Source organism: Hydra vulgaris, chromosome 10 (genome assembly GCF_038396675.1).
Source record: "Hydra vulgaris chromosome 10, alternate assembly HydraT2T_AEP".
Taxonomy (NCBI): domain Eukaryota; kingdom Metazoa; phylum Cnidaria; class Hydrozoa; order Anthoathecata; family Hydridae; genus Hydra; species Hydra vulgaris.
The window spans coordinates 48,655,255-48,799,433 of NC_088929.1; the positions used below are offsets into that span (position 1 = coordinate 48,655,255).

At 28.0% G+C, this 144,179-nt stretch overlaps 4 protein-coding genes and 2 long non-coding RNA genes across 8 annotated transcripts; 4 read left to right on the plus strand and 2 right to left on the minus strand.

The window, feature by feature from the left end:
• The first annotated feature begins 12,387 nt into the window (after positions 1–12,387).
• Positions 12,388–25,978, plus strand: LOC136086011 (uncharacterized). The gene is made up of 3 exons (XR_010641312.1): positions 12,388–12,472; positions 24,870–25,389; positions 25,774–25,978. It is a non-coding gene; the product is annotated as an uncharacterized LOC136086011 (long non-coding RNA).
• Positions 25,979–29,990: 4,012 nt separating this feature from the next.
• On the plus strand, positions 29,991–93,856 carry LOC100202366 (ARF GTPase-activating protein GIT1). Of its 3 annotated transcripts, none has more exons than XM_065808195.1 (19): positions 29,991–30,120; positions 37,214–37,347; positions 42,149–42,264; positions 42,755–42,857; positions 45,605–45,691; positions 45,914–46,185; positions 46,375–46,499; positions 49,186–49,280; positions 58,104–58,221; positions 58,872–58,939; positions 59,162–59,284; positions 69,922–69,981; positions 74,832–74,900; positions 74,981–75,076; positions 78,831–78,978; positions 85,181–85,352; positions 85,542–85,605; positions 87,085–87,213; positions 93,206–93,856. In XM_065808195.1, exons 1-19 carry the CDS (start codon positions 30,057–30,059, stop codon positions 93,272–93,274), a joined length of 2,112 nt encoding a protein of 703 aa, XP_065664267.1. In that variant the 5' UTR covers positions 29,991–30,056; the 3' UTR covers positions 93,275–93,856. The 3 variants fall into 3 exon arrangements, with proteins under 3 accessions (XP_065664267.1, XP_065664268.1, XP_065664269.1); XM_065808196.1 differs by having other exon boundaries at positions 59,165–59,284; XM_065808197.1 differs by lacking the exon at positions 59,162–59,284.
• Positions 93,857–101,559: 7,703 nt separating this feature from the next.
• LOC136086013 (uncharacterized) lies at positions 101,560–105,572 on the minus strand. Its single transcript, XR_010641313.1, has 2 exons — positions 105,263–105,572; positions 101,560–101,946 (listed from the first exon to the last, which is right to left on the minus strand). It is a non-coding gene; the product is annotated as an uncharacterized LOC136086013 (long non-coding RNA).
• LOC136086012 (uncharacterized) lies at positions 104,531–109,581 on the plus strand. Its single transcript, XM_065808198.1, has 4 exons — positions 104,531–104,643; positions 104,733–104,797; positions 105,769–105,868; positions 109,356–109,581. The coding sequence occupies exons 1-4, from the start codon at positions 104,599–104,601 to the stop codon at positions 109,425–109,427; spliced, it is 282 nt and encodes a 93-aa protein (XP_065664270.1). The 5' UTR covers positions 104,531–104,598; the 3' UTR covers positions 109,428–109,581.
• Positions 109,582–117,781: 8,200 nt separating this feature from the next.
• On the minus strand, positions 117,782–118,773 carry LOC136086014 (F-box only protein 44-like). Its single transcript, XM_065808199.1, has one exon. It carries the CDS (start codon positions 118,752–118,754, stop codon positions 117,831–117,833), a length of 924 nt encoding a protein of 307 aa, XP_065664271.1. The 5' UTR covers positions 118,755–118,773; the 3' UTR covers positions 117,782–117,830.
• Positions 118,774–124,446: 5,673 nt separating this feature from the next.
• LOC136086015 (uncharacterized) lies at positions 124,447–126,448 on the plus strand. Its single transcript, XM_065808200.1, has 2 exons — positions 124,447–124,506; positions 124,690–126,448. Exon 2 carries the CDS (start codon positions 124,803–124,805, stop codon positions 125,469–125,471), a length of 669 nt encoding a protein of 222 aa, XP_065664272.1. The 5' UTR covers positions 124,447–124,506; positions 124,690–124,802; the 3' UTR covers positions 125,472–126,448.
• The last annotated feature ends 17,731 nt before the right edge of the window (positions 126,449–144,179 follow it).

Here is a 144,179-nt window from a genome sequence, read left to right on the forward strand (position 1 = left end):
ATTAAAATAAAAAAAAATAAAAAGACATTTGTTAAAATAGAGAGTATTACGTACCACCGAAATGGTTTATGAATAATTAATTTTAGATGCTGACAGTCTGTCAAATTAGCAAACAAACAATAGATGGCAGAGGCGAATCGAGGATATTTTGATAATAAACCCATTACAATCGTATTTTACAAGTCCGTAAAATATTAAAAAATCTTTACAAAAACGTCAAGCATAAGAAGTTAAGAAACATAAAAGTACTAAAAAATTAAAAGTAAACTTAGTTAAGAAAGATATAAAATGTATAAAAATATATGTGTATATACATATACACAAACGCACATGACACATACACTCATACATATTGTCTTGTATTATCGTTTTCCATCCGCAACAACATAAAATATATAAAAGTGTCAAGAATAAAATAAATATAAGATAATTTACAAAAAGATAATGCATGTTTAGATGAAATGAAACAAAAAAATAAAACTTTTTTAACTTCAAGACTAAATATTCGAAAGTAAACATTTTTAGTGTGATTGATATTCCTAATAATGATAGTTGATTTGCTTCTTATTTTTAGTTATTTGGTATTTAACATGTTAAAGTTGTTCAAGTTAATGTATCATTATAAATTTATTTTGATAACTTCTAAAAAAGACTGGCGATATTTAGAATATTAAAATCCATATACCATATTTGTTAAATGATATTTTAAATTAGCTTTGAATTGCGGAAATGTTTGTTTTTTATTATTTATCTGTTTAAAACTTTTCCATAAAAAAAGGTCCCCGATACTGAATGTAATAAGAACATAACTTTTATGTTCTTATTACAATTCAGTACATTATATTTTTTTAACATTAATTTTGGAGTTGCAAAATATTTATTTTACTAAAATATTGATTAAATATTGTTGGAGATAGTTCGTGTTTTTTTTTATACATGAATTGTAAGACTAAATATATAATAATTTTGTACGCGTTAAATGATCCAAGCTTACTTAGAAGTGGCTCACAAGGCACATTTCTTGTTGCTCCAAATACAGTTCTGCAAGCATGTTTTTGTTTTAAATAAATTTTTTTCAACTTTGTGTAATTTGTGCTTGCCCATACAATATTTCCGTAAGTTAAATAACTATGTATAAAAGAAAACTATAAATTTTTTAAAGACCTAATGTTTAAGAATGGTTTTGCTTTATACATTATTGCAATATTTCTTGAAAGTGTTCTTTCCAGAGAGCTTATATGAGTGCAAGATAAATTTTCATCTAAAATATCACCTAAGAAGTTTGTATAGTAATATTTATTTTATTTAATTTCAGATCAGGTAATTAAGAATGTTTGTCTAGTAAAATTTATTTTATTTAATTTCAGATCAGGTAATTTTAGGGGAAGATTATCTGTTTTATTTTGTTTATGAAATAGCATATACTTAGTTTTGTTACGTTAAGCGAAAGTTTATTACATGTAAATCATTCGTTTACTTTGTTTAACTCTTCATTTACCACTGTAAAAAGCGTTTTAATATCCTTATGTGAATAAAACAGGTTACAAGATAAATAAAATAAATAAAAAATTTAATTTTTTTCATTAATTATTAAATATGAATTTTTATCAATACACAGTAACATTAATATCCTTTTTTTTATTCATTATTAATTTAGTTTGAATCTAATGAACTTGGATCATCTTTTCTTTTCAGCCTCTTATTTCCTTTCCAATCTATCTTTTTTTGTGGCAACTCAATAACATATTTTTTTTATATACTATTCATAACTAAAACAACAATAACAAAAAATTAAACAACAAATGAAGTGAAACAATGAATGAAAATATCTATATATATATATATATATATAATATATATATATATATATATATATATATATATATATATATATATATATATATATATATATATATATATATAAAGTTGACAAAATACTTCAAGTTAATGGTACTTGTTTTTTCTGCATTTTTTTGATTATCATAAGTATTTTAAAATATAAATACTGTTGAAAAATTCTGTAGGTATGTAATCTATTAATAATTGATAGTAAAAAAAATTGAAATATATAAAACTAAATGCAACATCATAATTTATTATTAATTAGTAAAAAATAATATTTAAATAAATAAAACTGAATGTAATATCAAAACTTATTAAGACTATTTATATTTTCAAGATATTTAGGCTTTCCATGTTACTTGTTAACTTGTTGAAGCAAGAAAACTTCGAACTATTTATCTATTTAGTAATATATAATTAACAACCGGTCTTGCGAGTTTTTTTTCTTTAAAAAAAAAATGGTTTTAGGTTTTGAGAAAACTAAACAAACAACCGGTTTACCGGTTGCGGTTTCCACCGGTTGCCAAGCCATATTCCAGACCTCGAACAAACTCTAAATATTGACATGTAAATACTTATGTCAAATAAGGATGCTTTACAAAAACTTGCGATGATTGGAGTCTGGGAACAAAAAAAACCCAATTAAAATTCTGAAATTAATCGATATTATATTTTTGCACAAGTGTATCCATCCAAGTTTTATGATATTTACATGTAAATACCAAGTTTTTTAAATATTTACATGTAAATACTTATGTCAAATAAGGATGCTTTACAAAAACTTGCGATGATTGGAGTCTGGGAACAAAAAAAACCCAAAGTTTTTGCGCCTTTCCCCTACCTCAAACGTGAGAACAAGAAGTTGATAAAATATTTTTTGTACTATTCTCAATCAGACTTATAAAAATTCTGAAATTAAAATTCTGAAATTAAAATGGCAAAATTAATCGATATTATATTTTTGCACAAGTGTATCCATCCAAGTTTTTTGATATTTACATGTAAATACCAAGTTTTTTAAATATTTACATGTAAATACTTATGTCAAATAAGGATGCTTTACAAAAACTTGCGATGATTGGAGTCTGGGAACAAAAAAAACCCAAAGTTTTTGCGCCTTTCCCCTACCTCAAACGTGAGAACAAGAAGTTGATAAAATATTTTTTGTACTATTCTCAATCAGACTTATAAAAATTCTGAAATTAAAATTCTGAAATTAAAATGGCAAAATTAATCGATATTATATTTTTGCACAAGTGTATCCATCCAAGTTTTTTGATGATGCACAAATGCATCCATCAAAGTTTTTTGAGGTATTAATGAAAGTTAATAATAACTGATAAAAGTTTTATAAAGTTGTAAAAATGTTCAATGTTTATTTTGTTTCTACAAACACAATTATAAAATTCACTTTCTACAAACACAATTATAAAATTGAATTTGATGAACTATTTTAAAAAAATAAAACAAGTTCACCAAAAGACGTGGTATATAAGAATTTGACATCGTTATTGACGTTGGCGTGTTTTAAGATTTGTTTAAAATGTGTAAAACTATTACTAAGAAGATGCATCGACAAATTTACTAAATATTTATAAATATAATTATTTCCATTATATTAAAAGAATAAAAATACCCACAAAAATATCTGAATATATTTTGACGTTTTGAAATTTACTTGTTAATTGAGTGTGCTTGATTATGTCACAAATGTAAGAACACGTGTGTTCAATGACAAAAAAAATAAGCAAACGTTTGCTTGATGGTGATTTAATTAAAAAAATTTTTTTTTAGCTATAGAACTTATAGGATTAATCTGGCCAACTTAACGCTCAATTTTGATCGCTAAATTACGGTGTTGATCCAGAAATACAAGAACTATTGAAAAATTCTAGTCACACTGAGACTTTTTACATAAATTATAAACCAATACATTTTAGGGGTGTCATACCTCGGGGGGTTATAAACCAATACATTTTAGGGGTGTCATACCCTTGTTATTCCATAGTTTTAATCTCTCAGTTAAATCAGGTCATATTCCAGATAAATTAAAAATTGCAAAAATAACACCGATTTCAAATCTGGTGATGAGACTAATGTTTCAAACTACAGACCGATTTCAGTCTTGCCCTGCTTTTCGAAACTAATTCAACGCATTATGTATAACAGACTTTATAAATATCTAACTGAAAATAAGATTTTATACTTTAATCAAATCGGTTTTAAAAATAACCATTTCACTGACCATGCAATAATTGAATTGGTTAAGCATATTTCAAATGGGTTTAATAGTGATTGCTATACAATAAGGGTTTTTATTGATTTATCTAAAGCCTCATCTAAAGCCTTCGACACTGTGAACTATAAGATACTTTTGAAAAAACTAGGAAATTATGGTATCAATGATTAAAGTTTACTTTGGTTTAAATTATACCTAACTAACAGAAAGCAATTTATATTTAAAGCATCAAAAGACTCGAAAAACAACTCAATAACTTGTGGGGTACCCCAAGGTTTTATTTTAGGACCTTTATTATTTTTACTTTATGTAAATGACTTATATTTAGCATCAAAAATATTCAATACTATTTTATTTGCTGATGACACTAATTTATTTTATTCTCACAAAGATATTGATGTTCTTTTTAGAATAGTAAATGAAGAATTAAATAAGATCAATGAGTGGTTTACAAGTAACCGTCTTTCATTAAATGCAAAGAAAACAAAATTTATCCTATTCCATAACCCTAGTAAAGCCGTAAATATTCCTCTTATATTACCCAATCTTTTAATCAATAACATAATAATTAAAAGGGAATTGACTACCAACTTTCTGGGAGTGCTTTTAGATGAAAAATTGTCATGGAAATTTCATATTAAATATATTGAAGGTAAAATCTCAAATATTATTTCCATTTTATATCGAACAAAACTTTTTCTTAATAATGAGTCTTTAAAAAATCTTTATTTTTCGTTTATGCACAGTTATCTTTTGTACTCTAACGTTGCCTGGGGTAGCACTAATCACACTAAACTAAAGAATATTTATAACAAACAAAAACATGCTTGCAGGATAATATTTGGGGCAACCAGAAATGCACACTTCTGGTTGCCCAAAAGCTTATCCTCTAACATTTCAATCCTATTTTAATGAAATCTCTCATAAATATCCTACCAAATTTTCAGAGAATAACTTTGTCGTTCCAATATACCATCTTAAATTAAGCTCGTACCAAACTCAATATCGGGGACCTTTTGTTTGGAAAAACTTTTATCCAATTTTAAATGAAAAACAAAACTTCGTTTTAAATTGCACTTTGGAAAATTTTTAAGGCGAATTTAAAACGGCGTTTGCTAAACATGGACTTTGATATATTAGATTTCAAATATATTTTTTAATATCTTTTTCAACAATTTAAAAAGGTTTGAATTTAATCACTTAAAATATCCAGTTAAACCTTTGCATTTTCTTTAGTTACTAAACATAACTTTTGTTTATATGTTATGCATTTTTATACAAAATGATTTTTTGTGGATCGATAACTTTCATGATTTTCTCTTGTTTGCATTTTTTATTTTTTTAAATTATTTCGCTGAATATTGTTAGCAAAAAAAAATTTTATTGCTGAAATTGTAGGTATTTATACTGTTTTATTTATCATTTATTACGTATGTAAATTTTAAACACGTTTTAGAGCACTAATGTAACGGGGCTCGGTGATAAGACAACTTGTCTTCTTCTTGCTCCGGCCAGGATTTTTTATTAATGTATTATGTTTTTTTGTAATTTTTAAAACACGGCAAAATAAATTAATAATTAAAAAAAATACCCCCATCTCCACATTTTCCTTTGAAAGATTTTTTCGGCCTGTTCACGGCAAAAAATTTAACGTGAACACCATTAGCATCAAATAAAAAAAAGTTTAAATCATTGGTAAAATTCTAAACACCATTCTTTAAATAATGGTTGATTAAAATTCTTTTTCATTATTACATAAACTATAAAAACTGAGCTTATTCCTTTAAAATTCAAAATAAAAAAATTTCAACAAAAACATGAATCTTCAGGAACAGATCTAGGGTTTTTTTTGAGATTGATGTTTGAGATTTCAGAAAATGAACAAACTCCAAATGTTTATATGTTTATGCTTAAGACAAATAATGATGCTTTGTAAATAACTGTAGTGATTGGAGTCTGGGAACAAAAATATCCCAAAATAGGGCAGCATAATGTGTGGTAGCAACTGCCCCAAACGTGAGAGCAACAAGTTGAACAAAAAAAAAAAAAACCAAAATGAGGGGGTGTAAAATTTGCATGGTCATAACTTTTGTAATTTACAATATTTTTCTACGAAATAAAAATCTGTCAATAAATTTAATTTTAATTTACGATAGTAAAGATATTAAATTTTATTATGTTAGTCTCCTTAAGTTTGGGAAGGGTGGGGACAAACGTTTTCGGGCTTTTTTGTCCCCAGGCCTCCGTCATCCTAAATTTTTGCAAGGCCTCCTCTTTTGGCATAGGTATAAACATGCTTAAGTTTAGAGTTTGTACAATGTGTCCCAGTGAGCACACGACGTCAATTCAATGTTGGATTTATGTTGGATTATGTTGGGCGACATCGACCAACTAAGTTATTTTTCATCAGAATTACAATGTTATAATAACGTTGATTACACTTACTTTAGTGCAACTGTTAGAATGTGCTCCGCAATGGAGATCTTAAGAAAACTATATTTATGTTAATGTAATTTTGTAAAAGATTATTATTTAGAAGTAAGCGATAATAAAGGTTGTTTTACTTCATCAAATTGGCGACGAAGATAAAAAAGAAATAAAAGAATTTAAATAAACTTTATATTTAGCATGGCTATAAAAAACCATAATCTACCAAACTTTCCACCATTTTTATGTACGGAAGATGCGAGTAAGTTATTTTCTGTCTGGACACACTACATTAAACGATTCGAGTTACTTTGCGATTCACTCATAATTACAGATGATAAGCAAAAACTTTCGTTACTTCTTACTTTAATTGGAGATAACACTTACGAAATTTATGAAAACATTATACTGCAAGATACGCTGATCACATAACAGCCAGCTGTCGAAGCTTTTAATGAACACTTCAAACCCCAAGTAAACCCGAGCTATGAAATTTTTATCTTCCGTAAAATGGCTCAACGTACAGATGAAACCCCTCAGCAGTTTTTCGTTTGATTACACGAACAAGCTCTTAAATGCGAGTTTGCCGATAAAGGTAAAGAAATTAAACAACAAATTGAGCTTAGTACAAACATTTCAAAACTTCGTAAATACAGTTTTCAAAATCCTAACAAAATTTTACAAGGTTTGTTAACTACTGCAAAAACATTCGAACTGATAGACAATCATATAGAAGAACTGGAGAAAGTTTCTTTCTCATGTAGTTCTTTACTAATTAGTGATAAGTTTGTTTTCTTGACTGTATTTACTTCGAATAAACAAAGCGAAGTAAATACATTCGTTTCTTAAAGAAACACTAATGCATGTTTAGCTTTAGGGAAAACTTGGTACTCCTGCGGAAAATTGGACATTTTGCAACAGTAAAATTAAGAAACAAAAAGAATAGAATACAACAACACATTGAGAGAAATATCAAAGAAATGAACAAATCTATACAAAACCAATAAATATAATTTACAAAGATATCAATGAATCCGAAAATCCTCGTGCAAAATTAAATCAAGGAGACTTGTACTCTGTAAATGCTAACAAGATAAATACTCACGCGGTCGAAAACTTCGAGGTAACAATTAATATAGAAAATATACCAATAACCATTTTAATAGATACCGGAGCTTCTATCAATATTCTAAACTTTAAAACATTTGAAAAGATAAATAGTTTAATCAAAAGACCGCTTCGCCTATATAAATCTAAAACACAGATTATTACTTACGGGGATAACAATCCAAAACTTAAAATTGAAGGCCAAATCAATGCCGTGATAGAAAGTCAAACGAAATTTCTTCAGTCCACATTCCACGTGATTAAAACGCACCACAAAAATCTATTATCTGGAAACGACGCCAAATTACTCGGTTTAATAAAGCTCTAGTACATACTGACATCGATGGGAAACTTTTAAATAAACAAAAAACAATACAAAATAATAATGGCGACAGTAAACAACAAATTTCCCATTCCATGCAGAACATTAGCAAATTAAACAATACTCTCCTTCTAAACGTTCCAAAACGATTACAACCACTTATAACCTCATACAAAGTTCTGTTTTTAGCGGGAAAATAGGAAAACTTTCTAACTATCAAGTTAAGTTGAAAATAAATAAAAGTATACCAACAGTCGTACAAAGAGAAAAGAGAATTCCTTTTGCACTTAGAGAAAAAGTTAAAGAAGTTCATCTTTAAGTTCATCACTAAGCTTAAAGCAGAAGGATTAATTGAAACAGTAACGGACGAAGCGACACCCTGGATAAGTCCAATGGTAATTGTTCCGAAAAATGACGGCAACCTAAGGGTTTGCGTTGACATGCGAGCCGCTAACAAAGCTCTTGAAAGAACGCGTTTCCCGACTCCAACCCAAGACGATGTTATTATAAAACTTAAAGACTACTATAAAACTAAAAGCCGTTTTTTCAAAACTAGATTTAATGAAGACATTTCACCAGCTCGAACTTGTGCCGGAATCGAGATCAATTTCTACTTTTTAATCCGAAACTCAAATTAAACGTTTCACAAGATTTAACTTTGGAGTAAATTCTGCGCAGGAGGAACTACAAAACGCTTTACGAGAAGTTTTGAAAAGATATTGAAGGAACTCTTAATATTGCTGACGGTGTTTTAATATTCGTCTTAAATGCAAAACAACACGATTCATATAACACAAAGTATTAGAAAGGTTCAAACAGAGAGGTTTAACTCTAAACTTTAAAAAATGCTTATTTGGAAAAGAAAAAGTCTAATTTTTTGGATTTATATTTTCAAAAGAAGGAATGCAACCAGATCCTGAAAAACTTGATAATATCAAAAACATGCCTATACCAGAAAACACTAAAGCTCTCCAAAGCTTTCTCGGGCTTATGAACTATTTTAAGCGTTTCATTCTACACTACAGTACAATTACTTATCCTTTACGAAACCTTCTTTATAAAAATTCATCATGGAACTGGAACTTCGAGTGCCAGCGTGCGTTCGATGAACTGAAAAACCCTATGACATCAGACTCATGCGTTGGCTACTTTGATCCCAACAAAGAAACTACAGTCTTCACCAATGCAAGTCTTGTTGGCATATCGGCAATCATTGTACAAAACACGCTAAATATACAAGACTTTAAACTCATATCTTATAATTCAAAAGCGCTGTCACCTGTACAACAACGCTACTCTACGCTGGAAAGAGAATGTTTAGCTATAGTGTACGTCTGCAAACACAACAGGACATACCTGTTAGGACACCCCTTTAAAAATGCACTGCGATCACGAAGCTATTGTGAAGGTTTTAAAAAACCCAAATGCTACAGTACCACTTTGCATTAACCGTATGACTTTACGATTTCAGGGATATTCTTTTGATTAACACTACGTCCAAGGAAAACATAATATATCTGATTATTCAAGCCGACATCCGGTAGACCCTTGTAACAATAAAAAGCTAGAAAAATATGTCAACTTTATTGCTGAATACGCATGTCCTAAAGCCCTTTCGCTACTAGATATTCAAAGAGAAACCAAAGCCGATCCTATACTTACAGAGTTAGTCGCCACTAATACCTGGTATAAACTAACACATCCGAACTGTCCTCCAGAAATAAAAAAGTTTCAAAAAGAGTTACTTGCTTACCGTAAAGTTAGCCAAGAACTTACAGTAAATCAAACATCAGAAATTATCCTAAAAGCAAATCGAATTATAATTCCACGATCACTAGAGATTACGGTTACACAACTGGCGCATAATAGTCACTCGAGGGACTCGAGAAAACCAAAACTCTACTTAGACAGAAAGTTTACTTTCCTGGCCTAGACACTAAAGTAGAACAATATATAAAACAATGTGCAATTTGTCAAGCACTTGGTAAACAAAATCCACCAGCCGAACAATTAATCACACCAACAACAGCGGAAGTTTGGGATACACTTAACATAAATTACCTTGGTTCTTTACCTAATGGAATGTATATGGTAGTTTTCATAGACCAAACATCAAAATTTCTGATTGTCAATATTATAAATAATACATCCGCTGACCTTCTTATTAATTTTCTACACAACTCGGATACCTCCATCTACACTCATGTTCAGTCGCCTTATAGGTTTCACAATACCCTCATCTCAGACAAGGGTTGATACAAATATTAATGATCAAGCCAAGAAGAGACAAGAAAATGCTAAGTTTTACAGAAAGAAATACCACGATTCAAAATACCACGCAAAAAATCCAAATTTAAATATTGGAGATACAGTTCTGATAAAACAAAAAAGATATGACAAAACTACGGCACCGTTTGAGTTTAAACCCTACACAATTACGGCAAAGAACGGTACAATGATTACTGCCAAATCTCCCGTTGATATCTCCCAAAAAACTCGGAATGCTTCACACATGAAAAAATTACCAATTATATTACCGGATTACAATTCAATCCGACACCAATTAAAGAAGAGGGAGACGAGGAATACTCTCAGAACGAATCAGTTTCACCTGAAAAGGAAATAACAACTACTATGCCGATGCAACAAAGCCATTATCAAGAACCGAATCCGAAAACATATCCAAACTGAGAAAGATGTCCTATAGAATTATGGAGGAAATATTAAAACATTCCCGAACTTGAATAGTAAAACATTTCATTTAAAGAAGAAGGGGAAGATGTAAGAATGTGCTCCGCGATGGAGATCTTAAGAAAACTATATTTATGTTAATGTATTTTTGTAAAAGATTATTATATAGAAGTAAGCGATAATAAAGGTTGTTTTACTTCATCAATTAACGTTACAATTCTAATAAAAAATAATGTAATTTTAATAAAAAATAACTTAAATTAATTTTTATCAAAATTGCAATGTTGTTATAACGTTGGTTACACAAAAGTTATTTTTTATCAGAATTAAAACGCTGTAATAATGTTAGTTAAAATAAAACTTTTTTTTTGACGAGGATATCGTCTAAAGTTCGACAAGATAAATACTTATGTGATTAAAAAATACATATTTCTTCTTGAACTACCAGATTTTTGAATAATAATTTTTGAAAAATAAACATAATATTAAATTGTAATGAATGGTTTTAACATCCTGACAAACATAGTAAATTTTATTAAATTTAAATTTTTTGATATAAAATGTTAGTATAGGTTAATATATATTTCCTTAATCAATATGATTGTGTAGCAAAGTGAATAACTTGATGAAATTACAATGTTGATTAACATTGATAAAAGTTGATTAACATCGATAATCGTTGATTAACATTGATAAACGTTGGAATGTGTAACGTTATAACGTTGGAAAATCTAACATTATTCATTCTTTCCATTTCCAACGTCAATCCAACGTTATTACAACCTAAATAACAACGTTATTTAACGCTGTTTCAACGTTGCTGTTCCCACTGTGATATTTCTTAATTTTAATATATTATATTTGTTTGTTTTGATTTGTTACATATATACTCGTAATATATTAAAAGATCAACATTTGTATTAAAATCTTCATTAAATCTTCTTCTAAAATCTTAAAGATTCATCCAAACATTTGTATTAAAATCTTCATTAAATCTTCTTCTTAAATCTTAAAGATTCATCCAAGCATTTGTATTAAAATCTTCATTAAATCTTCTTCTTAAATCTTAAAGATTCATCCAAACATTTGTATTAAAATCTTTGCAAATAACTTTTCAATAGAATTACTAGATACAGCAAATCTTTTCAATAGAACTGATTTGTAAAACTCAAATTTGACTAATTCAATAGATTTTTTTTTTAATTGAATAATTCAAACTTTGTAGCCACAAAGCTTGAATTATTAAATTAAAACAAAAATTTTTCCTCATTTCATTGTTAAACAAAGCCCTTATACAAAAAAAAAAATGTTTTACGAACCAAACCATGTGAAAGCTCTATTTGATAACCTTATCTTTCTTTGGATATTAGATTATCGGAGAATAGAGAGTTTTTATAGGCATTAATTAAGTTTGTTTAATGAATATTAATTCATTTAGTGACATGAACATTAAACGAGAAGAATATTTCTAAGCTTTTTTGAAATTGATGAGCATAAATGAGGAGTTCCTATAATTCGTACAATTTTTACCAAGTCCGTCAATTTTTTATAAAAAGTTTTTCGTAACGCTGGTGCCATTTATAATACTTACTTATTAATATTTGCATATTAATAAGTAAGTATTACGTTAGGATTAATTATACATTGAGATGTAATAATTATTATCATGTCACGAAGTATGATTAATCTTTTCGTAATTCTTACGTCAAAGTATAAAAGTCGAACGTATGGTTTTGATGTTTCTTTTGTTAATGAAACAAAGAACAACAAGCGTGGTGTCAAAACTTGTTAAAGCAGTTGAGATTTTTTTTTAAATATACTTCCATGATCAAATTGGTAACAAGGTATTATTTGTTAAACTCATGCCAATTGGTTTGCGCAATCCTGTTTTTAGTGTTGTATCTCCCCCAGTGGGCACGCGTCGTCCAAGGGACGTCCGTCGGACGTCTCACTGACGTCTAGATGTTTGAGAGATGTCTGACGGGCGTCCTCCGTACGATGCGAGGGGATTGGAAAAGTTTGAAAATTAATAACACAGTTAAGATTGGATTGAAATTAAAAAAACGACTAGTGAAACAATTAAAAGCGAAAATTAATATTTGGGTACAACTTTAAATAGTTTTTATATAAACTTAATTAGTTTTATACAAACTTTTAGTTTAGCTAAAAGTTTTATAATACATGATTTAAAAAAATATGTGCTGTGAAAATAGTTTTTACAAAATTTAATAACTATTGTAATTTACTAAAAAAAGTTTTTGTTTTTTGCATCCAATAATATTCAACAATATTCGATTTATAAACTTGATAGGAGAAACTAAGAAATTGTAAAAACATTCTCCCCTTTTAAAAGCCACAGACACCTTCATTCTGACTGAAAAATCACAGACATCTTCATTCTGATTGAAAAAATTAAAGACATCTTCATTCGGATAAAAAATGTACAGACACCTCTATTCTGATTCTAAGTCATATACGCCTTTTTCAGCTACCTTTCACAACAGCCGTCTCACAAAACTTTTTTTTTAAAACCAATCCAAAATTGGGCATAATCGCGATCTACTGTGAGATCTGTAAGTGCTTTTTTTCATAATTTTTACATTCACTGGCATGCACATGCATGTTTCAGATATAACTCTTACAAGCATTGTGTCAACTCCAGATTTTTTTTGTGTTTAAATAAAACAAAAACTTAACATAAACCTCCCCAAAATGAGGGGTTGTAAATTTTAAATGGTATAATGGGTTGTAAATTTAAATGTTAAACCTTTGTGCCCTTAATATGGCTTCGAAATGTCTCAATGTCGGTTGTGCTGAATGTTAATTGTAAAATTTTATTTGATTTTTTCAAGACAGTATATCAGCTGTAAAAGTTAGTGAATAAGGAAGATATCTTTCATTAGGATTATCCCCTTTCAGTTTTCAAGTTAAATTTACCGTTTTGTTGTAAATTTATATAATACTGAAGAAATTATTAATAAATAAATAGCGATATTATTATGAAAGTATTATTTGAGTATATGGTATACTTAATTTATACTTTTTGTATACCGTTATATACTAAGGGTCTCATTGCTCCGCTTTGTCCATAAGAAAACACAACCAAAATTTTAATTTCAATTATTTCAGGGCTCTCCTTCGGAAAAAGCGGGACAACGGAATTCTTTGTCCTACATCACTACTCCGCGTATTTATAAAAATATTTAAAAAAAAGTAAAACGATGACATGAAATTAACACGTTTGGCAACAAAAATCAAACTAGATTTTAGAAATACTGTTCAAATGAACATTCGTTTTGAAATAAAAAATGAATTTTCTTATAAAATAAGAAATGAATTAAATTATAAAGCTGGACATGTATTAGAAGCACTAATTGACCTTTCCTAAATATTTGATAATATAAACAGAAAACAATATTTTATAATGGTGGACTCAAAAGCTCTTGATATTGTGTGGAGAGTCTCATAGGAATCAACCTTGGGAACATTATTCTAACAAGTGCGCCATTGCGCACTTGTTAGAGTTTTGGCTTAGATCGAAAAGATCGAAGGTTCGATGTTTTGGCCAGATACATTGGTAAGGAAGGAGATGCAAAATTTCTAGTTAAATTGATAAAAAGTAATCTTCCTTTAAATTTCTCAAAACTTTTAATTAATTGATATGAAGTAAAGCGAGAAAGTGAAAATCTATCGTGGAGAAATTATATTGGCCTCATTAAAACAAAAATATCCGCTGTGTGTTGTATAAATCAAAATTAAAATACACAGCAAACTTTCTTGAATATAAATCGCAAAATATACTTAATTTGCTAGTTGCTTTATATCTTACTGTTTTTATATGTGGAAATATTTTTCTCATTAATTTTAAACAGAGCACTAGTTAAAAAGCAAAAAATTAAATGTAAAAATTATAAAAAAATATTTTTATAACGCAAAATATTTTACAAAATTTTAGGAGAAACTTTACAATTTCTAGAAAAACGTAAGACAGGTGCGGATGTTCCTCTGCGAGAATGGCTGAAAATGCGACTGACGCTATATTTTTTATTGACAGGCAAACTATTTAAACTGTACGTCCTTGTTAAAACAGGTTTTGAAGTAATATTGAGGCTTTGCTGCAGTTGGGTTGCATTTGCATCAAAACCAATTTTTTTATTACAACAAAATAAACTAGCGTTCAAGTTTTTAGGCAAATTTAAAGAAGTGTTTAAAAAATTTATATCAAGATCTTTGTTGACAACTTTTTTTTGTATTGTTGGCTTCTTGTTATCGAAATCAAAATTAAAATTTATCATTGAGTAATTTGTATAAGAGCTTTCTAGTTCATCGTCTTCTTTTGGTACTTTGGAAAGGTTTTCAACTTGTACTTCTTCATTAAGACCAAAACACAAAACTTCGTCTGCTGATTTAGTTTTAAGATGTCTATGTTTTAGAGAACTTTGAAGATTTTTAATTTCTAATTTTGCATCGTCATTGTCAGAATCATAGTAATTTTCTGCTGCTATTTTTCCAAGTTCAGTTTTTTGCTTTTTAGTGCGCTTAAATATCCAATTACTAATGTTATCTCTAGACTTATTTATTTTGCACTTGATAAATGATAATTCACCATTTATAGGTAAATGATCATAGTTTTCAATTTTAACTAGACCATGCTGAGATTTTGCTTCTTGAATTGTCACGTGACTAGAAAATGTTTCTCCAAAGTCCCATTTTACTACTTTTTTATTTACTTTCTGTTTTTCATCTTCAAAATCATTTGAAAAGGATCTCATTAGAACTAATGGATTTTCTAAAGAATGTTTTTTAACAGAGCGTTTTGCATCTCCATCGTGTTCTTCTAAAGAATTATTTTTTAGAAAGCGTTTTGTATCTCCACCACGAACTGAATTTTCTTCTGAACATTTTGTGTTTAGCATAGGACTTGTCTTTTTTGTCTCATTTAGCCAACCTGGTTTGTTTTTATTGCTTGAATTTGTCTCATTTAAATCACGTTTGCTTTTATTGTTTAAGTTTGTATTATCTATGCTGTTGATATTACAACTTTTGTCATTAGTAAGTTTTAAAACTGAAGATTTATAAGTTGGTTCCGTGATTGAATGTTCCGTGTTAGTTAATTTTTTACACGCCTTGTGACTTTTATTTTTGGAATCAATAAAGTTTGGTATAGGTTCGGGTGGCTTACCAGAAATGCATAAACGTAGCGCATACATCCATTTATATCGTTGGAGTTGTGTTTCACACTTAAAAAAACATTTCTCTTTTCCAGTCTGAATGACAAATGGAAATCGATAACATTTTTTCTCTGTAAAAAAACATTTCGAATTATTTGAAATTTCTAACGGTAACATCTTTTTGTTCAATTCTTTAGAAGATTCAGCGAAATGAAAAATAAGAACATTGCTGTATAATGCTCCATAGCATTCGATCCAATTTTTAGAACTTTCTTTTTTCAAAAGAACTTCTCTATAATAAAAGTGTTTACAAAAATCCGCGAGTTGAGTTGCCATAAATGTATTTTGAATCGTTTCTTGAAACTACATAATTTTTACTTTTTAATTTGCTTTTTTTACATAATTAACTTTTTTTTAAAAGTAAATTGTACAAATAATTTAAAATATCCAACATTATAAGAAAATGGCAGCGTAACCATTTTGTTTCGGCAAGTTTACTCAGCAGCTAATATAGTTACTAAATATAAATAAATAATTATTTTGAATCGCATATTGAATTATCAACTCAATGTTGATTTGAATAATTTATATTTTGAATAATTACCATAATTTATATCATTATTTTCAAAAAAAAATTAATGATAATTCAGCCTTTGTTTAGCATAGTTATTTTAAATTAAATGCAATTCAAAAAAAAAATTGTTTTTTGCTTTCCTAAAAATTTTTCCTTTAGTAAGCACAGGAGATTGGACAACAGTACGACTGTTCTTTACTTTTTCGTTACGTTTACTACGTTTTCCTTAAGTTTACTGTGTTTTCGTTACGGTTTACAAGGTTTTGATTACTTTCGACTAAAATAAAACAATATTTTGAAAAATTTCAAAATTTTCCATTTATTTAGTCTTATGGTGCCCCACGCTAAACTTATTTTTTCGCATCAACCGTTATTTTGTCTTTTCATTTACACTGGCATTGAATAAACTTTTCGAACTTAAAACAATTAATTGAATAACTTTTAAAATTGATATAAAATGAACTTTAATTCGTGCAAAACATCAGGTTTTTTATAGATCATTTCAATTAACTGATAACTGTATCTAGAATTCATAGTCGAAACTTAAACAAAAGACATATTACCAAATATACAATAATAAAAACAAATGAAGTACATAATAAAAAATTTTATACACGTTTTATTAAATGTGTTAAAACGTAACGCAAACAATATATTATTTATTGATTACAGTTATCAATAAAATTGCTGGTATATATCAGCAACAACAACAAAAATTAAATTCAAATAAAAACTGCAGCAAAAGAGAAATGTAACACGTGTCAATAACTATTTTTTAGGTAATTTATATCATTTATACATTCATTTTATAAGTTATTTTAAATCAAAGTCTTTTTGTATTAAGACCCGACTAAAAATTTTAATGTAGGCTATATGGCAGTTTGCACATATAAATAGATACTATGTAATATATAGATACCACTCCTTTGAGATTATATCCTTTTATTAATAATGTCATCATGTAAAATTTGCTTAAATTTTTTTATTCACCAGAAGGTGAAATAAATAACAACATATTAATAACAACAGCTTATCACAAAGTTTTTTTTGCTGGTCAAAGTTTCAATCGTAAAGATCTATTGTCGACAGACTCATATCATGTCTTATAAAATATTGAAATTTTTCCATCTTTTTTAGCCTGTTATAGTCTAGTCTACACCTTGTACAATAGTCTCTAAAACATAAATAATTATTCCACCGCCACTTTTTTTTGTTTTAAATGAAAGCCCAGTAGTTTAAAAGTATTTTCTAAATTTAAGTCATCAAAACTATACCAAGTTTTAGTTAAGCATACTACGCTAAAAACACTTAAAATTTTCTTCATGATTTTCAAAATTATTTCTACAGTAGTATACATCTTATACGCTAGTCTCTAAAACATAAATAATTATTAAATTTCAAATTAAGTTTTATAGCCACTCTTGACATATTTATCTTTGGTTCTCAATTCTTTTGCTTCTTTAAGTAATCACGCTAATCTCTAAAACGCTAGTCTCTAAATACGCTAGTCTCCACGGCTGTTACGCTGTCACTTATAACTCAGAAATTGAAAGGATTTTTACTGCTTATACTAAATAGTTAATTATCTTAAGAAATGTACAACTTTTTTTTATTCTGTAAAAAGTTTTGTTTGAATAATATATAAGAACATCATAAAAATATTATATTAAGTAAACATGTTTTTTATTCGAATCATACCTATTACTTTAGAAAAAGTATTTTAAAAAAGTTATTTTGTGAAATTTTGAACAGAATATTTTCTCAATTATCTCAAGAACTATATAACTTTTTTTATTCTGTAAAAAGTATTATATTAACAATACTTAAGAAAAACAGAAAAAATATTATGTTGAGTAATTAAAAAGCGTTTTACTCAAATTATACCTATTTCTTTAGAAAAAGTGTTATGCAAAAATTTATTTAAAAAAATTTTAAACAATATTTTTTCAATTAGCTCAACATTTACTCATTATGTTGTTAAAAACAAATAGCATATATGTATGTTGTTAAAAACAAATAGCGTATACTCAAACAAAAAATTGTAAACATTTTCTCACAAATTGTTCACTTAATACAATTGAATGATATAAAAAAAATACTACAAAAGAAAATTTTATTATATGCAAAATATAAGGCTAAAAACTAACGATAACATAAAAAAAAAACAAATCAATACCAAAATATTAAGATTACAAAATAATCATTTAGTGAAAAATATATCAAAGCATAGGAAACATTTTTTGTTGACAAATGAACGTAACTCTTCTCTTTTAACTATAAGTCGGATACGTTCAGCATGGTTACGAACGCAAGCCATTAACCTCAATGCTAAATTTACTGCTACCTGTTATACTGCATATACTGTTTTAAATTCCTTAACAAAGGTAATAATTTCAAAAATAAATTCATGCCATTTTCGTGTCAAATTTCGTTCTGGAAAATATATTGGGAACTTCTGACCGAATTCATTTGTTATATTTTCCAAATCACATATTTCTTCAAATGTTAAAAATCTTCGTGCCATTACATACTTCATTCCACAACTAAAAAGATTAAAAATTTCATTAAATCTGTTAAATTGAGAAACCTTATCCTCAATAACTGATGTCAGTTCTCTATATCTTTTTAAAACAATTAATGCATGGTTACCAACCATTACATTTACATGGTATACTTGTCGGGTAACTTTCATATTTTCTAATGCCATATTTAATAATTTTTCACGACTTCCATGAAAGCACTTGTATTGTGACTCAATGTTGTCACACTTAATTTGAGCTTTGATATTTTCTGTTGTAAGAATATCTTCTAATGACAGAAGTTGTGAAATTTTCAACTCTAAAAAATCTGCTACATTTATATCTGAACAGGACACACAGATGTACAGCTCATTTGTCAGTAAAAGTTCCTCATCTGGAGTTAAACCTTCGCACATTGTATGCATCCAGTTATCACAATGATAACAGTGCACCCACTCTACATTATAATTGTGAATCGTTATGCAACAATATTTTAAAAAACAAATTTTTGAGTCTTTTGAATTACTTATTTTTTTACTTTTAGACTTGCTTGACTTAATTTTGCCAAATTAAAGTTTTCTTGCTGGTTATTATTCAGACATGCTTCAATCCTATTTTTGACATTAATCATGAACATAATACTGTTTCCATGTTGACAAAGATGTCGTTCAATTTGTTCTAATTCAAGAGAGGCAATTTCCCATTCATTGTTTACAGCATTCTTTTCATCTTCTAGCTGAATTTTATTTTCTTTAGTTTTGCATATATCTAATAAAAGATTGTAAATAAGCAAAACAACTCCAAGCAAAATATGCAATGATGGAGGTACAACTTGTGTCAACATTTTAAGAGGGAAAATCATAGGCCCAACTACACTATAGTGATGTTTTCCATTTTCATTCAGACTATTATTACAGCAATCATCAGCGAGATTTTTATTATAATTTTCAATATAATCATTAACAGTTCTTACTTCTACCTGACAGTTTGCACGAGTGTCTGGCTGACCACCATGGTTTTGCAAATGTGATAACATTATTTTGTCAATTGATGATGGATATGTGGCGCTGGATCCTTGGTGACCCAAATTATCATCAAGAAAATGATAATCACCATTTAAAAATACCTTGACATTACGAGCATCTTTCATTTTGAAACAAGGTTCTTACATACTTTTTAGCTGTTGGTAATAAACTGGATACCAAACCTTCATCATATTTTCGACACTATCATCTGCTCTAAACATACAATAAATATGCATATTGTCAACAAAACCAGAATTTCTTGAATTGATAATTTCAACAAAATACTTCATGTGATCTCCACCTTTATCACCCGAAAACAAGAACCACCATTTATTGTCAAATGCATTATCAAAAGAAAACCCATAACAATCTTTTGAAACTATTTCTTCAAGAAATTCAATCACATTTTAAACATGCATATAGGGACAAGATTTAACATTGTGTGATTTTCTCAACACTATGAAACCTGTTTCAACTTCTTTCATGTGAAAAATCATTTGGAACTTTTCCTTATTTATTTTGCGCTCCGATGGTAGAAAGTTCATTTTTAAATTATTCAGACATACTCTTAAATTTCTCATTTTGTTGCTCGATATATGTAGAAGGGATTGTATTACAACAGCATTTTTTGCAGATAGTTTTACTAGTGGAATACCCAAATCATGAAAAATTTCATAAAAATGTCTTTATTCAAACTAACTAACTCTTCGAAAATTTTAAAAGAGCATCGATTTGATATTTTATCAGAAATATTTTCAATAAAATGTACACATTTCTGCAATTCTTTTTTCGTCATACATGGATTCAAAGAATCTTTAAACTGAGCATACATTTGAATATGACCACCACAACTGCGCTTAAACTTGGAATTTGTCTCAAAATACCTTGCTCCACGAAACAAACTACCACCTAAATCTTCTGTAATAGTCACTATGTTTTTGTTATTATGTTATTATTGTTTGTGGTAACATCTTTGTTTAATATTGGTATTTCACTTTTTAATTGAACTGAAGTAAATAGTAATTTTTTTTTTTCCTTTTAATTCCGCTCTTAATTCTGCCATATACTTTATTACGTTGAATCTTTAATGTATTAATTTCTTCAATTTGATTTTGAAGAGATTTTAGAGCAAAATCTTTTTTAGCAACTTCAGCAAGGAGGATACTTCTTTCATTTTCAAGATTTGTAATTTTGATTTCCATGATTTTTGAATTGGTAGTAATAGTTTCAATTGTCCCTGTTAAAACTTTGTTTTTCAAAAGAAGAGAGTTTTTTGATTTTGATAAGCTACATATAGTCTGTTGAAGTTTTCTATTAGGAGATGTATAGATTTTACTTTTTTTTTGTTCAAACTGAAAAGGTTTATAAAAAAAAAGTTTATTTTTATTTTTTTGAGCTGTTTTTGATTTCTTCTCGAATGTATTTACCATACTCATGAAATTCTAAGAATTTGTTTGCCTTAACAAGACTTCTGTTGATCCTGAGACAATAGATTTAATAAACAAAAAGAAATCTTTATTTTTTTTTAAAGTATAAACATTTACGAATGTCAAACATTATTCCGTTTGTAATATTTAGATCTTCATTAACTTAGATACATTAAACTGGTTTGTTTCAGCATCCTTTAAGTTGTTTAAATTTAACTTTATCCCAGCTGCATCAAGGTAGGGAAATGAACTTTTAAGTGGTTTTTTATTGACGTTGGAAGCATAATCATTTTCTTGTATTTCGCTCATTTTCTGTAATAATTTGAACTGAAAAATAATTTCAAATCAGGTTTGCTTTATTGTTTTTCGATTGACTTTTAGCTATAAGAATTAAGCAAGTTTGTTCTGTTTAATGTTTATTTTGTTTTTCTTTTAATATAAACAAAGTTGAGCGTTGAGCGTACGAACAGTTAAGCGTAAACAATTACGATTTGCCTCCTTTACTCTCTATGAATTAATAGAGTGTTTGAATAAACAAGTTATCTTTAAATTAAAAATAGACGTAAAATAACAAAAAAAATGTAAAGAATTTCTTGAAAATGCAACTTACAAAATCTAATTTCGCTTATAAACGCGAGCCACTAAACATTTAATTTTTTCATGTTATTCTAGACGAGTACAGTAGTCTCTCGCTTAATTGCGCACCCAATTAGTTGCCCATCCCAGTTAATTGCGCTTTTAGGCCCAAAATATTTGTGTTTCAATTTTTTACTGAGTTTTTTGCTTAAAGTGAAATTAGATCAGAAAACGTAACTATTATTTTCCTGCGTTAAGTTAAAAACTAGTTTTTATCATAAGTATTTTGAGATAATGATTTTATCAGAATGTAAATAGATAAACAATTCGAATTCGAATTCGAATCGAAGTAAATGATAAATTTTGTTTTAAACAGATAATAATAAGTTTTAACGATTTATTAGTCAAGTCTCATTGAAAAAACTTTAATAAAAACACTTCATTTTAAATTTAGCCGTCTATTCACAGTTCTCTTATCCCAACTTTTTTATCCTTACTTCTTATGGCTAAAGGCAAAGGAAAAAGATTATCAGAAGATCAACGAGTCGAAATTATAGCTAAATTTAAAAAAAGTGATGCGCCAAGCAAACGAGCGATTGCAAGCGAATATAAAGTAACTGAAAATTTAATTCGATCTCTCTGGAATAATCGAGATCAAATAGAAAAAAGAAGTTTACTAATGCAATCAAGGAAGATGTTGAAGATTGTTTGTCTCTCGAAGAAAATAATGATAATGCGGTTGCTATGGATAACAATTCTGATGAAGAAGAAGTTAATAATGATGAGATAGACGATGGTACAGACTTCTTAGGTATTGAATTTATACATTTATCTCTGATCGATATTGGCAAGCAATTAAAATATCAAAAAGCTAAAGCAATTTTAAAAGACGACAACGATTAATGAATAGCTACGAACAACTATCATCAAACATTCGGTCAGTAATTATGAAAATTAAACGAGAAAAGCTGCAGAATGCATATCAGCCTACAACTCGTGACTTTTTCCGTCATGCATAATATATTTCTTAATAAAGATTTGTTTATATAGTTAATAATTTAGTTTGCTAAATTTTTTTCTTATCTTTTTCTTATTTGTGCACTCTTAGTTAATTGCGCACCACAGTGTCTGTTTCAATTTGCGTAATTAAGCGAGAGACTACTGTAGTTGATAGTTTGTCTTTGAATCCGCGGTTCGGCGCGTTACACTATTAAAAAGTTATTAGGAAGTTTGATAGGATTTTGAAAAATGTCGTGTGATATTCTTCACGACTTAAGTCGCGGATCTCAACAAACATGCTGTAAAGCCATTAAAACACAATGCATAAAAAATGATGTCAAAAGCTTTTTCCTCCTTTTTTACAAAAAATTTGATTTTACTAGTTAAATATTGATTTTAAGTGTTAAAATAACATAGTTCATTTCGGTTTTAAAAATTTTGTATTTCTTTTATAATATTACTTGGTTATTTAACTGCCACATTATAAAAAAATGAGGACTATTGAAACAACATATTTTGAAATATAAAAGATTAAAACCTTAGGTTAAACAAAAATATATGCAACATTTCTGTTCAATTAGATTTAAAAGCTAAGCGCTAGTGGCAAAACCGCTTTTTGAAACAGTCGTGTCTCTAACATATAAATAATTATTCCACCGCCAACAAACGCTTTACCTTTTTCTCGATTTTTTTGGAAAAAAATTTCCATAATTTTTTCGAGGTCCTTTACTTTGACCATTTTATTTTCAATATTTAAATAATATTTTTAACTTAATTAAATTAAATTTAAATAGATTATAAAATCCTCTTTCAAATAAGTATGAAGGTTTCTTTGCGTTTTTTTTAGTTGTAATGTATAGATACCACTCCTTTGAGATTATATGCTTTTATTGATAATGTCATCATGTAAAAATTTGCTTAAACTTTTTTATTCACCAGAAGGTAAAATAAATAACAACATATTAATAACAACAGCTTATCACAAAGTTTCTTTTGCTGGTCACAGTTTCAATCGTAAAAATCTATTGTCGACAGACTCACATCATGTCTTATAAAATATTGTAAGTTTTCTTTTATTTTTAGCCTGGTATAGTCTAGTCTACACCTTTTACACAAGTCTCTAAAACATAAATAATTTTTCCACCGCCACTTTTTTTGTTTGAAATGAAAGCCCAGTAGTTTAAAAGTATTTTCTAAATTTAAGTCATCAAAACTATACCAAGTTTTAGTTAAGCATATTACGCTAAAAACACTTAAAATTTTCTTCATGATTTTCCTAATTATTTCTACAGTAGTATACATAAATAATTAATCCACCGCCGCGTTTATTCCCACCCCAATAAAATTAAATGAAAGCCCAGCAGTTTTTATATAATAATGTAGATGTATATAAAAATATATATAGTTTTATAGTTATATAGTTTTTATATAATAGTAATATAAATGTATATACAGTAGATGTATATAAAAATAGCAGTTGCTTTGCAAGACATCTGGTTCATTAATAGAATTTCAATCCGGATCTAACTCTTCACCAAGTATTGAATTGGAAAATATAAAAGTTCCTAGTTTGATTCGAACCCATTTTAGTATTTAAAAAATATAAAACTTAAAGAAATATTAAAGTTATCGGAATAAAATTTTTATGAATTACCAGAAAAGCTATAAAAATAAAAGAATTGCATAAAGATATCGCATAAATTATCGCAAGAATTGTATAAAGATATCGCATAAATTATCGCAAGAATTGCATAAAGATATCGCATTATAAGTTTTTTTATAGACAACTTTAGCATATTTATCTTTGGCTCTTATTTCTTTTGCTTCTTTAAATAATTGTTTTCGTAAAAATACATAGTTCTTTTGCTATAGCCTTTGTTTACGTAAAATTTAACAATTTTAACTGATTATTGTTTTCCAATGCAGATTTTTTGTTTTTTTTTATTTTAGATTGCAACAATTATGGTTTGGTTCTGTTTTATTCCACCGGGTTTTTTTCTATCCATCCTGTGTGCCCTCTTCGTGTATTCTGTTAATACGAATGTTAAGTTTTCTGCTAAGAATAACTAAACTAATGGACAATAAGAAAAATGAGATGTAATAAAAGCGACAATAAGAAAAATGAGATGTAATAAAAGTATAAGTAAGTGATAGATAAATAGTCTCATTATCAGATGAGACTATTTATCTATCACAGATGTTAACTTTAAAAGAGCTTGTTTTACTAATAATAATATGATATTTATCTGGATTAGCTTTTATACCATTATTTTTAAAGCATGAAGAAAATTGACATGCAGTGTTTTGCAGGCCACTCACAACAGAATTTAAGTCATCTCTTGCACTAAAAGGAGTGTTATCATCAACATATCCTGCAATATCAACATTGGTTAAAAATAGAAATAGATCATTTATGAAGATATTAAATAGTAATGGACCTAAAATTGAGCCTTGTGGAACGCCAAACGAAGTATTAGAGTAAGAGCTGTATCGATCATTTATTTTTACTCTCTGTTTTCTATTACTAAGGTACGAATGAATGAGCTTTAATGTATTTCTGCTGAGACCATATGCATTCAATTTAGCAATAAGCAATGCATACAGAATGCAATCAAAAGCTTTTGAAAGGTCTGTAAACAAAGCCCCAAAATGTCCTTTTTTATCTAGGTTTCAGAATTATGAGCATTTGCGTGCATGATTTTTAAAAATTTATATCGTTGCTATACTAATTATTTTATTATGGTGTTTAAACTTTGTCTATTTGTAGTATTTTTTTTTTGCACTTGCAATCGCAAATATTTGTTTGCATTACTTTTACATTATTTGTTATACTATAAATTTTTTTTTTTTAAAGTGGATTATCCAAGTTAAAGTCGGACGTTCAGGACCTACGACTTATATCTTTTTTTTGTTTGTTTTTTTATATATGGTTTTACGACTTCTGTTTTTTATCATTTTGTATTACGCTATATATTAAGGGGCTTGGCGGTAAGACAAATTGTCTTCTTTTTGCCCCTGGTATTTGTAGTTACATATGTTTACGGTATGATTAAATGTATACGGCAAAAAAAAATAAAATAATAATAATAATAATTAAAAAAGTACATGTTAGTTTTGAAAAAACTTGAAGAAAAACTGCCTGAACAATATTGAGACTGGAAATTATATTATTGTATGATAAACTCAATGAAAAGTATACCTTGATGCTTTATTGATTATATACATGTCTTTACTAACTTCATCCATTAGAAAGTGTTCCAAATCTGAATTGCTTATTTTTGCCATGTTAATTGTAAGATAGGCAACTTTTACACAATTCAAAATTTATTTTTTTATTAAAGTAAATATCATTTTAGGTAGCAGCAGTGCCGGCTTTAGTGGGTGGACTGGATAGCAGCGCTGTATGGATGGGCTTTAGGGTTTAGTACTTTTTCCACAACAAGCTACATACTCAATGTATTGTTGGCAGTGATCATCCGGAAAATTTTTAAAATGTGGGTTAACCCACTTTTCCACTGAACCCCTCGAATAATAATACCGATTCAATACTACAGGAAAAACAGGTCGTTATCAAACGTTTTATACATATGATACAAACGATACAAATGTTTTTTCATTTAAGGGACATTTATTTGAAGTTTATGATAAAAACTTCCCAAAATGTAACTTTTATAAAACAAACAAAAGTCTAGAGCAACCATGGGTAACAAAAGTCTTAAAAAATACTTAAAAACTATTTAATACCTTAAAACAAAAAAAATGTCAAACTATTTGAAAATCAAAGATATTACCTTAAATTCATTTGCGACACTATTCCGTTTTTTAGTTTTCAACACTATTCATTAAACTCCTTTGCGACATTATTCCTTTTTCTATTTTCGACACTATTCATTAAATTTATTTGCGACATTATTCCTTATTCTGTTATTCGACAATCAATCATGCGACAATTTGCAACACTATTTCTTTTTCATATTTTCGACAATCAAATTTGCGACAATAAAAATTTGCGACAATCAAAATTTTGCAACACTATTCCGCCACACCTTTAAAATAAATGCAGATCTTCAAGCTTTTTTAAGCATGCTTCCACTAAACCCGACTAAGTGATGTGATTGGCAGGTAGGAATCCCACAAAAATTCATTGATTGGGGCCAATCGTATACCAAATATTTATTAATTTATGTCTAAAGCCGGCCCTGCTTTGCGCATTTCCCACGTTTTACTTTGGTTTTCTTTAATTCTAGTAAATCTTAGATTGTTTCTTTTTCTCCGGTCTTCCAGCTTAGCTAGTTTGTCTTTGACATCAACGTTGGTTATTTCATTTTGATTTGATATTGAGTTTGGCTTTTTTTTTTATTTTTGAAAGTTTGACAAGTATTATTTCATATTTTATATCGCAAACAAATTCTGCTGATTTCTTCAGCTCAGCATTTTTTTTCTTTAGTTTGTATTATCTTCTTGAAGTCTAAGTATCTTGAAGCCCATAACAACTCTTTTATTTGAGAAACGGAAAATTTTGCCATTTTTAATTATGTTTTTAAGAAGGAAAAAAAGACACACCCGTTAACGTCAAATGTTCCACATAAAAAATCATACATACATGACAATATAATAAGTAATTGTATTGAGTATTAAACAACAAAAATGTAAAAAAAAATTATAGAAATACGATGAACTATTAAAAGAAAAGTGAATTGTATGCTGCTCAAAAATCAGGTTTTGGTCAACTTTTAAATATGATACGGATGTTCAATTTTAAAACCATTTTAAACCTGTCACGGCAAATGATTTAAAAGTAATCAGTCCGTCAAATCTATTTAACAGATATTGCTCTGCAAGGAAAATCCGCGCAAGCGTATCGGCACGATAAACTATGATGGCAATTTCCTGATAAATTCCAATGTTTTTCTTAGTTTTTTCTGCGGAGTCAATCTACTTTAAAGTAGAACAAAGCTTTTTTGGTGTTAAAGTTTATGTTTATTTATTTGCTTTTAAGTATTATTTTACATTTATTTGTTGAACTTCGTTTTGTATATATTTATTAGATTTCTTGAGTTTTAGTCTTTTTAATAACATTATAACTCATATTTTGAACTTTTTGTTGTTATTTTTCAGTATACAATTTTAATCATTGCGCCAAAAGCACAATATTGACTCATTATATTGGTTCATAATATTATATGTTATCTTCATGCAGTCTCGTTTTAAAAAAATTTCTTATACTTTTAATATGTTATGTGCCGTAAAAATAGTTTAAAATGTATAATTTATTTTTGTAATTTAATCTTTGAACTTTTTTTTCCTACTCTATTTTTATTAGTTACATACTAATTAATTTCCTCATATGCTTCATTTACCAATTCATAATCTAAGAATATGTTTATGTGAAAATTTTTTTAAAAGGCTGATGGTTGTTTGACAATATAGAATATATACGACTACAACCATCAATCATATTAAAATATGATTGATGGTTGACATAAACTCTTTAATTTATTCATGTTGTTTATAAATTATCATAAAGTACATAAATTTATAAAGTCAGACAAAAATAAATGCAACAAGTGACATCTTGATATTAGTAGCTTGTGCATTTTCATTCTTAAGTGTCACCAACATAACTTTCAAGGTTATTTCAATAAATTTTAAAATCCAGATGATTGGGTATCAAAATTAGATACCAGAAAGTTTACAGTTGTAAAAGTCAAATAAGTTAAGGGTAAAAAGAGGTATGAAAACATGGAGAGAGTGCTTTACAAATGGTGTGAAAAGCTTCAGTTAATGTAAGAAAGTGTTCAAAATTATCTAAATTGAAAAAACAACCTTTCTATGCAATCATGGAAACAAGGACATAGACAAATAATGATCATGATGTCAATGATTGCCATTATTTATAATCCTTGTCCAACAGTTTAAGGCCATTCCTTCCTGTTAATACTTTTTAAAATCATGTCACACATCCATCTTATTATCATTTTTTCTGTTCTTTCAAGACACTGGAAAACATCATTTTTACTGTCAGTGCTTCACTGCCATATATATATATATATATATATATATATATATATATATATATATATATATATATATAGAGAGAGAGAGAGAGAGAGAGAGAGAGAGAGAGAGGTCTAGCAAGGCTGCAAACAACCACTATTAGAGTTGGATGAATCAGGAAATAAGATGAAGAGAGTGAGTTCCAAAGAAAGAGTTCCAGGGAAAAAAACTAGATGAATAAGAGTTTTTGGAGCACTTAGGAACAGTCACAGTAAAAGAATGAGACAAAATGACGAGTAACATGAAAATGAGTTTTAGTAGATGGTTGGAGGTTAGCTGCAAGAGCAGGTCCAATTATGATTACAATGTGTTTTTGTACCTTGTCTAAAAGAGAAAGGGCATTATTTGAAGATCTGCGCCAGATATAACAGTATTTCATACAAGGACATGTTTAAGATTTAGAAAGATAAAGAATAGAATCCAAAGTAAGAAAGTGGCAAGCACAATAAGGAGATGTTTTAGTTTGTTTAGGAGAACCTTAGAACCTTTAGTATGTTTAGGAGAACCTTTAGTATGTTTAGGAGAACCTTAGTGAATGCTAATTTTGCAATCGATTGATAAAGTTTCTAAGAAAGATCGGATGTAAGAGTTAATCCGAGGTTAGTAAGAGTTAATCCTAGGAAGTAAGAGTTAATCCTGTTAACATAATTAAAAAAAGTTAACAAAATTTATCTTAACATTGTTAACATAAATTAAAAAAAGTATAGGGCCGAGGATCAAACCTTAAGGAACTCTTGAAGTTACAAGAAATGAAAAAGAATGCTGTCCATTGTGGACAGTATTTATACTATGATTGTTAAGGTGGATTCAATATTCTTAAAAATGTTACATGAAACACAGTAAGAAGAGGGCTTATGGAGAAGACCAGCATGCCAAACTTTTTCAAAGGCTTTAGAAGTATATATATGTATATATATATGTATATATATATATATATATATATATATATATATATATATATATATATATATATATATATATATATATATATATATATATATATATTCATTTATAATATAACCTGATTTAATTTTAGATTTTAAAAATAAATGAGTAAATTATAATGTAGTAAAGTGAAAGATGTCATTAACTCGTGTGAAAGTACGGACTTCTTCAGAGACATGTGCTGATTGCAGTGCAGCAGGTATGGTGAAGAGTTTTGTTATTACTTTCTTGTTTGCCTGTTAAATGTAAGTATACAGGTCGCGATAAATCATTTTTTAATGAAAGTTGATTTTGTATCTTCATTTATTGACAATCATCTAATTTAAGATATACAAGTCAAATAAGGAAATTTTATTTTCAGATAATTTTTATTCTAGTTATGTTATTAAATATATCAAAAATGCTTATTGAGTTTAATGAATTTATATAATTTTTAAAACAATTTTTCATGCTTTTGCGAACTGCGCCTAAATTAATAGTTATTAATATGCAAACATTGTAAGCTGTTATCCGATGACACAAAACAGTGAATTTTTCTAAATTAAGTTCATTAAATTTTTTTACTAATTAGAATTTGAATAGCATATAAACGTGAAAAAATTAAAATAAAAGGAATTAAAAAATATAAATTGCACAATAACGTCTCATTAATATTTATATATTAATTTCTATGTTTATATAAATGTATTTAAGATCTGTCAGAACTTTTTGATTTATGGCCTTCCAAATGTCTTATTCCAACTGCTGCATCTATCCAATTTTTGACATGTTAATCGGGCAAAAAGTTTTCAATTAACTAGCCATCAAGCTTTATACGCATAATATCTTCTAAGGTGTGGTCATTTAATGTAGTTTGCAAAACATTTTTGTGTAAGTTCATACAAGAAAAACTGCATTACAACTTACTGGTGAGGTGCTGAAAGTTAGCATCTCTAACAAAGCATAATTTATACTTGCCAATTCAAGTCTCTTTTCCAGCAATATATCTCTGTAAATGCTCAACAGTGTGTTTGTCCTTAGTTTATAAACTTTCTCCCTGGATAAAGGCCACTGCAATACACATAGTTTAGAAGTTTCTAAGCTTATCATATTATTATGCTCATAAAAGTTGCAATCACTTTTTATTTTATTAAATCCCTATTTTTTTATCTTTAGCGAACATATAAACAATTTTGGCCAGTTTTGACAATCAAAGATTGTGGTTAAGGAATATTCAAATATTCTTCAATTTCCCAAGCTGTAAACTTTTCATCTAAAAAACTAGCTTTTTCTTTCAGTTCCTTTCTTCCCTGCAATGAATAATAGTTAAAACGAAAAAAACCATTGATGTTGTTCTCAAACTTCTTTAAATAAATATCAAACTTTATTAAGTCTAACACAGAAAGTTCTAATCTATGCGCTATGCTATGGGTATATATTATACTGGGATTTTTGATTTTGATTTTAGTTTGAACACCAGCGTTATTGCCTGACATTACAGATCCATCGTCAAAGTTAACATTTACAGTTTTTGCATACATTTTGTTTAAGTATAAATCTTAATACATTTTTTCTGTTGTTAAATTTTTAAAACAAATTCTATTGCATTTAATATACCATCAGCATCAACTGTCAGTGGTAAGGTAATACCAGCAAATAAAGTTATTAGATTACTATTTTTAACAAATCTTAAAAAAAAAAAAGTTTCTTGTTCAGTAATTCTTTTTATCAATAGAATTGTCAGATAAAATTGCAGCAAAACAAGCATTCAATATGTCTAAACTCAAGTCATATTTTAAGTCAGACAAAATTGATAAAGCAATTGTTTTGCAAGCTTTGTCACTTAAATAATTCTTGCCCAACTTACTTCCCAACTTACTTCCCAACTTACTTCCCAACTTACTTCCCAACTTTCATTTAGCTTTTGTAGCTCACACAGCTCAGGAAATTTTTTAAATACTAAATCCTCTTTAACAACAATATATGATATCCAAAAAATTCTGTTCAATTCTTTATAGTGATTATCAGTAGTTCTTAAAATTGATATCGATACAGTTTTCTTAAGACTTGGAGTTATATTGTGAAGGTTTTCTCAATATTTAGAAATACAGGCTTTATGCCCATCATCTTATTCTGGCATAACAGTTATATTCTTTTTCAAAATTTACATCCTTGTTGTTACTGAATTGGTTGCATATTTAATATATAAATGCTTTCGGCAAATGTAACAAGAGAAACACTATTTGATTTGTCAAAATGAATCTAGCTAAGTTGTTGCCCGTATTTATTATTGGTTGACAACAATCCATTTAGGGTGTTCAAAAACATAACCTCAATACCTTTAGGCCAAATATCTAATTTTCCCTAAGTCATAGCACTTTTTTTTGCGTGCTAAGTTTCTCTATCTCCTTTGGGTTTAATGATATGCTCCACTGTACCAACTTTCTTTAACATTGAAAAAATGCTTAGTTGCTTTGAGATTTTTTTAAAAGCCTTTAAAAATAATATCATATTAAGTATTTAATAATAAGTTAATAAAAATATCATATGCACAATAAAAGTTTACAACTATAATAAACATAATAGTTCTATATATTCTATTAGATTATGTGCTTTTTAGCAAAGCTTAAAATTATTTTTAAAACTTTGAAAAAAGTTTTGAAAATAATTTAATTGTTTTTTATTGCAAATATGTGTTTTTTATAATAAATAACTATCAATGGTTTTGTTATTTGAAAAAAAAATTGCTGATGTAGTGCATTTGTTTGAAATATTTTAAGTGAACGCCCCAAAGAAATGTGATTTCGTTTTTCTATCATTTTTATTTACAAACGTTCGCACATTTGTCAATTTGTCTCACTCTGGTTTATGTAGGAGGATGTTGTGTAAAATTTTAACAAGAGCTATTTTTGATCAAATAATCCTAAACCAGGAATTTCTTTTATAATTGGGTTAAGTAAGTGCTTAATCATCATTGTCATCATCATTATCATTGTCATCAGTACCATTTCTCCAATATGCATCAAAATGATGTATATTAGAAAAATAGTGCAGCTGATAGCAGAGATGCTAAAATGAATGACAATCATCATTATTTTAATCATTGTTTCTCAGCTCTTGTTTAATGTTTTTCATATTAAAAAAATACAAAAAGAAACAAGGCTTATTGTTTTTTCTCTTCTTGATCTAATCATATCTTATATATACAACCCTCGGAATTAGTAATGGCATTCAGCAATTCTGACCTAACTGCCGACCTCAAAGTGTTTGAAGTTAGCAAAAAATTGCAGACCTCGTTTCTATGTTTTATGGTAAGGTCTTTTTATCAACTTTTTTTTGCATACCTGTTGCTGACTTCTAAAAGATTGAGGTTAGCAAATTATTGCCAACTTCATTTTTCCTGATTTTGTTTTTCAAAAATTGGTTGTTTAAAAGTATTATATTCCTAAATATTGTATATTGCACAGTTTTTACAATATCCAAATTTAAGATTATGAAAAAAATACAAGAATAATAATAAGTTTTGTAAAAAAGTAGAATAAGTTCTTACATATTTAATACATAAGTTAACGAAATCTTTTTAAATTTATTTTTAAGAAGATATTTATGAAAATATTTTTTAAACCTTTTAAATTAACTCAAAATTAAATAATACCAAGAAAAAAAAAGGAAAAAATTTTTTTAAATAGTTTTAAATTGTTAATTTATTCAAAACTTTGTGCTGACCTGATGCAAACCTAATTTGGTTTTAGGTCTGCAATTTTTTGCTGACCTTATTTTTCCTAATTTCAAGAACTGTTCACATAACACAGAAAAACAAAGTAAAGAGCTGTTGCAACTTTTAGGTTGGATTTCAGCAAATCTTTGAACAGGGTTTTGTTAGTTCAATGCTTGTTACAGACAGGATAAATCTCAAGATTATTATTTTATGTGAATGAGTTCTTAGTTGGCTAAACAGTGTAAAATACATAGTATTATTCATAGAATAATATTTTTCTTGATCTAGCATACTATTAAAAATTTGAGTATAATTAAGTTTTTCATTCAAATGGTTTTCAAGTTGATGTTTTTATTCAATTTTTTCATTCAAACTATTTTGCAATAAAAAACGAAACAAAAAAAGTTTTGTTTGATAAATTGAATTATATTTCTTTAAGTTTAAGAATATGCTTTAATTATTTTTTTAGATAAAAATTTCTTTGAACAGAAGTAAATTAATTTATTAACTTTAATTTAAATCTTTGATAATTTAATTTTTTTTTTAACTTTCGAAATCACTGTTTTTATGTTCGAAAAAAGAATGTTTTTACTTTTAAAACTATTTTCAAAAAAAAAAATATAATTAAATATTCAAAACAATTATGATTTAAATAAAACTTTCTTCCTCACCTGCACAATGTTGTAAATCTGATATTGTTACTTTAGCTAGATATACGTTTAACTTTCAGAAACGATTCTCTCTATGCTGGGTATTAGGGACTTAGTATTGCGGCCGCTGAATTAAATTTATAATATTGGGCATTAAAATGCTTTTAAATTTTCCCAATTTTTTTTTTAATTTCAATTTTCAATTAAATGAATAAGAGAATTTTAGAGAGCTAATATTTTTTGTTCAAATAAATTTCTTTTTAAATAAAATTCCTAAAAACAACTTGCGTATTTATAGAAAATATTTGATTGTAATATTGCTTTAAATAAAATATAAACAAAAGGTATTGCGTTTTTTATATTCTATTCGAGATTTCATGTTAAAATAATTTTTAGTTAAAAGCTTATATTATGTGTGAACAACATATAAGATGTAAATAGAAACATTTATATGGCTAATTTTTGCGATTCTTAGAGTATATTATGTAAATTTATCTGTCTCAGGAGAAATTGCTGAAATTACTGTAGATGGGTTTCTTCACTTGTATTATTATTACTAATCGATCTTTTTTCTGAAATATATATGATATATAGTATATTCATGACACTATTTTCTATCAAAACTAAGTTGAACTAAAATGTTCTAGAAATTGCTGAACTTACTTTCATTGATCTTTTTTGCTTCATCTTGAAATATAAGTAAATCTTAAATTTGAATTTAAAAATTAAAAAATATTTCAGATAAGTAGTAGTGTGTTTTTTTATTTTATTTTATTTCTTTAATTCTCTTAATGCTCTTTAATTCACAATATTTACAAATAAAATAAGAAAAATTTTAAAAATAATAAATGATAATAAAGCAATAACTATTTAGTGTTTAATAAAGTTTAATAATTGTTTTTAAGACTCCCAATCCTTTTTCTATTAAATGTCATTTTTTCTAGTAAATCAATCTTTTAGATGTTTTAGTAAATGTTAATCAATCTTTTAGTTGTACTTTTTATTTTATTTTGATTCACTTCAAATAAGACTGAAAGCAACCACTATTAAGTTGGGATTGTTTTGTTTACACTCTGCTTGCAATGCAGATGATACAGCTTCTTTAAATTCATAACTAAATAACGCTTCTAAATTTTTTCTCCATCCATTTTAACATTATCTTTTCCTTCAGGGACATTATTGATGCATCTTCTCATTCATAAAATCATTAATGTGGAGTCCTAATAGAACTACAGCTTTAAATCTCTAATATTTCCTGGTTTCTGGTGTCAATGAGCTTTGAAAATATTTAGTGATATAATCTGCAATGACAAAAACAAGTATATAAAGTTTAATGACTTGGAATCTATTTTTTTTTAGCATGGAGTCCTGGAGTCCTAGTTGCCATTATACCTAAGGACTTCAGTTTTAAAAGTTTATTGTTCCTCTTACCTAAAAGTCTTAAATTTTTACCAAAAGTCCATAAGGTTTTTACATTTTTGGAGCTCGTGAATATCAAAAACCAGGAAAAAATAATCTTTTTGTGACTTTCAAATCCAGAGTATTTTTTAAAACTCCATCCCAACATAAAATGTTTTTTCTTTATACAAGTTTGCACTATTTCTTTAGTCATGAATAACCCATGTTTAGCACATTCCTGTTCTACAAAAATGCTTTATTTTCAGAGGCTTTAGAAGAGCCTGTTTTTTTACAACAAATTTAACAACATCAACAATAGCAGCATCAACAACATCAATGGCAAAATCATCTACATCACCATCAAAATCAACAAGATATTTAACAGCAACATCATCAACAGCTAAAATATCAATAGTACTGTTCAGTTCAAAATATCAATAGTAGAACCAGAACCAGTGATAGTGATTTTTAAGAGTGTGAATGTTAAGATGTAGAAGAAAAAAAGTACATCAAAACTTCAACTGAAACAAAGTTAATAAAATCTACAGAATTTAAAATAAATGTCAGCAGTTGTTTGAAGAGGTTGAAGTTGTTTGTTTTGAAGTTAATATTAAAAATGTTTCAACAGTTATTTAAAGAAGAGGTTGATATTAAAACACCCTTGCAATCTGAACATTTTTAAACTTGAAAAAGAACTGAAGACAACACATTACATTTTGGTAGTACACAAATCAGGGTTGGCATTAAAAAAACCCGCCCAATAAAACCCGCTTAAAAAAACCCAATAAAACCCAGGCAATATGGGTTTTATTGGGTTTTTTCAAAGTTATTTTATAATTTTATAAACTATTATGACTAACATTAAAAATATAACTATTATGTTATTAACTAAATTAATTAATACCTATTTTTATTAAATAAATTATTGTTAACTATTGTATTAACTACTATAACCAACTATAACGGCAATCAGAGTAGATTTACTAATGTTTGAATTATTAATTGGAAATACAGTATCACATTTTTTATTCAAATATTTTTATAGATTGCGATTTTTTAAAAATCTTTTATCTTATTCACCTCCCAAGGCTGAGAAGGCCACTACAGTTGAAGAGGCTACCTTATTGTGGTCACAACCCTCTCTCAACTCTTTAACTCCGAAACACAAACCTTTATGAACAAGGCTAATGCACAGAGAAACAAGTTTAAAATAATCAATACATATAGATTTAACGTGAGATTTTTTTTCTCTATTACAATTTTAAATTATTTTTAAAAATCTTTTTTAAAATAATTTGGAAACTTCTTTTTATAATTATTAAATAAAATTATGTAAAATATATTTTAAATAAAGTTTAAGTAGAAAATTACTCTAATTTTCAATATCGTTACGAATGGATTTTTTTGCATATATTAATCGTGAAATCTAATTTTATATTAAAAAAAAATTAATTGTATCATTGTCTTGATTCTTTTCATATGCCCACAAGCTACTTTTAAAAAAAATCTGTGAATATTATTATTTTATTCTTATTTTGTTTAATTAGGACCAGAATGGGCATCTATAAACCGTGGTGTACTTATCTGTGATGAATGTTGTAGTGTTCATAGATCTCTTGGAAGACATATATCACAAGTTCGTCATCTACGCCTGGCTCCATGGAATACTTCTCTTTTTGCTGTAAGTTTTTCTTTTATTTTGAGGCATGCTTTTAAATATTAGTAATATATGTGCTTTCATTTTTTGATTGTTTTTTAATATATTTTAATATTTTTTAAAATTTTTGTTTATTATATTTGTTTTTTTTTTAGCATAGCATTATAGCAGTATGAATTGCAATTAAAAAAATTAGCAAAGTTTATGTATATATGTATGTATATATTTATAAATATATATATATATATATATATATATATATATATATACATACATACATACATACATACATAGATACATACATACATACATACATACATACATACATACATACATACATACATACATACATACATACATACATACATACATACATACATACATACATATACACACAGGCCTTTTTTTTAAGAAAAATGGCTTAGTTATATAAGGACATTAACTTATTTAACTACCACAATAAAATATATTTATTTTATTGTGGTAGCAAAACATGTTTATTTTACCAAAAAACAAATATATATATATATATATATTCATGACATATATATACAGTACTGTGAATAAGTTTTAGACCACTTGTATAATTAGACATATTTACAAATTTTTTCCTAAGTAATTTTTTTTAAGGCGTACTTAAGTTTAATAATATACAAAAAAAGTTGAAAGAATGTATTTTTTTTGAATAAATAAACAAAATTGACGAGGAAATATGAGGGATTTGTTTGTTTATTTATTAAAACGATGTGTCATAACAACTACATCCAAAACAGGATATTCGAAGAATGTGGTTACAGAAATCATTAAAAAGTTTAGAGAAACTGGCTCCCTTGAAGATAGAAAGAAAAGTGGTAGACCTCCTAAGCTAACAAAAAATTGTCTTAGTAATGTTAATTAAAGTTGTAACATAGGGCTCTTTATGTGTCCTCGACATTGCGCACCAAAAGCATTAACAGGAACACCATATATGCGCAACATGGTACTTTTAATACTCTGATATTTTGCAGCTAATGATGAAATCAGCCTCTCTGAGAGTTATCACAGAATTCAAGAAACTACCAGCCGGCCTTACAACCTTTAAACTGAGTTTTAGAGCTGTACCCTCATTTAGAGCTGTACCCTTTTAGAGCTATACCCTCATTAGGAGATAATAGGAAGAGTTGCATAGTCACTATCTGTTAAAAACTTAATAACTAGAGTCAAAAAGATCCAGCGTTAATCATCCTAGGCAGAAAACATTGTAACACAGGTTTACATCTATGCCAGCCTAATAAATGAAGGAGTTCAAGGCTGGTTAGCAGAGTTATTTTGCTTACCCCTAAAGTTTTTGCCTAGTGGGTTTCTACAAGACAATAGCTGGATGCAGTTAACATCGGCCCAAGATGAGTTTTTGCTAGCCTTTACTCAATCATGTATCACTAGCCTTTACTCAATCAAGAGGCCCAAGACCTGGAATTTTAAAGTCAGAGTATGTTTCTTCTAGTCTTTTCCTAAAAAAGCACATCCTACAAGGCACCAGGGATGTGCCAGGTAGTACTGGGTTACGTGATATAGGTAACAGGTTGATAGAGGTGATCCTGAATTTGACCTGACCTGGAGTAGTTAAAAGGAGTTACTTCCCACAAATAGTACTCTAAAACACCAGGCATAAAAGTTTGGAAATATGTTAGGAAAAACACTACATCTAACAAAATACTAGAGACTAAGGCAAACATAGGCTTTATAGATGAGGTAACTAGTTGGTTACTGAGCTCACACTGCATCTAAGATTTTAACACAACACAAACATACATAAATAACTTAAGGGTGATTAAACACCGCGCCAAAACTTCAGAAATAACACAAACATACATATATAATTTGCTGTCTGGCGTTGTTAATGCCAAAAACATCAAGAGCTTCAAAATTAAAATTTTTAGTTACGCTATCTTAAACTCCGTTTAGCGGAGTTTAAGATAGCGTAAGTTACTGTTATAATTTACAGCTTAAGTTATAATATCATGGTGACATAAGTTAGATATGTTTTTATAATTTTTGTATTGTAAACCTGCCCCATCACTAAAATAAATGCAATCGTTAAAGTAAGGCAACAACTCTTTTGTTTTATTACTTTATAAATGAAACAATGAACTGAGTTTGTATTGTGTTGCAAATGATCTGAAATGATACAAACACTTTTACATTTTATCATATTTTTTTCCATATAGTAAATAACAAAAGGATACAATGTTGCTTTACTGTTGTTCAAATGGAAACCTTTTACTGCATCTTAAATAAAAATACTGTAATTTTCAGCAAAGTCTAGTAATGCTAAAATATGATTACTTGATAATGTTATTTTTAGATGCTGCAAATATGCTGCTTGATTTTTGGCTATATAATGGTGGTCTCTTAATTGGTCTATTTAGTGACAAGCTTTTTCAATAAAATCATACACTGAAATAGTTACTGGAACTATATCATGTTTTTTGTTGGCTTTTTGCCACTGATTAAAGGTGATATCTTCCATGCTGTGTCTATCAAATAAAGCAGTTAGATACTCTTTAAATGTGTTGGTATTAGGGCATTATTGCAGCTGTGCAGCATGCAGTCTCGATTTGTTAAGTCACACAACTAATGTCAAGAGGTCTTTATATCCGGTATTTGTAATGCTAAAAGTTTTGCATTCTAGTGGTACCCACAAACACATACTTAATGGAGACATGAAGCACTACCAATCAGAATACACCACTTTAGTCTAAGTTTTTTTAACAAAAATCATTTAAAAGATTCAATGTTTATATTGATTGTTTATTACATAATAATTTTCTTTATTACATAATCAACTTGTGCATTGTGTTGACAAGTCAAGTAACTCTTATAACTTGGTATAAGTTGTAATCTAAAGTTAATAGGGAGGGGTGGAATAGTGAATGCATTTGAAAAATATTATAAAATTTATAATCATGATATTAAATATTAGGTAAATTAGACTAATAGTCTTTTATTTCATTTTTACCTAATAGGCTACTTATATGTTTTATATAAAAACATTAAAAACTAATATTCAGTTTTTACATGGTATGTTTAGAGGTGTGTTTGGGCATAAAGGCACTTCATACATCAGTCATAAAATTAGGCACATCGTGTAAGGAGAAGTTTCAATTACAATTTTTTTCTAAGTTCTGGGAAAAAATGTGCATGTTAAAAAGTAAATGGACGAGGGAAAGGGGAGGAGGCAGGAAAGAGCTAGGGTATTTAAAACTGACTTTAACTCAGGCTTAATGAAAGTCTTATTTCTAGTACTGATTATGAAATACTTTTAAATTCATACATACTTTGTATTACAATATATAATACAAACTAAAGTACAACAATAACTTTATTTTTATTGTTTTTAATGCATTTTGGGCAATTTTCATTGTTCTGATTATGTAACTTCCCCATGAGGACCCACTATTTTTTTTCTGAAATCACTGTAATAAAGTCTGTTAAATTAAAAGAAAAAATCTTATTAAAACCAGTGTTGATCTTAGGTTACCAGTGGTTTGAAGTGGAGGCACATTTTCCTAAGTTTTAGCCGCAGCCATTTTTAGAAGTCTATATTTTTTTACTGAATTGTATCTTATCAGTACATTTGTAATACTTTGGAAGCCTACCATATATAGAAACTAAAAAAATGTCTTTTCACTTCTTAAACTGCAGGTTTTGTATATTGACCATCAAAAATCAACTTTTTTTATTTGCAAACAATTTTTTAGGTTTTTCAGGTAGCCATTATGGAAATAATGTGACATTCCAGAATTCAATGTCAAAGTTTTGTTAAAGTAAGTCTGTAGTTGTATACAATAAAAAAAACTAGAAGGTTTTCTGAAATTTTGTTTTTAAAATATAACGCTTCAAAGTATGAACAAAACATGTTTTTGCTACTGCAGTTTTTTTTTTGCAAAAATCAGAAATTTCAAATGACCATATCTCATGAACCACTAAAGATTTTATGCTGACATTTTCAGGAATTGCTTTTCTCATTAATAATAAGAAACCCATCATCAAAATCTGAGGGGGCCCATGTTGAAATCTTAACATTTTGGTCCATTTGGCATGGAATGACCCTATTATTATTGGAATGTTTTAAAATTACTGCTTATGATTTTTTATATGAAGTATTGATAAGTACATTTTTTTTTATTTATATATAAATATGGATTTTTTATAAATCATAATTGAAATAAAATAAAAAAAAATAATAAAAAATAGAAAACAAACAAATGTATGTTTAGAAAATGTGTCTAAACAAAGCATGAAACGGTTTTAAAAAGATTTAGATGCGTAATTATTTGCTAGCAAGTGTTTATATGAAAACTTACTACTTTTAAATTATTAAAGAAAAACAATTTAAATAACATGTGTATAATTAGTCAATCATTAAAAGTTGTTACTTTTTTAAAAGGATTTCCCATAATATTTAAAAAAGTTTATTCCAGGCAATTAAAAACCTGGTTTAAATAATATTTGCATTTTATATTTTGTATTTTTTTCTTTTTTTAAATAAATTTTTTTTTTTAAAGTTTTTTTTTTTTATAGTCTTTATTGTCTAAATAAGTTTTTTCAACGCAATTTTGAATTGCTCAAATTCTAAAAACATGTTAACAGCTGTGGCCTAATCTTTAAAACAAAATTATTATTTTCATTATCATGAAAAATTTATTTTTTAAAACAGAGGAACATTAGTTACCTTAAATAAAATACTTTATCATTTATTTAGTTAATAAAACATTCTATAAAATTTGCATAAAAATTGTACGATCAACAATTAGCTCTTATATTTTCAAAGTTTTAATTTTAGATGACTCAAAATTTGGTAAGCAACGGTGCAAATTTAATTTGGGAACATTCGTTGACTGATGCAAGTAAGGGAGTAGCTATTGGAATTCGAAAACCTAATCCTAACGATAATGTTCAGTATGATTCAAATTTTTTTTTCATTTTTATTATTTTTTTAAATTTTAACAACAGGTTTTTACTATTTTTTTTAATTTTGTAACAGGTGAAATGAACTTGACCATTTGTTTGAAATAAATTTCAAACTAATGGTTAAGTTCATTTCACCTGTTACAAAAAAATGGTCAAACAGTTCATTTCAGATGTTTACAAAAAAGTGAAAAAGTTAAATTTTTTTATAAACTATAATTAGACTAAAAATATACTTTAAAAATGATGATGATGGTGATAATGATGATGATGATGATGATGATGATGATGATGATGATGATGATGATGATGATGATGATGATGATGATGATGATGATGATGATGATTATGATAATGATTATGATGATGATGATGATGATGATGATTATGATAATGATTATGATGATAATGGTCATGATAATAATGATTATGATGATGATGATCATAATGATGATAGTGACAATTTTTTTATTCATTTCAGCCCAATTAAGTCAAACTTCATAAAAGCAAAGTATCAATTACTTGCATTTGTGCATCGTCTACCGAATACAGATGATAAATTGTCTGTGGTTGACTTAAGTAAGGTAAGCTTCTTTTTATTATTACTATTTTTTTAAATTATATAAAATTATTTTACCCTTATTATTGATTATTTCAGATAATCTGTTTTTAACAGTATACTAAAAAACACCATTTAGTTAACAATATTAAATTTAAATTTTTTCCTTTGAGAAAAAAGGAATATGTATTGAAGGAGTTTGATGACTTGATGTATTGAAGGAGTTCAGTGACTTTTTTTTTAATTCTGATTCACTCCCAACAAGGCTGCAAGCAACCACTTTTAAATTAGGAGTTACCTGAAAAAAAGACTAGAGTTATAGAGCAAGGAAATGGTTGACAGAAGACTTAAAAAATTTAAGGTAGTATGAGTCAGGAAAACATGAAGATGGGAGAGAGTTCCAAAGGGTTGAAGTGCAGGGAAAAAAACTAGAGGAATAAAAGTTTTTGGAACATGCAGGGACAGATACAGTAAAATGAGACTTTGACTAAAGATGACTGACTGGTCAAGCGAGAATGAGTTTTAGTTGATGAAACTAGAGATGAAAGCTCCTTTGAGCAGTGGCCATGATAGTATTTGCAGAAAAGAGAAAGTGATGCAACTTTACACCGATGGGAAAGAGGCTCAAGCTTGGCAGATAGACCGGGTCCAACTATGTTTACAATGCGTTTTTGAACCTTGTCTTGAAGAGAAAGAGCATCATTAGAAGAACCAACCCAAATATGACAACAGTATTCCATACAGGGACAAATAAGAGATTTGTAGAGGTAGAGAATGGAATCAGGAAAGAAAATGGCAAGCACAATAAAAAGAAGAAACCTTAGCAGATGCTTATTTAGCAAATGATTGCATATATGGTTTCCATGACAGGTCAGTAGTAAATGATAATCCAAGAAGATGTAAAGAAGAGGACTCAGTGAGTGGGTTACCATTCATCAATATAGTAATGTTGACAGCGCTGCAATAGTTGTTTGCAGTAAATAACTGAGAGCCAGAAGTTACTGGAAATAAAGAAAAGTGTTGGCCTTTGAGAATGACTTTAATAAAGTGGTTAGAAAGAAACAATTTGATAATCTCAAAAACTTTCCCAGATACACCATATGAAATAAGCTTATGGAGAAGACCAACATTCCAAACTTTATTGAAATACTTAGATATGTCAATAGCAATAACCCTTGCCTCTTGGCCTCCATCTGATGCATAATAAAATCTTTCAGTCACAGCAGTTAGCAAACCAGCCATAGAATGAGAGGATCAAAAACCGTATTGATTGTCTGACAGCAAGTTATTTGACTCAAGATGGGATGTGAGAACTTTGTTTATCAAAGATTCAAAGACCTTGCTAATAATAAAATGAAGATAATTGGAGGGGTCAGAATGTTCACCTGAGTTTTTGAAAATTGGAACAACACATGCCATTTTCCAGCAGGCACGAAAACAAAACTCAATCAAGCACTTATTAAATAGTTTAGAGAAAATTGAAGAGAGTTCTGCTTAACACTTTTCCAAGACTGTGACAGACATGTTGTATGGACCACAAGCCATAAAAGAGTTTAATCAAGATATGATTTTAGTAAGGGAAACTAGAGTAATTTGAATGTCTAACATGTCTAACAATGGTTTAACCTGTTTAATTGGATTGGAAGGAAGAGAATAGCCATAAGATTCAAGAGTTGAATTAGAAGAGAAGTTCTTTGCAAATGAGTTCAATGACTTGATGTATTGAAAGATTTAAGTGACTTGATGTATCAGAAGAGTTCAGTGACTTAATGTATCGAAGGAGTTCAATTACATAATGTATCAAAGTAGTTCAGTGACAAGATGTATCGAAGGAGTTCAGTGACTTGATGTATTGAAGAAGTTCAGTGACTTGATGTATCGAAGGGGTTCAGTGACTTGATGCATCAAAGGAGTTCAGTGACTTCGATGATTAAAAATAATCATAAAAGGTTTTTTATCTTTATGATTATTTCTATTATATGATTAATTATTTTTTTATCACAAAAACCAACCAGTTAAAATCATATGATTAATATAAAGTTATAATTAATTTAGAATTAAAATTATATATTTAATTTTGAATTTTCCTAATAAAATTTTTTTATCAGTGTTTGTCATCAAAAGCTACACAATTGTTTATGCTGCAAATTTTAGCACTATGGCCTGAAAAAACAAAGGGTTAAATCATTAGATGCACATTAGTAAGGTTAAAACAACATGGGTCCAAACAACTATGTGGCTACTGATTGATCTGCCAATCTTTATGGAGTGTTTGTCTGTTTATCTTTCTTTTACATACTTTAATTTCTTTATTCTGTGTTCTGCCAATCAAATTAAAGCTAGAAAACATAATTTCCATATTTAAAAAATATAGCAAATACGATTTAAGTTGAAATTATTTTTGTTAAGTTGCATGCAAATTTATTGAAAGTTTAATTTAGCAGCAGATTCCCATTGAACAACAAAATATAATTGCATATCAAAAACATTTTCATCAAAATCACAATTTAGAATAAATTATGTAAGAGTTAAGAATAAATTATGTACAGCTTCTATTGTTATTAATATTTTAACAAATCTTTTACTTGTATAAAAGATTAATTTAAAGTAAGTTTTTTTAAATTAATTTTTATTTCTAGTTTTTAGTAAAACATTTATAGAAATTCTTTTAAGTAAATTTTTTTTCTTTATTTTTTATTGCTATATATATAATAAATAATTACAAAATGAAGACTGTACCAAATAAGTTTAATATCATAAAATTATTTTCAGCAACTTTACTCATCTGTGCGAACAGGTAACCTTGAAACGTCACTTCGATTAATTTCATTGGGAGCTCAAACAAATTATTTTCATCCTGTAAGCATTTTTCATTTGTAATAATTTTTTCAAGTTTTCAAATTTTTTACTTTTTATTGTAAACTAGCTTTGTTTTTATCGTACACTGCGTGACAACAGTTGTTTCTTTATTTATTTATTGTAAACAGCGTGACAACAGCAGTTATTTTATTTATTTTGTTGTTGTAGTTTAAAAACAAAAATGTAAACATATATGAAACTTTTATGATGATGTTTTTGTAGGAAAAAGGTAATACACCTTTACATGTAGCTGCTGCTGCAGGGCAAGCAACACAATGTGAACTTCTTGTAGTGCATGGAGCAGATGCTTCTGCACTGGATATTAATGAGAAGACTCCAACTGTTGTTGCCATCGAAAATGGACATATTGAACTTGGCTTTAGACTAATTGAAACCATGTATGAATTAACCGATCGATTAACATTTTACTTATGTGGAAGACGTCCTGATCACAGAAATGGGATAAACTATCTGATTCCTGCTCTTCAAGATCGGTATTTTTTTTTATTGCTCTGTAAGATCTTTTTTCATCCCTGTTTTCAAGATCAGTTAACTTTTTTCTTCCCTGACCTTCATGTAATCATAAAATCACTTGATAATCATTTTTCAATCAAGCATAAGTTTTCTTTTTTTTTACTTGAACATAAGTTTAATTTAAAAAAAAGTTATGTGTAATCTTTTAGTGGTATAGATGCTTCTTCATCAGCAAAAGAAGCTCGTTGTAAACTGCAATCTTTAAACAATCGTTTATTTGAAGAACTTTGTTCAGATGTTTATGATGAAGTAGATCGACGAGAAAATGATGCTGGTATTTATTTTTTATTACTGGCTAAATAGTTGCAATAGTTATAAAATGCAGATATTTAAAATAATTAATTATTACTAAATTATTGAACATCTGCAATTATTAAACATATATCTCTAATTATTGTTTGCAATAGCTCTAAATAGTATTTGCAATATCTCTAAATAGTATTTGCAACAGTAAAGTATTAGGTGTGTAGTAATAAGGCACTGGCATAGTAAACATTTGCAATAGTAGTACAGTCTTCTTCATTTAAAATTTAATACCAGTGCATTTTCATTTCCCATGATTTCTAATTCATATTTGTTTGCTATTTAGATAAGAATAAAAACAGCATAAAAAATGTTTTTAATAAATTTGAAATTATTAAAAAATGAATGGCAATGTTTATTCAAATTAAAAAATTAAAAACACTTCAATAAGTATTAAACAAAATGAAAAGACGCAAAACGAATCTTTTGTTTAAATTTCTAAATAAAATAATTAAAAAAAAAAAAAAAAAAAAAAAATTTAAAAAAAAATGTTTTATATAAGTATTAAATAAAATAATTCAAATAAAAACTGAGGCAGAAGTTTTATTCAAATTCTAAATAAAATAATTTAAAAAACATTAAAGTTAATTTTATTTAAGTTCTAAGTTAAAATAATTCAAATAAAAATGGCCAAAAAAATCAAAAACTTTTTAAATTTTAATTGTTTTTAAAGATTTATTTAAATAAAATATCTAAATAAAATAATTACATTTATTAAAGTAAAATGAGCATTTTATTTAAGTTCCAAATAAAATAATTCATACATAAAAGTGTTTTCACAAGTTTTCATAAAAATATTTGATGAACAAAAAGTATTTATTGCAATTTAAAAAAAACACTTTTATTTTATTAGCAAGCATTTTTGTCAAAGTTTTTGCAGACAAGTAAGCAAGCACAAATAAATACTTAAAAGCGAAACGCATTACAATGGAGACTGTTAGTAAGGTATTAGGTGTGTAGTAAGGCATTTGGTATAACCAAGTGTAGTTAAGTACAAATAAGTTGAACAGTTAATAATAAACAATAGTTGCAGGCCTTGTTATGAATAAAAATTGCTTAATGCATTCAGACAAAGAGTTTTTGGAATCATAAAGTTTTTTTGATCTGCTCTCCATATTTATTGTCATTAACATTTTTGAATTACTGGAATTTAATAAAGTTATTGCAAAACTAGTTTAATTGAATAATTAACTTAAAAGAATGTAGAAATGTTATTATGTATATTATGTAAAATATTTGTTTGTTTTTTTGACATTTGACACAATCATGTTTTTTCTATAACTAAATAAATTTTTCAGTAATTAAAAATACTAAAACTTGGTCTCCCATTAAAATAGCTAAAATTAAAATATGTAAAATAGTTTGCAATTTTGCAATTTTGTTGCAACTTTTTCATATACTTTTGCGGAAGCCAATTTGTTTCCACAACCATTATTTCACAATATAAAATTCATTATACAACCAACTTTAAGTTGCATAACAAATTTGTTTTGATTGTAAAACAAATTTGTTCTTACAACTATTAGAAACATTTTATTATTTATTATATTAAAATATCGCTTTGGACTTGGTAGTTTTAAGAGGTTAAATATAATATTATTTGTTTTGAAATGAAAAAAAAATTAATAATTTGACCTCAAAAAAAAAATTCTTGCCAATCAAGGTGGACCAAAAAAGGTTTTATGAAATATGTGATAATTAAATATGTGTTATTAAATATTATGTGATAATATGGAAATTAAGGTTTTATGAAATATAAAAATAAATTTTATGAAAAATAAGGTTTTAAATAACCAAGATATATTTTGATAGTACATATTCTAAAATTAAATAAAGGACCAAATGCGGTTAGGCTGGATACCTATACCATGGCCAGGTACCTATGCCTGGGTACCTATACCTATGGTATAGGGTATGGAGTATATATATCTATGGTATAGAGTATATACCTATACCTATACCCTAGGTACCCTAGGTACATATATACTAGGTATATATGGTATAGGATACCTATATTTATACCCTAGGTACCCAGGTACCTATACCTGGATACCTATGCCTATGACCAGGTTGGGTAGCTATATTTTTAGTTATAATACATCTCTAATGTAAAATATAGATAATTGTGGTGCTAAAGTAAAATTTGCTTATTGAACAATTAGTAATAATAGTCCCGATAAAATTTAAAATCAGGTTAAACCTTAGCATTTCATGGTTAAACATGAGAAATATATTTTGGATATAGGCTAGCTTATTTTAAGCGTGCATGCTTTTAATAAAAGCTGCAACTGTTAAGTGATAAAATCAATTGTTATATAACTAAATTTTTAAAATTCATTTTAAATGTTTTATTGGCAGTTGTCGCTGTATTTCTAATACCTGAACAAAACTTATAAAACATTGTCTAAATTAACATGCTTTCTTGATTAATTTGCTTAGATTAGTTAATTTTAATTTTTTTTTAAATTTGCTTCATTTACGTCATATTAAATCAATAAAGTTTTTCTCATGTAAAATCGTTCTTTACATACGTAAAATATTTTTTGCCGGACACTTTATAACAAGACCCATAGTTGTAATAGATGTAATAGAATGTACTAATGTAGTAATACTGGAATTGTGTATAATTAACAGTTGTATTTCATTTTTTAACACAGTATGGCTAGCCACTCAGCATCACAGAAAGTTGGTTAGTGATACTGCAGTTCCCTTTCTTCCAGTTAATCCTTCGTTTTCATCTACAAGGAACCAGGTAAATTATTTTTCACACAATGGGAATAAATTTACAGACCAGAAGTGTTAAGTACCACAGATGTGATTTTACAGGGGAGCATTTTGAAAGTAGTAGGCTAGTTACATTTTAGTAGACTCAACATTTTGAATGAATAACATAACATTTTAAGCGATTAGTAGACTCATAACAATTTATTTTACACTTACCATATTCGGGCACAATAATGTTTGAAAAAATATGACAATTTTTGTGTACTTAGCTCAATTCGACCAAATGTTGTTTGTAGCACTTATGTGCATAATGCCATTGATATATATATATATATATATATATATATATATATATATATATATATATATATATATATATATATATATATATATATAAATAAATTTAAATAAAAACATATTAAGTTTATGCTGTTATTGTTTCTGGTTTATTTTTTATTTATTTTATCATTTGTTAGGATTTTAATTTTTTCAATTTAGTTTTGTATTTTTTTTTTAGCTATTATTTTTCTTTGCTGTTTATAGTTTGTTTATTTTACAAAAATAATATAACAAAATATTATATGTGTGGTCATATAAGGTGTGCAACCACAAGTGTGTCCTGAGAAGGCTTGATTTATGTATGTATGTATGTATAAACTAACTATGATTTATGTATGTATAAACTACACTCTCATTTATTTCAATTAACTACTTGGTACCTAAGGGTTCCGCCCTTAGTTCTATGCCAAGCTTGGGTCTAAAATCTTTTCTTTGACAGCCTTGGGCTTACATATATATATTACATTATTAAAATAATTTTTATATTTTAAATGAACCAAACTCTATACATGACAGATGACTATTTTAGGTAATAGTTCTGCATTTAAATTTTTGGACCTTGTCTAAATAAAAAAGGGCATCAATATAAGCAGCCCATATACAACAACATTTTATACAAGGTCAAATAAGAGATTAATGAAGTTAGAGCAAAATAAGAAAATGGTAAGCTAAATAAAGATAGATTTGCAGTTGCTAACTTTAAGATGACTTGTAAATATGGTCTCCATGAGAAGTCTGTAGTGAAATATGTTGTAATATAGAAGACTCAGGAAGAGTGATGCCTTTCATCAAATTAGGAATGTCAAAAGTACTGCGATAGTTATTAAAAGTAAACAACTGAGTTTTGTTTGAGTTAGAATTCACCTAAGCCCCATGTTGTCACAGAAAAGAAATTACACCATGATCAGCTCAATTTTGTTTGATAACATAAACGATGAAATATACAAAACAAAAATTTTTAAATAAAAAAGCATATAATCAAATTTTAAAAAGAGTAAGAATAATGTTTTAGCTCTTTAAACTTAACTGATTGATGAAATATTTAGTTTAACAACATTAATTCTTTTCAAAAATTTCATTGTTCTTGTATTTATTTTACCAAACAAAATTGAGTTTCTAATATTGTCTATTATATAAAAAATCTCTTAAAAAAGAGTAAAAGTAAAGTTTTAGTTCTTTTAACTGATTGGCTTTAAACCATTTATTTTAACAACATTAAAAAAAATTCCTTTCAAAAATTTCAAGAACTTAGTTCCCTACTTAGTATCATAGTAAACAAAAAATATAAAAATTCAAAAAATTTTTTTTTTGATTTATTTAAATATCCAGCTCATCTGATATCCATAGATCAAATACAAGTAGTTAGCCAATATTTAAGCAAAGTGATATCTGGTCTGTATCAAAGTATTTCTGTTTAGAGCCATTAAAGATAGATATTACTTTTACAACTTTAAATAGGTCAGGAAAATTATTTGAATTTTTTGTTTACTATGATACTAAGTAGGTAACTAAGTTCTTGAAATTTTTGAAGGGATTTTTTTTTTAATTTTCTTACACTAGATAGTTTTTAGTACCCCAGAAATTACTGGAAATGGAGAATATTTATGTCCATCAAAAACATCTTTAAAACTACTATTTATGTCCATCAAAGACATTTTTAAAACTACAGTTAAAAAAAACAACTCAATAGCTTTAAAAGCATTCCTAGATGAAGAGAGGTCATAGATAAGACCAGCATGTCAGGGTTTATTAAAAGAATTTGATATGTCAGGAGCCGTAGCCCTTGCATCGCTGCTTCAATCTAATGCATGACAGAATATTTTGGCTATAGTTGTTAACAAGTCTGCATTAGAATGTGAAAACCTGTTTATTGTTAAAATTAAGACTTGTAATAGCTTATAATAATATAATAGTATAAAGAATTATAATATAACAGTAAGATGATTAACAGTAAGATGATTGGGTTACAGTTAGAGAAGTCAGAGTGAAAACCTCTGTCACCTGAAAATGACATCTAAAAATGGTTCAGATTTTTAAAAATCTGAACGATTTTCAGGTGTCATTTTTATAACATCAACTATATGAAAACAAGATGTGAGACCTTTTAAGTGTAAACTGAATGTAAGATGTAGTGCTAAGCTTTTATTTATTAATGACATTTAGCAACTCAAAGATATAAATTTTGCATAAATTTTTTTGCAATGGTGAAAGGTGTTCTCCAGAGTGATCTCCAAAAGGTGATCTCCAGAGAGTTGTTTTGTGAAAAAGATAATGAAATGATAATTATTAAAAATGGCTACACAAGAAACCATGGGGTGTAGTTGAGTCAAACTTCCTATTAATTTAAATATTAATAAAATACCTAGAAATATTAAACAAAAAAAAACCATTACAATTAAGTTGTTTAAATTTACCCTATACAAATATTTATGGTCATCAAAGTAACTTTTATCTCTGTAACTTTTATCTATGTACTTCAGTATTTTATTCAGGATTTTATTCCTTCTTATAGGTTTCTAGTCGAGTCTCACTCAACTAGAAACCTATAAGAAGGATTAAAATCTTCTATGTTTGCCTGATTACAGAAGAAAGAAGGTGCAGTTGCAGGTAGAATGATAAAAGCATCAGCCCAAGAACCATCACAAAAAAAAATTACAAAAAGTATCCCAGTCAGCCTTTAGATTGTAGTAAATAGTGTAATACTAGGATGAAGCAGATGCAAAAGTATGAGATAAAAGTTTTACTGAGATCATGATCTTAACCGCCTAAAAAAAAACATAAAACAACTGAGCATAAACAATTTAGAGAAATTGTCAGAGACAAGGCACAAATCATAGGAATGAAGATAAGTGGTTATAATTGTCTGAGAAACAAGTCACATGAATAATAATTTATAAAATTAATAAATAGTTAGTAAAAAATTAATAAATAATAAAAAATAAATAACATTGGCTGAGTAATAAATTAAAAAAGGTCGAAGTTTTTTAGCTTTCGAGCCATCAGGGCACTTTTTTTTTTTTTTTTTTTTTAAACATCTTTGCTTCCAACAAGGCTGCAAGCAGCCACTAATTAAAGTTGGAAGTTACTGTAAGAGAAAAGATGAAGATTGTAGAGCAAGATAACGATTGACGGACGATTTAAAAGATTGCAAATTATATGAATCAGGAAAGCAAGATGAAGGAAGCGAATTCCAAAGAACTGATGTTCGAGGAAAAAAACTAGACGAATAAGCGTTTTTGGAGCACTTAGGAACAGTCACAGAAAAAGGATGACACTTAATTGAATGATGAGTAACACGAGAATGAATTTTAGTAGATGGCACAAGAGACGCTAGCTCTTTAGAGCAGTGCCCATTATAGTATTTGTAGAAAAGAGAAAGAGAAGCAACATTACGACGATGTGATAATGGTTGAAGGTTGGCTGCAAGAGCAGGTCCAACTATGTTTACAATGTGTTTTTGCACCTTGTCTTAAAGAGAAAGGGCATCATTAGAAGATCCGCCCCAGATATGGCAACAGTATTCCAAACAAGGCCGGATTTGAGATTTATAGAGATAGAGAATAGAATCCAGAGTAAGAAAGTGGCGAGCTCGATAAAGAGATGCAACCTTAGCAGATGCTAATTTTGCAACCGATTTGATATATGGTTTCCAAGAAAGATTGGAAGTAAGAGTTAATCCTAGAAGATGAAGAGTAGGTGACTCATCGAGTACATCACCGTTCATAAATATAGGAAGATCTAAATTATTGCGATAACGATTGGCTGAAAAAAATTGAGTTTTATCTGAATTAAAGTTCACAAGCCACTGTGAGCCCCATGCTGTAGCAGAAGTGAGATCCTTTTCAAGCTCAAAAGCCCCCTCCAGGCAATCAGAGGGTGTTGGTTTCTTATCACGACAAGAATAAATGGTAGTATCATCAGCAAACAATGCCACCTTAGATGTGAGAATATCTGGAAGATCGTTAATGTAAATTAAAAAGAGTATAGGGCCGAGGATAGAACCTTGAGGAACCCCTGAAGTTACAGAATAAGAAGAAGAGTGTTGTCCATCAAGGACAACTTTTATGCTACGATTGGAAAGGAAGGATTCAATGATCTTAAAGATGTTGCCGGATACACCATAAGAAAAAAGCTTATGGAGAAGACCAGCATGCCAAATTTTATCAAACGCTTTTGAAATGTCAAGAGCGATGGCCTTAACCTCTCCACCTTCATCTAATGCACGATAAAACCTGTCAGTTATTACTGTTAGCAAATCAGCTGTAGAACGAGAAGATCGAAATCCATATTGATGGTCAGAAAGTAAGTTATTAGATTCAAGATGAGAAATTAAGTGTTTGTTAATTAAAGATTCAAAAACCTTGCTTATGATAGGAAGAAGACTTATGGGACGGTAGTTAGACGAATCAGATCGCTCCCCAGAATTTTTGAAGATAGGGATAACAGATGCAGCTTTCCAGCAGGCTGGAAAACAAGACTCTGATAAGCACTTGTTGAATAGTTTTGAGAGTATAGACGACAGCTCCGGAGAACACTTCTGCAAGACAATAACAGGTATGTTGTCTGGGCCACAAGCTGTAGAAGAGTCTAGGAAGGAGATCATTTTAGATACAGATGCTGGAGTGATATGAATGTCAAGCAATGGATCAACCTTTTTGTTGGCAATATCAGGTAGAACGCAATTAGTGGAATCAAGAGATGATATTGATGAAAAGTTTTTAGCAAACAGTTCGGCTTTGTCTTTAGGTGAGGTGACAAAGTCTGAACCATACAAGAGAGGTGGAATTATAGATTTGCCCTTATTATTGATATTATTAAAGATTCTCCAGAAGTCACGAGAGCCTAATTTTTGAGATGATATACGAGATTTCATGACCTGAGAATAGCGGGTTTTGGCGTTAGACAAAACCTTTTTACAGTTGTTTCTAGCAGTAATAAACAGACGTCTGTTTTCTGGAGAATTGTTTTGCTGATAAATGTGGAAGTAACAGTTTCGATTGGCAATCGCAGCAGCACAGTGTGAGGAAAACCATGGAGGAGAGTGAGGCTTGACCTGGAATCGTCGAGAGGGAATAAAAGATTCCATGCCAGCCTGAATCCACGAAGTTATGTAAGAAGCACATTTGTCGACAGGAAGTTGAAAGATTTCTACCCAAGGATCAGAAACAAGACATAAGAATTCATAAGAATTCACCTGTTTGTCGTTTCACGACAAACAGGTGAATTCTTATGAATGTAAATGCCCAGGCCAAGCATGTGACTATTGGAGTCTTTACAAATCAGAGGAAGATAACCATCAACACTAAGATCACAAGATGAGACAGCCGAACCCAAATTAGTCTCACAAAGAGCAAGTAGGTCTGGTGAACTTTGCAAGAGATAAGACTCAACAGAAGAAAAGTTACTTCGAAGACCACGAATATTAGTGAATGATAGGTTTAGAGAACTTGGTGATGATGATGGTTTTTTGTGTTTTATAGTTTTTGGTACTTTATTCATTTTTAAATTAGATTGAAGAAATTGACTCAAAGCATAGATAGTACTCAGAACACTGTTTAATAGCCCAAGCAATTGCCTCATTACTACTAATAAACCCTAAGCCGTAACAAAGGGCTCCAAATGTGGCCTCCGCAATGCACACCAAAGTACAAACAGGGACACCATCCATACACAACATGGCACTGTCAATACTTTGATATTTTTCAGCTGTTGATGGAATCAGCCTCTCTGAGAGCTACCACAGAGTTCGGGAAACCTGACTACCAGCCGGCCTCAGAACCATAAAACTGAGTTTTAGAGCTGTACCCTCATTAGAAGATAATAGAATGAGTTGCCTAGTCATAAAAACAGAGACACAAGCAAACCCATGCATTGAGTCAAGAAGATCCAGCATTCAACATCCTAAACTGGAAACAATGTATTAAAAATACATCTGCGCCAGCCTAATAGATGAAGAAGGGGTGCAAGGCTGGTCAACAGATAGAATCTGTTTACCCCTTAAGTCTTTGCCAAGGAGGCCTTCTACAAGACAGTAGCTGGGTGCATTTAACATCTGCCCAAGATGAGTATTTTTATCGAGACACCATCTCTAGCCTTTACTCAACCAAGAGCCCCAAGGCAAGGGGTGTTTTAAGTCGGAGTTGGCATCTCCTAGCCTTTGCCTAAAAAGGCGTATCCTACAAGGCAGCAGGACATGAAGCAGATTGTACTGGTTACATGTTACCAGTAGCAGGATAACCTGATCTGACAAAAAGTTACTCTAGCACTGGGTAAAAACAAAGAAAAACATCTTTTGTTGAGGATGACCATTGAGCCATTTGGTGTGATAAGTATTATAATTTTTATTAACAACATTGGCTGAGGGATGGGGGAAAAGGGTTTGGTCTCTTTGATCAGAAACTACATCAAAAAAAATTTCAGTGTAAAAAAAAGATTATGATTGTGTGAACAGGTGCTAAGCAAAAGTAAATAAAGGGATAATCAAAGAATTCTAATCTAATATTATGACAAATATGTAAATTGATACATAAGTATATGCCCAGGCCATGTATATGATGTATATGACTATTAAAGCTTTTACTAAGCAACAGATAATAGCCATCAATACTGAAGTACAAAGATAAAACAGTCAAATTTAAATTGGTCTCACTAAGACCAAGTAGGTCTATTAATTTATGCAAGAGATAAGATTCAACAGATAAAAGTTACTTTGACGACCATAAATATTTGTATAGGGTTAATTTGAACAATTTAATTGTAATGGTTTTTTTTTGTTTAATATTTCTAGGTATTTTATTCATATTTAAGTTTATAGGAAGTTTGACTCAACTACAAATAGTGCATGACACTTTAAGCAATAAGCTATATAGTTGCTTCATTTTTTCTAATCAACCCAGAGTTGTAACAATGAGATCCTTTTGTGTTCTCCACAATCCACACTAAACACACTAACATGACACTTTCAATGTGCAACACGACACTTTTAATATTCTAATATTTTACAATAGTTGATGGAATCAGACTGTCTATGTTCTTTAAGAAACCTTTTTACCAACTGACTTCAGAACCATTATACTGAGTTTTTGTGCTCTACCCTCTTTAGAATGAAAAAAAAAGAAGCTGCCTTGCCACTTACAAAAAGACACAAGCAAAAATCCATGAGTCTTTATATATGATATATTCTTATTTATCCTAACAATGCTAGAAAATAATTTTACAAGTTTATGTTAACGAATCCTATAAGGCAGCAGGGTATGATACAGCTTGTACTGGATTATGTTGTCAGTAGCAGGATGATCATGTCGATCCTAATTCTGACCTGACTTTTGATTATTGAAAGAACACAAATGAACTAGAAATGATTATTTATAACAAAGACACTACCTTAAAGGGATCCAAAACCTCCGAGACATGCTGTGTTCATATTAAAGAGAATGATTAAAAAAACAATGTTTGGGCTAAACTTTTCTGATTAAAACAAAAGAATAAATGCATACCAAGAAAAACTAACTTTTTTGTTTTAGCCGAAGATCGCCTCCGTTTTGTTGTAGGCCAAATAGTCTTCATAATATACACTGCAATCTACAGACTTGATAATTTATCCAAGCGCATTTTATTGTACATGATGTCATTGTTTGTGTACATAATCAATCTTTTAAACAAACAAAAAAATCAATGACCTCATGTACTAAAACTCATAGGAATAAATTGCGCTTGATTAAATTATCAAGTCTGTAGATTGCGGAGTACATTATGAAGACTATTTGCCCTACAATAAAATAAAGAGGGCAAGCTTCCACTAAAACAAAAAAGTTAGTTTTTCTTGGTATGCATTTATTCATTTGTTTTAATCAAAAAAATTTTAGTCCAAACGTTTTTTTTATCATTCTCCTTAATAGGAACGTAACATGTTTTGGAGGTTTGGGATCTCTTTATAACAAAGTGATAAATAAAAGTGGTACAAATCAGCCAAATCAATGACTATAATTCTTTAAACTATATAATAATGGGGAGTTGTAAATTAATATTGTCAATATTATATTACTTTTTATATAATATTATTTTGTGAAATAATTAATAAATAATCAATATTATATTATTATTAATTAGTATTTAATTTAGTATTTATTAATTAATTTTTTATATCAATTTATAATTCTAATGAGTAATATTAAAGGATGCTTTTGAAATGGCTATTTATATTACATAGAATGAAAATCAGAGTTATGAGAATAATTTAAAATAAACATCATTATGTGAATAATTAAAAGATAAAATTTAATATTGAATATATATATTTTTGATAAAATCTCAAATTAAAACTCTCAAGAGTTAAAAACATAGTTGATAAGTTGATTGATACATAAACATAAGGATTGAAAAGGCGTTCATAATATAAACTGAAAATCAAAGGTTGACTAGTGTTAAATGTATTATCTTGTTGTATTTTTTTTATTCAACTATTTTGTTATGCATTTGTTATTATTTTGCTATTATTGTATTGCTGTTTTAGGGTAGACAGAAATTAGCTCGTTTCAACGCATTAGAGTTTGCAACACTGATTGTTGATATTTTACATGATGCAAAGAGGCGAGAAGGTCTAAATGTTGATTCTAACAGCCAATCAGCAGGTTTTGTAGTACTTTCCCAATATAATTTTTCCAGAATATATGACATGAAATAAGTTTTACTTTGAATATCAGATTTATTATTTATTTTATACAGAGCAGTACGATGTAAATAAAAAACTTTATACATAGCTTTATCACTTCAGAATGTTTTTTCATATGGGAATAGTTGAGTATAAGTAAAGAAAAAACTTTTTTTGAACTACAAAATAGTAGTACAAAATAGAACTACAAAATAGTAGTACAAAAGTAAGTGATGAACTTTTTCGAACAAAAGAGTACAATGTAAATAAAAAACTTTATACATAGCTTTATAACTAAATGCTTTTTTTATATAGAAATAGTTGAGTACTATCTAAATAATAAACCTTTTTTGAACAACAGAGTAAAAAGTAAATTTAATATTTTTTTGAACAACAGAGTAAAAAGTGACTTTAACTTTTTTTTAAACAACAGAGTAAAAAGTGACTTTAACTTTTTTTGAACAGAGTAAAAATAATTTTTTTTCAACACCAGGGTACAATCTAAATAATAAAGATTTTTTACACAAAAGTGTGTACAAAGTAAATTACAAAGTTTTTTTGAACTACAAGTACAAAGTAAATAATAAACTTAATACATAGCTTTATCACTACAGAATATTTTTTATACAGGAATAGTTGAAAAATTAAAACCCATGGTTGACCCTGATTATGATGAAATTATGGAAGATAACAAAGAAGTAAGAATTTATTTTTAATGTTAGTTTTATGTTTCTTTATTTAAGTTCTTTATTTTAAGTATTATTTAAGTTCTATATTTATTTGTATTTGTTTGTATTTATTTGACTTCTATTTGTTTAATTTTAGTTGTTTTTTTAAGATAAAATAAAATTAAAATTGGTTTATTAAAACACGAAAGTTGTGGTAAAGTTGTTTCTTTTAAGAGTTATTTTCACTAACAGCAGGCTACCAGTGATGATGCTTCTTCTTTAACAACTATTAATGATGAGGCTTTCATTGATACTAACCGAACTTTGCTAACTAATTCTACTGAGCTTGGTTGTAATCCACTAATAAATAATGAGGTAATTGAAAACAATATACTTAAATGGTTTTAATCCACTAATAGTAATTAATTTCTTATAAGTAATTCACTTCGCTGTTTAATTTTAATTTTTTTAAATTTCTTTAAAAGGTTTATTAACTTCAGCTAATGTTGTGTAAATAAATAATTTGTTTTGCTTTATCATAGTTTCTATTAACTTAAGCGAACATTGTGTAGATAATTTATTTTGCTGTGCAATGGTCTTGTTTTTAACAGTTTGTGTTTTAGGGTAACAAAAAGTATTTTTTTTTTAAAAAAGAGAGCAGCTTTCTTTCTTGAGCTCTTGGTCTTAGAGAGGTGATCTCAAAATAATCTTTTTACATTTTTTTACATTTTTGATAATTAAAAAAAAAAAAAATCATTGTTTATAGCTATATTGAACTCAGGAACTTTTAAATGGATCTTGTAAGTTATCTTTGAAAAAACTTAATATTAATGCATTTTTCATTAGTTCAGAACAATTGACTCTTCTATGATGCTCTCTCTCCCTTCTAGATAAGGTCCATAAATCTATTTTAAACAGTTGGATATTTGCAAAGCTTGAGCCTCTCTCCCATTGTCGTAAAGTTTTACCTCTTTCTCTTTTCTACAAATAACAGGTGATAACTAAAAAATGAGAATTTTCATATCAGGCTATAATAAAAACAAATATTTAGAAAATGAAAGTTATATTTATTTTAATTAAAGGTACATCACTTATCTTTAAGAAAAAATAATGAACATTCGAATATGGTCCATCATCAGCAGTTTGATGTAGTTTTGTCATAATGTTGGAACAGGAACATTGTACAGTATTTATATCAATTTGACGAATACATCTTTTGATTTGGGTAATCAATTGTTTGCAATTCTTAGCTCTCCAGTTGCTTTTGTATACTAATGAACTCAAATATCTAAAGAAATCTTCAATTGGGCAACACTGAGGCAAGTTTGTCGGATTGCGGTTTTTTGGTACATATGGAATGTTTTGGCTTTCCAAGAAGACTTGTGTTTTTTTGGCATAATGCAATAATGCTTTATCTGGCCAAATCAAGTAATTGCCATCTAAATGATATTTTTGAAGAAATGGAATCAATATTTTCTTCAAACATTGATTTTGGTATACTTCTTGATTAATAGCCAAACCACTTGGCTTAAACAATGGCTTGGAAATTCACCTCCCAGATATGGCAATGTACAGCATCACTTTCTGTTTAAACTTGCGTTTATATTTGTATTTTACTTTTGTTGTAGAACTTTTATCTGCATAATATCAATCATTTCCTGGAACTTGTGTTTTGAAGAGGGGGAAATAAACTTTCATCATCCAAAACAAAACATTTTTCAAAGAAATTTTGGGTCATCCAGCGGCATTGAGATTTCATGATTGATATTTGTTGCTCAGTGTATTCCGGTGCTCATGTTTTTATTTGGCAAACTATTCCTTGTTTTTTTCAACAATTTGCAGATATAAGGCTACATACACTTGAACTTTTCTGCAGCATCTCGTTGACTTATTGAATCATTGTTGTTAAAAGCACCGTGAAGCAAACAAAGTCCCTTCTTGTTCATTATTTTAGCTGCTCTTCCACTACCACTTTTATGATTGGTTGTTAAGGATGCCAAAATACAGTAAATAGTCGAAACTGGAGCATTTTCGTTTTTCGGGAAATGATTCACAGTAAACTTTTTTCCAAGATTTTCCTGTATTTGATAGAACTGTACAATGTGCTAGCATAGTACATCTTGTTTTGACGGCATTTTAAACACAACTGAATTAGCTGATGCAAAACAAAACATATGATAAGTTTGTAAACAGAGAGAGTATAGTTTCACTAGGAGTGCTTTTCTTTTTTTTGACTTTAGTTTGATTTCAGAGGGTTAGAATTATTCTCATTTTTTAGCTATCACTAGATACTTTCATGGTTGCTGATCAAAGGAGCTATCATCTCAAGTTCCATAGACTAAAACCTATGATCACCATGATCATCCTGTTACTGATAACCTATAATCCAGTACAACCTGCCTCATGTCCTGTTGCCTTGTAGGATTTGTTAACATAAACCTGTAAAATTGTTTCCTTGTATTGCTAGGATAATAAAGACTATATCATATATAACTCATGAATTTGTTTGACTCATGAATTTGTTTGACTCAGCTAAGTCTCATTACAATGCAGTAGTGGTGTAGTGGTAGAGCGCTCACTTCATAAGCGAGAGGTTCCGAGTTCAATTCCTACCACGTCCCTGGTAGTACCGCGCTCGACTTGTTTCTCCCCCAGCAGCCTTGTTTGTCAGGGTTGGTATTTTGGAGTTATAGAGTTGAGAAAGGGTTATAACCACAAGTAGCCTCCTCATCTTTAGTGGCCTTCTCGGCCTTATTTTGGTGAATTACAAAAAAAATTTTTTTACTGTATCTGTCCCTGCATGCTTTGAAAACATTCATCTAGTTTTTTTCCTTGCACTTCAACCCTTTGAAACTCTTGCCTATCATCTTGTTTTCCTGACTCATACAAACTTCAACATTTTTAGTCTTTTGTCAACCGTTGCCTTTCTCTATAATTCTGTCCTTTTATTCTAGTAACCCCCAACTTAACTGCAGTTGCTTGCAGCCTTGTTGGTAGTGAATTAGTATAAAGAAAAAAACAAAAAAAAAGAAGAAATAAAAATCATGTGTTTATTTGTGCCACAATGACACTTATAAGTAATTTCAAAATATAATTTTAGTTCCTTGAAATTTTAATTTTTTACTAATTTTGAAATTTTGACAGGTTATCAAAATATATGATACAATATATTTAATAGTTAATCATATCTATATACAATTAATAAAAAATGCATAACAATTTGTGATATGTGACATTAAATTCTTATTGTTAGCTTTTTGTATTAAGGGGTAAACAGATTCTATCTGTTGACCAGCCTCACACCCCTTCTTCATCTATTAGGCTGGCACAGATGTATTTTTAATACATTGTTTCCGGTTTAGAATGTTGTATGCTGGATCTTCTTGACTCAATGCATAGGTTTTGCTTGTGTCTCTGTTTTTATGACTAGGCAACTCATTCTATTATCTTCTAATGAGGGTACAGCTCTAAGACTCAGTTTTTATGGTTCTAAGGCATCAAGGTATTAACAGTGCCATGTTGCACATGGATGGTGTTCCTGTTTGTACTTTTGGAGTGCATTGTCAAGGCTACATTTGGAGCCCTTTTTTACAGCTTAGAGTTTATTAATAGTAATGAGGCAATTGCTTGAACTATTAAACAGTGCACTGAGTACTGTCTACGCTTTGAGTCAAGCTATAAAGTACTAAAAACTATTAAACACAAAAAACCATCATCATTGCCAAGTTCCTAAACTTATCATTCGTGGTCTTTGAAGTAACTTTTCTTCTGTTGAGTCTTATCTCTAGCAAAGTTCACCAGACTTACTTGCTCTTTGCGAGACTAGTTTGAGTTTGGCTGTCTCATCTTGTGATCTTAGTGTTAATGGTTATCTTCCTTTAATTTGTAAAGACTCCAATAGTCACATGCTTGGCCTGGCCATTTACATTTGTAAGAATTCACCCTTTTGTCGGGAAACTAGGTTTGAATCCGTTGACTATTCTTTTATGTGCTTTCGTTTAGTACCACTTCAGTCTATCGTCTTTCTCTTTGTTCTATATTGCTCTCCTTCATCTCAAGACTGCACTCTTTTCGATGTTATTTCTGATCAAATTGGCCGAGTCCTCTCTCTTTATCCATCAGCCAATATCCTTGTTGTTAGTGACTTCAATGCTCATCACACTGAATGACTTGGCTCTAGTGTCAGTGACTCTGCAGGCTTTAAAACCTACAACTTTTGCCTTTCTCAATCTCTAACTCAAATAGCCAACTTTCCAACTCATTTTCCAGACAACCCGAATTATTTACCATCTCTACTTGACCTGTCTTGTTTCTGATCCTAGTCAGTGCTCAGTTTCTCCACATTCACCCATAGGCACTTCTGATCACAGTTTGATCTCTCTAAAACTATTATTTCATTTTTCTTCATCATCTGAATTCCCCTATCATCATACTTCTTACAACATAAAAGCTGACTGGAACGCTTTCCGTGATTTTCTTTGTGATTGCCCTTGGGTAGAAATCTTTCGTCTTCATGCTGATTAATGTGCTTCTTATGTAACATCTTGGATTCTGGCTGGCATGGAATCTTTTATTCCCTCTCAACGATTCCACATCCAGCCTCACTCATCTCCATGGTTTCTCCAGAAAACAGATTTACTATTGCTACAAACCATTGTAAAAAGGTTTTGTCTAACGCCAAAGGCCACTATTCTCACGTCAGGAAATCTTGTATTTTATCTCAAAAATTAGGCTCTCGTGACTTCTGAAGAATTTTTAACAATATCCACTAGTTGCGTTCTACCTTATATAGCCACAAACAGGTTGATCCATTGCTTGACATTCGTATCACTCCAGCTTCTGTATCAGCTGGAGTGATACGAATGTCAAGCAATCTGTATCAGTGATTTTCTGCTTAGACTCTTCTACAGCTTGTGGTCTGGACAACATACCTGTTGTAGTCTTGCAGAAGTGTTCTTCGGAGCTGTCATCTTTACTTTTTAAACTATTTAACATGTGCTTATCGGAGTCTTGTTTTCTAGCATGCTGGAAAGCGACAACTGTTATCCCTATTTTCAAAAATTTTGGAGAGCGATCTGACTTGTCTAACTACCATCCCATTAGTCTTCTATCAATCATAAGCAGGGTTTTTGAATTTTTAATTTACAAACACTTCATCTCTTATCTTGAATCTAATAACTTACTTTCTGATCATCAATATGGATTTCAATCTTCTTGTTCTACAGTTGATTTGCTAACAGTGATAACCGATTGGTTTTATCATACATAATTTTTTTTTTGTATTTATTTGAATTTTCATGCTATATTTTTCTATACAATGTTATATCCGAAGATATTGTACCATAGGAATAGCCACAAATAGTCATTAAGACTAACCCAAAGTAGCGTCTGTTATATTTTGTTCTATTATTTATTGTTTGCATACCTAAGTACTACTTAAGCGCTAAGTTGGCGGTGGCAGGATTTGAACCGATATCGTACAACAGCCCGGGTTTTAACTTTTCGTTTGATGCTCTAACCAACTGAGCTATCCAGCCACAATTAGATAGAGGTTGAGAGGTTAAGGCTTTAACTCTTGATATTTCTAAAGCATTTGATAAAGTTTGGCATGCTGGTCTTCTGCATAAGCTTTCTTCTTATGGTGTATCAGGTAAAATCTTTAAGATTATTGAATCCTTTCTCTCCAATCATAGTATAAAAGTTGTCCTCAATGGACAGCACTCTTCTTCGTATCTTGTAACTTCAGGGGTTCCTTAAGGTTCTATCCTATGCCCTATACTCTTATTAGTTTACATCTATCTCCCAGACATTCTCGCTATTAACAACTATCATCCAGACATTCTCACATCTAAGGTTGCATTGTTTGCTGATAAATACTACCATTTATTCTTGTCTTGATAAGAAGCCAACACTCTCTGATCACTTCAAGGGGGCATTTGAGCTTGAAAAGTATCTCACTTCATGCCACAGCATGGGACTCACAGTGGCTGGTGAACTTCAATTCAGATAAAATCCAATTTTTTCAGCCAATCATTACCGCAATAATTTAGATCTTCCTATATTTATGAATGGTGATTTACTCGACAATAATCTAGGATTAACTCTAACATCCGATTTTTCTTGGAAACCATATATCAAATCCATTGCAAAATTAGCATCTGCTATGGTTGGATCTCTTTATCATGCTTGACACTTTACTCTGAATTCTATTTTGTATCTCTATAAATCTCAATTCTGTCCTTGTATGGAATACTGTTGCTATATCTGGGGCAGATCTTCCAATGATGCCCTTTCTCTTTTAGACAAGGTACAAAAGGCATTGTTAACATAGTTGGACCTGCTCTTGCAGCTATTCTCCAACCATTATCATATCATCGTAATGTTGCTTCTCTTCTCAACAAAAACTATAAAGGCCACTGCTCTAAGTGCTAGAGCATCTAGAATTAGAGAATGGAATCAGGAGTAAGATAATGGCAAGCACAATAAAAAGAAGCAGCCTTAGCAGATGCTAACTTATCAATCAATTATATATGAGGTTTTTATAAGAGGTCAGTAGTGAATGATAATCCAAAAAGATTTAAAGAAGAGGACCAGTGAGATGATTTCCTTTCATTTTTATAAGAATGTCAACAGTATTGCAATAGTTGTTTGCAAGTAAAAGTTGAGTTTGGCTGGAATTAAAATTCAAAAATCACTGCAATCCCCAAGCTTTTACAGAAGTGAGATCAGATTCAAGATTAGATGTTCTAAGCGATCAAAAAGAGAAGACACTTTGTAAAGACATGAATACAGTTAAGTTGTCAGTAAATAGAGCCACTTCAGATGTAAGATTGTCAGGAAGATCATTAATGTATATAAGAAGCAAAACAGGACCAAGGATAGAATTTTGAGGTAACCCAGAAGTTATTGGAAATGAAGAAGAGTGTTTGCTTTTAAGGATAAATTTAATAAAGCGGTTAGAAAGAAATTATTAATAATCCCAAAAATTTTACCAAATACACTGTATAAAGCAAAGTTATGGAGAAGACCAGCATGCCAAACTTTATTAAAAACTTTAGATATGCCAAGAGAAATAGTCCTAGCCTCGCTGCCTCCATCTAATGCAGGATAAATTTTTTTAGTTATAGCAGTTAACAAGTTAGCTGTAGAACGGAAAAATCGAAATCCATATTGATTGTCAGAGAGTAAGTTATTAGACTCCTAATGGGATGTTAGAAATTAGTTGATCAAAGACTCAAAGATCTTGCTAATACTAAAGAGAAGATTGTTAGGTTGATAGTTAGAGGGGTCATAATGTACTCCAGAGTTTTAAAAATAGAACCACTGATGCCATTTTGCAGCAGGCAAGAAAACAAAATTCAGTCAAGGATTTATTAAATTTAAAGTTTAAAGAGAATTGAAGAGAGTTCTGGAGAAAAATTTTGTAAGACTATGACAGGAATGATGTCTGGACCAAAAGCTGTAAAGGAGTTTAATTGAGAAATGACTCTGACAACATAAGCCTGAGTGATTTGGAAATCTAACAATGGGTTAACCTGTTTAAATGGAATGGCAAGAAGAGAATTATGGTCAATGAAAGAGGGCTGTAAGATCAAGGTTAGTAGAATGTTTCTACTTTCCTCTAAAATAAACTAATAGTAATGTAACAAGCAAAGTAACAGTATATATAGTTGATCTAAAAATTTCTATTAAAAATTGTACTAATTAGTTTTCTAAAAAAGATATCTTTTTTATAAATATTTAGCGTTAAAGGCCATTCACAGTTTCAACAGCTATTATTCAAAATTTTTCTATTATAAAATTTGTATTTTTGTAAAATTTCCACCAATACAAAGTTTCACAAAACTCTACTTTTAGCGGGCACCCTCTCAGATGCAATTTATGTTTACTGAATATACTTCGGTTTCAGAAGTTTCATAAAGAAGAAGATAAAGCTCCAAAAAAGTGAAAAAAGTTTTCAAAATACATTTTCAAGTTTTGATCACAGACAAAACAGAAGTTTTGCACAGTTTGACCACAAAATCACTTGGCTCAATTTCACAATTTGTTTTTATTGCAGATGCAATTGCCATCATAGAAACGAAATTCATAAGTAGTACCACTCACACCACCTCAGGAAAACACTTTAAATCTCTATTTTTTTTAGGTTTTTTGGAAGATATTACCTCAGAAGATTCTTGCCCCTGTGCAGGATAGTTCCTTCATCTATGCTCAATTTCTTTTCTGGCTCAATTTTTAGACAACTCTCTCTTGCAAAGTTCAACAACTGTCAAATCTTGTAGTAACAATCATATTGTGGAGTATCATCCCTATCTGATCATCCCCTAACTACCTTTTACTGTTTGCTTTTGTCATTAAAATGTACAGCTTTGCTAAGGTTGGTGAAACTCATAACATTTGTAATCAGTGGTAAGTGGAGCTCATCTCTTAAGTAAGATATGGCATCGGGATTATTCCCATTCTAATAAGTATATTATGTATTGCTGAAATTCATCTTTTGTTAAATAAAAACTGGATAATTAGGTATAATTGTGGAAATGTGTATTTATTCGCTTGTTTTTAATATATGCACACACATATATACATACATCTTTAATTTAATATATGCACACACATATATACATACATCTTTAATTTAATATATGCACACACATATATACACACATATACATCTTTAAACTATAAAATAAACAAAATGCGCAATAACAACTATCAAAATAATTTTAATTATGATAAAAATTATTAAATATAATTAGATATAATCAGTGCTCAAAGTGAGGCAGAATGGGGCGGGATACCATTCCTTTACCTTTTTAAAGTTTACAATTATCCCCTTCCCTTTTTTAGTGTTTATCATTGGGCGGGTACCTAATAAACTTATAAAATCTCATTAACTTTTTTTTCTATTAATAAAAATGTAAAAGCTCAGCAAAGTTGTGGCTTTGAGCAAATGAACGTTTTAGTTGTTATTAGCGTTATACTTCAAAATTTTGGCTTAAAGCTCAATAATAAAATCTAAAATTATAAAATGTGTCTATTCTTTCGTATTTCAAAACAAGAGTTACTAATAACAACCAAAATTAAAGACTTTAGTTGGCATTCTCTTTTCGTAATATTTTTTTTTGTGGATTGTAATATAGGATGCAATAGTTTTACTTGACGTTAAACATTTTGAGTTAAAAAAATTATTTATTGCTAATTGCAAAGATAAATATATGGCTAGCAAGATGACAAAAAGAAAATTAAGCAGCAATAGTTCTAAAAGTAATTTGGGTGACGCCACTGAAATAGAGAAAGAAATCACCAATTTATCAATTATTGAACTTTGTATATGCTATCCTCAATGCGGCGACACATTTTTTCCAGATTATTGGTCTGATATACAATGGAAGGAAAAGACAGTTTCAATAAATGATCTTGGCTGCTCTGTTTGTAAGTCTGCACAATTTTTAGGTGCCAAAAAAACTCAGGTATCAAAATTGTCTAGGAAGTGGGCGCTTGGTAACATCAAAGAATATAGTGAAACAAAAGAAGAAAAAAAGCAATCAATGAGGAAAAAGCTTTCATATCATAAAATGAAAAAGCTTGTAAAATTTTTTCTCAGTCCAAAAATTAAACCCTTGTTGTTGATGTCAAAAACAACTATATCAAAAATCAAACCATAGAGATGTGTTGTTCGAAAATGCAGATCAATAAGCACAAAACTACTACCGCGTATTTCGCACTGTATATCATATTGCAAAAATGAATTGTCCGTTTTCTGATTTTATAGAACTAATATCTTGGTTGAGACATTGATTGTATTTTACAATCGGATAATGCATGTGCATACATATTGTCCATATTTCTAATGAAATGCGTACAAAGATTGTAAACTATTTATGGTGGTTTGTTTACTTTAAAATCAGTTTAATTTTATGGCATTGTAGTAATCATCGTCTTGAGCTAACAGTAAATGATGCTGCGTTAAATATTTTACCAATTTGTTACATAAAAATTTTTTTTGATAAGTTGTATTTCTTAAACAGGCAGCTACTAAGAACAAAAAAGAATTTGAAATTGTTGCAATGACTTTAAGTGTAAAATTGAATTCCATTGAACAAATTCTTGATACCAGATAAGTGTCGTCTAGGAAACGATCTGTAATGGCTGTTTAGAACAACTATGCAGCATTGTATCAACACTTTAATGAATCTCCATTGGATCTAAAATGTATTGGAGGAGATAGAGCTTGATATGCCTTGAAAAGAAATTGTGTGACATCAATTTTGCACTAAACATCGGGCTAATGCTAGATGCTTTCATAGAACTAGAATATCTTTCTAAAGAGTTACAAGGCAGACAAATTTCTTTACCCGAGGCACATCAGTTTTTTACCTTAAGAAATCATGTATTTCAATCAATGAGAAATAATTCTGGTGAATACTATTGGCAAACACAAAAAATTTTGAGTTTAAAGGCGTCAAATAGCAGATAAGTAAAGTTTAAAAAATTAATCAAAAATAATTTTTTAGTAAACTAAATGAAAATCTTGATTCTAGAATGTTTGCAACTAGAGCTGAACATAAATTGTTACAAGATAAAGAAAACGAACCAAACAAAAAAAAATACAATAGTTTGATAAAAAATTTGCACATTTTTGATAAACCACAATGGTTTGCAGAACACGATCCGTGCTTTGGAGACAGTGACATTAGACAATTAGCAAAATTGATGGTAAAAAAGATGGTAAGAAGAAAACATTAAAAAGCATCCGCCTAATTTTTTTTTTCCCACTTTAAGCATTGGATATAATCAAAACAGAACAATGAAGTAAATTAGATAAAATCAAAATAAAACAACGAAGTAAATTAGATAAAATTAAAATAAAACAATAAAGTAAATTACAATATTATAGCCTAGCCAATGTCCTCAGTAACCTAAAAACATTACAACTTACTGTTGTTTGTAAATTGATTATTAGATAAATGTATGAAGAATATTAATTTTATTTGTTATGGTATTTTTTGTAGGGAGCATTTGACCACAGAGATTATGACGATCCACAAGATTGTGACTCTAAATCATACAAGGTATTTATATCGCAAGGCTTAAAATGTTTTTTTTAGTTTTTAGCAAAAGAAAGAATCTATGAAAAATGTTGTTTAATTTTTTTTGTCGTAAAACATTCAATAAATATTTTAGTAAAAGTCTCTTAAAATTGCATTGCCTCATATAATATTATACACACACGCGCACACACACACACACACATGCACATTCAAATACTATAATTCAAATAAATTTCTATATTTTTTCTTGAAATTGAAATTGGCCAAATTAATCAAGTTAAAAAAAGGTATGTTGTGTTAAAAAAATGGCATGTCCTTGTTGCCTTAGTTAACAAAAAGGGGAACTTGATGTTATATTTTCAGCCTCAGATAAGTCACCTATCAGAAATGAATCTTGGGTCAGTTTGAATGTTACAGAAATTAAGCCACGCATTACATTCTATTGGATTATAATTTTATTTTTTTATTTGCTAACTAAAAGTTTGATAGCATCAAAATAATTGAAAACAAACTTTAATGGTTAAAAGATGACCTTTAATAAAATAACAAAACTTTAATGGTAACTAAATCTAATATAAATAATAATAATAAAACTTTAATAAAATAAATAAAACAATAAAAATAATAAAACTCCTAAAAATAATGAAACTTTAATGGTAACTAAATAGTAAAAAATTTTTTAAAGAAGATGCAGAGCTGCTTCACAATACCGCTCATTATGAATAACAAGTAGGTTTTTTAATTCTGTCGTTAACCTCTTAATGGTTCACTTGTAAGTCTGTATAAAGTGTGTTTGTGTTCAGTTTAAACCACTGGCGTGGTGTATATATACATATATATATATATATATATATATATATATATATATATATATATATATATATATATATATATATATATATATATATATATATATATATATATATATATTATGTATATATATTATGTATATATATTATATATATATATATATTATATATATATATATATATATATATATATATATATATATATATATATATATATATATATATGTATATATATATATATATATGTATATATATATATATATATATATCAGGCCTTTTTACGAGATTTCGCTGCGTAACGAAAACGCGTAACGCATTTCAAAGTAACTCAACTCAGCAAATATATTTTGTATTGTTAGAAGTTATATTGTGTCTTTTCAGGTACCGCATTGTAATTAAAGTTATTTTATTAACGCGTTAAAAATCATACAAACAGTTTGTTTTTTTCTCACTATAACAAAAGTTACAAATAAAATCTAAGTTCCTATTTGAAAAATCATTTTTATTATATTTGTTTATTTTCTTATAATTTTACAGTTCGTTTTTGGTTATTTTATTAACTGTTAATAAATTTTTTCTTATTTATTTTGTAAACTCTTTTTAATGTTTTTAAAAGTAGTTTTTTTTTATTATTTATTAGTTACTGATAACATATTCGAGATAATAATTTATTTTCATAAATTAAACGAACGTCATTAAAACTTTACGTTATTGAATTAACAATAAACAAAATATCTTATTAATAAAATATTTACATCAAAATAAATCATGCATTTTTTAAATTATCATGACAAAAAAGAATTTTTATATTTAAAAGGAATTTATATATTTAATTCCTTAAGATAAAACTTAAAACACTTTATTTTCTTTAACTAATTTTTAACAATAATAAAAAAATTATTAACCAAACTGTTTCTTTAACAAAAAATCTATTAGTTTACAATTGCAGTTAAATGCTTTTACTTACGACTTTATTTCTTCTGAATAAACGTCACGTAAACGATATCAAAAGATAATTTAAATATTCTGAAAGATAAAAGTTTTTGCGTAACGCAAAACTGCTGAACGCGTGGGCAAATTGCCTTTTCACAGGCAAAATGCGAGCTGCGTAACGCTTCTTAACAAGGCCTGTGTATGTATATATATGTATGTATATATATGTATGCATATATATGTATATATATATGTATATATGTGTATATGTATATATGTATATATATATATATATACATATATATATACATATATATATATATACATATATGTATACATATATATACATATATGTATACATATATGTATATATATATACATATATGTATATATATATATACATAAATGTATATTAGGGTGTTCAAAATTGGACTCTCAACCCTTTATTGTGTTCCTTTTAACTAAAAATTGTGGACTTTAGCATATCTGAAATTCGACATCGATGTTCTTCCACAGTTTGTAAAACATATAGCAATTAAGTTTCATATTTTGTTAAGATTTTTATGTAATCTGAAACAAGTTTCACCCCTCTTTCGGCTGTGTCATTCACAACTTTCATAGAATTAACAATTTTGTATGCTTCCTGGTATTTGATTACTGTACTCCATGTGTCTAGGCAATGATCCTTCATAAATGTCCAATTTATTCCAAGCACTTCAAATACATATTTTGATCTATTTGTTACAAAGTTATCTAAGTTCATTTTTACAATTGTATCCATTAATCCTTTACCTTCAAGCCTTTTAACCTATTTTTTTTTTAGCTGGATTTCAAGTGCAATCAACATTTTATCTTTAGTTTGATTATCAGCATTATTGCTGAAAAAAGAGAGACTCACAAGTTCTTCAGTTAATTATTATAAATGTCTTGCAATGGCTTTTATAGCAGATTCAGCAACTTCTTTGTCAAATATTTTGAAATTATCGAACTTCTCAATCAGTGTCAGGTCATTGTGAGGAGCAGATGAAGAGATGGGAGCCCGAAACCAGTGTTTCATGTAAATCAAAGTTGAAAATATTGAAAATTGTAGAAGATTTTTCTCTTCATTCTTTTTTAAATGAAATTGATGTTGAAACAGGTATATTTTAATAGATTAGAGTGTTTTTACCATCCATTGTGCTTGATACATAGCATCAGGAGTACGAAAGGTTATTCCCCCTTGACCTGGAGGAGTTTTTTCTAAAAAAATTATCAACAGTTGCAAAAGTTCTTTGTAATCATCGCAAGGTTGTTTTGTTCCTAGCAGCATATTTACAGCAAATTCTATTGCTAATGGTACAAGTGAACCATACACTTTGAGATCTGCATCAGTTAAGAGCCAAGATTCAGAATTGAATTTACTCCACTGATCACGAATCGTCAGTTTTTTTGCTTTTGATGGAGCAAAGTCATCTACTTTATTATCAGTACCCTGAGAGGAGTCTGATTCTGTTAAAACTGGGTCTGTGGCTGTTGAACACGTTTTTCTATTTAGCTCTTTTGTTTCTCTTTCTTCGTTTGCTTTTTTTCTGTCTAAAATACGCCGTACTTGTTTGAACAATTCACAATCAACTGAACTCATGCAGCCTTTTCTTCTTTCTCTTTGTATAAGAAATGTCATGTCTTCTTCTATTGTGATTAATTTTAAAGCATCTTTATGAGGAATATCAAATAGTTCTTCGATTTCTTGAGAAAAAGTTTCTTCATTTTTTTGCTGAGTTCCTGCTTTGTGGCCTTTATTCTTTTTCAGCTTTCCGTATTTCTCAACAAGTTTTTCAACATGTGTTATAACATGATAATGTTGCTTTGTCGGAACTTTAGCTCTTTGCCAAAAGTCTAGATCTGTCACAAGGCCTGCACTTTCTCTTACATTGTTGTTATTTTTTAAAGAAAAAATAAGTTTGCAAAACTTGCCTTTTAGATGGCAACTTTTGTCCTGTGATCACAGCTGTAGCTTGACCAACACACCATACTTCATTTTGACTTCTAGTCTCCATTATAAATTGACTTTGAAAACATCTATCAAATTATGTGTTTTTAAAATTTATTTCTTTTCAAGACAATGAACTCATTTGAAATTACAGGATGATGCACTAATTTCAGCAGTAGTACAATACTGATGCAAAAACTTAAGTGGATGATGAAGTAATACAAGTTTTGTGAATTCCAGCCAATTTATTTTTAACTTACTAATTTTTTAAAAAAAATAACGAAGTATATTATTAATGTATAACAAAGTATGCATAATAACTCACAAGATTAGGAAATAATAAAATATTGATAATATTCTCAACATAATTATTAGAATAAATGTGATAAGTGATGAGAAATATGAAAAATTGTGTGTTCGAACAATCTTGCAAAATTAAAAAACTAACTGAGCAACCCCTAAACATTAACATATTGCATCAAAAATTTCCCAATATCATTTTTTCATTAAATGGAACCAAATAAAAAGTTGAGAGCATAAGAAAAAAATATATATACATTTTTTTCAATGCATTTATTTGTCACCCTAATGTATATACATAGTTATTCAATTATATATAATATGTAAACATAGCCTCTCTATTTGCTAAGCTTGAGCCTCTTTCCCATGGACACTGCTCAAAGGAGCTATCATCTTCCATCAACTAAAACTCTTTCTTGTTTGACTCATCATCCAGCAAAGTCTCATTTGTTTACTGTATCTGTCCCTACATGCTCTAAAACCTTTATTTGTCTAGTTTTTTCCCCACACTTTAACTCTTTGGAACTCTCTCCCATCTTCATGTTTTCCTGACTCATACAACCTTCAACTTTTTAAGTCTTCTGTCAACCTTTTCCTTGCTCTATAACTATTCTTTTTTTCTAATAACTCCCATCTTAAAAGTGGTTACCTGCAGCCTTGTTGGGAGTGAATCAGAATTATATATGTATATATATAACATATATATGTTATATATTTATGTTATATATATATACATATACATATATATATATGTATATATATATATATATATATATATATATATATATATATATATATATATATATATATATATATATATATATATATATATATATATATATATATATATAATTTTGTAGGGAAAATTTCAAGAACTAGAAGAACAAAACCATAGTTTAGGACAAGAAGTCAATCTTTTGCGATCTATGGTATTTTTTTATGTTTCAAGGTTTTTTATTTGTTTTTTATTTTATTTGTTGTAGTTTTTTAATTTAAAATATGGTTATAGGTTCAAAAGTTAATGCAGGAAAATGCATCACTTCGAGCTCAAGTTGCACAATTAAAGTTTGAACGAGATGATTTTGAGCAACGTGTTGATCCTAATGTAAGTAATGATAATAAACATGGCAGGTCTAAATCAAAACACATAAGTTTTATTAATTAGACATCTTGTGGATATAAATTTTGTTTTTGAAGCTTGTTTCTAAAGAAGTAAGTTTTGAAAAAAAAATCTAAATCCATGTGGTCAACCAGGTACCTCAACATTTGTAACTAAATTTTGCAACTTTTTCAAGTTTTACAACTTTACTGGAGGAAATTAATAAAAGATATTATAAATATATGTTTTTATATTTTTTAATAAATACTTGTTCTACTAAATAAATGATCTGAATTCATATCAAAATGGCGTCATGAAAATAAGTACTAAAAATTTATGTAGCTAGCTACAAACTTAGTTAAAAACATACCCTATTAGCATCTTTTATTTACAAATATAAAAATTACTTATTTTCTTAAACTATTTAATTATAAAATCAACCTACTTATTTTACCTCAATTTAAAACTTAAAATTTTTAATATGTAAATTTCCACTTTTTAGCTAGCTAAATAAATTTAAATTATTGAAAAATTTTGAAAAATTTTTTTTTCTCCACTTTATTAATTATTTACTAATAAATAACTTATTACTGACACCTTACCAACTATTTAAGAAATTTCCATTCTTAACCTTAATAAAACCGTTATTTTTAAAGCAAAGTTTGTAGTAAAATACTATTTCTGCTAATTGCCTAATGATTGTGGAAACACATAAAACTCCGCATTGCAAGTATTTAAACTATATTATCAATATTATTATTAAAAAACGTTGTGCCAACGTAAGCCCAACCTTAGGGTGCATTAAACACCTTATGGTTTTAAAAAATTTTTCAAATCACTTTATATTTCACTCCCATTTTATTTTATTTTTTTCTAAAATTAAAAAATAATTTACGGAAAAGTTTCAAAAGAATTGGACAAATTTTAGGGGGTCCGCCAGTTTTAATTTTTACTATTTTAACATGTTTACTCCAACTGCAATATCATTATGCAATATCTAGAAAGTGAATCAAACAGAACATTACTCTCTTGTACACTTACATTAATCATTTTAAAGTTGAATTTCTTTTTCTTTACAGAGGTCTGGCTGTGCACAGCTATCTTACTAAACCACCTGCAAAACATTCTAATATTCTTCTTCTCCCTTTGAAGAAGCCAAAAAGTCTGCACTTTAACATTGTCAATGATTATGCTGAGAGAGAAGTTTAACTCCTCTCTCAGCACAGTCATTGGCAATGGTAATGGCATTCAGGTTGACTAATAATGTATTAAATGAGGCTAAGTTTGACCAGTTACAAACATCATCATGCATTAAGAACTCTGAGTTTAACTGAAGGTTGTGAAAGACAACTCCATGTCTGGTCAAACCAAATATGCTAATCTTGTTGACATTGTCATTAGTGGGAACCTGCTTCGTTACCAAGAAGAAAAACTATGCAGAACTCAACAAACTCCAAATAATAATCTTTGCACAAGAGCTGCTGTAAATGTGAGTTCAAGAACAATTTTTTGAAGACTGTCATCAAAATCTCTTGCTGTTTCATTGTAATCACTTCTGTTAAAGCAAAATAATTGTACTGCAACTACTGAAGTTGCAGATATTGATGAGTGTAGTGTTGCTTATTTGTGAGAACCTAGAAGCTTAAAGTGTTTACAAAATCCGGAGAACATCTTTGAAGTTTTAATCTTTAGATCATCAAATACATGTGACATAAATTCATCAACATGATGATGACAAGCAGACCATAGAAGAGCTTTACCTAGTTACTGCTGGATTGTGATACACTGCTAGATTTGCTGCTGTCACTTGCCCAGTGTTTGATGCTCTAGTATCGAATGTCATTTTTACCTCTAGATCACAACATTTCCATAAAGAGAGCAGTTCAAATGTTAAGTCTGCTACAGAGTCACCTGTGTTACGATCTGTGTCAGATTAATATGTGGGAATGCCAAGAAGTTAGAGCTCATTTGCATTTCCAACCACTATTGGAAGTTGCTCTTCAGAAATGTTTTTGTTTGATAATGAAGGGAGTAACTTAGAGTCCCCGTGTAATGTAAGCAGCTTCGGAACAACCGATTGATCTTTGTAGTTGGTAGCAATGTTTTTTGCAATTCGATGACAGCATTTATCAGTGGTTGAATATGATGCAGAGACCTTAGATGTGTCTTCTCTAGCCTCTGCAATAAGCACAATAGTGTTTGCAGCTTGTTGTGTAGGAGTAATCTTCAGTCTATGTATTGAAAAAATGTTACTGTCATCGCTGTCACATCGCTTGTTCATCATTACTAGGCCAGAGTGTAAATATGTTAGTGTCTCTTCCATTTGTTGAACTTTTGCAATGCACCTTGCAGTTGACCTGTGTTTGACCAAAATGACTCTTACTTTAGCATTGTCATTTATTAGTTTTAGAAGCTTCTGGCATGATGTAATTTCACTAATCATTAGAATGTTAGCTTTTCCATAATAGATGAAAATCTGTGCTAGAACCATTTTAGCTTTTAGAAATCTGATGCAGCTCTCTTGCACTCCAGCTTTGATGTGCCACATTAAATAATGCATTGATGTTGGCAGTTGAGAATCGGTTATCTTTGCAACAAGCTCAGTAATGTCATTGCTAAAACCAAATATTGCAGATGATTGTTTTATCTTTTTTGCCACTTTAGCTGTAACAGGCCCTTACATTTCTTCAACAACAGAAACTACAGAAGCAGGGATTTTTTTAAATTTAAACACAAGATTATTAGCATGAGTTAAACCTTTGACATTTTGTTCAGTCTAGCATGTGTTAAAGCTAAGGTCAAAAACGCCAGTGTTTGGCCTAAAGTTTGTAATAACCATTAAGTTTGACTTATCATTCAATTTATTAGTTATGACAAGTTGACAACAAAAAAACATAGGGAGTATAAACAAACCACATGGCAACAACCATAAGAATTTGTGAATTTGTTACACTTTTTTGAAAATTTTTAACAAATTATTTCAGAAATACAAGTTGGCAACAAATATAAACAAACCACTTAATATTCAGCTAATCAGCTAATCAGTTTAGGATGAAAGATATTTCAAGCTTAAGAATTTTTAGCATGCAAAAACTCCATTGTGTCGAGTTGTGCATAGTAACATTTTTCAAATTTGTGGTGAACCTCCTAAATGAGTTCCATTTCAGTTGCATGAAATTTTCTCTAGGCAGCATTTGTGAGCAATAAAACATTTTAAGAATAGGTAGAAAGTATTTGCTTGACTTAGAGGCATTTGATGCACCCTACCTGACATGTACCATTTCAAAGTTAATTAAAAAAAAAAATGTTTTTCGAGCTTTATTCACATAAAATTTTAAAAAACAATGGATTTAGATTTTTACTTACAATTAAATAATAAACACAGAATATTAAAAATCATTTGATATGTATTAAAAACATTTATTTTGAATAAAATAAGTTGGTTTTTGCGAGGATTTAGCTTAAAAGCAACAAGTTTAGGCAATGACCACCACATGGTACAAAATAAGCTCTTTCCTTGATTTCTAAAATACTGGTTTGAACACAAAAAAACCACAACAACCTGAAATTGATAATCCTAAATCATTGCACTCTTTATTTTTAAAATAAATTATTATTTTATATTATGTGTCTTTATGTTTACATTATGTGTCTTTATGTTTACATTATGTGTCTTTATGTTTACCTTATGTGTCTTTATGTTTACATTAGGTGTCTTAACAATTTTTATACTGTTTATTACTTAAAATATCTTTTTCAGAAGTATGATCGTACAAAGACACAAAAAACTGAAGTTCATCCAACTCCATCAGTACAATCATATTCAATAAATAAAAGGGAAGAAACAACCAATGATACAAAGTCACCTGCTTATTCAGATAATCGAAAATTAGATGCCAAAGATCAAAGTATTTTTTTTTATTTTGTTCTAAAAACATATTTGTAAGTTATATCTATTTTGTTTTTCAGATTTCAATAATCAAAATGAGTTCAAGAATGTTATAATTTTCCGTTGATTTTTTTATTCCGTCAATTGTTACCAATATTAATTTTATATTGAAGCTGTCAGTGTTTAACATTATTGGTCTTAGTTTAAACATTAACTACAAACTGTGCAAATTGTTTTGATCAAAAACTTTTCTGTCTTCAAAGAAACCTTTTGACTAAGAATATATTAGAATAGTATTTAAATATTTAATTAAGACTTTTAACTCTTATATTATTTATGACTAAAATCAACCAAAACTAGTGTAACAACCTACCTAGTGTAACAACCTAGTGTTAATCTTTCCACCACCTTATCTATTAAAGACTTTTTATTTTTTTGTTTTATTTTTAACAATAATAATCATTCGTTTTTTAATCCAGCGAAAATCATAACATAACTTTTTTTTTTGACAAAGTTATTCAAAGTTTTTTGAAAGTTTCTGGATAGTCATAAAAATATTTTTTTATAAAATTTCAAACCTTGAGTGTTAATGCAACACCCAGAGCAAATAACACTTTTATAACTTAAAATGGGTGAAATTTTAAAAATCAATAATCATAAAATAGTTGCAACATCATTTTCAAATAGTCTTATATATTATATGTATTAAATATATATATTTTATATATTGTGTGTGTATATATATATATATATATATTTTTTATATATATATATATATATTATATATATATATATATATATATATATATATATATATATATATATATACATATACATAGATACATGCATACTAGGGTTGGGAATACCAGGATTCTGGTATTTGGAACAATTTATAGTTGCCGAAATACCGGTATTAAAAAAGTTGAATAATAATATTTCGGAATTTAAAATAATTTCATCATTCGAAAGTTCAAAATTTTAACTGATCTTATAAATGGAAACAAAATTCATCAAACAAAATTAAATGTGGTTATATGATATAGGTTAGTTGGTTATATGGTATAGGTTAGTTGGTTGTATGATATAGGTTAGTTGGTTAAATAATATAGGTTAGTTGGTTATATGATATAGGTTAGTTGGTTATATGATAGTTTTAGGTGCTGTAATAGTTTAGTTAAAGTATTATATAAAATTCCAAACGGTAAAATAATTTCTTTTTAATCAGAGTATGAATTATACATTTTATTATTGTGTTTTAAACTTTAAGAAAATTTGTATTTTACATCGATATGAATATTCAAGATTTTAAGGAGCATTCCAAAGCAAATGATAAAAATTCACCATGTTTTCATTTTGTAAGAGAAAAAGCAGGATAGTGTGCTGAATACAAATTGTGTAAGAGAATAATGTAAACACATGGAGGTTTATTCCCATTTAAATACAATTCATGAAATCAATTTATTAAAAAGAGATGTTTTAGATTCTTCAGAATTTGTACCGAAATTAAAACCTTCTGTTAACAACTTTTTTTAAAGTGATAAAATGGATCAATTATTACCAGCTGTTTTAGCTAGGATGACTGTATGTGATAGTTTATCATTTAACATTATCTGCATTTTATATGATATCAGAAAAGGCTTCACAGCCAGAAGCTCCTCTAACATTCTAAAGTATCATTAAACAGTTACCAAAGTGGTCTTGAATTACAGTAGATGAGTTCGATAAAAAATTATACAAGACCAAGTATTTAAAGAATTATCGAGCAGAATTGCTAATGAAAACAGATTTTCTTTAACTTTCAATGAATGGACATCGGTAAGAAATAGACATTACATAAATATTTATGTCCACTCTGATAAAGAATTTTGGAATCTAGGATTGGTTTGTGTTTTAGAACAATTTCTGCAGAAAAATGTGTTGAGCTTGTGAATGATAGGTTAGATGATTTTGTGCTGTTGATGAAGAATATTGTAGGTATTACCTCTGATGGCGCTGCAGTTATGACAAAGGTTGGCAGGTTAAATGAAGCACATCAGTAACTATGTTTAGCGCATGGAATTCAGTTGGCTGTTTCAGCGTGTTCTACAAAAAACCTAATTATGAGGCTAGTCTGCATAATGAAGAAGATGCCAACGTTATATCTGTTCCTACACCCAGATTTGAAAAAGAGCAGAATTCCACAGATGAAACGAATTAATTTATGAAAATTAAAACTTTACTCATAATTTCCACTGAAAATGATGATGATATTTCTTCTTTTCTGGTACATCAGCAAATGTTACCATTAGTTAAAAGTGGTCATAATATTTCGATCTTCGCCTACAAAAATTACAAAATCCTACAAAATGTATGTAAAAGAAGAGTTCGGGAAAAAATTATCTCTGGTTTTAGACTCTAGAACACGATGGAATAGTTTGGTGTCTATGACAGAAGGTTTCATAAAATTAATAAATTGCATCAAAAAGAGTCTAATAGATTTAAAATCACTTATTTTGTTTTCAGATGCCGAGTTTGAAATGTTGTCAGATATTCTTTCAGTTTTACTTCCCATTAAGCTTACAGTTGAAGCAATCTACCTAAGGATGCAGCTTTGTTATCTGCAGATCCTGCTATTCAATTTATGATGAAATCAATAACTGACCATCCATGTTTGTTAAGTTGAAAGCAGCTTTAAAAGTATGTATCCTTGAAAGGCGAACAGAAGTTTCAAGTGTTTTGCAATATTTACATGATGGAAGTTCCAATGAAAATCCAAACAATGATGAAGCCGATAAAGATTATGAATTATTTCCAATCATTACCAAAGCTGCAATCACAAAAGTTTTTGTTCTACAGATACAATGTCTGGGTGTGGCCAACTTTCATTATGAATCTGCACCTGTAGTATTAACGTCTACATCAGTCAATGCTTCAAATTCAGATACAAATATAATGTCGATGATGATGAAGATTATCAATTTAATGTCAATGATGATGAAGATTATCAAAGAAATGAAATATCTCTGACTGAAGTAGGAGAGGGCATTTGAAAATATTACCTATTATAATTATATATATTGATATATTAATATATGTTGTATATTGTTGGAAATACAATTATTTTTCTATATAAGAGTGATCAATATTTTTGAAAAAAAAAACTGAATTATGCTTTAAAATATTTAAAAGAAAAAATACAACTTAATAAAGTTGTATTTTTTTATTTAAATTTTTCAAAATGAAATATATATATACATGTGCGAAAGCATTTGACACTGTATCACATGAATACATTATCCATAAAGTTAAATCATACGGTTTAACTTTAAGTAATAGACAACAACGAGTTTTACTTGGTGAAAACCAGTCTGACTGGAGTCAATCAGTAGTGGCAATTACTAGGATCAGTACTTAAACCACTTTTATTCACAATATTCATAAATGACCTTCCTTGTAAACTTTTATACGTAATAAAAGTATACGCTGACGATAGTAAAACTCTTGCTGAGCTGGATGAAATTGAAATACTAAGAAACGAATTACAAAATGATATAGATAAAATAGCTAAATGGTGTCAGGAATGGAAGATGAAACTTGATATAAGTAAATGTAAAATAATGCATTTTGGTAATCAAAAAAGAAATTACACTATCTTTGACTTTGATCAAAAAATAAGAATTCGAATTGAAGAATCCGACTCAGAAAATTGATTTAGGCATTATGACATCTACTGATGGAAAATATAGCCAACATATCAACTACTGTGCTAACAGAACTAACAAAATGCTTGGTTTAATTAAACACACATTTGAATTCTACACCACCTCAATTGCTGAAATATTGTATAAAGCCTTTGTTCGACCGCTTCTCGAATATGCAGCACCAATCTGGAATCCATCAAAGAAATATGATATAGCAGCTCTTGAAAAAGTTCAAAGAAAAGCAACTCGAACAAAAAGCTTCTCTCACATCTAAGTTATGAATCACTATTAAAAAGGTTTAATATTACAACGCTAGAAACTCGAAGGTTAAGAGGAGACTTAATAGAGTGCTTCAAAATTGTTCACGTTTTCATACAAGTTAAATCGTGTATATCTACGTCAAAAATAATAGTAAAACTTGATGAGTTAATGGAACAATCTGCATACAGAAAAGATTCCATTTGATTCAAAAAAGAACTAGTAAAGGAATGTTGTCCAATAAGAGAGAATTTTATTCTTAATAGAATAGCCACTGTATAGAATTGTCTTCCTCCGTCTATAGTGCTATCTACATCAGTTAAAACATTTAAAAAAAGATAAGGCAAATATATTAAAAGAAAACATAAAGTCACAGGCTGATATAGAGCATGTTACACGCTCTCATTTAACATTATGAACATTTAAATCAATTTAATTGTTATTTTGTTAAATTTCAGCAATAAATAGTCATTATTATTGTTTTATATATATATATATATATATATATATATATATATATATATATATATATATATATATATATATATATATATATAAACTTGAAATATGATATTTAACCAAATAAATTCAAAAATAGTCAGAACAGTGAAACAAATAGAAAATCCAGTAAATCTTTTTTCTCACCATGTTTTTATTAAAAACAATATAGTTACCAAAAAAAATTACTAATACAAAATATTTAGTATTAGTGATTTTAAATTTTTCAAAATTTTATTGGATTTAGGAGGAGCACAAGACCCTCGAACACTTACCTAATATTATTAAAAAAGGTTTATTGCAGAAAAAAAGATCTTTTATAACTAAAAATGAAAGAAGTGTATTTTTTTGATAATAATTCCAAAAAAATATTATAAATAATTATTTTTTTATATAATGAAATTTTTGAAATTTTATACAATTTTGCTTCTTTTGAGACCCAACATGACATACTTTTAAAAAAAAAATTTGTTATAATATTAGGGACTCGGTAAGTGTTCATGAGTCTTGTGCTCGCCCTAAATCTATTAAAATTTTGAAAAAGTTTAACCAAGTTGCTTGTGCGAACCAATAGAAAGTTTTAAGAATATGAACAGATCTTTTTTAGAATATAAGGGGCGGCTGGGACACCCTAATATATATATATATATATATATATATATATATATATATATATATATATATATATATATATATATATATATACATGTACATTTGCGTGTTGTCAGAAAGTTAAAACCGTTAATTTGATTACAAATTAATCGTTTTTTAAAAAAACAATGTTTTAAAAATATTCTTAATGTTTTTAAAACATTCTGAATGTTTTTAATAATGTAAATAATGTTTTTATTTTTATTTTTTTTTAATAAAATGTTTTTATTTTTGTGCTGCTACATCGACTGAGGGTTTGGTTGGGGCAGGCAGTCTATCAAGTAATAAAAAAAAAACTCTGGTCTTGCATTTTAATTTTTACTTTTTGTCAACAAAATACAGAAAAACTTTCTGACAACCAGTTAGGGGTTATATATATATATATATATATATATATATATATATATATATATATATATATATATATATATATATATATATATATATATATATTTATATTTATATATATGTATATATATATACATATATATATATATTAATAATATGTTTAACAATAAAAAATGTAAAATAAAATGTATTTATATATACAATAAAACAATCAATAAATAGTATATAAACCATTTTTTTAAATATATTAAAGTTTTAAAGTTTAAATATATACATTATATATATATATATATATATATATATATATATATATATATATATATATATATATATATATATATATATATATATATATATATATATATATATATATATATATATATTTATGCATATATAACAATATTTTAATATTGTCTTGAAAAAAAGCTATAATTATTCTTTGAAACAAAAAACAAAGAATATCAAAGTATTCAATAAATATTCAAATATAGTTAAATAATTCTATAATTAAACTACTATAAAATATAATTATAGTTTTTACACTACTATAAAATTTACAAAGTGTTTTAACAATTTATTATTAATTAAAATAATTTAGTACAAATTTATAAAATCATCATAAAGTTGTTGAAATGAATTTACAAAAATTTTATCAAGAAATTTTATTTCTTATTAGAAATTTATTAAGAAAATTATTATTTATCAGAAATTGTTAATTTTTATTATTATTATTATTTTAAATTGATTGGGTTTTTGCAACAATTTTTTTTTATTTCTCAAATTAAGACTATAATGAATCAGAAGAGGATTCTGCAGATCCTTATCGTAGTACAGAAGATGATATAGATTTTCAACAAGAAATTGGTCCTTCACAAGAAGACATTGTTAATGCTACAGAACAAATTACAAAGAAAATTCAAGAGTTACTTTTAGCAGCTCAAAGTGGACGAAGTAGTAGGTAAGCAAATAAGTTTCAAAAAGAAGAATTTTTAAAAGTCTTCAAAAAATGTTGTCTTTTACACCACATGGTTTTACTTCACCACTTTTGTTTCCCTATTCAGTAAATATTACTATGCATATAAATATTAATGCATATAAATATTGGATTTTGTCTTTAATCACATTTTATGCATTAAATTTTTTTTAGATATGTACCTTGTTCAAGTAATATATCTGCAGCTGTAACTGATATGGCTAACTTATTTCCAAAGGTTTTTTGTTTTTTTTAATAAATGTACAATATTGTTTAAGAATAATATATATACTTGTATTGGGTTATGTCTTTATTGTATGTCTTTGTTTGTGTCATTGTTATATGACCTCTTTAGGCGTCATGTTTCTTTATTTCCTTGTTTTCTCCAAAAAAATATTGGTGTTACACAAATTCAGTAGGGATTCCGGTGTTAGACTTTTCTGTAGTGAGGTTTGTTTTATTGCAATAATGACTGAGATTGCCCTTATAATCTCTATCAATGACTGTTGCAGGCAACAGTCCGATTATAAGGGTGATTTATAAATTTACACTACTGTTTAAGAATAGTAAGACTGATTCTCCTTTAATTTCTATTTTTTGAAGTTTCTCTAAACTGGGTATAGGTTCATTTCAGATAAAATGAGCCAAATTTATGAAAATTTATTGTGTTAACACCACTAAGATTTTCTTTTGGAAAAATGAGTATTCTCAAAGTTTTAGACTTTCACTAAGTTCACATTTTTTTGAAAAATGAAAGTCTAACTTAGGCAATTAGTCTTTTCCAAAAAATAAATTTAATAAATGTTAAGTCCACTAAAAATAAAATGAATTTATTGATTTCTATATGGCTGGGCAGCGACAGGTTATTAATAACAACATTCTATTTATAAATGCATTTAAACAAAACATTTCAATCTTAAAATATGACATCATACTATCATTTTTTTATCACAAACTTCCTCTTCAACAATTCTCTGAATTCCTCTGCAAGAATACTCTTAATTCCTTTGCAGGAATTTTATAAATTTTAAGTTGTTGAGGTATTGTGTCCTTGGTTTGCTGATTTTTTGTAATTCTTGTTCATTATTTATTAGAACTTTTCAAGAGTTTGAAAACTTATAAAGTTTCTTATTACAACAGGTTTTGATCATGAGTCCTAACTTATCTTTTACAGCAATTTTTTCATAAGTTTCATCTAAAATTCAAAAAAGTAAAAAAAAGATGTTATTTTTATTAAAAATATAAACTCTTTTGTTTAGTAAACATGAAATATGAAAACCATGGACTAAAACAATTTAACTCAAAAAAAATTTAAATAAGTTTTGTAGGCTTTCCTTAATATTATATGCTCGAAAAAGAAAGAGTTACTTAAGTTATAAGAAATCATTTCTTAATACTTTTGTATTATTATTATTTACTTAATACTTTATATGGGTCACAACAGTACCTTTGTGAGGTAAAAATAAGTAAAAAAAAAAAGTATGAGGTGGATTACTTTTATTTTTAAGTTGTGAAGATAATTTAATTTTTATTTATTTATTTTAAAAAAGTCTTTAAAAAAAAACAAATTTTTGTAAATTCAATGTAAACCTTATTAATAAATGATGCAGATATTCAGAAAATGTTGAATGTTAAACCAGATAGTAAGACTGTTGTCCTGTAAAGATATATATACTTTTTAATTTGTTATTTATATGACAAATATATATTTTTCCAGCATCCTAGCGCTGAAAGTGTGCGAATGGCATTGCGTTTGATGATAACAAGTGCAGCTAGATTACAAGTTGAATGCAGGAGTAGTGCTTTGCCTGAAAGAAACATTGATCAAGCTATGTTAACTCAGCAAGTATGAAACTCATTTTCAATTTGTATTTTGTTTTTTAAATTAATAAAATAGATTTCCAAATAGTTTTCAGATATGTTTAATTTTTAATATGGGTTTTGTAAATATGTTTAGGTGTGTCAATATCTTTCCCCTATAACATTTTTATTATGTAACGAAACAGTTTCATTATGTAACGAAACCAATACGTGGAAAATGTCCGTCATAATCATATGTGACGAGACATAACATTTCATATAACAAGACGTAAAGTTACAAAACTGTTATGTAACATGTTTTTGTAACATATTTACATATTGTTACGTATCATATGTCTGTTATTTTTACGTAACAAAAAGTAATATTTTTAACCTTACAAGACGTAACATTGTAATGTGTGGTTTCTTAATATTTTATAATTTTTTGGTTTTTATATATATAAATGTCTTCATATATAAGTATATGAAAATATATGTAAGTAAATGTAAATATATATAAGAAAATGCAAATAAAAACACATTTAATGTATAGTGGAAATAGTAAATTGATTTAACAACAGTAAAGAAATACTAAATCAAGCATTACAAATAACAAGTTACAAACACAGTAGAAGATTTAACCAATTTAAACACTATTTAAATTTTTAGATAAAAATGGTATCAACACAAATAATAGGTTGACATTTTATATATACTTTTACTTGTGAGTTTATTAAAACTTTAAAAGCGCAAAAAAAAGTTTTTTTTGCTACTAAATCACCAATTGAAACTGATTATTTAACTTTTTCTTATACAAAAAAAAAATGAAAGCGCTTTTAATTTTTATTTTTGAAACCCAGAAAAATTTTTAACTTACCCGAACTACTATTTAAATAATTAAATTACTTAATTACTAATAAAAATATAAATTAATTTATTATTTAATTCTTTAAATAGAAAGTTTGGGTAAGTTAATTTAATTAAGTTAAAAAATCTAACTTTCATAAGTTCATATTTATGTAATTTAATGATTTCAAGACAAAAAATCGTGCAGATTAACACATAGGAACATTAAGACCATAAAAAGTTGCATACCTGGCTAAATGCCAATTTTTTAAGTAGGCCTTATCTCCCACACCACTTTCAGAAAAAATCTGATCAGCGATCCTAAAACAATTTTATTAAATCTCAAAATCATTAAGTAATATATATTTAATAATTTTCAGATTTTTCAACTTTTAAAAGTGTACTCTTGAGTCCTTAATACAAGGATTGGGGGGGAGGGGGGGTTGAAAGCATTTATTAGTTTTTGAAAAATTTTCCCACCCACCCTAGGCTTATTACCCCACCACCCCCACCCCCCAGGATTATTAAGACCCCTCCCTACCACGTTTATTAATTTTTAGTTTTTATAAACAGAAAAATTAAATCTCAAGACTAAAAAAGTAAAATTCTGTAGAAATCAAAAACTTAAAAATTAGAAAGTCATTATTTCAGTCACCAAAAAATCAAAGTTGCAGGGTAAACAGGCTTTATAAATCCTCAAAATTTTCTCACCAAAGTATAAAACTTATATCAACATAATAAATCCTATTGAAATTATGAAAAAACATCTGTTAGAAAATGTGCATTTGACCACAACCCATTCTAAAAATAAATAGTTTTAAAACTGTTTCATTCTAGCATAGCTTGTGGTCAAACCCCCATTTTCTAACAACTGTTTTTTCATAATTTATTTAATATGCATAAAATTTTATGCATGTTATGACCTGGACTAAAATTCCCACCCATCCTCCTTACATTCCCGTGCCTTGTATTAAGGGCTCAAGAGTAACCAATTGAGATGTAATGTAAATGCAACCAATTGAGACGTAACATAAGGTAAAAAAGTTCTGCATTTAAGATGTATTTTAATTGTGCCTATTTTTTTACATTACATTACGTCTCAATTGGTTACCCTTTTAAAAGTTAACAAAAAAAAGCCAATTGAGTCGTATAGTTGCAAGTTGATGTCTCAAATTTGAGACAGTTAAAGTACGTCGCAAATATAGATATTATTTTGAAACTTTTAAAAGTGTAACCAAGTGAGACATAAGGTAAAAAAATCTGTATTTGAGACATATTTGAACTGTGCTTGTTGTTACATTACATTATGTCTCAATTGGTTACACTTTTAAACGTTTAAAAAAAAAGCCAATTGAGATGTAATGTTGCAAATTGAAACTTTTTTTTTTTTTCGTGACAAAGTAGCCAGTTGAGACCAAGCTATTTTACAATAAAATATAAAGTAAATATGGTAATTAGCAATACGGCAATGATAAAATAAACATTTACTGCATTATCAAGTTTATTTAATTAATATTTAATTAAAAATAAGAGAAAGTAACCTTTTTTACCAATTATAACTGATTGAGATGTAACGAAACTAATAAAATGTTTAGAGTTCAAGTGTGTCAATATGTTTAATGTGTCAATATGAATTTATGTTCAAGTGGCTGGATGAATAGAAAAAGTATCAATAGAAGAAAAGAAAAAAAACCTTGTTGTCAATTGATTAGACAATTTATTAAAATAATAAAAGCACCTTTTTGATTTTTGAAAAAATCAAAACCTGGTGGATTCAAAGAAACGTTAAAGTAATAGTACTAGAACTTTACTAAAAAAGAAAATTCTAAAATTAGTTAGTCTAGCTTTTTCTGACTTATAACAATTTTTGCGTAGCATTATTGCTGTGGTTGATTTCTGTCAAATTTACTTTTTTTTTTTACAAAATTAAATATGGAAATGAAAAGATAGGCTAAAATTGATACATTTAATAAAAAGTGTTTGATAAAATTTTTTTTTTAGATTTGATGCTTTAATAATTGTTTAAATTAGTTTAATTTGAGTAGAAACCTTTTGTTTATATTTTCAAAGAGTTTCGTGTGTTTCATGATATCCTGTATACAATTTATGTATATATATCTACAATTTATGTATATATATATAGCTATATATATGTATATATAGCTACTATATTATTTTCCTTATAATGAAAAGTGTCATTATTCTTTTATAATTTAAACTCAAATTTGAGCTCTGGAAATTGAAAATTGGGAAATCATAAATGATCAATTCGCTATAGCTACTGAACTAAATTAATATTTTCAATCTTTGTATGTTAATGATAATGGTGCAAGCATAATTGAGTTTCATAATATGCCTTCAAATTTATTATTAAACACAGTTTTAATAACACAAAATGATGTTCAAACTAGACTTAAAGTGCTTGATAAGTTGAAATCAGTCGGTTTTGATTTTGTTCATCCTTATGTTTTAAAAGAATGCAGCTCATCAATATCATACCTATTATATTAGTGTTCAAAAATCGATGGAAACAGGTACCCTACCAGATATGTGGAAGAAAACAAATGTAATGCTACTTTTTATAAAATGAAGCAAATTAAAAGCATCCAACTACAGACCAATCTAATTAACTTCAATATCATGTAAAGTGTTGGAATAATAGCTGATTGTGTCATGCGACACCTCATAAAAAATAATTTACTTTCAAAAAAAACAATATGGTTTTATGGAAAGCTAGAGCTGTATAAAAAACCTATTAGAATATCTAGATATTTTAACAGATGTGTTCCATAATGAATAATTGCGCCTATTTCTTCTCTAAATAATTCACAATTGTTTCAAAATGATATAAATAAACTTGAGGAATAGTCTACATAATGGAAATTAGGATTAAATTTTGAAAAATGTAAAATTATGCACTTTGGTTCAAATAATAAAGAATATTCGAAAAAAGAAAAAGACATTCGTGTTTATATATCAAGTGATTTAAAATGGGCCAAACGAGTAAAATATGCAGCTATTAAAGCAAATAGTATGCTCTCACTACTAAATAATGCATTCAAGCACAAGGAAAGGTCTAAAAAAGATGGAATAGTCTACCAGCAGAAGTTGTTCAATCTACTACAGTTAAAAGCTTCAAATTAAACTTGCAATCGGTCGACTTAGAATAACGACTAAGAGAAAAACCAAAAAAGCTTATTATTAACATTTTATTATTTAGTAACTGACTTGTTCATTAATTAATTTATACTGGCTGTCATAGTTATTGCCTGGCACTTTATCTCAACAGCATTAACTATTATTATTGTTATTATTATTATTATTATTATTATTATTATTATTATTATTATTAAGGAGGAATTTGCATATGTTTAAGGTTTTTTCATTTTATTATTTATTTAAGTTCACATCCCCAAAGCTCTGGAGAGGAAAAGGCATTTTTAATCATTATTTTTATTCATTGTTTTTATTTTTTGTTCATTTTTTTCTCTTTTTTATTTTTTATTTTTAACTCTTTCAACCCTAAACTACGAAGCCTTGCAGTTGTAGAGAAACTGGCTGAGTGTGGAGAAACTGGCTGAGTGCGGTACTTCTAGAGGGATTTGAATTCGGTTTGAATCTCTTGATTCTTGAGTGTTCTACTACTTATGTTTGTGTTGACTTATGAGTCTTGCGTTTGCGTTGAAAAATCATATTTTTTTAATATGCGGACTAATCCGCACTGTGAATCAAAATGAACTTTATTTAGATGAGACATTAAGTGTATCTTTTGAAAACTTAATACTTGTAATCCAAGTTAAAACTTCATATCATCATGCCATACTTTATGTGAAATAAAATTCTCAGTTAAACGTTATTGAAATTTAACTACTAATTAAGTAAAATAATTTCTTTAATAAAAAAATAGTTGATGTTTAAAGATATAGTTTTATCTTCTAAAATGAAATCAACTTCATGTCTCAAAATTAAAGCTAGCACATGATGCTGACATCGACCTAATCTGTGTTAACATTGACTGATAACTGATTTTTTTTTTTTTTTTTTTCTCATTTTTTATTGGGGATTATAATCACTTTTTTTTTACTTTTGAGTATTTGCAATTTATTTTTGTTAGTGTATCAATTACTTGATCTTTTGCAAGTGAAGTTTCAGTCCTTCAAATTTTTGATATATAAACTTTAGTTTGATTTGTCACATAACCCATCTACTTGGAAATTAAATTCTTCCATACTTCTTCATTGATGTCAATGATGTCAATTTCTTTAATGTCCATTTTATATTACTTGATATATTAAATATTTTGTTCTTCCATTATTATTATTTCCTCTTGTATTGGGTTTTAATGTTGTTGTTTTTGTTTATTTTTTTTGATAGTTTAAAACAAGATTTTGCACCTTTCTAGAAGCTGTTTTGTAAGTTATAGAAGGGAAATTCGATTTGAATTTCTCTTCAATAATTGGGTTTAGAGCATAGTTTTAGGCAATACTTTTACATCTAACATTTGCAGCTTTTTTTTTCACATCACAGAAGACTTAAAAGGTTGTAGGTTGTAGTAAAAAAAACATGAAGGTGAGATGAAAATGATGAGAGAAAAATCAAAAGGTTCGAAGTGTGGGGAAAAAAACTAGAGCCACTTTAGATGTAAGATTGTCGGGAATGTAGGTAATGTTGACAAGAAATAATATATTGATAAGAAACGATATAAAAACAAGGATAAAACCTTGTGGTACCCCAAAAATTACTGAAAGTATTGGCATAAAAGGATTACTTGAATACTTAAGGTCAATAGAGACCAGATTGTTCTTTTTTTGGGGTTGAAAAAATGAGCGATTCATCTAAAGGTTTCTTTTGTGATAAAGATTTTAGAGTAAAAATATTCATTAAAGATGAACAAATTTTACAAAAACTGTTGATTTTGGTATTTTTTTAAAGGTGTTTTGTTTTGTTAATGATTTGTAAAAGTGTCTTTGGGATCTTTTTAGAAATCTTTAAAATGTTTAGTGAAAATGTGAAATTAAAATATTTTTAAAATATTAAATAAATTATTTTAAAACTTATATGATCACAATTAAAATGAAAATAATTTTTGAAAGCAGTTTTTTTTTTTTTTTTTTTTTTTTTTTTTTTTTTTTTTTTTTTTTTTTTTTGCTTCCATTATTGATGATTTTTATTGTATTTATTTTTACTTTTAGGTCATTCAATGTGCATACGACATTGCTAAAGCTGCAAAGCATCTTGTTACAACATTTAACTCCGCTTGATTTAATATCTTAGCAACGCACATACCATTTCTAATTGTAAATACATATCTTTCTATTTTGAAAATTTTATTTGAATATTCAAGACAAAAGCTGGTAAAAGTTAATGGTAGAAGACTGGTAAAAGTTAATGGTTGAAGACCATTGGTTGAAGACCATTGGTTGTATTTTTTGAAAAAAAGTAATTTAAGAGCTTTTTTCTCCTTTCGTTTTTACAAATTCTTTATCATTAGTTATTTTTATTTGTTTATGTTTTTCTATCTTTTCTTTCAATAAAACACCTTTGTTTTATGGTTTTTTGAATTTTTCAACCAATCTCCATTTTTAAAATCACTTTTTAGTATATATTTTTTTTTTTTTTAATTAAGTTTGACGTAAAATGCTACCTAGTAATTTATTAATTTAGTTTTTTTTTAAATCAACTTTGAAGTAGCATACTACCTAATAATTTATTTAGTTAACATAAACGATACCTTATAACATAGGCACAAATAGTGAAGTTATGAATTTTCTAATGTTAATAAATATTTGTTTATTTGTATCATAATAACGAAATAATTTTATATAAAAACTGCGTTTTACAAATTGAATTTTTTAAATTGATTTTAAGCCACTTCAAATGATACGTTAAATCAGTGTTTCAGTCAGGGATTTTACTTGAAAAATATCCAGTTAATGATTTATTATTTTTTAAGTTTTGGTATGTAAGATCATTAAGCACTTTTCGTAGCAGGTTATACTTGAACGGTTTTTACAATACCCAATTGAATATCAATTAAGAGACAATCGTGCTTCATGGATACCTAGTCATGAAAGTATAAAACGGAATCCGTTATTTTGTGTCATGTTTTTGTATTTAGTTCTGGCTTTATATAAAACGCAGTATTTTAAGAAACTTTGGTGCTTAATTGATACTTTTTCTTCGAATAATATTCGTATTAAGATATTAAAACACCTAAGAATTTAGAGTTTAAAATGTGATTGAGTTCTTTAATTTAGTTGATGTTGAGATGTCATAAATATCAGTATGAGACTGGAAAAGTTTCTGCGAACATTTACTTGAGACTTTGTAGAAGTTGTTTGCATAGATCAAATATAGTAGTGGTTCAAAAAAACCACTGCTATATTTGATCTATGCAAACAACTTCTACAACACTGTTTTTCACTGTTCTGCAACATTTTTTTTCTTTAACACTGTTGTTTGGAAATTTTCGCTCTATAAAGCAGGATAAAATTATTTGGTTTTATATTTGAAAAGTTAAACCTGATTTAAAATGAATTACTGCGAGTAAATTATTTCAAATATTCGTTATCCGCCTCCTAGTAACAAAAATAAAAGCTTTAAACTTAATATGCTAAAGATGATCCCTTTTTCAGAATTGAATTTGCTTGTTCTATTCATAGTGAAGTTTATCGTAATTTTTAGAGACAATTCTACGAATAAAATGAGGGTGGTGAATTTTTTAAAAAATACCGACTGGTTCCTTTTTTAAAAAAAAAGACCACTGAATTGTGTCAAGTACGTAACTAACCTGCTAAATTCGTCAAAAATCATATTAAAACTTGGGGGGTAAAATCAATCCCCCTCCTCCTCCTCCATATAACGTGATTTTCTCTTCCTCCACACGCACCTAAAATCGCGTCTGATAATTTGTAGTGCCTTTTTAACTTTTTTTAAACAGTACTTTGAAAATACTGTCTATTTATTTTAGATTGCTGGAAGCTGTTAAGCCTCAATACAATTTTAATATTAAAAGTGAAAACTCGTGTATTTTTTTAGTAAAATTCCAAAATGGCGAGGAAAGCTTATTAAAATCAAATTTTAAAAAATTGGCTAAATTATTCAACGCATGTAAGTTGATTATTTTTTACTCGCACTTAGGACTTCAAGCAAGCTGTCTAAGAACATATTGAACAAAATATTGAGTTACAGAACAGTTTATTAACTTAACAGCGAAAATCCCATTTAGTCAAAAAAGATTTGGTTCATAACTTACAACAACTGAAATAATTATGGACGAACCGATTTTGAAAGTGAACTGTTTAATGTTTTTAATAGTCTTTAAAAAAAACAAAGTGCTGATATTGATCAAATTAATGTTAATGTAATTAAATATTTTTTTAATATTATTGAACCCTCATTATTCCATAATTTTAATCTCTCACTTAAATCAGGTCATATTCCGGATAAATTAAAAATTGCAAAAATAACACCTATTTACAAATCTGGTGATGAGACTATTATTTCAAACTACAGACTTTTTTTCAGTTTTGTCCTGTTTTACTAAACTAATTGAACGCATTATATATAACGGACTTGAAAAATATTTAACTGAAAATAAGATTTTATATTGCAGTCGACATGGTTTTAAAAAAAACGATTCTACTGATCATGCAATAATTGAATTGGTTAAACGTATATCAAATCGATTTAATAGAAATTGTTATATACAGTCGTATGACAATTTATTATGGCCACCTACATTTTTTCTAGAAACTCTAGAAAAATTGTGATTTTCCATCAGTTTTTACAATTTTATCTACCAAAGACGTATTGTAATAAAAAATCAGGTTGTGTGTTAATAAAAAATTACCATTTTATAAGAATAAATACACTTTAATAAAAAATATTCATATAATATCTTAGTTACAATCAATATTTTGTAACCCCCCCCCCTTTTGCATCGATTACTGCCTGTACCCTTTTAGGCATGCTTTTTATGCAGTTTTCTGCCATTTCCTGCAATCTTGCATTGTGGTTCCAATGTTTTATAATACTTTCTATTAGAACCACCTTGTTTGTAATATTTTCCTTGGCCAGCTCCTTTTTTAATAGCTCCCAAACATTCTCTATAGGATTGAGATCCGGCGAATTTCCCGGCCAGTCCAACAAAGGAATATTTTTATCTTTCAAAAAGATTTTGATAGACTTAGCCGTATGGCATGGTGCTCCATCTTGCATGAATGTTTTGTTTTCCTCTGGACCAAACCATTCCGTCAATTGGGGTAACAATCTTTGTTCCAGGACATTTTTATACTGCACCTGGTTCATTATCCCTTGAACAATGTACAGCCTTCCCATTCCTTTCCCACAAATGACCGACCAAATCATCACCGAGGTTGGATGTTTGACGGTTTGAATAATACAGCTACTTAAATATTTCTCTCCAACCTTCCTTTTCACGTATTGTGCTTTTTTTGATAAGACTTGGAACGTGCTCTCATCACTAAAGCAAACCTAAAAATATTATACGATGGTTCATTGACCACAATGCATGGATTATCTAAAAAATTTAAAGTATTATTTAATAAAATAATCTGTTATACCGTTTTCCAATCGTCTTCAGTCCAATTTCTATATTTTTTTGCCCATTCTAATCGCTTCTCCATCATTTTTGGCGTTAATTTTGGCTTTTTAGCCGGACGTCTTGAGCTCTAGCCAAGATCGTGTAGACGACGCTGAACCGTTCTCTTGGACATCTTAATAACCGAGCTCTCCAACTTCTCAGTGATATCATCATTTGATGCTAGCCTATCTTCCAATACTATTTTGGTAAGAATTCTTACACCTCGTGGAGTAAGAATTCTTTTTTTACCACAGTTCCCAGTCCTTTTTGGAGTCAGGTTTTCCATGTTGACAATTTTTTTTTGGATATTCTGCACTGACACTCTAGAAACATTACATCTTCTGGCGATTCCTCTTTGGGAAAAACCAGTGTTTGTAAGAAGTGCTTGGATTTCACTTTTTTTTTCTAGAGATAAGTCCTTTTTTTGCCCATTTCTAAAAAAATAACCAATTTTAGTACGAAAATTTCTATTATTACTTAAAATAATTTTAATCACAAAATACTGAGTGAAATAAAATTATTTTTATGTTAATTTATGTAATGTAATATTCTTAAAGTAATATTAGTCGATTTGAGTCCTTACTTTAATGATAACTTTGAAAAATATACCAAAACCAACAGAGAGTATTCACCACGTGCACTGTAAGAATAGCGGTCTCAAGATGGCGTCACACAAAATGGCTGTCAAAAATGACAGTGTTTACACCAGCATAAAATTTTAAATAATTTTGTCAACGTATAACTGTATTGTATGCATCCAAATAAATTAAATTATATAATTTTGAACTATAATGCCAAGAAAACAAAAGATAAGCAAGGTATGTTAAAATTTATTGGGTGGCCATAATAAATTGTCATACGACTGTAAATAGAGTTTTTATTGATTTATCCAAAGCTTTTAACACAGTAAATCATGAGATACTTTTAAAAAACTAGAAAATTCTAGTGTTAAAAATAAAACTTTTCTTTAGTGTAAATCATATTTAACTAACAGAAAACAATTTATACTTAAATCTAACAACTTGTGGGGTATCCCGAGGTTCTATTTCAAGACCATAGTTATTTTTATTTTATATAAATGACTTATAATTAGCATCAAATTTATTAAATACTATCTTATTTGTAGATTAAACTAATTTATTTTATTCTCACAAAGATATTATTGTTCCTTTTTAAAATTTTTAACGAAAAATTAAAAAAGATTAATGAATGGTTTATAAGTAACCGACTTTCATTAAATGTAGAGAAAACAAAATTTATCTTATTTCATAAACCTAGTAAAGCCAATAATATTCCTTTTAAATTGCCAAATCTTTTAATCAATAACATAATAATTAAAAGGGTATAACTATAAATTATTTAATATTATAATAATATAATGTCATACTATAAACTTTCAATGAGTGCTTTTAGATGAAAAATGGTTATGGAAATTCCATACTAAATATATCGAAAAAAGATCTTAAAATTTCCATGTTATTTCAAATAAAACCGTTTTTTTAAAAATGAATTTTTAAATTTTTTTTTTTTTCGTTCATAAACAGCTACCCTTCTTACTGTAACGTTGCCTGGGGTAGCACTAATCACACTAAACTCAAAAAAAATATATAGCAAACAAAAACATGTCTGCAGGATAATATTTAGGGCAAACAGGAATGCACATTGTAAACCTCTCTTACGTCAGCTTGGACCTTTAAATATTTATAAGAATAATATTCAATAGGTATTTATGTTTAAAGCAAAAAGTGGGTTCAGTAACATTTCCATCTTACTTTAATGAAATATCTCATAAATATTTGAGAGAACAATTTTGTCATTCTCGTAAACCATCTTAAATCAAAATCGTACCAAACTCAATATCGGAGATCTTTCGTTTGGAAAATTTTTTTTCATATTTTTAATGAAAAGCAAGACTTCGTTTTATACTGCAACTTGGAAAGCTTTAAGGCTGATTCAAAACAGCACTAACATTCGATATACTAGATTTCAAATATCTTTGTTTGAAAACATTTTAAAGGGTTTTGAATTAAATAAATCATTTAAAATTATTTTCTTTCGTTTTTGCTACTATTGTTTTCTTTTTTATTTTGTTTTCTGCTAAGATTTATTAATTAGCCCTAAATACTTTTTTATATTGCATTATTTTTAATAAACGCAACTTTTTGTGATTGATAATTTTTATGATTATCTCTCTTTTGTCTTATTTCGTTTTTTTTAATTATTCCGCAGGAAGATAGCAAAAAAAGTTTTGTATGTACTTACACTGTTTTATTTATCGCTTATTAATTATGTAAATTTTTAAAAACGTTTGAAAACACTAATGCAATGGTGATGTCTTCTTGAATTTTTTATTGTTGTAATTTCTTTTTTGTAATTTTAACAAACGGCAAAATGAAATATTGGGTCTTGATTTTACAAAATTTGGGTCTTGATTTTAATACATAGTGTATAAAGAAAATGAAACAGGAAACAAAGTTATAACTTGTGGTGTTCCCCAGGGATCCATCCTAGGACCACTATTATTCTTGTTGTACATTAACGATTTATATTTAGCTTCAAAGACTTTAAATCTTATTTTGTTTGCTGACGGCTCTAATCTTTTTTACTCAAATAAAAATATAAAAGATCTTTTTAAAATATTTAATGAAGAACTAATAAAAGTTAATGATTGGATTATTTGTAATAAACTTTCATTAAATGTACTGAAAACTAAATTTTTGTTGTTTCATAAACCTAGTAAGAGTGATCACCTCCCTCTAAAATTATCCAATCTCTTTATGAATAATTCAGTTATTAAAAGAGAATCAAATGTAAACTTCCTGGGAATAATATTAGATGAAAATATATCATGGAAATCTCATATTAAATCTATTGAAAATAAAATTTCCAAAAATATTTCTGTTCTATATAGAGTTAAACCATTTGTTAATATCAAGTCTTTAAAAATTATATATTTTTCATTTATCCATAGTTATCTATCCTATTGCAATATTGCATGGGGAAGTAGCAACTATGGAAAGCTTAAAAAAATTTATAGTAAACAAAAAATTGCATGCAAAATTATTTTTGGCGTTAAGAGAACTGCTCATGGAGAGCCTTTCTTAATGGAACTTAATGCACTCAATGTTTATAAACTTAATATATATCAAGTTATGCTTTTCATGATTAAATCTAAACATGGTTTGTCGCCTAATATATTTCACTCTTACTTTACTAAAATTTCTCATAAGCACCCCACAAATTTTTCAAATGATAATTTTGTAGTTCCAAGATTCTATTTCAAACTCAGTTCATTCCAAATTCAATATCGTGGAGCATTTCTATGGAATGAATTTTTTCAAAAAATTAATAAAAATAACATTCTTCAAAACATATCTTTTGAACAATTCAAAATAGTATGTAAACGTTTCTTATTAGGAAAAAATTTCGATCTAAAATATTTATTTTAAAATTTGATTATAAAATAATAAAAAAATATATAAACTGAATAGGTTTTCATCTACTTTTTTTTTTTTTTTTTTTTTTGTGAAAAAGTCATAACTTATTTTTTTTTTGATCTTATGACTTTTATTTTTCATTTAAATATGTTGTTATTGAAAACTTATGCTATTTTAATATCTTATTATAAGTTTTATAATATCTTTGTAGAAATATATATATATATATATATATATATATATATATATATATATATATATATATATATATATATATATACATATATATATATATATATATATATACTTTTATGTTTAAAGTTTTTAAATTGGAATATTAACTGACGGCTTCAATGTTAACGGGGCTCGGTGATTAGACTTCTTGATTGATCGGTGATTTGACTTCTTGATTCGGTGATTAGTCTTCTTCTTGCTCCGGCCATTTATTATATATGTAAACGATTTTTCTCATTGTAAATAGTATTATACGGCAAAATAAAAAAATAAAAAATAAAAAAAAATTTTTACAAAAAACGCGAAACCTGGATTTGCTCACTGGAAAAAAGTATTGACCAATGAAATACGTATATAAAAAAAAAAATTGAAAAACTTCGATCTAAAAGAAAAAAATGCTTCTATAGTGTTTGTTAATTCCAATAATTGGGACAAAGCAAATAGTGTGTATTAAAAATTATTTTTTTCAATTTTTTTTTTCTGTTGCAAAAAAACATCCGGCGATTTTAAATGTATGCATTTATCCATAAATCCATTTCTAAATTGTACAAGTACATAAAAGATAAAAACCATAGAGTTCTCTTACTTTTATCATTAATTCGCATGTACAAAATACAAATGAATATAAACAAACGCATATTAAGAATATAAATAAATACATATTATGGGAATATCGTGTATTAAAAAATAAGAAATTTGTGGTGTTGTTAATGGCGATTATGCGGGAAACCTAGCGAGACTCATATGGGAACCGTTAAAAGAAGAAATATCTGGGACCCATATTAGCATCCCAGCAGGTACTAGTTATGGCTCCCATACAGGTCCTTCGGACAACTCTCTCTAGAGTACCCGTCTGGGTCCCATATACAAGTTCGAATGTGTTTCTCTATGGACCCATATATTTTGGTTGACTGGGTGGACAGTAAATACGCTGAACATACGTAAAACAAGCTTGAAAAAATTTAATTTTATTTCTTCGAAAAAAAATTTTTTTTTTTTTTTTTACTACTACAAATCATCTCACCCACAAATAGAAGTACCAGGGGGAAAGGGGAGTTTGATTATAATTGGGAACATGTAGCGCATATTGGTATTATATTATGATAACCATGTAATTATAAAATGTCCGTTATAAAAAAATTTCATTGTCATATAAATCTTTTGCTAAAATATTACTTGCAAATATGAAAAAGAACTCAATTTTTTTAAGTCTGTTGTTATGATATCGATTGGTAATCAGTGCTACTAAATTTTAATCAAAGATGATTTTGAAAAAATTTATTATTTTTTATAATCAAAAGCACTTTTGATAATATAGAGCGTAAACAAAATTTTAAATTCTCCAACAAAGCCTATTCACTTCATACCATAATTTTATTCTTGATTCGGGTTTATTTTTAATGCAAAGTCTCGGAGAGAACAAGAAAGAATCTATTTAATACCATACTAAGCATAAATCAAACAAAAGTAGAGCACCAACGATGAATTCGTAAAATATAACTATATTCTTGTTATTACCATTACTGTGTTCTGTTATATTGTTGTTACTGTAAAAGTAAAGTGGCGTAACATTGGCACGTCTTTAGCAAATATATTTTTTCTCTTGACCAAATTATTTTGATATGAGATCTTTTACGTCTTTAGCAATGAAATTAAGCTTAAAAAAAAATTAATTATGTAATTTATGGATATATATAATTGAATTTGTTGTTGGTTTGTAACTGTCAATATTACAATAAATATGGGGTAACATTAACATTATTATTTTTTTGCTGGTAATAATAATTTACATTGAGAATAATAATTTACATTGTGAATAATAATTTAACATAGTGCTATTATTGTAGTTTTGACAAACAAATGATTGAAAGCATTTTAAATAATAAAAAGCTTTAAAAAGTTGTAAAATTGCTATGGTAATGAAGATATCAATCAGTTTCAGTTCTGAGAGTGTCTACTTAAAGATATAAAAAAGGTATGTTAAATTATGAATAAAATTTTTTTTCTTAACAATGCCTTAGAATTGTCAAACTATTTAGTTCTACAATACATAAATGACTCAATATCTGGCTCCAAAAAAATCTCGCAGCGTTGTAATTTTCTGGATTTCTTTTTGACAGACTTTTTGATGCTTGGTTCAATACCTGAAACAACAAGATAAATCTTCAAGTTCTGATGTTTTGTTCTTACCAGTTTTATGCAACATAATTAGATGTGGATTTTAACTTTCTGCAGATGTCGGTTTTTTAAATCTGCTGACATTTGATGTATTGGTACATTTTTTTAAAAATCAACTCTTAAAGTTTTCTTCGTTTGATTTTATTCCATTTAATTGTGAAAAATTCATCAGATGTAAGAAATTCCGCTATCTTTTGCTTGATTATTGGCTCATGGAGTGTCTTAAGCATTTCTGTCAATGTAACCTGAAATGTAAAACTGAAATATGCGTAAAAAAAAATGCTTCAAAAAGGCTTAAATGCTTAGTATTTAGAAACAACATCATAAAAATACATGTTAAATGATACAATAGTATGGTTTTTCTTATCTTTTAGTAAAAAATTTCAGCAACAAAAAAACTCGAAATTAACTTATCTTAAGCCCGCCGTATTGTTTTGTTATTTATACATACTATTATGCCAATAAAAATATATATATATTTTTCGTGCTCTCTTTTTTCATATCCTTTTTTAGTAACTAACTTAATTCAACATTTTGATTATATATTACGTAATATATAAATTTAATATATACTTAATATATAAATTATATACTTATATATATAGTATATACTTTATATATAAATTTACAATGAATTTAAAAAAATATTTTATTGCTGCAAAAAGTTTACAAATTTATTATGCTATATGCAAATATGTTATATAAAGCTTCTTATTACTATTATATTAATATGAGCTGAGTTTTATTGAAAATTTTATTAAAAACAACAGGTATAGTTATAAATAATAGAGCTTTAAAATTACTATCTCTTTTTAATGCAATTATTATACTTGATTAATTTTTTTATTTTATGGGCTTAGAGGGTTTTCTAAAAGTACGCAATTTTAATACTAGATAAATCGTTTGCGCTAATTGCTGCTTCCGTTGCACATTGCCATAGAAACTCAATAGAATTTAAAAAAATGAATTTAAGCTATTTTCTGCATCATTACACATTGTCATAGAAACTTAATGAAATTTAAATAATGATTTTTGATTTAGTTTTTAATGAAAATAAGTTAAATAAAAGCAGGCTAGGAAATTAGGTTACTAATCATAAGAAACTATTACGCGTTGGTCCACTAGCCTGTTTATAAAGGTCATTTTCCTAATTTTCATTAAAAAGTTTGCATACTTTTGAATTTATATAAATTTTTGTACTTTTAAATTTAACTAAATTGTATTTTTTTTTATTGATCTCAAAAGCAACAAGTGATTTAGAGAATAACATAATAAATTAAAAAATATAAACATTTTTTTGTTGCGAAGCTCTAATGAGATTTTTCTAAACTTTATTTGATACTAATATAAGTTTTTAAATTTTTCTTGACCCTGTATCATAAAACTTTTAAAATTTTTTATATAATAAGATAACAAATTATATAAAAATGTAGAAAATCAATTGCTTTTTATTTTTGCAAAAAACTCTAATAATTTAGATTTTATTGTCATTTTTATATTTTACTGTCATTTTCATATTTTATTGTCATTATCATATTTTATTATCTTTTGTAAGCAAAAAACTTTAAAAGTTCGTTTACTTTCGTGTTTTTGTCGAGTTTTGACAGAAACACGAATAATAAAGTTTGCGATTAGAAGTCGTTCATAAATTACGTCACGCAATTTATGACCATTTTTAACCCCTCTCCCTCTCGTCACTACGTCCTAACTCTTTTGTAACAAGTCCCTTCTCCTTGAGCGAGACGTAATTAAACAACACAACACTTCTAATGACGCTACAAAATGAGTATTAAAATACTTAAATGAGTATTATAAAAAAAGGGTAATGGTGAGATCGTCGTTTTTTTTTAAAATCTTTTTATTAAACTAGTTATTATCTTCTTATTTATCAGGAAAGTCTTGCCCTCATAAGGTTTATAATTCGAATTGTTTTTAATTCTTAAATTTTTAATGATTGCTTTTTAATTAGATCTGACTATAGACAAAAGCAAAAAATTTATTATTGTCTATTTTAATCCTAATCGCCAATGGTATATAGATGTGAAGCAGTTGATATATCGTTGTGTGAAGCAGTTGATTTATCGTTATGTGAAGCAGATGATCTTTATTTTAAAACAACTTTTACTCCAAAATGACTCAAACTTGTATACTTTTGCTTTGCGTTGCATTTTTTGCTGTAAGCAATTATTGAATTTTTAAATAAATGTAAAATTTTACTTGTGTTTTTATTTTTATTTTTATTAATTTTTTAAATTACGATTGTAGTTAATTGATGCGCAACCGAAGACTGCTCTATCGAGAGATTCTAAAAAAAGTTCAGAATTTATCAAGTATTTATTTATTTTAAAATATGTTTTATTATAAATTTTGAAAAACAACCAGGAAATAAAAAAATGATTTAAATACAAAAAAATATACTACAACATAATTAGTTAAAAAAAAAGTTAGGATTGACTCCAAAAATATTTGAATCCCATTTTAGTGAAACCTGTCATAAATACACTACAAGATTCTCGAAAAACAACTTTGTTGTTCTAAAGTATAGTTTGAAATTGAGCTAATAAGCTCATACTCAATTAAGTATCGTGGACCATATATCTTTGGAAACGTGTATCTATGGAAAACATTCTCAGATATAGCTGATAAAAAGATTACCTCACTAGATCTATTTAAAAAGGAATCGAAACAGTACTTCTTATTTATGGATTACACTATGCTTTATTTTAAATGTTTCTTTTAAATAAAGTTAAACTCAAAACTAATATTAAGATAACAAAGTTTAATAATGATATTACCTCTCTCTAAGAATGGTACATGTATGTAATATTTGTTTTTTTGCTACTGTAGAAAATGTAAGCAGTTTTACAGTTACTATTTGCTACTCTATGATTTAAAACTTATATAAAACAATACGATATATTATCTTCTAGTTTATATATTTACGTCTTTACAATAAAATATTTGTAAATTACGATTTTATAAAAATGGTGCTCGGTGAATAGACATATCTTCTTCTTGCTCCAGCTATTTATTTTGTTGTATATGTATGTATAATATACATATACATTGTATATGAAAACTGTATTTATATTAAATAAACTAAAAAAAAAAAAATTGTAAGTTTCAATTATTCAATTTGAATTTTGTCAATTTGAATATTTATACGGATATAGAGATTAGGATCCTTTGGTTAATCTCATTGTTTCCTTCAATAATAAAATAATACATGTTTGTAATTTGTATTATAAAAATATGTCTTTCAACTATATAATAGGAATTTTTATTTTTATTTTTATGAAAGATTGAATGATCCTTTATTCGAACAATTATTTATAATCAAGATGAAAAAATCTTTAGATCACGTGGCAAAGCTAAAGAGAAGTAATGTTCCACCAGTCAAGGTGAATTTTTTTAAATATGAACTGTTCAGTTTATAAAAAGCATTTCATCCTCAAGAAATGCCAGTACAAAAATCATTTTCAGCCTTGTTTTTAAAATTTTTAGTATTGTTTTGAAAACTACTTAAACATGTAAAAGTTTTAAGAAAATTGACATATTATAGCAAAATCAACAAATATAAAAATCACGTAAAATCTCTTCGTTATTATTACACCGACTATATTGGACTCCATCAGTGACAAAGCTCATTGACAAAGACCCTGCCGATGAATTAACAGCGACAGGTGTTGACAAGCTGAATAAATATTTATATTTAGTTAAATTTTTTTCTTAGTTTTTAAAAAATATGTTATAGTCATTAGAACTACTGGTTTGTGAAACAGTTAAATATTCTTGTGCAACATTTAAATAATCTTGTGGAACAGTTAAATAATCTTTACAATGTATCCTTTCATAAATGCAACAATCGAGCATTCAAAACTTTTAATAATTTACTTGCAGTAGGATCATTATTAATTGTAGTATAAACATATGCTTAATAGCTTTATAATTATGCTAATCAGGTTGCATCAGATATACTCAATAATCGTAAGCAGAGTGATCATCATTCAAGGTGCTTGCTTTAGAGATTTTTGTGCAAATAAAAATAAAAAATTAATAACTTTTCAATCCTAAAATTGAACAATATTTTAGCTGTCGTAGCGCAGTGGCTTAAGTTTTTGCTCAAAGCTGAGAGTTTTGAGATTCGATGTCGGCTCAGGCTAGATAACCAACGTTGGTAAGGAAAGAGGTCTTAACTTCCTGGTTAAATGCTCTTTCGCTATGCTCTGTGATTGTTAGATATTCTCGGAGCACTATAATAACTAAAAAAAATAACAATAGTAAATATCAATAATAATAGAATTAAACATAATTTTTAAATAATAGAAATCTGTCAGAAGAAACTGCTTATGCAAAGTCTTTGAACGAATTAAAACGATTTTTGCATCTAAAAAGACTACAGTTTCAAGTCATCTTCTGACTTGAGAACCAAAATGGGTAGAGGCAGAAAACGATCGGGAATAAAGTGAAAATAAAAGCTCTTTGATAAAGAACAACATCAGAGATCCGCGAATTTGAGAATTTGCGCAAAATACTGGCTGGTACGCAAATGAAAGGTAAACCAGTCTTTTCATAAGAAAATCATAAAGATCGAGTGTCTTCTCGTTGTTTGGATTGATATACTCAACTGCCGATGGGAACTGATCAATTATCAGATTGTCTGAGAAGACTAAGACGCAACTCTAGTAAATATAAAATTTTGTTTCTCCTACAGAATATCTATTGCCCTGTTTAAATATAAGTTGCAATGCAGGTAATTACATATACATATTATATACATAGCAAAACTTAATTCATTAAGTCTTGCAATGTACATTTTATTTTGATAAAGAGTTGATATTAAAATGAATTTGAATTCCTTAAGAGTCTAAATGAGTCTTAATTATTGATATGGTTTTGTTATCCAGTTGTTAGGTTGTTATTTAGCCAATTTCCAAATGCTGTACTTTGCCGTTTTATTTCATTCTTTATGAGATACTAAAATTGTATAGGTAAATTCAACTCACATAGGCGGTATTTGAAGCTTGTTCAAACTTATGGAAAATTGTAAAGCATACTCCATTCTATTAAATACTCTTGCTTATTAGAGCTAAAAAAGGTTTAAGCTTGCTAAACATTTAGTTAAAATAACTAGAGTCAAATAAGCAAAAAAAAGGTGTTAGTAAAAAAAACAACCCTTAATAACTAAATTTAGAAATTAATTTCACTTATTTATTTTAAGTGACGTCATCTAGTGGCTCTTGTAGAGTACAGTGCTTTTAACAAAAAATTGGCGCAGTGAAATATTTAGTTTATTTTTTATTTCAAACATCATAAAAAAGTATTTATTATAAACTTCATTTTTTTTTTATTATGAAAGGAAAACTACTTTTCTACAACATACCGATAGTAACTTAACATATCAATAACATCATCAATAACGACAAATAACGTCATCAATATCGACAAATAACATCTAATGTCGTTTAGGACCTGGAAAGTTAAAAAAATCACAGAGCACAAGAAAAGAGCAGTAATCTATGGTTAAGTTATCGTGAACTTACCAACATATTTAACAAAAACCAAGTCAATATTCTTTCTTCAATTACAATTTAAAAAATTTTGCATAGGAAAAATATTGGTTTTATCCAGCTGTGAGAAAACCGACCCTGATCCATGCTGACAGCGACTAATCTATTCACAAGTATAGGTATTGTAAGGAGAGAAATGGATAGTCTTTAAAAAAGTGGAAACAAGTAATTTTTATTGATAAAAGCAACGTTAAAGTATTCAAGAGAAAAGCAAAGTTGATTTGAATCTGAAAAATAATGTAACTGTTGTACCGAGGTTGCAGGGTATGGGTAGAAGTATTTGAAGCTGTTTAAATATTAACGGAATAGGTGTGTTTAAAAATTTATATAATCCGAATCAACCAACACGTCGTGGAGACGCTAGAGAACGGCATAGTTCCATCAGCAGATATGACGATTGATCAAAACGAATGGTGGCAGTTACAACAAGATATGGTGTCTGCCCACACATCTTGTACAGCCAGAGTATAGATTGAAGAAAAAAAAAAGTACGTCGGCCAACTTGATCTCACAAATTTGAATTCAATAGAATTTATTTGGGCTAGGATGCACAAAGAACTTGTTGAAATTTAAATAAGATTCATAAATAGTCAAAAATAAGTGCTGATTTTTGTTTTGTGAATTGCAACTTTTTTATTGATAATATATGTTAATATATGTTACTATGTCTGATAATATATGTTACTATGTTTGATAACGTTTTTATAATAAAAATTTGTTTTAGTAAGTCATCAAAGATGCAAGTTTAATTCAACAAGCTTTTTTTCCCAAATTAAAAAAAATAAAGTGTTTCAATTTCTTCTATTCTGTTTTATGATTTAAATATGCTTGAGGAAAACTTTAAATATGCTTGAGGAAAACTTTAAATATGCTTCAGGAAAACTTTAAATATGCTTCAGGAAAACTTTAAATATGCTTCAGGAAAACTTTAAATATGCTTCAGGAAAACTTTAAATATGCTTCAGGAAAACTTTAAATATGCTTGAGGAAAACTTTAAATATGCTTCAGGAAAACTTTAAATATGCTTCAGGAAAACTTTAAATATGCTTCAGGAAAACTTTAAATATGCTTCAGGAAAACTTTAAATATGCTTCAGGAAAACTTTAAATATGCTTCAGGAAAACTTTAAATATGCTTCAGGAAAACTTTAAATATGCTTCAGGAAAAAGAAATTTAAGATGATTTTTTTTAAGCACTGTTTTTATTATTTTCTACTTTTGTATATATTCTGTATATATAATATTTTATTTCCAAATTTTTGCTTTTTTCTTTCATGATAATAAACGATTGTAATTTATTTTACTTTTATTACTCTAGATTATTGACCCCCCAAGAAGATGCCATTTTTTAGGTACTTGCTCTCTTGAAATTCCTCCATCTACAATATAAAAAGTACGAAAAAGCAAAACAAAATTACAATATTTTAATGCTTTTATTTTCAGAACCTTTTTTTGTATTATTCAGCTTTTGTCAGTTTATGTGAGTTCTTTGTGTTATGATTATAAATAAACAATGTTAAAAGAGAAATAATGGCTTTGTTTAACCTTTGTTTCATTCTTTCAATAAATTAGAGAACGGCAGAGTTCCATTTTTTTTCCAAACCTTTTTTTTTTATTGATCATATCTGCAAGTTTAATCCTCAGATGGATTGGTTGAAATAGTAATAATTTACCGGTAAATCATACATCAAGTTTTTCTTTACCGAGCTCAACCCTAATGAGTTCGTATTTTTTTTTTTTTTTTAAATTGCTTTTAAAGCTGAAAGCCGCAAGCCGAGGGTTTTTAAAGTTGTGATAATTTTACATTAATAACAATAACAGTAGCAACAACAACAATAACAACAACAACACTATATTTTTATTTTCCTTACATTTAACAACAAAAATGGATTTAAGCCAAAGCAAAAATTTTGAACCAAACGTCTTGGATATTTTAAGCAAATAATTTTTTACTTGATAAAAATCATATCCTGGCATAATTTATTTTGACGGAGTTAGAGCGTTGCAAAGTAAATGCAAATAATTTTTAATCTTTAGTTAAGAACTTCATAAACCTGATAATTTTAACCAATTGCTCGTAAGTATAAAATGCTTAAATAAATTTTAAAAGCCTCCGTAAGGGGTTATCCATAAAGTACGTACACTCATAGGGGGGAGGAGGGCAGCCTAATGACTGGTTTTTGGGGGGCCTCCCACCAACTAGCCACGGCACTTCTAAAATCTGTTTTTTGCGGACTCAAAAAAGCGGTTGCCTGAAATACAAGTCCGTCAAACTAAGGGCCAGTGTATAGAGTGTAGCACGTGTGTGCATAAAGGAACTCTATACCCTTAACTCCCCTATACCATACATCTTTTTACGTTGGTAAACTAGAATCTTTAGTCAGAAAATTAACTTTTCTTTTGGTTTGCTGGCGAATTATTGAAAACGATAATACGGTATGGTTTTATTTTTTAAAGTTGTTATTTATTCAAAAACATTTAGTTTTTAACAAGTACCTGTCAAATGGTGATAATCTAAAAAACAAATATTGCAAGAATATTTTTTTAAATTAGTGCGGACGTGCTTTTAAATTGAACCTTCGCTCCCTCCCCCCCCCACCCACCTCTTCTATACGCCTTGATGCGATATTTGAAAACCCCCAAAATTAAAAATTTTTCCGCTGCGTATTGGTCAAAAAACAAAACAAAAAAAGCTCCTTAAATTTGCAAAAGGAACCCTAATTTTAAAAATGGGCCTTCAATTAGGCCCGAAATTTGTAAAAATTCAGTGGCCTATTTGGCTCCTAATATGTCTTAAATAGGCCCCTAAATGGACCCTCCTAAATTAGGGGGTGTAGGGTAGCCTACCCCCGGCTCTGGACATTAAGCTTTGTTTTCAATATTACTAATCTCGCGAAAGACTCGTTTTTTAAGAACTTTTTCAAGAGGGGTGCCTGAAAAAAACCTTCACCATAATTCCTTATTCCAGTTTTTTATTGCAATTGCTTCGCACTTATGCTAATTTGATCTTATACCAATGCTTGCAAATTCTTTTGCCACACTTATGTCAATTTGTATTAATGCCAATTTGCACTTGTGCCAGTTTTTACGGTGGCCGGTTCTAGACAAGAATTCAGGAAAGCCTTTCTAGGAAAGAAACATGAAAATTCTTGCTATGATAAAAAAACATGATTACTTTTTAGGATAGAATAATTGAAGAATAGAAAAGAAGAAAGAAATACATATATCCTTTCTGGCAAAGAAAAATGAAAAACTTGCTAGCAAAGACTTTTTTAGGATAGAAATCGCACAAGTAAAAGTCATTTTCTTTCTAGCAAAGAAAATTGGAAAAACGTACTAGCAAAGAAATTTTAGAAAAGAAATTTTAAAAACGTGCTAGCAAAGAAATTTTAAGAAAGAATTTGCGCGCAATTTGGTAATTACAGTTATGATTTTTAATTGAATAAATGTAAAATAAGTATAATCTAATTCTAAAAAAATCTTTGTGAAATAATAAAGATTATCTGAAATTTCTGAATCATTCATCAGTGATTCACTTTTATTATAAATGATAAATCTGTCCTAGCAAGTTTTTTTGGATTAATGAAATAAAATTCTGTCGTAGCAAGTTTTTTAGATTTATTAAATAAAATTCTTTCCTAGCAAGTTTTTCGCATTTATTAAATAAAATTCTTTCCAACTCAACGCGGTTAATGCATGTACTGGAAAATACACGAATTTTGCGTTTTTATAAAAAGGTTATGTTTCGCTGCAATTTTTTAACCCGAATAATTTTTAGAAAAAAAATTTTTTTTTTTCTCCTAGCGCTTTAGTTTGTCTAAAATCAAACAAAGTTAAATTTTTTTTTAATTACTCAAGTTTAGATATAAAATTTTGCTTTATAGTTGATGCACCATATTTTGGTATAAAATAGTGCTGCTCTCAATGAAGATAAAACATTAAACTGAGAAAACAACTTTTTCAAACAAGTTTTAAGTTATATGTTTAATTTCTAACCAGTCATATGTCTGCAAACATATTAAAGGTCGAAAAAAATTAGTTATTTCAAGTTTAAAATCTGTTTTTTCCATTTTACATGAAAGTTTTTATTAATATGAGTGTGAAGAACACACAAATTGACATACGACTAGTTAGACTTTTAAAGTTAAACCTCTTAAGGTTTATTTAAAAGTCTAAGCTCAAAATTCAAACATCACTGTGATGTGAGCCATCCCTATTTTATAATGCCATAAAACTATTTAACTAAAATTCCGGTCTTTAAATTATCATAGATTTATATATATATTTTATTTGAATATATATAATTTTTATTTTTTTTGTAGAAAATATATATACATATTTTCATACTCCATCGCAAAAGATATGTTAAGTTTTAAACAATATATATAGATATTGTTTAAACTTAACATATCTTTTAAAACTTAACATATCATATTGTTTAAAAACAAATGTTGCAGACCGGAAAAAAAATATGTTTGTTATCACCGAGAACAAACAAGGCAAAAAGGTTTGAGAACGTGCATTAACGGCGTTGAGAAGCAAGTTGTTTACGTTTATTAAAAAATATTCTTCCTTAGAAAGTATTTCAAGTTTCTTTTCAAAATTTCTGCCAAAAAATATTCTTTTGTAAAAATTCTTTTCTAGTAAGGTTTCTTTATTTCTATCATAAAACATTCTATTCTGAAATTATTCTTTCCTAGTTTTCTATCCTCATTTTATTCTTGTCTAGCATGGCACACCGTTTTTTACAACTGCTTCGCACTTTGGCAGTTTGCGCTTATGAAATTAGTGTTTATTTAGCCTCCGGCAAAAAACTACGAGAAAATTAAATGAAAAGATTGAATGAAAAAAGTACAATTGGAATAGTAAATGTTCTTAGTTACGTTCAACAATTTCAAGTAATAACAAAATTAAACTTTCAGCCTTTAATTTCACGAGTTTAAAGAAAAATAATTGCAAATCTAATTTCTATGCTAATTGAAATCCTTTTGAAAACTGCTAATGTTCATTTGTTTAAAAATAATGTTATTAACTCTTGTGAACAGCTATTTAAACTTAATGCTTAATATTAAGGGGACAATCATTTTATAAAACACTACTATAAAAACTGCCAATGTTTGTTAGCAATTAACAATAATGTTAATTACTCTCATGCGCGACATTTTAAACAGAATACTGAATACTAAGAAGACAACCGTTTTATGAAACACTGCTTTAAAAATTACTAAAGTTACATAAAACCTGTTTTTCACTAAATGTATATACAGGGCCGTATTAAGGCGGAGGCTAAGGAGGCTATAGCCATCGGCCTACCAAAAAATAGGCCCACTAAAAAAAAGAGAATACCTTTAAAACATAGGCCCACTCCTAGAAATAAACATCAACAAATAAAAAGGTCTATCTTAAAAAGCGTCAAAAAGGCAAAAACAATTATCAACAACCGGATATTTTAACTTGCGACCTCACATACTAAATGTTTGACTATCAATCATCTAGACACTGTAAAAAAATATTTAACTAACGGGTGTTTAACTATCGGAAACCTAGACACTGTATCAATATATTTTACCTCGTTGGATAAAACATCTTTTTCTCGTTTTCATTTAGTTTATATCCGATTCAATAAAAAAAAACAAAAATATAATGCAGACTGTTATATTATTTTTATTAAAATAATATAACGATTATTTTATGTTAATAGGGTTACCACACGTCCTCTTTTTCCGTAGGAGAGTTACAAAACTACATGACAATTGATCATACTTGAATTTAATCACGGCGGCAAACGTAAAAATTAAGAACTAAATGTAATTGACAACTAGGAGCAAAAACATTTTTTAGTGCGCGCTTCTTCATAAAAAAAGGACGTCTGGTAACCCTTATTTTAATAAATAACTTTTTATTAAAATAGTTAATAATCATGAAAAAATCTAAAAGCGGATGGGAGAAAACAAAATTTAAGAAATAAAAAGTTACAAAAAAGTTCTGCCAGTAACTAATAAGATTACTGAACTCTATCAACCCCACAACATTATCAACCATGAATCGAATATTGAACTTGGTACAAGTACCGTAATTGCAACTGAAATTATACTTATGATCATGACCAAGCAATAGTTATGAAGATATTAAATAACTCAACAACAAATATAATTTATGAACAAGAACTTCAAGACGAACCAGTTTTAGTAGAAGGTCTAGCAGAAGAGGTTAAAGCGGAAATGCAATGTGATAAACTTGCAGGGGCCGTATTCTCATCTCACCGTTAAGCTTAACGGAGCTTTTGTCTAAAATTTCATTACAATATTTCTAAGTAAAGAAATGACGAAAATTTATATAAATTCGTTAAAAAAAAACTTATACCAAAATAAAACATTTATGTTTAAAAAATTATAATTTTAAATAAATTTTTTATATATGTAATTTAAAAGAAATTTTTGACTAACGCTTCGTTAATGGAGAGATGAATACGGCCCCAGATGTAGATAAAAAGTTTCCTGATGATGTAGGAATGTGGAAAGTTGCTGATGTTTTGCGCAATTACTTCTGTTTAAAAAGAATTGCTAATTGTAAACACATGGAAAGCGATTTTAGCACGTTAGAGGGTATAATTCTAGGTAATAAACGACTCTATATAACAAATAGATTTTAAACGACGTTGTTTAAAATCTATTTGTTATATAGAGCAATTAAACAGTGAGAAAGTTCAGCGTGATTGGCATTGTAATTCTTCAAAAACTGGTAAGATATTCGGCGCCAATTGTAAACTATACGCAAAAGCTAAAGAAACGTCATTGTTAGCAATTAGTGGTGATTACGATTGAAAAATGCGGTCAGTGATTAAAGTCCCATTATTGTTTTTTTATCGCACAAACGAATATGAATATTGTTTTACATGATAATTTTCATCACCTTATAACGAAAATTTATTTATAACATAACTTTCATTACTTATTTCATTGGTTTTTTAGTAATTGAGGTGTTCTTTTATAAAAAAAAATAATTTTTTTCTTTTTTGCAGTTTGTTAAAAATGTCAAATATATATATATATATATATATATATATATATATATATATATATATATATATATATATATATATATATATATATATATATATATATATATATATATATATATATATATATATATATATATAACGATTCATATGTCGCCTATGGTTTCACTTTTGTAACTAAACGAGATGGAACACAAAAACCACAGTGCTTTTTATGTGATAAAATGCTTGCTATGGCAGTATGAAGCCGTCAAAATTGTTAGAATATCTTAAATCTGTCCACCCAGGAAATGCATTCAATAATGTTGATGTTTTTTGGGCCAAAAAAGCTCCATTTGAGAAAGCTGGAACTTTACCCTAACTAGGTTTTACTCAAACACAAAAACCATGTTTAGGAGCATCGTTCAAAGTTGCATATTGCATTACCCTACAAAAAAAGCCACACACTATTGCAGAAACTCTTCTAAAGTCTTGTTTACTAGACATAGTAGAACTCGTGTGTGGTAGAGATCAAAGAAAGTTGAAACGGTGCCTTTGTAAAATGATGTTATCCATTCTAGAATTGTTGAAATGAAATAAACCTGTCTCTTCAGGGTCCTGCTATCACAATCGTGGATGCAGCTGAAAAACTAAAAGCTTTTCTTGGTAAGCAGCCACTTTGGAAAAGAAGAATGGATGTAGGTGTTACTGCAAATTTTTGTATGTTGGAAGAACTGCTGTCGAAAAGTGAAATACAATCGTCAAGAAGTTAGTGTCAATAAAAACTAAAAATCGTAACCAAATAGATGTCAAAGACAATATGCGTCTTGCATTGTTGAAGACATTTCCTCAATTTAGTGTGCTTATTGAAAGAAGCAGCAGCATTAAACAACTGATATGCATCTCATTAAACAACTGATATGCAATAAATTTTACTTAATACAAATAAATAAAGGTGTTTGTTATAATGCTTTTTTTTCCTTTCCTAATACATTTACAATAAAGCACGGAAGGGGTCCGTAAGATTGCTAAAATTTTGAAAATGGTCTGTGACTACAAAAAGGTTAAGAACCATTGCGGTAGATTGTAAAATGCATCAGCGCAAAAACCTAGGTTTTCTCGTCTGACTTTCCAAAGTTCACGGGGAAAAAAAGTCAAACGAAATATTGTCTATAATTATAAGGATCAGATCATACTAGAAAAAAAGATGCAAAATACTATTTTATCTCAGTAGACTCGACACCGGATGTTTTGCATTCAGACCAATTAATATTGATAATTCAAAATGTAATAGCAAGCGTACCAGCCGAACGTTTTATAAAATTTATTCCAATATATGAGCATACTGGTAAGAGCACAAATACTTCTTGGATTTTTAGAAGAGAATGACATAAGCATTATAAACTGTAGAGGACAATCCTATACCATCAAATCATATGACATCAAATATGAGTGTATAAATTTTTTACAATTTTTCATTACATTAAAAACTACTCTATACAGTAAATATTTTGAAAACGGTGTTTACTGCGTGTTAACGGTTTGAACCAATCTGCCTAACATTTTATAATATTTTTTTTAATTTAGTGTTTCCTTACTTTTATAATTATTCACCTGCCCCCATCTTATATATACATTTTGTAGACACCCTCTCCCCCATCAGGGCGTACGTACTTATGACGATCCCTAAAGACATTAATAATGTATAAGTGAAGCCATAAAAACGTAGTACTTTCTACACATGTTTGGAAAGAATTTGAGTCAAACTAATTGATGCAAAAGAAGATTCTAGGTTAACTATAAAAAAAGATATAAGAGAGTAAATTTCATGAAAATTATAGACTTTTTTGCTGTCTAAGTACAAGTTCGATCTTCAACTTCTCTGAGCTTACTTGTTACTTTTAATAACTCGCAGATATCCTTAAACTTTGAACTTATCTCCTTTGTTTTCAGTTTCCCTCGTTCAAATTTTTAGAAACAATAGCATCATTAGTATGTACAAGTTTATTTCGAGAAAATTATTTCCAAAGAGATGACTTTTGTGTAATCTAAATTATTTTTGATTGTGTTAATTTTTAATAGGTTGTTTAAATTTCTTTTTCGTACTTATTTTGTGAGCATTTTTAAGTTAGCAGCTTATATAGACGCAGAGCTTTTTTCTTGTTTTTTCTAAAGTTTTCTAGTTTCCTTCAAGTTTACATTACTTTGTTTATCGATTATATTAGCAACAATTTGAAGGCGCTCAGACCCAGGTCAGACCGCTTTCAAGGCGCTCAGACCTAGGTCAGACCGTCTTTTGATGTTAAATTTTACATTTTGTTAAGGTTGTTATTTACATAAAATTACATTTTACAGGGTTCCTGGGTAACAAACGGCCCCAATATTGGCAAGGTGACAAACCATTTCTTAACAAGTACAACTTTATTGTTACATCATGCAGGTTTCAAACCTTCTGATAAAAATGGAGTAAAAAAAACCGTGGCTTTCTTCAGGACTATATGATTGAAACAATTTTTATTTGCAATTTAAATGTTAAAAACATTTTTTACTTTGCCAGATGAAGTTGATTACTATAAATTTGCAAAAGTTTAACAAAAAGAAAAAAAAGCAAAAAAATAAATTAATAGCTAATATGGGATAGTATGTCACATTATAAATGGGATTGTATGTCACATTATATATGGAATTGTATGTCACATATTATATTAGCTATGCATTATTTTAGTGTATATAAAAGTAACGTTAAATGGAATAAAAGTTGTTTTTTTCTTAAGTAATTCTATAGCAAAATTTTTATCAGATAAATATTTTAATAGAGCTATTTGTTATTTTACTGCCATAGAATCCAGCCCAGTACTGCGTATCTTTTCCAGCATGATAGAAAATAATGTATCGAACTGGTTTTTTAATAGAGAATGTATGCTGAATCAATTTCCATTGACCTTCGGTCCACTGTGGCATAGTATCCTCGTATTTAAACTTATCAACCACTTGAAACTGATCATCGATTATGTATACTATTAGTTTATAAACTGAGCCACAGTCAAAACGAGCTGAATAGTTTTCTGAAATTTTTATTTTAGCTTTAAGTATTGAAAGAATTTTGTAGTAATTATTTTCCTCTCTAAGATCAATAACCTGCAGCTTTTTACCCCAATAGTTTGTTGTTGCGAATTTACTTAATAATTTTCCTTTTTTGTTTTTAATTAGTTTTGAGCCAGCCTCTTCGTCTTTTTTTTGAATTTCCCATTCATTCACGTTTAGTGAGTTGTCATTCCTATTGAAATACGCGTCTATTATTTTTTTGACTTCTTTATTATTGTTAAAGCTTTCAACATTCTCCATATTTACATTTGTAATCCAATGGTTCATTTGATTTTTTCCACAAGAGTTTTTGAGCAGATTTTTTTCGAACTTGTTGAAAAAATAAAAGTGTTTTACTTTTAGCGTTGGATTTCCATAAAATATGCGGAGATTACTTTTTATTAGTTTTTTTTCACGCAGACACTTTTCGATCCAGAAATTTTCATCATCGACTATTGCATACCATCTTTTGCAGACCATGGTCACGACCTGGCACACTTCTCGACCAGAGAGTATAATGAATACTTTCTCCAGGACTTCGTCGGGTAGAATTTCAATTGAAGATGAATGTGCATCGTCAGATATTTTATCTTTTTTAAATAAATTTCCAATTGTTGAAAAAAACCATTCAGCCATTCAACCACTCATAAACTATATATATATATATATATATATATATATATATATATATATATATATATATATATATATATATATATATATATATATATATATATATATATATATATAAATATATGAAGACCTCAGTGGAAAAACCGGCGTTATCACATTTAAAAAGTATTGAGAAAGTATTTATTGATCATTAATAAAAGTCTTTATTTAAAGTAGATGAAACTAAGCAATTTAAAAAAATTTATGTTATAATTATTTTATTTAAAATTTATTCAAAAACAAAACATTTTGTAATTTTTTATACAAAATTTTTTTTTTCTTTGCTTTAAATAAAGACATTTATTAATGATCAACAAATACTTTCTTAATACTTTTTAAATGTGACAACGCCGGTTTTTCCACTGAGGTCTTCATATATATATGCATATATATATATATATATATATGCATATATATATATATATATATATATATATATATATATATATATATATATATATATATATATATATATATATATATATATATATATATATATATTTTATATTGTGCGGCCGTGGCGCTGTGGTTAGAGCGCTTGCTTTATAAGCAGGAGATCCAGGCTCGAAACGAGCTCTGGATAAATTTTCGCGTCACGGTACGGAAGGAGGCGTGAACTTCCTGGTTAAATGCACTTCCGCGGTGTTCTGTGACAAGACCGTAAGGACTTCTTGGGGCACTTAAAAAAAAAAAAAAAAAATATATATATATATATATATATATATATACTATATATATATATATATATATATACAATATATATATATATATATATATATATACAATATATATATATATATATATATATATAATATATAAATATACACTGCGACCATTTTCTATAGACGCATGTGGATTATGTCTTAAAAACGTACTTAACTTTATTTTTATAGTGTATTTCATTAAATTATAAATAAAGTATCAAAAAATAACAAAAATTATCAAAAAATAATATCAAATTTGAAAAGAGGTCAATCATAAATGAATTAAGTTCAAAAGATAGCTGACTAATTTCTATAGACGCAGTTCACATTTTTTAACAAAACTATCCCAAAAAATGTTTTTATCACATTGTTAGTACTCCATTGGACCTCCTTTTCGCTCAATTACTTGATAAATTCGTTTTGGCATACTTTCCACCAAGTTTTCTAGCACTTTTGGCTCCATATCCTCCCAGCATTCTGATACCGCTACTTTTAGCTCTGCCACAGAGTTATATTGCTTCTGGTCAGTATAGATACGTCTTACAATGATTCCCCAGATGTTTTCAACAGGATTCAAATCTGGACTGCGAGCAGGTCACCACATTCACTCAATTTTTTTAGCTTCAAACCAAGCTATAGTCTCGTTACTAGTGGGAACGCTGGCGTTGTCTTGTTGAAAAACAAACTTTTTGCGTCGATATTTGTTTTTAAATGGAATCAAACATAATTTTAGCACATCAATGTATTCAGAACTTTTCATTTTGCAAGATGTAAATGCTAAATTTAACTTTCCGGTTGCACAAAACCCAAGCCAAACCATCAAAGATCCACCACCGAAATTCCTTGTCGAAAAATATTTGGGTTCTTTCCTCAAATCACGCCAGTAGCCACTAAAACTATCAGGCCCATCAAGATTAAACTTTTTCTCGTCCGAAAAAATCACCTGGTATTGAAAACAAAAATATTCAGCTATTTAGACATCTTAAGTATTCATGAGAATTTAATCTAAAATTTCTTACTTGTTCCCAAATGCGTGTCATGTTTTTCACGGGCGAATTCCATCCGTTTCTGATTGTGAACGAGCTTTAAATTTGGTACTTTATTCATTTTTGATCGTACTATGTGTGGGATGTCTTTAAGAACTTTTCTAATCGTCTCCTTGCAAACATTTAAACCCAAATCTGACTTAATTGTTTTCAAACTTCTTGATGAATTTGATACGAGTCGAACAATTCTGCGTTTTTCACGGTCTGAAACCCTAGATTTCTTTGATTTCCTCTTGATTGTTGCATAATCTGTTGGATTTTTCAAGAAATTACGGATAACGTGATCTGATCTCTTCAATCTTTTAGCAATTTCTCGATTTGGAACTTTTTCTCGATGATAAGCTAATATTTGACCTTTTTCATTATCGGTAAGGACCTTTTCTTTCGGCATTTGGTTAAGTTCAACTTAGTTTCGACTCACAAGATAAAAAATACTACAAAGTATAAGAAATTTGCGACAAAACTCGTAAAAACTTTAGTGCGTCTATAGAAAATTGCCACGTAAATATTAAAAATTAAATTATTATTATACAATCAAGACAATTAATAATCAGATGCATAATGGATCATTGTTTTCTTACATACACTTATTCAAAAGTACCGTTAGAACAATTTTATTACCTCTGCAACACTATAAATTCGCCAAACTCTACGTGCGTCTATAGAAAATGGTCGCAGTGTATAACATTACCAGCTTATTCATTAGCAATTTTTAAACAAAAAATATTGACTAAATTTTAAATTAACAATCAAGCAGATTTTTAACACGCTCTTACGAAGTAAACGCTCATCTGTATTTCAGCCTATAAAAGATGACGACGACAAACAAAAATAACCAATTACCAATAGTTGTTAAATGATAAGTTTACTTTTGAATTCTTGAGTGTTAAATTTCATCAGCGTCTTAGTTAACTTTTATTATAAAAACTGTTAATAAAGCAGCATTAGCGCTTGATATAAATAATAGCGTAAGTTATCTGAAACAAAAGCGCTTCGTATACCGGTGTTTTTTAGTATCTTGTTAATCTTATCATAGAGGTAAGTATAGCAGGAGGGAAATACTAAGTAATTATCATAACTTAAAGTTAACCAATCACATTTAATTTTTAAAAAAATATCTCATGGTGTTGTTTGAAAACGCCATTAAGCAAAATCCAAAAAAATTAAAAAAGTTTACTTATCAAGAGTTAGTTTGTAGTTATTTTTTATGTTTATGAAAAGACCATTTATACATTTTATTCTAATTAGAATTGAATTAATAATGATCTAGATTAGAATTGGCAGAATGTTCACCGGACTTGCAAATAAGTATATTATGTTCCTATATAAAAACATCTATTTGTTTTTTAATACGGCAAAAATACTACCGTAAAATCGCATAAGTTCGACCACTTAAATTTTGAATATTTATCACGCATAAATAAAAAAACTTTAATTCTTTTTCCTGTAACATACAGAAAATTATATTGATAATTGATATTGTAAAAATAAAATATGAAAAATAAAAACTAGTACTCAATATTTAGTTTAAAATGAAAACATCTACTTTGACCGAACTTTCAATACCATCTCATAAGTTCGGTCGCTATATAAATACTAATAACGTATCACTAAGTTTCACATATAAAGAAAACTAATTTTTAAATTTTGTTTTATTGTAAAATTACGATATAAATTCAGGTTATACCAGTAACTAAGGAGGTCCAGGCTCAAAAAAAAAGTCTCGGGCCAGCAAAGAAAACAAGAAGGAGCACATATAAAAAGGCTTTTTTAAATATAAGTAGTAGTATGTTTTTCTGGCAACTCTTGCGCGTATTGTTGACCATAGTAGAACAGCAAGATCCACAGATCTTGCTGTTCTACTATGGTCAACAATTGTCGCAGGATTCGCAACGCATTCCTATTTGTCGTGGAGGTGTTACTTTATCTCCCAAAAAAATGTCACAAGCCTAATATTTTTTTGGAACGCAAAGAACCGTCAGTTAATTTTGAAATTATGAAAATATTTGTTATTCAAATAAAATACCATGGTGTCATAAAAATGTCAAAGTTTACTGGTAAATTTACAGGTCAAGTTACTGATAAATTATTTATTTGAAACAATTTTTGACATTTCGCAATATTACTGCTAATTGTCTCCTTCGTTGTTTATCCGTGAATGACCGTAGTTAGACTATTTCAAAATTTCACTAGTTTTAATAAATAAAGTAGTTAATTTTCAAAAATTAATAATTTTTTTTTGTAAAAATAATTAATTCTTAATGATACAAAGATTAAATATGATAATTTATTTTAATAATTTGCTTATTTTAGATTTTAATAGTATACATTTTTTCAAACTGTTGTTTTGCTAAAGAATTATTTCAGCAGATTGCATTTAAAAGTTTTTTTTTTTTTAATCGATTCATATTTACAAACTAATTATAAACATTATTTGAGAAAAAAAAAGTTTGAAAAATTTGAGTTTTGCATGCTTTTTTTATATTTTTTCTTAAATGACCGAAGATACATGGTGGCCGAACTTAGGCGATTTTACGGTATACAAAATAATATCCTGGAGAGATATAATCAGTTCCTTGCCATGAGCGTGCTTTAAAAATGTAATGAATCTATAGCTAAACGGGGATGCAAATGATAGAGTTCATATAAGAGGTAGATCCGGTGGGAAAATGAATTTAATCGGAAGTGAAACCTTTTATAGTAATTTTTGAGTGTTTTTTTTTTATAATACAATTTCATTTTTTTTTCCATGCTTTATATAAGGTCACTTTCTATATATATATGTTTGTGTGCCACAAAATTTGAAATCAATTTTTCAAAGCTTTTTTCTCAACCAATTTTGCTCAAATTTTGCACACTTAATCATTTTTGATGACAATACAAGAAAATGGAAAAATTTGACCAAAAAAAGTTAATTAAGTTAACAAAAATTTAATTTGTATTTCCCCATAAGAACACTGAATTAATAAAAAAAAAATTTAAAAACGTAACAGTAATTTTTCCTTCTACAAAAGATAACAAAAAAAGAATTTCTAGGCCCAATAGAATTCTGCTTGCATAAAGCATGGATTTGAAAAAAGAATTTTTTTTTTGATTTACTAGTTTACGTTATAAAAAAGTCAATCTTTTAGTATTGGATCTAATACATTTATGAAATTAATTGAACTTAAAAAATTGCAATATTATTACGACATGTTGCTATTTGAGTATCAAAGCTTTGTAGCAATCAATATTACTACGATATATCGCTAGCTGCATATAGTAGTAATGTAGGTAGCTAAAACATGACGACAAACCTGTGGCTGATTGATATCTACATATGCCATCTTTGTAGCTAACGTTATTATCACGATGGCATATAGTAGTTTTAACTAGCAATCTTGTTATGATATGTCGTAAAAACATCGCTAGTTAAAAAGCTACGGTATGCAGCTATTGATATATTTAATATAACACCTGTTGTTTTTTGATATAACAAGAACTTTAAAAATATATATATATATATATTTTTAATTAACAAAATTTATTAAAAATATATTTTTTATAAATTTTTTATAAATTTAAAAAAAATATATTTTTTATTAATTTTGTTAATTTAAAAAAATATACAAATATTTTAAAAATTCTATCAAAAAACTTTAAAATTCTATCAGGTGTTAGGGTCGTTTCCACACCTACCGTGAGTCGACATTTATCGTAGGTTTTAAATACTAACATAAATTTTGCAAAAAGTAGTAATTATTTTTTTATTTTTATATTTTGTGTATAAACAACACATCGTCATGCACTTCTATTACAATACATAGAAACCGCAATACATAGTTACTTAAATGAACTCAGTGGGTTTATTACGTCAGCCTATGAAAATACTTTTTTTTTAAGTACCAGCTGTTAGAAGCGTTTCAAATAAAACAAGGAAATTTATGAAGATAACATAAAATTTTATTTCTAAATTGACTTAATCAGGTAAATAAAACATGTATTATTATTACTATTATTAAAACAACTCATCATTATAGTATCAATATAGTATTTTTGAATGTACGATAAGTATAAACTAAAAAAAATGACATTCCATACATATCGTATGTCCAATGAATAATCGATTTGTTTCTTTTTTACTATAAAAATAAATAATATTTTACTTAGATTATTTTACAATGGCACGAAAAAAATATAAGACAAAACTTTGTAGTTCAAAACGAAGACTTTAATATATAGATAGTCAATTACGTGATGCTATTAATGCTGTTAAAAAAGGTATGGTTATGCACAAAGCGAGCAAGACGTTTGGAATTACTTATCAGACGCTTCGTGATAAAATATCCGGAAGAACTTCTTTTAAAATACAACACTGCGGGTATGAATCAGTTCTAGGTGAACAAATTGAAAACAAATTAGTCGAGTGGTTACTAACATGCACCAGAATGGGATTTGCCATGTCTGTAGTACAGCTATTAGATACTGTGCAAAAATATTTGAATTCCAACAATATAAAAACAAAATTTACTAACAACCGTCCTGCAAAAGGTTGGTTTTATGCATTTCTTCGCCGCCACAAACAGCTATCTCAAAAACGAGGTGAATACTTAAACCGAGCTAGAGGAGGAGTAACTGAAAAAGCCTTAAGAAATTGGTTTACTAAAATTCCGAAGCTTTTAGGAGAAAACGCTCAATATTTAAATGATTCGATGCGCGTTTTCAATATGGATGAGAGTGGTTTTCAGTTGTCACCAAAAACTAATTTATTAATTGGTGAACGAGGAAAAAATACATATAAAGAAAGTGCTCGAAGTAATAAAAAAAGCATCACTACTTTATTTGCAGTAAATGTCAGCGGAACTTTTGCTCCATCATTAACAATTTTTAAATATGTTTGTCTTCCAAATAGAATTATAAATGCTGCTCCATCAGGATGGGGTATTGGATAAAGTGAAAATGGTTGGATGACCGCAGAATGTTTTTTTGAGTATATGACAAACGTTTTTCATCCATTTTTGATAAAAGAAGAAATTCCTTTACCAGTTATAATTTTTTTTGATGGTCATGTGTCACATTTTTCTATCGAACTTAGTGAGTTTTGCTCTAAAAATGGAATAATTCTTGTTGCTTTGTTCCCAAATGCAACACATATTTTGCAGCTGCTCGATGTGGCAGTTTTTGGGCCAATGAAAGCAAAGTGGAAATCGTTTTGCCGACAATGGCGCATTGACCATGAAGGACAAGAAATAAACAATGAAAATGTACCAGAAGCATTAAATTCTTTTATAATCGATCCTTCTATGGCAAATAATATTAAAAGTGGTTTTAAAGATACCGGAATTTTTCCATTTGATGCTAATAGTGTTGACTACAAAAAAATTGTTTAAAAATTATCTGAGTCAACTGTTGCTTCGGCTCCTTATTTAGAAGAAAACCATTCAAGTGTGACTTTATCAGCTTACTCTCCCATAATTGATTTAGTATTTTAGAGCAGTTTAAATTGGCTGACAAACATTTAGGTTGGAAAGGTGACCTTGAATACCTCCAGTTTTATCATTTTTGGAAAAGAGCCTTATCTGAAACATATAAGACCATAATTTTACCTGATGAAATACAACAGGGTAATAAAAATCTGTCAACAACTGGTAATTTAAAAAATAAGAAAGGTATAGCCGATATGGAAATGCCTGATTGCAATAATGCAGCTGTTATAGAACCAAAACCAGCTTGTTTCAGTTTAAAAATAGCAGCAGAAATAATAAATCCAATCGAAAGTGTTTTAATATGGCCAAAACAACCAGTCCAATCTTCCAAGCGCAAAGTAAAACGTTTACCATCGGTTGTAACATCTGAAACGTGGCAGCTAATTCAAAAGACAAAAGTGCAAGAAAAGTCAAAAATAAAGGATGAAAAACTAAAAAAGAAACAATTAGCTGCAGATAAAAAGTCAAAAGTAGAGGAAGAAAGATTAAGAAAGAAACAATTGGCTATGGAGAAAAAGTTATTAAATGAAAAAACTAAAAAAGAACTAGAAAACATGAAAATTAAAAAAAAAAAGTTGCAAAAGAGTCAGAAAACGAGTTCCATTTAAATCTTGATAATAATTATAAAATAAGACTTAGATAGTTATGACGAAACTCTATCCTTTCCATTTTAGGACCTTAAAGGATAAGTATACTTAAGTAATGGAAATGCTTTAAAATCTTTACTTTTATTTATAATAATGTTTTTATTACTATATAATTAGTCTTTATTTGATAATAAACATTAAATTTATTTAATAGTCTTATTTTTTAATTTTATACCTAAAAACGTTTTATAAAATGTTACCAATGCATTAAATTTTCATTTGAAACCGCGAACGCGTTTTAAACCAGACACTAAAGTAGATTTTAAGATATACGATAAGTGTCGACAATATATACGATAAGTGTGAAACACTTACGATAAGTATGGAAAACTGCGCTTCAAAAGATTGTTCAAAGTAAGTACGTTATTGATTACGTTATTGACGGCTGCGAAAATTCTAATGCATTTCTACTTTTTGAGTAATTTAATATATTACAACAACTTTTGTTAAACTCACGGTAAGTGTGGAAACGACCCTATATTAAATATATCAATAGCTGCATACCGTAGCTTTTATTTAATTTAACTATAATTGAAAAAAAAAAAGCTTATAAAATGTGTTTCCGTAATACACTAAAGTTTATAATTAAGAAATTATTACTGCAAAATAAAAAAAAAATGAAAGTAAGAAAAAAAAAGGAGAAACGTAAGACTGGAAAAGATTGTCGGAAAACATTCGCTAACACAAAATAAATAAACAACTTTCACAAACAGCGCATTCATTGCTTAATCGTAGTTGCGGCAAGCAGACGTTAGGAAATAATTATTTTTTGAAAATTTTTTTATTTTTATTTTTTTATTTTTAATAAAAAAAAAACAACAACTATAAAATGGATTAAAAAAATATTGATGTTCGAAAGAAATCTAACGAAACGGGGAATACAGATGAAATACAAATATCAACAAATGTCGTTCGCGATATTTTTCATGAAATGTTTTCAAAGCAGCAGAAAGATATCTTTAAGCTTATCAGTGGTAACTTAAAAATAACTAATGATAAAATAAATGAGCTACTTAATGAAATACATAAATCAAAACAATTTTGCGACTCTTTAAAAAAAGAAAACGAAAAGGTAAACATTAAACTTAAAGAAATTACCGAGAGAGTAAGAATCCTAGAAAAGACAAATAAAGATATCGAAGAAAGCCTAACAGTTACTCAAGACATCCAAGAAAAAAAGGTATGCGAATTGGAAAAGAAAATTAAAAACAAAAACAGTATAGGTGAAGAGGAAAAGAATAAATTACGACAGCTAGAAGATAGACTCAGAAGGAATAATCTTCGCATCGACGGGCTTCCCGAAAACGATCAAGAAACCTGGGATGAAACTGAAAAAAAGTTATTAATTTTGTTTGAAAACGAATTAAATATTAAGAACGTTGATATCGAGAGGGCTCACAGAGTTGGAAAAAAAGAAGAAAATAAAACTAGAACAGTTGTTGCTAAAATTCTACATTACAAAGACAAAATAAAAGTACAACATTCATCTAATCGACTTAAAGGATCAGGAATATACATCAACGAAGACTTCTCTTTTGAAACAATCGTCATAAGGAAAAAACTCGTAGAAGAAATGAAGATGCATAGAGAAAATGGTAAATATTCTTCTACAAAATATGATAGACTTATAGTTAGAGAATTCAGGAAAAATAAAGCGAGTGCTTAATTACTTTATCATTTATATTTAGAATTTTTTTATTTATTATTGTTATTGTTATTATTATTATTATTATTTTTTCTTTCCTTTCTTTCGGAAAAATATGATTTAACAGTTTATAAAAAATATCCTACTTATGAATGAAGATAATGTTACACTAAACTCAGAATTTAATTCATTACAAAATAAATATAAGATACTTCTAGATAAGCATTCTGACCCGGTTATTAATTTTTTTAGTAATAACAATATAAAGTATTTATACATACATTATACATAATATAAAGTATTTGAAAATACTTTATATTATGACCCTAAAACTGAAAACATAATGCAAGGACTAGATGCAAATTCATTTTCAATTTTGCATTTCAATATTAGGAGTTTTTCAAAAAATTTTGAATTATTTAAACAATTTTTATTCGAGGTTAAATTTAATTTTAAAATTATTAGTCTCAGCGAGACATGGTGTACTGATGAATATATCGAGACAAATACAAATTTTCAGCTACCAAATTATAAAGTTATTTATCAATTTAGAGGATCTGGGAAGAAAGGAGGGGATTTGTGTGTAATTTATAAGTAATTCTTTGTCATACAAGCTAAAAAAAGATTTGTGCTCAACCACTAATGATTGTGAATCACTATGTGTGGAAATAATAAATAAAACCACAAAAAACATTATCATCCACGTTTTATACAGACCGTCTTCCGGCTCAATAAAACAATTCGAAAATCAAATTAAAAACATAATTAGAAATAAATTAAGCAAAAATAAAAGCATTTATTTTGTAGGTGATTTTAACCTTGACCTGAACATGCGTCATTTAAATACAAATATAAATAATTTCTTTAACGTAATATATCAGAAAGGCTATATTCCACTAATTAATAAACCCACAAGAATAACTAGAGAAAGCGCAACAATTATTGAATAAATAATCACCAATGAATTCAAATCAAAAATAAAAACAGGAATATTTAAATGCGACATTTCAGACCACTTCCCTGTATTTCTTATCTCACAAAAATGTGATAACATTTATGCACAAAAAGTTAAAAAAATTACGCGAAATATAAATGAAAAACCCATGAAAAATGTTAATACTTTTTTATCAGATTTAAATTGGGATGACCTCCTTGATATTGAACACCCAGATAAGGCATACGATAAGTTTATTGATAAATTGCAACAACTTTACAATACGGCTTTTCCTGTAGTTACAAAATGTGTGAAAAAAAAACATTATTGAATCCATGGATAACGCCTGGAATTATAAAGTCGTCAAAAAAAAAAGTAACGATTATATAATAAGTTTCTCAAAAAAAAACTTTCAAGAATGAAACTATTTACAAAAATTATAAACGTGTTTTTGAGATGGTTATTAAAAAATCAAAGAAATATTACTATACTGAGCATTTAATAAAACATAAAAATGATCCAAAAAATACTTGGAACATTATTAAGGAAGTAATTGGCACGAAACAAACTGACGGAAATAGCCTTCCTAGAAATCTAAACATTGCAAATATAACTATTACAAATAAATCTTGAATTGCTGAATCACTTAATCAATATTTTGTCAGTGCAGGTTCCACTTTAGCGTCGAAAATAGAAGCTACTGAAATAAACTTTGAGTCATATTTTACTCCTAATAAGACCTCTAAGATGGATAATTATGAAATTACTGAAAAAGAACTCTTAGATACAGTATATCTTTTAAAACTAAACAAAAGTTTGGGGTATGATAATATTAGTAGTAACGTAATTAAAAAATCGATAAAATACTTAACAATCCCTCTTTTACATATTTTAATCTATCTTTAAAACTAGATATTTATCCGGAGAAACTTAAAATTGCGAGGGTCATACCTATTTTCAAATCAGGAGACATTTCAAATCCTGAAAACTACAGACCAATTTCAATTCTTCCTTGCTTCTCGAAAATCTTAGAGCGAATTATGTATAACCGAATTTTAACTTTTATTAATATAAATAATATTCTATATAATAAACAGTTCGGATTTCAGCCAGGGTATTCAACTGACCATGCCATTATTAATATTGTTCACGATATATTTAAAGCATTTGACGAAAGTAAGTTTACCTTCGGAGTTTTTATAGATCTTAGCAAAGCCTTTGATACAGTAGACCATGGCATTCTGATAAAAAAACTCGAAAGTTATGGAATTAAAAGCACATATTTAGAATGGCTAAAAAGTTATCTAAGCAATAGAAAACAATACATAGCACACGAAGAAGGAAAAACTGATTACTTGACTATAACTTGCGGTGTTCCCCAATGCTCAATTCTGGGTCCACTGTTATTCCTTATTTATGTAAACGACTTTCATAAGTTTTTAAATATTTTAAATTCAGTTTTATTTGCAGATGACACAAATTTATTTTATTCTAATGAAGATGTCAACCTTTTATTTAAAATAGTAAACAAGGAACTCTTAAACCTAGCGGAATGGTTTAAGGCAAACAAATTATCATTAAATTTAAATAAAACTAAGTATACTTTTTTTCATAGAATTCACGATAAAGACAATATTCCATTAAAACTTCCTGATCTTAATATTGGTAACTCTAAAATAATTAGAGTCATCATCAAAGTTTTTAGGAGTAATACTTGACGAAAACTTGACATGGAGAGAACACATAAGAACGTTAGAAGATAAAGTTTTAAAAAGTATTGGCATTCTATACAAAGCTAAGCAATTGTTAAACCAAAACTGTTTAAAAATTTTATATTTCTCCCTCATACATTGTTATATAAACTATGCAAATATTACATGGTGCAGCTCTAATGTAAGTAAAGTTAAAAAATTGCTTAGCAGACAAAAACACGCTGTCAGAATTATTTCAGGTGCAGGTCGTTTTACACATTCTAAAGAACTATTTAATAATCATCACATACTTAATGTTTTTCAGTTGAACCTATATCAAATTTTTATATTTATGTACAAACTTCATAATAAAGTAACTCCTATAATATTTAATACACGTTTCAATAAAGTTAACTACGAGTACCCTACAAGGTTTTCAAAATACAATTATGAGCAACCTAAAATGCCCTATTTGGTTACTAAATTTTCTATTGCCATCAGAGGTCCTAAATTATGGGACACTTTGTTAAATAACCAGCTTAAAAATTGTTCTTCGCTTTCTCTATTCAAACAAAAACTAAAACAAAAACTTCTTAACGATGTTAATGAATTAGATTCTTTTTAAGATTCTTTACTTCGTCGTCTTTTTTTTTTCTTCTTTTTTAACACCTATCTTATTAACTGGTCTTTAATTTAAATTTTCCTTAAATTCTTCTATTAACTTATTTTTAATTTTTAGATGTAATTATTATTATTATTATTTTATTTTATATTTTTTTTACGATTTTTTTTTTTTTTGATTATAGATTAGTTACTGATCTTAACATACATGTAAAATTTGTATTTATTTTTTATATCGTACAAAGTAATTTTATGTTTATATTTTAATGATTGTACACGCTTGCTAATAAAAGCACGTCGGGGCGTAGTGATAAGGCAAATTTTGTCTTCTTTTAGCCCCGGTCATGTAAATTTTATTTATATAAAACGGCATTGTATTCTTTTTTTTTTAATGACGAAATAAAAAAATTAAAAAAAAATAAATAAATAAATAAATAAAATATCTTGTTTGTGACGTTTTATCTTACATGGTTTTGTGGACAATTTTTTCTTTATGTTGGGTGATATTGAAATCAAATAATGGAAATTATTTTTGCTGATTCTAGGAACAATTATATTTAAACGTTTGCCCAATAAATCTCTAACGACTTAATCTTATGACTTAATTTAATGCTTACTGCTTAAGGCAGTAAACATTAAATGCAAATAAATCGAAGAGATGAAGAGCCACTTTTTAATACTATCTAACTGTCTCTCTTAGACAGCATAAAACGAAACTATTTAGTCAGTCTGATCTACTACTGACATTCCTTGATTGTAATCTTGAATAATGTTTGGTTTCATTTTAGATCTTCTGTTCGTCATTTTAACCATTTTTTAACGAATGCATGTCATTTCAATCATAAGCACTTATTTTTTACCTTTCCATTTAGCAACCACTACACCTGCTTTTACACATGACTTTTGCTTGTTTCAATTTGGATTTTGTTTGGTTTTTTGGATTTACGATAACTTCTTTGCATACCCATTTGTATACTTTTTGATTTATCATGTGCTTTGATAGTTCATTAGAGTTGTAATAGTTATCGGTATACAAAAAGTTCTCTAAATCTAAAATAATACCTCCCGTTTTTCCCAACAAACATTTATTAGAAGCCTCTTTCTCAACGCGGTTAATGCATGTACGGGAAAATACACGAATTTTGCGTTTTTACAAAAAGGTTATGTTTCGCTGCATTTTTTTGTCCCGAATAATTTTTAGAAAAAAAAGTGTTTTTTTCTCCTAGCGCTTTAGTTTGTCTAAAGTCAAACAAAGTTAAATTTTTTTTTAATTACTCAAGTTTAGATATAAAATTTTGCTTTATAATTGATGGACCATATTTTGGTATAAAATAGTACTGCTCTCAATGAAGATAAAACATTAAACTAAGAAAACAACTTTTTCAAGCAAGTTTTAAGTTATATGTTTAATTTCTAACCAGTCATATGTCTGCAAACATATTAAAGGTCGAAAAAAATTAGTTATTTCAAGTTTAAAATCTGTTTTTTCCATTTTGTATGAAAGTTTTTATTAGTATGAGTGTGAAGAACACACAAATTGACATACGACTAGTTAGACTTTTAAAGTTAAACCTCTTAAGGTTTATTTAAAAGTCTAAGCTCAAAATTCAAACATTACTGTGATGTGAGCCCACCCTATTTTATAATGCCATTAAACTATTTAACTAAAATTCCGGTCTTTAAATTATCATAGATTAATATATATTTTTTATTTGAATATATATATTTTTTATTTTTTTGTAGAAAATATATATATACATATTTTCGGTCTCCATCGCAAAAGATATGTTAAGTTTTAAACAATATATATATAGATATTGTTTAAACTTAACATATCTTTTAAAACTTAACATATCATATTGTTTAAAAACAAATGTTGCAGACCGGAAAAAAAATATGTTTGATATCACCGAGAACAAACAAGACAAAAAAGTTTGAGAACTTGCATTAACGGCGTTGAGTTAGAAGAAAATTTAACTTTCATAACAATAACATCTGATTTACCTCACACAACTTAATACTTATGTCTTTTTTTTTTTACATGTTGCCTCGAAACGAGACGCTCCTTCCAAACCATCATTGGCTCATCGATTGAAATATTTTATCAGGCATTAGATAATATAATGGACAGCTATTGGACTATTTATGTGATTAAGAAGTCCAATAATTTTACATAAACGTCTACTGCCTGAACTTAAATTGTCAAAAAAATGCCGAAACCGTAACATTAGCTGCCAAAACCGTAACATTAGCTAAAATTTGTTTCGTAGCATTATTCTAGAAAACAAGGAAAATCTATAGAGATTTTTCTTAGTTCAGTCGTATTCAAATGATGGCAGTTTGTTTCATCTCATATTGATGCACGTCTTCTGTTTCATTATGGGTGTGTCAATCTTTAAAACGAGAGCTTCTTCTGAGTGGACGCTGCCTGTTGATTTCTTAGAATGCATAGCACTTAGTTTCAAATACCATAGTATTTATAAGTTTGTCTGTAACAAACGGCCTAAAGAAATCAATTTGTTTCTTGCTCTGCATCTTTCCATTGATTTGAATTTATGGATGGATTTGTTTGAGAATCAATTATGCCAGGTAAAGAACGATAACTGATGTTCAACACTTTCCTCAATGTTATTGATTCAGATTCTGACTCTGATACAGTCATACTCAAAGACGAAGCATGAAAAAAATAGCTAAGTGAAAGTAATAAATAAAAGTAGTATATGTGAAAAACAAGGCAGGTGTCGTCGACCCGGTGTCGTATATGTGAAAATGAGTTCGAGTCTTCAATATCATAATTACTATTACTATCCCCTTAATCATTTATAATAACTTAATCATTTATAATAACTTAATCCTTTATAATAACTTAATCATTTATAATAACTTAATCATTTATAATAACTTAATCATTTATAATAACTTAATCATTTATAATAACTTAATCATTTATAATAACTTAATCATTTATAATAACTTAATCATTTATAATAACTTAATCATATATAATAAGTTGCTGCTTCAATACCTATGAATATCTCTGTTATGAATATCTGTAATGAGCTTGCACATTAAAATAATATCAAACAGGTAAAATGATAAATGTTTATAAAATTGATAAATGTTTATAAAACTAATAAATGTTTATAAAATTAATAAATGTTTATAAAATTAATAAATGTTTATAAAATTAATAAATGTTTATAAAATTGTTAAATGTTAATAAAATTGATAAATGTTTATAAAATTGATAAATGTTAATAAAATTGATAAATGTTTATAAAATTGATAAATGTTTATAAAACTGATAAATGTTTATAAAATTGATAAATGTTTATAAAATTGATGTTTATAAAACTGATAAATGTTTATAAAACGGATAAATGTTTATAAAATTGATGTTTATAAGATTGATAAATGTTTATAAAATTGATAAATGTTTATAAAATTGATAAATGTTTATAAAATTGATAAATGTTTATAAAATTGATAAATGTTTATAAAACTGATAAATGTTTATAAAACTGATAAAAGTTTATAAAATTGATAAATGTTTATAAAATAAAACTTTTTTATTTAATATCATAATATAAATTAGTGATTAATATAAAAACTGTGTCGAAGTAAATGTGACAGCGACTGTGAGACTAAGAATCCTTTGAAACTACAAAAAATTTAAGTTGTTGTAATTTATGTTTAAGCAACAAAAATCTACTAAAATATGAATTGGAAAAAGTTGGTAAATGTTTATTTTAGATTGAGTTTTGTATTCCAACAACATTGCAACTTCAATTTTTTTTTCAAAACTCTTTACTTCAATTTTTTTATATTTTTCAATAACTGCTAATAATTCAGGACTGAAAAAAATAAATAAGTTTTAATAAAAATAGGATCTGAAAGATAATGAAAAAATTGTTTCGAAATCTTATCGCAGTATATTAAACAAACTTCTTATGCTTTATACAGTAAAAAAAATTTTCCAATTTTTAGTAAGATATCTAGATAATTAGTAAAGTATGAAGAATCTTCTTATGTTTTGTGAAAAATATAGATGCACTATATGGAACTTGTTGATGGTTGCACTTCTTTTTGTGAGATTTTGGATCTTATTTAGGTTGTTATATCCACATTTAAATGTGATCTTTGTTTGGAACTAAAATAATAATTTTGAGAAAAATTAAAAAAAAAAATGTAAAAAGCAATTCAAAGGAGCTGATATTCATAATATAGATTTTAAGAAAATATTTTTAAAAATTAGCAAGCAAATGTCATCAACTCCATCATAGTGTAAATCATCTGATCAAAAGATAAGCTGATCTTTGGTGTTGATACTCACAAAAGTTTTGAGGGAATGTCTTCTGGAAAAAGTTGTAACTCATTTAGCAAGAGCTCTAAGATGGTGTTTAAGCATTTGTCTAATACGTCCGAAGACGTACAAACACTTAAGCAAGTCAAAAATTATGTATCTTCTTTGTAAAAATACGTTTTTGAAGCAAATAAATTTTATCAATCTAGGATGTGGTCTAATACCGATGTTATTTTAAAAATAACTTTAAATGGAAATATTAAAAATTTAAAAAAGACCATGAGAAATTTTTTCTTTTGTGTTTGATAAGATGTAAATCAATAGTTTTCTTGTAATCAATTAAAAAAGTTGACCTAATTGAGTTCAAAAATAAAATTGAAAGTTTGACAAAATATGTAATTGTTTATTAGAGGGATGTCTTCATTCTTCTGATATGCATTTGGACCTTTTGCTCAAACCCAATGAGCACACGGACGTTCATAGTACGTCCAAGGACGTCCTTGGACGTACTATATACCCCTAAAAACAACTCAATGCAACTGACATTTGCCTTTATGGAGTGACGATAGATTTTCATTTATATATATATATATATATTTTTTTTAATTTTTTTTATTTTGTTAATTCACCTCTCCAAGGTGAATTAACAAAATAAAAAAAATTGGCCGAGAAGGCCACTACAGAAGAGGAGGCTTCTTAATTGTGGTAATAACCCACTCTCAACTCTATACCTCCGAAACACGAACCTTGACAAACAAGGTCGCTGCGCGAAGAAACAAGCTGAGCGCGGTACTACCAGGGAAGTGGTGGGGATCGAACTTGAAACCTCTCGCTTATGAAGCGAGCGCTCTACCACAACATCACTACCGCATAATTCTATTCTTTTTTTCTATTTTCAGCTTCTTTTTCCAAGTCAGTTGATAATTACCCCAAAATAAATTGAAATGAGGATCAAGAAACGTCAGTCAATTTTGAAATATCAACTTCCGACAACGATTTTAAAAAGAAACATATAAGAACTATCGATTTAATACTTGTTTACTCATTTTAATCCAATAATAACCATTACTTATTACCGTTACAATCAAACAAGATCGCATTAGTTTCTGAGTGCAAAAAAATTTTAAGGTAAATTTTAAAAATAAGTTTGTACACTAGCAAAAAAAAACAAACTTAAATAGTTCTTAAATAATTTAGATGTGATTTCTGCATACAAAATTAACAAAGTTATAGTAATATCAGTAAAACTAAGTAGGGGAGATGGGGGCGCATTGATCGCCGTAGCAGTGTTTTGAAAATTGCGCAGAACCTGAAAGAGATGTAAAAACTTATTAACTACGAAACACATGTAGAACTATCTGGCTTTTGGAATATATAAATATTTTGATTTAAAAAAATGATAAACATGAATAATTTTAACTTTTAAACAACCCTCTCAAAAAATCAATGTACCCCAAACTATGGGGTACTATGATCTCCGACTTGGGGCACATTGATCTTATATGCGTAATATTATCTAAACGTTTAACACTTCTATAACTAAATCTTGTAAATAATTTAGTCAAAGGGTAATATTGTATAACATATAATACATCTAAATTTTTTAATTATTTTTTAAATATAGCAGTTAAACCCACTAGTCTAATTTTTAATTAAAAAATGTATATATCACAGCAGCTATAAGCTACCCGCTTTATATACGTTTAAAACTTTACAACAACTTGAAATTTATAAGAACTGAAATATAAAGACTGAAATAAGAATACAACTTTTAAGTTTACAAAACTTGTTAAAAGTACAATATTTTGATTAAGAATATTTCATCATTTGTGAAAGTCAAGTTGTGAAGCAGCTTTTGGTTTACATTGTTTTTTATTCCTAAGCAAGTAATTCTTAGTTTCTTTCTTATCTTTTGTGGAGACTTTTTGTTGATTTTTGGTTTGCTTCAAAATTTTCTTTTGACAAACGAATTTCATTTCTGACAGGAGTATCAGTCAAGATTTTTTTTCTGGCAGATGCTTTTGGGTAAGGTTTTAAAACCTCAGGTGAGATTATAGAAGCAACACTTGTTGACACTTTGTTTAAAATACTTGTTTCAATATTTACTATAGTTATTTCAGACTCTATGTGATTAACATGTGCTGGCATCATTTCAGATTCCATGTTGTTGACAGGAGTGATAGTAACTGTATCTGGAGCAGCTCTATCTGTAACTGATGATGGTAAATATTCGTCATCTTTGAAAATTTCAGAATTGAATGGCTCAATGCCAGCTACTCTAAATCCTGTCTGTATATTAGATGGTGAGAAAGCTTTTGTATACGGTTCTCGAACTATTGAAACAATATCATAAATGGTCATTGGTCTTGGGTTTGAAACCATCCAATTATCACATGCAGAATTGTAAAACCTTTTCAATGGTCCAAAAACAGTTCTATCTAATGGCTGCAATGGGGAGGAAAACTTATCATTGTAATTCCGTGTTGAATTGCAAGCTCCAAGCCTTTAACAGAAATATGACTTTCATGACGGTTGAGAAGTAACAAAACTGGAGATTCCTGAGAACAGTTTGAATATTTAACAAAATGTTTAATCCATTCTATGAAAATTTCTGAGCTCATCCAACCAGAAGGATTTGCAAATCCCACACATCCAGGAGGTCCTTCCTTAATCATGTAATCATGAAACTTTACCCTAGGAAAAATAAATAATGGAGGAATGGAATTTCCAATTGCATTAGAGGCACAACATGCAGTTACCAATGTTCCTCGTTCTGCAGATGTGATTCTTCCAACTTGTTTGCTTCCTCTACCAGCTAAAACCTTTACCGGCTTTTGAACGGTTGTTAAACCAGTTTCATCAACATTATATATACAGTTAGGATTATATTTATATCGATTTCTTACCGTTTTAAGATTTTGAAAAAACTCTCTTACAGTGTGTTTGTTAAAAGCTGTTGATCGAGCGAAGCTCGTTGCTTCAGGTGTTCGTAGAGACAACTCTGGTTGTCTTTTCATAAAACCTTGCAACCAATCAATGCCTGCAATTTTATTTTTGATCCATGATGATGGGCATATCTTATTGTTTTTTAAAGCAAATTCATATGCCAATAAACGTGCTACAACATTCAGTTGTGTTCCTTCTAAAACTTTATTAACAGCTACTTTCATTGTTTCACTTGGTATAGCAACTTTATTTGTTTTTTTAATTCTATTTCTAACCATTTTAAGATCTGTAAAAAAATATATCAATAAAAACATATGTTTTTAATAAATGCTAATATTTAACATAATAATATTATGTTAAATAGTTTTTAATTATTATGTTAAATATTATTCTTTTGATATTATAAAATAATAGTATTATTATTACTAGCTTATAACTTAAGTAGATTTAAAAAATGAAATGCTAAAAGCTATTGTTTGTTTATATATAGTTTTTTTTTAAATTATAAATACAATTCCATTCGTTTAACTGTATTGCTTATAAACAAAAACATGGGGCACTTCGTCTTCTATGGGGCACTTTGATCCTCCGATCAATGGGCCCCGCATAGTCAAAGATCAATGTATATAGGTATAGATAACATATTGATAGCAATATCTACTGTATAAATTGCAGCCAAATAAAAATTATATATTATATTATACACCTAACACTTACAAATTTAAAATAAAATTGTTGTTAACCCATACAGACATCTAAATAAAAATATATTTGAATTATAGTACGATTTAAAAAAATCACTTTTTATGACGAAAAACAATATTTTCTTTATTTTTTTTGACGCTGATAACCTTATGAAAAAATATTACGAATAATCAATTAGGGAAGCATAATGGTTAATTAAATTGCAACCTCACTTCTAGTAAGGCAAAAATGAACGAGTAAAAGCCAAAAGATCATACTGCCCCGGCGATCAATGCGCCCCCATCTCCCCTACATTTTATTTCATCATCAATCTAAATCCGACGACTTGCCGCTGCAACTTCCTCAGCTAATAATAAAAAATAATATAGTAAACAGAGTTTCATCACTTAAAATCTTAGGAATAATATTTGATGAACACCTTAATTGGAAAAATCATATTACGCTAGTTAAAACAAAATTTATAAAACTATAGACATTATGCATAAAACAAAACATCTACTAAGTAAAAAATATTTTATAGATTTATATTACTCTTTTATCCATAGCTACATAAGCTATTGTAATATTACTTGGGCAAGCACTTGCCGTTCAGCATTAAAAAATATATATATTAAGCAAAAATAAGCCAGTAGAATTATATGTAATGTGCATAAATACGCCCACTCCAAGCCGTTGCTCCGGGAAATAAAAGCTCCTAATGTCTATGAGTTAAACGTGTTTCAAAACTTGTTATTCATGTTTAAATATCAAAATGACATGCTTCTAAACTTCTTTAATTACCGATTTCTAAAAATAAATCATAAATACTTAACGAGGTGTTCTATCCATAATTTTAATTTACCTAAGTCAACTCTCAAAACATCTGATTACTCAATTTCATATAGAGGGCCTCGTCTGTGGAACATAGTTCTTAATGAAAATATGAAAAGTATAACTTCAATAAATTTTTTTAAAAATATCGTTAAATAGTATTTACTTGAATTAAAGTATTTATACGAATTAACAGACACAAACATATTTTTGTATTTTTAAATGACAAAAAAAAAAAAATCTTGTAATATTTCTTACTGTATGTATTTATCTAACTTTTGCAATTTGTCGTATTCTTGTTGTAATTATGTCTTAACTCGTTTTATATAACGAGTATTTGTAAATTTATATAATGAGAACTTTGTAAAAAATATTTTACGCTTACTACAGGGGCTTAATGACAAGACTTCTGTCTTCTACTTCCTCCTGTCGTTATTAATTTTCTTTTTTTTAATTTAAATTTTATTGATAAAAAGTGCACAACAAGATCGTTGTAAAATGTTTATAAATGACGAAATAAATGTTTCTAATCTAAAAAAAAAGTTAATTACATGACACAAAATAAGGGGTTCTAGTTAAAAACAAATTTTTTGATAACTGGGGGCACTTAAATTTGTTTTTTTTTAATAGCTTTAGTCAACTTTAAATTTATAATCAAAGTAAAATTTAAACTCTTAAATTATAACCTTAGTTAAGTTATAAAAGCTTTTTTCTTAGAAAAACCTTTTTTGGAACTTTTTGTATATGTATATAAAATTATATACAAATAATACTTTTTCGTAAATTGCATAAACTTGATGCACAAAACAATTATTTTCATTATTATATTTATTTTTTTAATATCAAAACGTAATATAAACATATGCGAACCTCAGTCATTTTATCGTAAAAATTTGACTGATTTTAGAGAATTTATCGAAAAAATTTGAGTAAGCGAGTTTTACTCACTTCAGAAGCACCGTCCGACTTTAGTGAAATTGTTTAAGACATTCTGTTGTATTATGAACAAAAGAATTTCAAGCATGGTTTTAGGATTTTCAATAGCGTTGCATTTCCATACTTCAAACCTTTAGTGTATAAACTGTTGTTTCCAATTAAATGCTTAATTACATTCCATACTTTTTAGTGTTTCCGTTGGGTTTTTTTAATAACTGAGCATAATAAAGCTTTTTTGATTTATTATGCTCAGTTATAAGCTTCTTTTCATTTTCTAGAATATATTTTTGTAACTTTTATAAGTTATTTTATTTTTATAAAGTTTTTTCTAATGTACTTTATGTATAACTTTTATTTTCTTTTTTGGATACTTTAGTAGACTTTTTGACCTCCAAGGATTTTGAAGTGACTTGGTATTTATGGCATTTAGCCTCACTTGATTGCAAAACCAGATTCCAACCAATACAATTTTTTAAACAGTTTTTAAAGTGTTTTAAGGAGTTTTTATTAATTTTTCGCCGAACTATTGTGGATTTTGTGGCAATTTTGTTAAATAAAATGTTTTTGGAAGCTAAGAATGCAGGAAAATGATCCAATAAATCCATCTGAATTATATCTGTTTAAAGAACTATTTCTTTTGTTTTGTTTTGTTTTTAGGTTATTCACGATCAACAAAAGTGTGTCGCTCATTGTCAATAACAACAAGTTATTGACAATGAGCGGCACACTCTGTGATGAAAATACAGTTTATAGATTTCAACTAAAGTTAAGACGTCAGAGCAAAGAAAATTTGTATTTCAAATTGTTCAGGTTCTTTGAGTCCACCGCATTTTGGGTTCAAGCATTCAATGGTTTGATTGGTGTGGAAGTTGTTTCTTTCTGCGCAGTTTTGTACAAGTTGTGCTTTGAGTTGTTTTGTGTGTCCATGCAGTCGAAGACTGTACTTTAAAGACTCAATGTTTGGTTGAAGCTGAGGGACTAAGAACTTTGTTAATTTCGCTGAAGATTTTTTATTGCTCAATAAGGTCTCCTTCTCGTCTTTCGGTTAGCATTGTCAAGTTAAGTTTTGATAGTCTCTGAATATTTTTTTTTTAGTTTACAATGTTAGTCGTGTTTAGTGCTGAGCACAAAATCCGGATCAATCCGTATCCGGGTTACCGATCTGGATTGATCCGGATTGAAACAAAAGTAACAATCCGTTTAATCCGGATTAAAATACCAAATCCGGATTATGATATAAATCCGGTTTATTCAAAAAAAAAATACTTGGAAAAATTAAATATAAAATTTAAAAAACTCAACACTAATATAAACATTTGGTGAAAATTTAAAGTATTTACATTGAGTTACAACCATATAAAAAAATCAAAATCAATTTTGCCGAAAACTGTTTTTGCGTAAAAATTCCCATTTTCCCCCGATTTTTTTGAAAACTACTGAAATATGATATTAGATGTAGGTAAGTACTTTACTTAGAAGTAAGTATCAGACCTTTTATTCAGTTGTAGGATACAACTTGGGAGTTGGGTTTGGGACCTCCTAATAATTTTGATTAAAAACCCATGTTATATATTATCTATATTACAAGATGGGACATATATATACTTTTTAAAAATAACTTGAAAAAATGAAAAAAATATATTATATGATTAGAAAAATCAATAAAATAAACTTTAACACCTTTGACTTTTTATTTTAAAACCACATGAGGTTAGATTTGGCCATGAATTGCATACAAATACGCACATAACATCTCCTTTTTTTATTAATAAAAATAGTAAATACCTACTTGCTACTTTCTAATTCCTAGTTCCTACCTCATAGGTGGGTATCTAATAATAAATTGTGAAAAACTCGAAAACCCTGGTGTATTTGCTATTAAGGGTCTTATATTGAGTCGATTGTCAATAGATCTGAGATCGTAATTCGAATTATTTAGGTTGATACTTGATAATAATGAAAAAATAGCTGATTATCTCAAAAACAATGAAGCCGGATTGGATTCGAAATCCGAATCAACGGATTGAATCCGAAATCCGAATCGACGGATTGGATCCGTGAATACAATTATTCACGGATCCAATTAATTAATTATGTAACACGACTAGTGCAATTATTCACGGATCCAATTAATTAATTATGTAACACGACTAGTGCTGAGCATTATTTTGACCAATCCGGATTACGGATTACAATTATTTAATCCAAATTTCGGATCAATCCGGATAAAACTGATTGATCCGAAATTCGGATTAAATAATTATAATCAGTAATCCGGATTGGTCAAAATAATGCTCAGCACTAGTCGTGTTACATAATTCATAAGTCGTAATACATAAACATATGTCGTAATACAATTACGCAAATAATACAATTCAGCGTACTAATAATATAAAGCTAGGTTTCCGAAAGAAGATCATAAGGATCTTATCATCGGAACCTTAATATGTAATATTTATAACGTGTGTGTGTGTATATATATATATATAAATATATATATATATATATATATATATATATATATATATATATATATATATATATATATATTATATATATATATATATATATATATGTATGTATACATATATATATACAGTATCGGACAAAACGAGTGCAACCAAATAATGCTAATTTAGTTTCTTTATATAAAAGTGCTGCATTTTTTCAATTTAGAGAAATAACTATGTAACTGTTTAGAGACAAAGTTCTTCAAGTTTTATTCATCACAAAGTTCATTATTTGTACACGAAAATTAATAAATTAATCAAATGTATTAAAAAAAGTTGATTTCCTTCTGGACAAAACAAGAGCAACTCGACAAAATGTTGACCAAGCTGTATTTCGCTATCAATATTTCGTGGCGAATCCTTTGTTGTTGATCACAGCCTTGCGTCTTCGAGGCATAGATTCGATCAGGTGATCAATGAAACTTT

Bases quoted from the DNA above. Each gene is read 5' to 3' on its own strand.
- LOC136086015 (XM_065808200.1), top strand. From the start codon at position 124,803: ATGGTTATGCACAAAGCGAGCAAGACGTTTGGAATTACTTATCAGACG.
- LOC136086014 (XM_065808199.1), bottom strand. From the start codon at position 118,754: ATGGCTGAATGGTTTTTTTCAACAATTGGAAATTTATTTAAAAAAGAT.
- LOC100202366 (XM_065808195.1), top strand. From the start codon at position 30,057: ATGTCATTAACTCGTGTGAAAGTACGGACTTCTTCAGAGACATGTGCT. The intron at 75,077-78,830 runs GTAAGTAATGAT...TATCTTTTTCAG, and splicing joins AGCAACGTGTTGATCCTAAT to AAGTATGATCGTACAAAGAC. The intron at 78,979-85,180 runs GTATTTTTTTTT...TCTCAAATTAAG, and splicing joins ATTAGATGCCAAAGATCAAA to ACTATAATGAATCAGAAGAG.
- LOC136086012 (XM_065808198.1), top strand. From the start codon at position 104,599: ATGACTCAAACTTGTATACTTTTGCTTTGCGTTGCATTTTTTGCT. The intron at 104,798-105,768 runs GTATTTATTTAT...TTTTTATGAAAG, and splicing joins AAAAGTTCAGAATTTATCAA to ATTGAATGATCCTTTATTCG. The intron at 105,869-109,355 runs GTGAATTTTTTT...TTATTACTCTAG, and splicing joins GTAATGTTCCACCAGTCAAG to ATTATTGACCCCCCAAGAAG.